The sequence below is a fragment of the Larimichthys crocea genome, chromosome XVIII (genome assembly GCF_000972845.2).
Source record: "Larimichthys crocea isolate SSNF chromosome XVIII, L_crocea_2.0, whole genome shotgun sequence".
Classification (NCBI taxonomy): domain Eukaryota; kingdom Metazoa; phylum Chordata; class Actinopteri; family Sciaenidae; genus Larimichthys; species Larimichthys crocea.
The window spans coordinates 15,718,501-15,819,904 of NC_040028.1; the positions used below are offsets into that span (position 1 = coordinate 15,718,501).

The 101,404-nt window shown below is 41.3% G+C and overlaps 6 protein-coding genes across 6 annotated transcripts; 2 read left to right on the top strand and 4 right to left on the bottom strand.

Annotated features, from left to right (window-relative positions):
• Positions 1 to 1,803: 1,803 nt before the first annotated feature.
• On the bottom strand, positions 1,804 to 15,141 carry dnajc3a (DnaJ (Hsp40) homolog, subfamily C, member 3a). The gene is made up of 12 exons (XM_010735579.3): positions 15,060 to 15,141; positions 14,478 to 14,588; positions 13,750 to 13,874; positions 12,634 to 12,708; positions 10,566 to 10,718; positions 10,294 to 10,475; positions 9,245 to 9,364; positions 8,853 to 8,958; positions 8,636 to 8,756; positions 4,461 to 4,593; positions 3,911 to 4,059; positions 1,804 to 3,243 (listed from the first exon to the last, which is right to left on the bottom strand). Exons 1-12 carry the CDS (start codon positions 15,139 to 15,141, stop codon positions 3,086 to 3,088), a joined length of 1,515 nt encoding a protein of 504 aa, XP_010733881.2. The 3' UTR covers positions 1,804 to 3,085.
• Positions 15,142 to 17,322: 2,181 nt separating this feature from the next.
• LOC104922687 (claudin-10) lies at positions 17,323 to 19,055 on the bottom strand. Its single transcript, XM_010735580.3, has 5 exons — positions 18,418 to 19,055; positions 18,162 to 18,323; positions 17,994 to 18,075; positions 17,799 to 17,906; positions 17,323 to 17,696 (listed from the first exon to the last, which is right to left on the bottom strand). The coding sequence occupies exons 1-5, from the start codon at positions 18,800 to 18,802 to the stop codon at positions 17,501 to 17,503; spliced, it is 933 nt and encodes a 310-aa protein (XP_010733882.2). The 5' UTR covers positions 18,803 to 19,055; the 3' UTR covers positions 17,323 to 17,500.
• An 82-nt stretch (positions 19,056 to 19,137) lies between these two features.
• On the bottom strand, positions 19,138 to 21,744 carry cldn10l2 (claudin 10-like 2). The gene is made up of 5 exons (XM_010735581.3): positions 21,309 to 21,744; positions 20,044 to 20,205; positions 19,869 to 19,956; positions 19,663 to 19,770; positions 19,138 to 19,566 (listed from the first exon to the last, which is right to left on the bottom strand). Exons 1-5 carry the CDS (start codon positions 21,538 to 21,540, stop codon positions 19,371 to 19,373), a joined length of 786 nt encoding a protein of 261 aa, XP_010733883.2. The 5' UTR covers positions 21,541 to 21,744; the 3' UTR covers positions 19,138 to 19,370.
• A 761-nt stretch (positions 21,745 to 22,505) lies between these two features.
• Positions 22,506 to 24,465, bottom strand: LOC104922690 (claudin-10). The gene is made up of 5 exons (XM_027291235.1): positions 24,137 to 24,465; positions 23,247 to 23,408; positions 23,081 to 23,162; positions 22,896 to 23,000; positions 22,506 to 22,757 (listed from the first exon to the last, which is right to left on the bottom strand). The coding sequence occupies exons 1-5, from the start codon at positions 24,354 to 24,356 to the stop codon at positions 22,601 to 22,603; spliced, it is 726 nt and encodes a 241-aa protein (XP_027147036.1). The 5' UTR covers positions 24,357 to 24,465; the 3' UTR covers positions 22,506 to 22,600.
• Positions 24,466 to 29,018: 4,553 nt separating this feature from the next.
• LOC104922696 (multidrug resistance-associated protein 4) lies at positions 29,019 to 86,129 on the top strand. The gene is made up of 31 exons (XM_027291236.1): positions 29,019 to 29,354; positions 29,806 to 29,916; positions 31,024 to 31,144; positions 31,555 to 31,779; positions 31,882 to 31,971; positions 32,056 to 32,219; positions 32,317 to 32,442; positions 32,580 to 32,829; positions 32,924 to 33,031; positions 33,234 to 33,323; positions 34,132 to 34,323; positions 34,444 to 34,538; positions 34,621 to 34,707; positions 34,840 to 34,936; positions 35,481 to 35,696; positions 35,870 to 36,001; positions 36,201 to 36,238; positions 36,538 to 36,632; positions 37,036 to 37,182; positions 42,724 to 42,803; positions 49,415 to 49,565; positions 50,352 to 50,471; positions 51,049 to 51,159; positions 51,283 to 51,383; positions 52,355 to 52,546; positions 55,978 to 56,133; positions 59,074 to 59,163; positions 59,623 to 59,795; positions 60,474 to 60,579; positions 61,847 to 61,981; positions 85,921 to 86,129. The coding sequence occupies exons 1-31, from the start codon at positions 29,050 to 29,052 to the stop codon at positions 86,020 to 86,022; spliced, it is 4,206 nt and encodes a 1,401-aa protein (XP_027147037.1). The 5' UTR covers positions 29,019 to 29,049; the 3' UTR covers positions 86,023 to 86,129.
• A 2,806-nt stretch (positions 86,130 to 88,935) lies between these two features.
• On the top strand, positions 88,936 to 91,391 carry sox21b (SRY-box transcription factor 21b). Its single transcript, XM_010735584.3, has 2 exons — positions 88,936 to 89,288; positions 89,405 to 91,391. The coding sequence occupies exon 2, from the start codon at positions 89,422 to 89,424 to the stop codon at positions 90,166 to 90,168; it is 747 nt and encodes a 248-aa protein (XP_010733886.1). The 5' UTR covers positions 88,936 to 89,288; positions 89,405 to 89,421; the 3' UTR covers positions 90,169 to 91,391.
• The last annotated feature ends 10,013 nt before the right edge of the window (positions 91,392 to 101,404 follow it).

The following is a 101,404-nucleotide window of genomic DNA, read 5'->3' on the forward strand; positions in this document are numbered from 1 at the left end:
TTCCCTCTGCGCCTCCAGCTGCTGCTGAAAACACACCTGATTAATGTTTCTGCTTATGCGATTCATGTCGCCTTAATCAGTTTTAATGACACCTCATCTCAGGCCTCGCCATCGGATGTAGCGTATATTAAGTTTTACTTGATATTTGGAATCTGAGGGTGAAGTTACTCGAGCCTCCTAAAAGTACCAGCTGTCACAGAAACACACAGGACAGCTTCACGTGTGCCCAGATCACTTAACTTCTTCATAGTCATTACTATATTTATGTGTATATATTTCTTTATATTTTAAATCAGGAGTTGGAGGAGCCGGTGGCTATTTCCCAACTCAGCTGTGCATGAAAGAGCTTTACTGGTCCGTAGACAGAGAGCGCGTGCTGCACACAGCTTTGTCCTGTGCAGTCTTCAACACGCCTGGCCGTGTGACTTGATCTCATGTTCGATGACGCACAGTCACATCTCACACACTTCAGGCTACAACATCATGGGATCTAATTCAGATTGCAGTTTGCTGTATTTCAGTGCCGTCCCGTTGAACAGCAGTTAGAGTAGTTCACTGTTCACTAAACCCCGCTCCTGAAGAGCCACGTGCACTGGCGACGGGGGTTATAAGAAGAACCATATTTGAAATGTCAAGAGTTTGGAGGGTGGTGTTTTTTTTTAATTCTTCAGTAATTTCAAAACCCAAAACGAAAACCGCGAAATTAGCTTCCCAACATACCAAAGAAGTTACCGAGCATTATATCCAAAGGCAAATATATATAATACTGTATAACTACATGAGTCTGAGCGGCCTACACCTTCCTCTACAGTGAGCACTGTTAGAAAGCACAAACATTTTTACACACATTACACTTTGATCAGTGTGAGATCGGTGCCATGGATCCTCACTGGGCTCTTTCTGCCTTGGACACGTGTCCTTCAGCATGTATGTAGCCATCATGTGCATATAAATGGTACTGTGGTTTTTTACTTTAAAACTAATCAGCAACATTAAAAACTCAGCTGAAGAGTTTCTAGAGCTACAGCATTGAAATTGGACAAAACTGTCAGTCATCAGCTGGTTTTGTTTACGTTATAAATTATAAGTTATTCTATGAACCACACTACAGTGGAAAGCTCGAGTGGCAAACAGTGATTTAGGGGACAGGGCTTAGCGAACATCATCTCTCTCCTGTATGTGACTGCTGATCAGACTTTATTATTGCCCAGTTATGGATCAGAGAATCCTCATTTGCACACTAAAGGTCGTGGTATTTGGGTAGAATATAGGAGTTTAACTTATTACAGTATGTTTACATCTTGCGTACATCCAGCTCGCCTGTGTTAATTCAGTATTTGAATTCTTGGACGGACCAGTGTTTTTGTCTCAGGAATAGGACGAGTGTCGCTGCTCAGCTGAAGCCAACGGTTTGTTTTGTTGTTTCTCTCCGTCAATAAAAAATGGGTGCAGGAAGTCTGCTCTCAGGGCACCCATCGTTCACTGTGCTGTGTCAAATGGACATGTTTATATTACTGTCTGGTGAAAAAGAATAAATCTTTGCTACAAAAACCACCATTAGAAAAACCTCTGGTGAAATCTGTTGTTCATGCACTGATTTGTTCCTCGGTATAAACCATTTTACAGAGTTGAAAATGCATTTATGGGGAAGAGAAGCAGTTCAGATTGCTGCAGTTGGAGAAAGGGTAGATGTAATGATGAAGAAGTGCCGTTGTACAAAGTGCCATTTCTCAAACGAGCCTCAATTTATAAATGTAGCGAAGTCTCCATCCCGCCCACACAGCAGTACTCGTGCCCTTTAAGTTCAATTTAAAGTACATAAATAATTCTTTATTTACAGTTCAGAGAAACTCCATTCATATAAAAATAGCACTGTACCTATGTACAAATTGGAACTTACGAATGGATGTGAATTGTAGACAAGGAATGGATGCAAGTGTCAGATTGAAGCACTAACACTGACATAAAAAAAAAAAAAAAGCTGCTTCGAACATTGCAGATATTTGTTAGCATAGCAACAGAACTTCAACCTCCCAACTCAAAACAGAACAATAAAGATGCATCTTTAATTAAGGTCACTGAAGTAAAAGTCATTATTTCCTCCACGTCTGTGTGCTCTGACGTTCCTTACGCCAGCGACCTCCCTTTCAAACAGGGAGCGGAAAACACAAAAAATCCAGCCCAGCTGTGCTGGACGTGTACGAACACAGAATGTTTATTTAATAGTGTTCTTTCAAGATGAGTTAATTATCCCGTTATCGTGATGATGAGACGATTCGGCAAGTGTTTTGTCAGCACAGTGGCCTGTGAAGCTTCAGCCAATAGTCTGAATGGCGTTTGTCCACATTGGACGACTCGGTGCAAACAAAACTGTCAGCAGAAACTAAACGTTTATTGACATTTATTAATAAGTGTATTCACAAGAATCACTCCAAATCCAACAACCGACAAATCTGTTCATGTAGCTCTCTCTCATTCGGATGCTCCAGGACTACAGGACAGCACAAGCATCCTCTAATTTAGCCTAATCGTCAGCACAAAACTGCCTCATGCTGAGCTGTGAGGTTTGCAGTAATCCAGGGAGACCTCCCAGATCAGGACATCTGTCAGCTGCTTTGTCGCTGTGTGTGATATATATGACTGAGGAGGAGCAGGTGAGTGTTTGTGCTAAATAATGAGGCTAATTAACGGGGTGTGCCTGTGTGCAAGTGTGGCAATATCCAGACAGGCAGACGATGACAGCTCAGTGCTTTTCGTGGTCGTAAATAGAACTTTAGGCTCCTGTTATAATCCACACAGACGACTGAAGGAAACAATAGGAGAGAGAGAGCGAGCTCTATAATAAAGCTGTGAGTGATCATTGTTTATACTCTGATTTATAAATGTAGATAAATATTGTCAGTGACAGTTTTGTTGAGTTTTAGTACGTAGCTGTGGACAGACAACGTATCGCATCCCAGGAGACTGTAGGAAAACACTTGATGAATTATCTTATCGAGCTCCGTTATCTCGGAACAATTAGCAGAATTTTAAAAAACAAAAATAACTGCAAGCACACTCTGCGCCTCCACAGATGTGAGCGTCTTCAGTTGAAGTTGAATTTAAAGTTGAACGGTCCGGAGCCGAATGGATTGAAACCCTGGAAGCCTTGGAAGCCTCCGTGGAAGTTTTGATGATGGTGGTGACCCTGCTGGCTCTCTGGATCCATGGGGTCCTCCCCGTGGTCAAACTTGGTCCTCATCTCTGGAAAGCAAAGATGACGTGTCAGTACTGAACAGAAAAATAATATCCATCCATATCTCATATCTCATCATGTTTAGCTTTGAGTTAGAAATGTTCATTATGAAGTAAGGCTGAAGAAATAAAGATTATTTAGAGAATTAACACAAAAAATGTAATATAAGCAACATTTGTGAAGTCTCTGGAGGGCTCACATTCGGGACTCTGAGTGCATTTCATATGAATTTGATTAATTTATGACGGATTATCTGGTTTTATGAAATTTACAAGGATGCTTTTGTTTGGCCTGATTTAAGTAGACGAAGAAGTTCATAAATTTAATTCACCGTTTGAATGATCTGAAGCAGTAATGTTAATATAAAACATATCAAACTGCAATTAAAATGAAATTTTACACACTGATCTCGATGAGTCCGGTTAGGAAGCAGTTAACGGTGGTAAAAGTGACAGTAGCGTAGTTGGATCCACCGATGATTCTCAGATTCTCCGGGAGACCGTTTGGATGAAACTATTTTACTGAAATAAAAACTGATGCTCTGAAATAATGAAGGTCTCAAGCTCAAAATAGCAAGCGGTGAGCTGTTCGCGGCTGCCCCTCAGAGGCCTGACATTTACTGGGAGATTGGCAGTAACAACTTTCCACTGACTCCACAGACCTCGCACTTCTTACCTGGGTCAGTGAGAACCTCTTTAGCCTGAGCTATGTCTATGAACTTCTTCTCAGCCTTCTTCTTCTCCTCTGGATCCTGGAAGTTGTCGGGATGCCACTGCTGTGCCAGTTTCCTGTAGGCTCGGATAATCTCCTTTTTCTGGGCAGTTCTGTGACAACGAGGGGGGGGGAAGAGTATTATCAGCACATTTATTTCAGGAAAAAAAAAAAAGGGCTTCTCTTCGCTTCTTTTCAACAAAAACTGGGTCTAATAATAATCGTCCGGTGTTAGCACACTGGCTCTGATGTAATAAACCATTACTTTTTATAACAAGGACTTAAAATGTAGTCTGGAATTGTCAATTGTGCTTTTGAACACAAATGTTTGAAAGAGAGAGAAAAATGCTGTTTTCCGGAGCAGTGGGGTTTTTGTGGGGCAGTGGTTATTCAACACAATCCCACGTTGCTTTCTGGTGCAGCAACCCATTTGTAAAGAAAGAGCCAAGAAAAGAAACTTCTCTACAAGTATAGAAAGTATATAAAAAAAAAACCCAGAATGATCGGTTCCCACCTCTTCACTCCCAGGATCTTATAATAGTCCCTCTTCTGAGACTGCTTGAGGAGTCGCTGAGCTTTCTCCAGGCCTTCTTTTATCTGACGGTCATTCTCGCTGTGTTTTGCAGCGGTCTCGTAGTCCTTAATAGCTGGAAAATAAAAAAAAGAAGATAGAATGAGAATTGCTTACTCATCCGAAGCAGCAAATGGGAAGTGAAGTACGGTATTTAAAGGACAGTCTTTCCAAAACACAGGCTTGTTGTGGCAAACGCTGCTCGAGTGTCTTTGAGTAATGAACCCAACAAAAGACAAACAAGAATTTACATCGACCAGCCGACGATAATCACGTTATTTTTTTCAATCTGTGCCTTAATTTCCTCAATTTAGCCGTGGTGACGTGAACGTTTCTGTGGAACGCGTCTGTATCCGGTTTCATGATTCTCTGCCGCCCCGACGTTTTCAGACATCTTCGCCGAAACAAATCAATCATTAAAAATAATGAAGACAAATATTTACTGCAGTTTGTCGACTCATGAACAAATGATTCTGGACCCGGAGCCCGACACTGTGATTCATCTAAAGTCATCATCCCATGAAGAGAAAAATGTCTACAGCACTGCTTTGATTGAAGATGTTTCAGCATCAGCCTCACACTGTGACACGTTCATCTCTGTGGCACGCATACATCCACGATTACCTAACGGTAGTGTGTGGAGGTAAAAGACAATCCTGGCTCCAAACAGGAAGGTAAGTGCGAGTCAGGACCAAATGAGTTCTGGTTCTTGACATGGTTCTGTTCAGGATACAGTAAATAATCTTCTCTTTTGTGTTAACTGTCCGTACTTGAACACTGCTGGATTTTAATAGTGGGACTTGGGGAGACAAACGTGGTGTAGAAAGTCTGACCGGTCTACAGCTATGCTGACTGCTCTGTGATGCACTGAGGCACAGTGTTGCTTTCAGCCATGCTCACGGCCTTTAGTCTTTAGTCTATCTAACAGTACAGTAGCCGAGGCTGATGGAAATCTCTTGAGGTGATCGGGTATCCAGGAATTCTGACGCGATGACTGCATTAAAAGTGATTACAATTCCCCCCGAGGAGCCACGAATGTCAGGACAGACTGAAAATCAAACAAGCGTCCGTATCTGAAACACTGTCACGTTTATCTAAAGACAAACAGCTGCACTTGAGTGACATTTGAACGAGCACATGTTAATGAATGGTTAAACATTATGACCTGCGTAACATTCAGTGTCCTCGGTAATCCATTTCTGAAAAAGCTTGATGTTGCACTAATAAATTAAACCACTTTATTCATTAAGTGAGCTCCATCTCCTTCAGATCGTGCAGCAGCAGCAGCTCCGGGCTGTTTGTGTGCACGCGTTTGGCTGCTTTGAAGCTTGTTTACTCTGTGAGGTGCACTGAAGTGAATGTAACACCCATGGGTCCTGACAGTTTAAAAGCCCACATGAGGTTTCGCTTCTTCCCCACCTGCTGATGTGTTCATGCCATGTTAATGACACCTTACGCGGCCTCGGCTCAGCCAGCATCCAGGGCGGTTTGCGGCTGGATCTTGTGATGTTATTCTGGGGCTGAACCGCCTGGAGCAGTGCTGATGTTAATTGGGGGGGGGGGGGTGTTAATTGGACGTTTTTTTTTTAGTATGACAAGCTCGGGACTTGTTTTGTTCTCTCGTCTAAAAGTTCAAACCGTATTTTTGGGTTCTACGCCATAAATGAAAAACTGCCATAGAGGTTTTTAATCCATCTCCTCTCTTTTTTCATAGCTGCTGTTTTCTTTATATCTCTCCAACACTTCTATGAGCTGTTAGCCGAGCTGAAACTAAAATTAAAGCATCAGTGTGTCACACTAACCTCGAGTGGATGTGAACAGAAATACATTTCTTTTCTACAACTTGTACCCGTAAAGCACCAGACGTTTTGTGTGTGTGTGTGTGTGTGTGTGTGAAACGAATGAATCATTTATTTTTCTTCTGTGACGCGGTTTTACCTCTTTCAAAGAACTTCGACCTGACGAGTCAGCCTGAGGGCTTTATTTTCAGCACCTGCACAAAGTGCAGCTCTGCGCCGGGCCGGATCGCCTGTGCCAGTTTGCCGTCCTGGTGACTCACGCCGTGTCATGTTTTGCTTGTCTGTTTCACTTTCTAACGCCTTGATTAACTATTAGACATGTTTCGGGTTGTCGTGAAGGTGTAGCATCAAAATAAAAAGGTAAAAGTGCTCGAACACGTACACAAAAAAAAAAAAAAAAAAGTTTTGTACTCATCACGGCAATGATGGCAGCATGACGGCAGCAAATGCTCTCCCGATTCCTACCAGGATGTCTCATCGTGACAGCCTTTCCTTTGAGCTGACTGACAGCCTGCACGGCCATCTGAAAAAGGTATGAGGTAAAAATGTTTTTCCATCTGCCGTCTCCAATTTGAATGACGCACTTTGTCTGTAGTCACACACACGCGGCAGATCGGCTGCAGTTACCTTGAATCACTTCAGCTAGAAGCAGGCTGTTGAAAAATAACCACTGTAAAAAAAATATTGTGTGCATCACATCGAGTTTGTTAAGAACTTATGAGTCATTACTTTACAATTTATTAGATGACAAAGTGCAAATCAATAGAAGTGCTGGAGCCTGACGGACTGGAAATAGTTTAAAGTCTCATGAAAATGGTTGAGATGAAAAATGAAAATATATTTTTTTATCCTCTTTAAACTTTGGGATCCAACAAAAAGTGTTGGTTTTGTTTCCTTCTTCAAGTACAAGGGACTCCATCCTTTGACAGATTGCAAATATCACCATGCCTTGACTGACTTTTCTATATTTGTGATACATATTCGTACAGCATCCTAAACTTCACGACATTTTTCCAATATTTGATCGTGTGTGTGAGAGTTTCAAACTGTAATACACCGAGCAGCTGGAGAGTGGAAACTAGAGTTCACAAAGACGCCGGGGCTGTGGGTGGAAGGCTTTACACTAAATTTCAAAACTTGATTGATGGATAAACATAAAATGTGGGCAGGGGATTTTGACAAAAATATCTGTTGGTTGTTTGCGCGGTGGTAGCAGAACATCAGGTGACAGGTAAAGTGATGGCTGGGAGACAGACTATTCCTGGGGATTTCACCACCTGCCATCGCTGGACTTTCTGCGATTTGACAACAGATAGTGGAGGCTGCTGTTTCTGGCTCTCCTCGCCCAGTAAAATACTCAGTGGAAATACTAAGTGCTGTGTGTTTAAGTGTGTGTATGTGTGTGTGTTTTGGCACAGTCACCAAAGAAAAGCTTCGGGCTTGATAAACAAGAAATTCTGCATAATTTCCTTTGGATGTTTACATTAAAATCACATGTTAATGTGTATGAAGTGTCTTTGGCGTTTTATCATCATTTCACTGTGGGTTTTTTTATTTTTATGTAGTGTTACAAGGGCCCCTTGTGTTAGACTCTTGCCATGACACCGGTAGTCTTAGGGTTATTGCAACACTTGATTTATGTCGACGAGGGGAGGCTGAAAAGCAGAAACGCAGCAGAACAATTCAACAGCACACACAGGATGACCCGGCCTCTCTGAAAACATTCAAATGTTTGAAGGGTCTGAAGTGCACTGCTTGTAGATTTCAGTAACTCATCACTAAAGGGGAACGCTGACTTCATTTGGTGTGGTTCACTTTCACACTGCACCAAACCGCCTGGACAACGTCATGCAGTTACAACAGCTGCTCTTTTGGGGACAGTATTGCGTGAACGAGCACTAACCAGAAAAAAAAAAAAACATGGAGGAAGAAGAAAACCCAGCTCATCGATTGGCCAGGACCAAAAAAAACGGGAATCCAACAAAAACAACACCAAATTTGTGCAGTCTCTGGGTTTATGTATTTACTCTGGTGTTCAAACCTAATTATTTTCTCACCAGACGCTGCCCAGTATGAGCAGCAGGCGAGGCAGCGAGCTATCAAGCATGTTGCTCTGTACACGAGACGAATGCAGCAGGACGGAAAAAGACAGCTTTGGGTTACTTCCTCTCTTTGGTTCGCTGGATAGATAGATGTTTGCGTTTCCCACTGTACGGCGGACCGGAGTTCGCTTGTTTGCTCTGCACCAAACAGCTGTGGTGTGAAAACACTCTAAAACTTCTCTAATAGAAACAACTCCTGTGTCAACTACTGGCTTACCTTCCTCGTACTCTTCCTCTTGGATGTAGGCCTCGGCTCTGTCTTTCAGCACGTTGACGTTCTCCGGGTCCGACTGGAGAACTACGCTACACACTTGGATAGCTCTGCTCGCTTCCTGGCTCTGGTCATGACACACACACAGAAAAATAAAACCCACGTTGGTTAGGTGTGTTGTTTCATGAAGTCAAAGAGTGAGTTGATACCTGTCGTGTCTTACCTGTGCCAGCGCGTGGCAGATGCGCTCTTTGGCAAAAAGAGAGAAATGGTGCACGTTGGGCTCGGTCTTCATCACTGCCTCGTATTTGCTCACTGCCTCTTCGTACCTAAAAAAGAGAGCAGGAGGCAGGTAGGTGTTGAACAGCAACCCACTGAACATCATGCCACTCTTGTTATCCGCTCTGCTCAGTCTTGGGAATGTGATGTCTTATGTATGTCAAATATGATGCGACATCCATTCACACTGGGATGGGATTTGCATGCCTGTTTGTAAGACCAGAAAGTCAGAGTGCTCGAGGGAATGAGACAGTCATTCTCCAACTGATGCAATCCCTGCTATTGCTATTCAGAGGGAATATTATATATAATTCCTACACAAACACACGCACATACCTCTGCTCTTGCATGAGTTCCTCTGCAGACTGGATCTGCTTGTTGAGCTTTTTGACCTGCTTGTAATGGCTGTAGCACTGCTTGTGATCGGGATCGAGCTTCAGGCACTCGCGTACCTCACTGCAGATCAGACGGGAGGAGGAGGAAAGTCAGAACACGCCGATTTTCCAGATTACATGATGTACAAAAACAAACAAAACGACAAGAAGACTTTAAACTAACACAACAGTCCAGCAGTTTTTATGTGGTCATTTCTGAAGCTTGAGTTAACTGATGATTGTTGGCTGAAAACGCTGCAGCGGTGCTTTCTGCCTCGCGCCTGATGTTTAGTTAGAAGTGTTTTTCAGCTAGCTCGCCAAACAGTCTGATGTAATGTGAAGAGGAACATGAGAAATGTTACGTGTGGGGGAAATAGATAACTGATTAAATATGTGCCAAGACCAAATAGAGGAGTGAAGGAGTTAAAAATAAGACTTTTAATTTGTTTGTCAACTGGTTGGTGGTAAAGAAAATTTAAAAAAAAAGTATTTTTGTTGTTTTTTAACCAAATGATTGAAGCATAAAGGAAAAGCTGATTTCTACAGTTTTATTTATTGATGTATTTAGTTTGAGCTTGGTCGGTCAGTCTAAAACACTGAATTTAAGATCATATAAAAGATTTTCACATTTTGTGAAGCAGAAAACAAAATTACATATTAGGCTAGTAAGCTGAACACCAATCAGCAGCATGTTGAAGCTATTAAAAGTGAAAATAACCATTTTCATGGTTTTTAATGAGACAACTCACAGAGTTCCACTGCAAATATTTAATATCTGGTGACTAGTTATGACTGAAAAATGACCATCAGGCCCTGCAGGACTGTTGCATTGTATCGTGATATCCTATGTTATTCTTTCCACCTCATTATCACAGAAAGACAAATGCAATTCATATGTAATGAGATGCTAGTAGCCGTAATACACTGATATGAAGTTCCTCGATTTAAACAGAGTTCACTGTACAAAACGGACATACTGACACAGTACAAGAAGCAGTAACCGAGTCTTACTTGAGGGACATCTCGTGGTCTCCGAGATTATAGTAGATGGTGCTGAGTTTGTAGAAAGCCTGAGTGTTGTCACTCTTTAACTTGGATGTAGCTTTGAGGTCACTGATCGCCTTCCCCATCTCTCCCATTTGAATGAAACACTCCGCTCGCATCTCACGAGAGGCCACATCCCAAACGCAAGTCTGTAAACAGGCGGACAGTGACTGACTCAAACACAGACAATGTGACTTTTACAGGAAAATTAGGCGCCGCTGAGAAGGTAGGTATCTTACGTCGATGATGGCGTCGAGCTGGGCAGCAGCTGTCACGTAATCCTGGCTGTTGAAGCTGCTGCGTGCCTGAGCAACCAAGCGCTGAATTTCATCCGATTTTGTCAGCTGACTCTGGGCTTCGTTCTCCTCTTTGGCGCTGGGGTTGGACTTCAGCTGGAAGATCGCAAAGCGAGGTGTTACACTGCATACTTAGTCGTGGATGAAGCAGTATTAAAATTAAAATTGGATTCAGTCCTTCACCAACGCATACCGGTATGAGCTCTTATATCTCTAAAGAGGCTCTTAAAAGCATCGCCTATCACAGAAGTAGCAGTGCTTACTATTCCCTAACCCCACTGCAGTATAATCACCCTCATCATAGAGGTTAATATATTCACAGTAGTAATCTCAGGTAATGGTACATCCTTTCGGAATAGGACCTAGGTACCCTTTTAGAGTGTCCTACGAGCTCAGCTTAGGCGAGATCATGATGTATAAATAATATTAATATAATTATAATTACAATAATAATGCTAGACCATCGATGTGGACTGCAAGAGCAGTGAACAGCATGTGCCTTGACATTATACAAGCAAACAGCACGAGTGTGGATGCCTGCTGGCCTCTGTTGGGAAAGCGGCTCCGTGGAAGCATCCAACTTTGCGATTGCAAAACTTTATATTTGTTAGACATTCACAGAAAGTGACTGTTGACTTGTATTTAATAAAAAAAAAAAACACATGCACACTAATAATACAGTTGAATATTGCACTCTTCAATATTAACTGCTGAGGTTAGATTACAGCCTGTCGAACAGGAATACAAGACTAAACACATACTGTATGGGAGGTGCTAGAGCACTCTCAGCTCAGGAACAGCTCCCTGCCTAGTAACATACATATGCTACTGTCTATACTGTACTTGTATCTGACATGTGCATCTGATATATAACGTATACACTGAGTTTATTTCGTCATATGCAGCCGTTTATTCTATAGTGCAAGCTGCTAGCATTAATCATTCTTACACCCACAATGTATATTTACACTACACCTGTTGTAAAAAGTATTTCTTAGTGTTACTGTTATTTATCTACTTCTGAACTAGGTCTGCGTTATTGCATGAATAATCGAATATTAATTGTGATCAAGATTTTGGCTTCCCACGATGAAACGCACATGATTGATAGCGATATTGATGTTTAAGGATGCTTGCTCAGCCACCGGTGGGTGATCGATTTGGCTTCACTTTTGGACAGCTGTTATGCCACTGCGTGAGCACCCTCCCCCCCCGGGCGACGGCAGCCTGTGGAAAACTTTCCTGGTTGTTGCGGCTGAAGTGTGTGTGCAGTAGTGTTAAGCTTAAAAAACAAATCATATGCAAAGAGTGCACGAGTGTGATGAAAGCCAAGAAGATTAACCTTGTCCAGCAACAGGTTTTTTGCACTTCTAGTTAGATAAACTAAACTTCTTTGGTGTCTCAGTACGTGTACTGTGCAATGACAATGAAGTTAACTTTTTTTTTTTTTGTGTAAAGTCAAGGCACTAATGATCAAAACATGCCTATGAGCTTGCAGGTTCTGCCACATGCCCCTGGCGAAATGAATCTAAGAATTAATAGTAGATATAACAAGGGCACTTGTGTCTTCTGGGAGTGTTGTTAAACTGTAAAATGGTAATTCTAATGGAAAATGCATTAGTGAGCTACAATCCTAATCCTTAACGAGCACCTAAAAATGGCCTGAAGGCCCAAATGAGAGTACACTGCCAATTTAGTTATTATCTACATCTTGTACGCAGATTTTCCCTGTTCGCCAAGGTCTTATGTGGCCTGAGTGCATCCATTTTTAACGTCCTTGCTATGTGGCTTCAACAAATAAAGTCAATCAATCCACCAAAACCTCTCACGTTGTCATCCGTGTACAATAACTGTGTGGAAAGAACATTAAGCCTCGTTTTCATGCTTGAGTTTAGTTTCACCAGGCTACGGATCAACACTGACACCTCCTGGTGAACTCTACATATCTAACAAAAATAGTGTGTCTCCTTCAGTCGTGTTGCCGTGGAGGTTTTATCTGGATATTGCTTACCACTTTCTTGAAGTCGCTCTCAGCTTCATCTAGTTTTCCTTGCTTCAGAAGGAGGTTTCCTCTCTGAAGTCGTGCCTGTTGACAGAGAGAGAGAGAAAACATGCTTTGCATAAGACTGTAAATGAAGACTTAACACAGCTGAGATACCTGAGCAGTTTCCCATGTGCATGGAGTTAAACAGTAAAACGATAAAAAAAAGGATGCAGACTGTTAATATAACTGCAAACATAAATAAATGTGCAGATTGCACCTTTTATCTCTAATCAATATTTATTCAATATCTACCCCTCTACCGTACATACCTAATATAGACATACTGTATATGTCCATATGTAGCACACATACATACATATCGTAGTCTGTTACTCTCTGTCTGGATGTATCTGCACTTTCCGTAGCCCTTTTTGTATTATGTGTTGTACTGTGTATGCACTTTTTCTAGTCCTGCCTGCACTATGTTGTTATGTTTCATGTAGCACCCCAGTCCTTGGTGAAACACTGTCTCACCAAGCAGCTGCAGCTTGACGCGTTGATTAAAGGTTGTTGAGTCTAAATAGACCTATAACATTTAATCTTAAAATGTGAATGAAAAGTAGTCAGTACATTCTCACAAATCTTACATGTTAATTTACGCTGTTTTGGGTAGACTAAGTTGATATCTATCAGTTGTATTCTTAATATTCAGAATATTTTAATGTTTTCCTGATATTTAAATGAGGCTGTATTATTGTATTATGTGTTTTAATGTGTGTGTACTTTATCGCAGTCCCGTCTGCATTGTTTTGCACACGTCGTTACGTTTCAAGTAGCACCACGCTCCTTGGCAAAACACTGTCTTGTGTTCACTGTGTACTGTGCGCATGGTTGAAATGACAATAAAACCCCATTGACTTGATTATTTAATCTATAAACTTGCACATATACCATGTGTGGCAAATGGCACCAGCCACTTTTACAGACTCAAAGCAAAATTGCAATTTCCCTGCGGGGATTAATAAAGTATTTCTGATTCTGATTGATGTGTGCATGCATCTTCTAAACACTTTACATCAGACATTGCATGTATGACATAAAACTGTGTGCAAATAAATGATTATAAACCACGCAAACACTCACAGATGTGAAATCTGGTTTGAGCTCAATGACTTTGCTTAAGTCGGGCAGTGCAGACTTTGACTTCCCCATGGCTAGAAACACTGTAGCTCTCCTGTAGAAGGCCATGTAGTTCTTGGGATCTCCGTCTGATGATGATGATGAAAAGAAAACAATGCAAATGATGCATTTTGCAAGTGTCAGGGTTCCCACACCTTTTTCATGAACAAATTCAAGCACTTTTCAAGCACCTTCAAGCACCAGTTTTTCCACTTTTCCAGCACCTTTAAATAGGTAGCCTACTAGTTGTGTTTGCCATGATGGTCATGGGAAGCGCAGCGGTGCCACTGTAGGGCATAATAACATGGGTCTAATTAGCATTATTTCATATGGTGGTAGATTGACTGTTTTGATTTTTAAGTAATTGTGAATTGGCTTGTATTCTCAGCTTGTGAGCGGTGTATTGTGTAACTACCACAGTGACAAATAGACATCACACAAATTTCAAGCATTTTCAAGCACTTCACAAAAAATTAAAGCATTTTCACAACCTTGAAAACACTGAATTGAAATTCAAGCATTATCAAGGAATTCAAACACCCGTGGGAACCCTGAAGTGTAAAAAGGTAAACACGTGTTAAAAAGGTAAACACGTGTAAAAAAGGTAAACACGTGTTAAAAAGGTAAACACGTGTTAAAAAGGTAAACACGTGTAAAAAAAGTAAACATGTGTTAAAAAGGTAAACACTTACCCACAGCAGCATGGAAATGAGAGAGAGCATCTGCTAGCTGGCCAGCAGCGAGCAGCTTCTTCCCCATCTCCATGTGATTGTCCACACTCCCATCCCTGCCACACTTCACTCCTGAAAAACACACACATCACACTGATATATCATCACACACGACTAAAGTACAGTAACGTTACTCCAGCGTTTGTTTATTTCCCGCCTGTCAATCAAACCGAAGTTAACTTTGACGTGTTAGCTGAAGTTAGCTGTCAAACTAGGCTGTAAAGATAACGTGAGATAAAAAGGTTGACTGGCTTCCGTCACCGAATTAGTTACACTAGTTAGTTTTAATCACATGGAAGCTCAAACAAACGAGTAACTTTAACAAATGCGTTTATAAATATATATAAAACCGATTAGCTTATCGTTAGCCAACGGTCGGTTATCTGTCTCGCGAGCTAACGTTACTAACAAACTGACATCTGTGACGTCACGCTGACAGACAGCAGCCTGTCAACGTTACTGTTTTAAACTTAGTTACCGCCGGTAACGTTACAAGTAACTACCAGTAAAGTAAAGTAACAGCAGCTGTGGTGAGCTTCTTACCTTCATATCTCAGGTCAATCAACACAAGAACATACGGGATGTAAGTCAGTATCTTGTGGGCTACATGGTCCATGGAAACCATGGTTACACCTTTAGACCACCAGACCAGGTCCGAACTCCCACACTATGTCCCACACACACACACACTTAATTATCTAAACTAACGCTTCACCTCACACACTCAACAGTCCCCCATGTGTTGACTACTACTACTACTGCTGTTGAGCATTGCTCTGCTCTTTTCTCCCAGCTCCACAGCGGACCAGCGAACTCAACTCGACCGGTCGTGGGTGACTGTGATTGGCTGGGACTGTTCCTACAACCCCGCCCACCGCTGTTGGTTCAACGGTGAGGAGCCACGGCAGCATAAAATGGTCATCATCAGTGTGTGTGTGTGTGTGTGTGTGTGTGTGTGTGTGTGTGGTGGAAAAAGTGCAGAGGGACTCTGTTATATAAAGATACAAGACATGGGACCAAGTCACACATGTGCAAGTCTCAAGTAAGTCTCAAGTCTTAACCTTCAAGTCACAAGTAAGTCCCAAGTATTTTTTTCTTGGGCAAGTCAAGTCAAGTCAAGTTACAGGCTATGTCAAGTCAAGTCAGGTCACAGGCTATGTCAAGTCAAGTCAAGTTACAGGTTATGTCAAGTCAAGTCAAGTCAAGTTACAGGTTATGTCAAGTCAAGTCACAGGTTATGTCAAGTCAAGTCACAGACTATGTCAAGTCGAGTTACAGGCTATGGCAAGTCTAGTCAAGTTACAGGCTATGTCAAGTCAAGTCACAGGCTATGTCAAGTCAAGTCAAGTCACAGGCTATGTTAAGTCAAGTCAAGTCAAGTTACAGGCTATGTCAAGTCAAGTTACAGGCTATGTCAAGTCCCATGTCTGAAAGCTACAAGTAAAAGTCCAATGCCAATTATACTTAAAGCAACATTATGTAACCTTTCCTCCATAAAGTAACATTTTAAATCATGTTTAACCCTAGAACACTAACGTTAAAATTAGTAACACCATCACTAAATTTATTTTACCCGATATAATATGCCGGATAAAATACAGTTTTCATCAATTTATGTAAAAGTACAACAGTGTATGCCAAATTTTAGTACTCTTCTTTAATTTCCCAATATACAATACGACATAAAACATTTTTTAAGAAAGGTACCATGGGGGACCCTTTAAAAAGGCAGCAAAATTATTGAAAAATCAGGTAATCTTAACGAGAATATTCCTAACAAAAAAAATAATGGAGCTGGGAACTTGTTCTTTGGTCCGCCCATTCCTGGGACATGTAAGCCCTTGTCTGGTGAAGGCACAGTCTTTCTGCATCAGATTGTAGACAGCCAAAAAATGGCACTCACTATCACTAACGTCGGGTGAAAATCACCCGAACGCATGCCTCTTGAAAAAAACATAGATGGGAGGAGGGAAACAAACATACCATTAATGACATCAGTGAGCAGCCTGAAGCTACCCAGGGACCCTGAGCTCAGAGCACTGGGGTGGTGTTAGTGTTTGTACTACAGGTGTTTTGGACCATCAGGAAGAAGAAGAGGTTTTCAGGTGAATGCTGACAGGGAGCAGAGCCAGTGTTGTGCCAGAACCAGAGCTGGTCTGATGTCCTCCAGCTGTTGTGCCTCTTCTCTCTAAGTAAACTGCTGCAAGCTATACCTGCTGTTAGTTAGTTTAGTTTGTTATCCGGGCTGCCCAGACTGTGAGCTCCGACTAAATCAAATCAAATTTTATTTGTATAGCCCATTTTGGGCTCGGAGGTGATGTAAAACGACAGATGCAAATGTAATCTGACAAAATCTGACTCCCCTCCTTTTTTCCTCTCTGTTAACACTAGTTACAAATAACTTTATACATAAGTAGCAGAGGTCACAATATGCCAGCAGAGGGAAAAATGGTTGGTGTTACATTTTGCATTTTAATCAATAGAAATATTAAATTTTATTGCAGATTTCAAAACAAAATCTGACAGTACTAAATTGTGTGTTCATGTACAGATAGTTATATCTACATTTCTACAAGTTCAATAAAGTTTGCCTCAGGTCGGTGCAAGAACGTAATACAGTATATCAAAATATGTTCAGACAAACTAACAAATTCAACTACAACAAGAAGACATCTAAATAATTCATAAATGCATGTTTTGTTATACAAAAGTGATCTTTTGGATGATTTTATTATGTCATCTTCACCTGGAAATGTTCAACATTCAGTATATCTAAAAAAACATTTGCGTAGACACAGAAGAATAACACAGCCAATCATGGCTGGATTTGCATTTATGCTATTGTGCATGTCGGCTCACTGTCACGGCTTACGGGGACACTTGAATAGACCAGAGCCATCGTTAATGTTCTTTGTAGCGCCTGTGCTTTTCCTGCTATGACAAGTCAAAAGGTATAGAAACACAGAATTCTTTCCACCAAGAGGTCACACATATTCAGTTTTAACTGACGACTTGGTGGTAGTGGTGATTCCAGAGATGCTGCTGACTCTGCTGCCACTGGTGGTGGTGGTCCTTGATTTTCTGCTCTCGCTAATCTCCGAAGCCGAAGGTGCGATGCTCTTTTTTGCCGGAACAACTGCGTAGGCGTCAGGGAACTGGTAGGTGGGATGTCTTTCTGAGCTGTGAGGTTTAGATTCAAGAAATGAATGGTTATTTTCTTCTGTAGGTGGATAGGGGGGTAGAAATGTTGGATGAAATAATGTTATACTGGCAGAATTTTACCTTGAGTGGCACCCTTCTTTCCCTGCAAAGATACTGTAAACAAGGCCTCCGGCAACAAGTAAGGTGGAGCCTCCCCAGCCGATAAAGACGCCAACGCCTATTTCAAACCTGTCAATAAATAGAATGATATATAAACCATCTGATGAATGCGAATGCATTAAATAAGCTGAGTTTGTTCATTTTAATTGTACGTACCTCTGAGGCTTGAAGTTAGGGTCCTGGAATTCTGCTCTAATTTTGTTTCCATAATAGGAGAAAGCAACCATAGAACACAACCCTGAAATAAAAGGCACATATCAGCTTTAAGATTAATCATGTAGTCTATTGCGCTATAGCTTTTCACAAACAACTCTCAGTTATTACCTCCAATAAGGTAGTTCATGCCCCCGGCAAAGGTTACTCTCGCATTAATAATCTCTGTTCCCCCGATCTTAGTGCACTTCATTCCCACTAAGACCAGAATTGATCCAAAGAAAGACAGGATAATGGAGATGATGATGAGAGCTCGGCACATGTGAATGTCCCCTGTCCAAGAACAAGATGAAGTTACAAGATGCAATCTAAGTAGACAAAGTATCTAAGTTTAGTCATAATCATGCCTCATGCTCAAAGTACTTACAGTTTAGTGCAAGCATTGATGGAATTCCCTTGCAGTCAGATACTCCAGTTGAATCAGATATACAGTCCTTCCACAGGTTGGAGAAGTAGTTAGATGTGGTCAGGACTATGCTGTCTACTTCAGACCAAGTCCAGATCTCCGTGGGCATGGTGGAACAGACCAGGATCCATCCAGTTACGCAGATTATAAAGCAGACGATCTCCATGTACATCACCACAGTCCTGTAGCTCATGATCGCTTCAAAGTTGAGCCTCCAGACAGAGAAAAGGCAAATCAGAGGAATGGCACAGCAGCTACCGTCCAGCAATGTCTGCCCTGAAAGTTCCTTCCTCAGTGGCAGACGGAAACACAAACACGCAAAAGGCTGAATGTGGTTTGTGTACATCACCACATGTTTTGCCTTGAACGATGAGGGTCACTTGGTAATGTGTTTGTTGTTGGTATGACACACACAAGGCTACCAGCATGGGTTCAGTTTTGTTTAGCTCACACTTCAGATGGACGGTCAAAGTCTTAACAACGTGAACAAGAAAATGGCACATGCTCGAAACTAGGAAAAACCTCATCATAACCTTGAATGACACAAGATTTATAATTGATGATGACACTGACAGACAAATAAAATAACTTGTATTTGTGTAAAAGGTTTGAAGCGATGATCTACAGATGCAAAATCACAAGTACTGAGTAATATTCACTGAAGAAAAGACTCAATACACATTGTAGGTACAAAGGTTTTTCTTTTTATTATACATCAATTCAGAGACATACATTCACAAACTTAAATCATGAGTAAACACAAGACAGTGTATTTATATATCAACAAAAAATTACAATTGTACATATGATGCACTAAAGAGGGAGCTCATTCTATCTACGGTATTAGATAAATGCCGATTATTAGTTAATCAGATTTGGAGCTATCAGATATATCTTGCTTGAGCTTTGGGCTACTACACAAATGCATCTCTTTCTGAGTTTTTTGTCGGTGTTGTCTGAGAGATCTTTGAGATGTATGAGCTGCCGGATCGTCCGGAGCCCCCGTAATACCCGTACTGCCTGGAGGGTTTGTAGTATCCGGTGTACAGGGTTCTTCCTCTGGAACGTGGAGCCATATATGTGCCTCCTCCATAAGCATATACCACTGGGCTGTAGGACCAAAACATTGTCAGAGTTAATAACGTTATATGAACTCAGCAGTCGAAGGGTAGAAGTGAAGGATGTGAGGATGATGAATTGAAATACCTTTCAGGACATAACACTCGGAAGACTGTCACAGCGTAAAACACAGCCCCTAAATAGATTAAAAAACATCCCACCAGTCCTAAAAATATGGGAGGTCCGAGGTCATACCTGGAATAAGTGGAAATGTACAAAGTCTAGATTTGACAATTGAATTAAAGGTGAACATTTCAACAATTAGCGATGTAGATCAGTGTGACAAAACATACCGTAAGGTTCCAGCAGGTATAGTGGAAGCAAAGGATGTTCTGGCAACCCTGTTGATGTATAAGCAGTAGCCAGCAATATCTGACACACCTGTGTAGAGAGGTTTCGTCGATACCAGGAAATAATGAGGGCAAAACATTTCTGTCATTTACAGAGGAAAAGACCATCTGTACTGACCTCCAGCAACGTGAAACACAGCTCCGGCAAAAAGCATTTTGTCCTTGGATTTTTCAGCTCCACCAATAAAAGTGCACTCCATCCCAAGGAAGCAAAGTACTACAGCAAAGAAGCCAAGCGTTAACCCGCACATTAGCAATCCTCGTACTCCCTGGACAAAAGCTGCGAGAGAGAAAGAGGTCAGGCGTGAAAAAAAACATTTAACAAAGAAGTTCAATTTCTCACAGACGGAAAAGAATCTAATGTGAGCGTAAAAGAAATCTCCAGATATTCAGAGCTCCCTATACTCACTACAGGAAGTCAAACTAAACTAAATAATCTCTTTGCAATGTCTATAATCATTTTGCTGAGACTTCCAACAATGGTTTGATTCAGCTGAATGGTAGGTTTTGAAGCATTGGTGACAAAATACACCTTAGTTGCACCTTACAATCTAATGTGATCCAATACAGAAACGTACAGCTTCAAAAATGATTACACTCAGTTGAATTAAGGCCTTTCTGACAAGGTTGTCACAAAGATTTCACAACTAAATTAAGCTTTTTTTAATTGTGTACACACATTATTATTTTTGATTATTATTTTAGTTATGCTATCTTTGTAGAAGTCAGTGTTTAATAGTTGTATTTAAGATTGCCTTCAGAAAATTAAAGGTCCATTGACTAATTAAGTTAAATGGTTAATTCATCAGACCACCTTTATGTAGTAAAGTACATGTAACCATCTAATATGATTCTTATAGAAGTTATAAGTTACACCATCAAAAATGGCCATGAATTTGAATCTCTCTCTGACAAAGCTGTAGCAAACATTCCAAGATTTTCATTTTACTGTGTTCACCCCTGCACCTTAAAGTAGGTCTTTGCGACTAAGCAGCTTTTCTCTCAATGGCGACTTTAAGAAATAAGGGGATAAGCTTATATACTTAAAGGCAGGGTGACATAAACACGCAAATAATAATAATAAAGTGAGCTAAATGAACCAGTAATGTTATTGACTTGCAACCAAAAACAAGTCATGACAGGACAAAGTAAGGCTGCAGTGACAACACCTCTGAGTGTATTGATTGTGTTAATTATTCTTTCACGGGTCACACAGTCTCACTTTAAGCACTCACAGTGTGAACTTAGTGTCACCATGAACACCCATTTAGCTTCCTGTTGTTGCGGGACTGTGCATCGTTCTTTCCATTCACAGTGAAAGAATCACAGAGATAGCATCTGAAATATCATTACTGAGGCATATTGAACGCATGGAGTACTTACGGGTGACGCTCCAGAGCACAGGGAAGTCTCTACAGTTGGTGACAGCTGTGGAGTCGGTGAAACAGTCCTTCCACAGGTTGGACCAGTACCAGGCCACTTTGATGATAAAGGAGCCTCCTTGTCCTCCTAATTGACTGATCCTCCAGTAGTCCATGGCCATAGTACACAGTATAAACAGCCATCCCAGTGATGTGATCAAGAAGCCAAATATCTGGATCACACGTTTCCTCATTTCTGAAATCACTAAATTGAACCAGGTGGCGTCCACTCAGATTGGTCTGAGGCCTAAAAACACACTAAACGCCCGGTCAGCAGCAGTGTGTCTGTGCCGTGTGCCATTAGTGTTGATGAGGGCTCTGTACAAATGCATGAGATGTTTACTGTAAACTTTCTGGAGTGTGCCGCCCACTTGAGATAATTCACACCACCTCTACGCCTTTTCAGGTTTACATCCCTTTTAGCAACAAAACATCTGATATGTATCTACAAAACATTTTTTGTCTACCGAACTAAATTATCAGGATAAAGTGCTGAGAAAGTGAAACGCCTGACTCTTTCTGTCCTTCTTAAGATAACAAACTGCTGCTTCAGACCGGCTGTGATCACCGAGGAGCAGTTATGACATCATCTGTCGACAAAAACAAGCAAAACACAAAATGATTTGCTGATAACTGATTTTTGTTTTTTGTTATTTTTTTATTTTTCATGTCATATACTCAAAAAAACAAAACAAAAAAAACAAAACAGACATCCATGTCTGGAGTCTCAAGTTTGCTTATTACAAAATCATAGTTAATGGTTATGGCACGGAAAACAAGAGAATCTATGTTTGACACGGTTTTAAATATTGTCATTACAGATTAACAACATGTTTATGTTACTTACAGTTAAAGATACAACCAACAAAGGAAAATATTACACGCTGACATTTAAAAAAAAAAACTAAAAAGAAAATGATGCAAAAATTAGATTAATTTGGACCAAATGTTTTTGATTCTAACATTTAATGCACGGTTATATATAAAACAGCCAAATATAGAAAATATTAATTCCCCAAGATCAGAGAGTAAACTGTATCATAAATCTTTAAAGTCGTACCCTCGGAAGAAACACATAAATATTTTAAACTTAATTCCTGGTGAGACACAGATCAATATCATTATATCCTGCTGCTGTTAGACAGAAACCACCAAGTTCCGGCACAGTCTGCTGTATCTTTCAGAATTATTATACAGTATATCTTTTAAGGCTCTGCAGCGGGTTCAACTAAAAGTGTTTTATATTCACATCCCTCACACATATGCATTCTTATCAAAGTGCTGCATCCTGGAGGAGTTGCTGTAGTCCGGAGGCGGCCTCTGGTTTACAGACTTCGCCTGCCCTCTCGGGTAGGAGGAGATATGAGAATGGGAGGCAGCACCTTTATAGATATAGTTTGCCTGACTGTGGCTGTAAAGAGACAGAACACAAATTCATCTTCACAGATCAAACGCACATGAGACTCAACCAAATGGATTTATACAGCAGGTTATTTACGGCATGTATCTTCTCTATAATGTAAGCATAGTATATATTACTCATACAAACCTTTTGCTAAAAGAACCTGCGATGGAGCAGCAGAGCACGCTGCCTCCGAGGATACAGAGGATAGAACCTGCCCAGCCGATGAAGAGAGCAGCTCCCAGTTCATACCTACAGACAAAGACCAGTATGTAATGGTCGTGTTTCTTAACAGACTGTCAAAACACTCTCAGCAGTTGCACTGTACTTACTTTTGTGCCACAAACATTGGATCAAAAAACTCAGATGTTATCCGGTGTGCATAGAGGGAGCATGCTGAGAGTGAGCAGAGGCCTGAGAAAAACAACAAAAAGAGAGTCCAATTAGATCAGACAGACAATTACAAATGTATTACAGAGATACATCCACTATACTTACCACTAAGAATGAAATTTACACCAGCAAAGCAGGCAATCCTGGCTTTGTTTTTGTCTGTTCCTCCGATTTTGGTGCATTTCATTCCAAGAAGGGCAAATATAGAACCAAAAAAACCCAGACAGATGGCTGCGATCATCAGTCCCCTGCATGCTTGGATGTACCCTGCAAACATTAATTAAACAGAGGTCAGCTTATATGCTATTAAAAAGACTCTTATATCCCGTGGGTCCATTCTGTGGTTTCGCATTCCGCGTACGCTGCACACCCCCAAGGTCAATGAGTTATTGACCTTGCGGCCAATTTACACATAAAGCAAGAAATACAATTTGTCACGAGCAAACCTAATTGTTTTTCAGGCACTTTCTGGTAGTGCTGTGACCGTCTTGGTATGAAACTTCCCATTCAGACGTGATTTTGAGGCAAATATTACCTTGGAAGTTAACCACCGAAACTAGTCAGCCATGGGACAAACCGCCCGAGGATACCAGTAAATCTCCTTTATAGCTTTCAACCCTGAGAACAAAGGCTAAACATTGACGTATTTGAAGGTAAATGAGTTGTTCCTTGAAGATTTCTATTAGGCCCCAGGATATCTATTATATTGTAGTCCGTGAGCGTCAACTTGAATTTAGCATCTAGCAACATTTAGAAAGAGAAGGAGCATTTATTACGCATTTAAGATGAATCGGCACTAGTCTAAACATAGAAATGTGGGCTAAAAATTATATATAACAACACTTTCGGGTATTAACATGTACCCTTTAACTGAAAGTAAAAAAAAAAAAGTAATACATTTGATATAATCAAGCAAAACCACTAAAGAGGCAGAGAAACAGGTGCGGGCAATGCAATGAAACCCAATAATCCAGTAAGAAGGGAAAAGAGCTGACCATCCAGTGCCAGCATCGAGGGAAAGTCTTTGCAGTTGGAAACACCAGTTGAATCAGTGACACAGGCCTTCCACAGGTTGGACCAGTAGGTAGCTGTGGTGATGACTGTTCCATCAAGTGAAGACACCTTCCAGTAGTCCGTCGGCAGGGTGGAAGACACCAGCACCCACCCAGAAGTGGATAAAATAAAGGCCAAGATCTCCTGAAACATGCCGCTCATACTGCAGACAGGACTCCTCTGAACTGTCCCGTGACGACCAATTAAGCCGGGTGAGATCTCAAATTGATTAATGGTTCCCTGGCTAGTAAGGCTTGTTAAAAATGTAGCCAGGCTCTGCACGAGTAAGTTCAATGGATAGGCTGTGATTGATAGTTAATGTGTTATGGACTGTTATATTCTGTAGGGAGGAGTTTGGCCCTAAACATGAACAAGTGGCCAATGGTCCATTATAGCGTCTTCCACCCCCTCACCCTGTACACGTCACTGTGGCACAGTCGTAGATGATGGGGACTAAAAGTCATGGATGTAGAAAGGGTGATGACATCAGTGATGACGCGTCAACTCATCTGATTAATGAGTAATGATACCATAATTGAACAATACTTTGTTAAAAGCTAAACTTACCGAAGTAAAAGTACATGCACTCATGTATCATGTGTTTGATACATTCATCCTGAGGTGTTCTTGTTATTTTGTCCAGTACAGCCTCCAAAGTAGAACATTTAAGAGGTGAATCAGCACATTTCTGACAACCTCAACAAAACAAAAACATTACCAACATTTTTCAGTCACAAGTTTGTCACAATGTTTTAAACGGTGGTCTTTGTTCTTGTTGCACTCCTTGGATATATTCCAATTGAAATCATTTCTTATATGTGAGTTAAGAAAACTTTAAGGAACCGGATGTAGACCAGACATTTGAGGATACCTTACAGTGAATGTGTCACCTTGCACTGCCGTCTATGATTATTACGCAACAGTGCTTCCTCATAGACCTAAAATAGCAGGATCGAGATAACTCATTAACAGCATGTTTATAAAACGTTATATATGGGGCGCCCTGTTGGCTCACTGGGTAAAACACACACCCCATGTGTCCCCTTTTCTATTCCTGCCTTCCTTTTCTGTCTGTCTTAAAACTGCCAATAAAGTCTAAGAAGGCATCCCCCTAAAAATGCAAACAAGATGGAAATCACACGCAAACAAGGAATTCATGGAGCTTTTGAATCACAGCACCATCTTGTGGATTTTAGAAAGCTGTAGATGTGTCTTTCATCACACTGCTGCCACCATCAGATGGAGTTGTGAATAAAAAAAAAAAGAGTGGTGAGGTGAAATATGTTTAGCAAGTAGAAAAAATGACCAGAAAAGAAAAGAAAATAACACAAGAGACAAAATCGAATCCTAGATAATTACCATTAACCACATATTGATAAACATATCAATGAATATAGTCAACACATGGATAAAAACAGTAACACTGGTAAAAGGTTGTGCATATCCAATAACATCTAATTATAAACAAAAGAGCAGAATCCATTCAATATTAAATTAATAATGCAACTATGAACCACATAAAATATGATTAAATATATAATTTGAATTGAATGGTGTGCCTTATTGGCTCATTACTGCTTACAACATGTCTTTATTTACTTCCTCCTTCCCACTCTGCAGGAGGTTCTATGACTCAGACACAGTTTGACATTTCCAACAAAGGATTACACATTTGCCACAGTTAACGAGTGAACCATAAATGTGGAACAGAAATGATTCTGCACATATTTTGTCAGCGCGAAGTGATGATTTAATTTTTGTTAGAAATCTGAAGCAATGTTGTCGAGACGACAAGTCATTTGTGATCGTGTCAGGAATGAGCATAGTAAAAGATAATCATACAATCGTACAATGTCATTAGGGAACTTGTAAAAAAAAGTTTTATTACAATTAAAAAATAAATAAATAAATGTATATATACAATATAAGATGCCACAAGATGATGAGTAACTTTTAAAATGAAGATAAACTCACTGACGTCCTCTTATAAGAGATACTTGACAATACACTTTACTTCCCAGTAACCTTCAATGGCATTTTCAAAGGCGTCATGCATAAAACACATTGCAAAGGTGGTAACTTACTATAATGTATAGTGTCTGCTGTACCTGAAATTATATACACAAAATATACACTGAATTTCCTCAAGACAACTCCTGACCATAGTACAAAGGCTGCGTTCACCCCCAAGATGCGTCATTTACTTTGTATTTCACCACGAGAGTTGTGAGACAGATACGTCACGTGGCAGTGTGATAACATACAGATACTATATGTGGTCTCTGTAAGACCCTCTTAGCTTACCTGGCAGCTGCAGGATAGTATGATGTGGTCTGCAGTGCAGAGCTCCAATGGCATTTCCAGCACAGTTGTTCCACAGACCCTGGAGCACCCAGGTCGCTGTGATGACTGAGGATGCCCGGCTGGTGGCCCTCCATTCATTGGACACCGTGGCGCCAATAGTGGCACCCAGCCCGGCCACGCCGCTGAGAAAAGCCACAATCTGCAAGGCTGACATTTGGAGCTTTAAGATATGTGTAAAGTCTTTTAGTAGATTCAAGAAAATGAGAAGAAATAAAAATCGCTCCAGGCAGGCACAATTACACTGTGGACATGTGTTTCATTGAGATGATTTACAGACAGGACATCTTGCCTGCATCTCTGGTGTTGAGGGATGGACACAGTGAAATAGTAAAAGAAGCCTGAGCTGGCAGTTAGTCATTAAATTAGGAAAGCGGTATTTGATGCTCCACGTTTTGGTCTAAAAATACGGTCAAGTATCATATTAACATTAAGAATAATAAAGGAGTAATCAGTAATCCTACACACAAGACGCCATGTGACAAAGTCCAGTTACTGGTTCATCTATTTCTGCACACAATATTTAGCAAGGGAATGACTAATGATTACCAGCTCATATGTGAACATGTATGTTGTTTTTCATGTTCACCGTTCTCACCCAGGAGAGTGTGAAGATTGTTGGTTTTCATCTAAAACATAAGAAGACGTGATCAGACGTGATGTGAAACTCAACAAAGTCCTACGAGAAATTCAAACTTGGCCTTGTAAGAAAGATCAGAAATATGGCATGCTGACTTTTTTTTTCTTCTTTTTTTTTAAATACTCTTTTTATTGTTTTTTTTTCCAGTTTTATGAATACAAACATTGGAAAAACAAAGCAGACAACAAAACATACAAAACAAACAAACAACAACAACAAAAAAAAGGAAAAAAAGAAAAAAAAAATCCCACCCCAAACTAACAGAGAGCACTGCAATATGTATCTTTACGTATATGTATACGTTCATATACACATACATCCATATATACACAAGTATACATACACACAAAATCAGCAAGATGATAGCGTGTATGAAATAATAGAATGAAACAAAGTAAAAATAAAAAGGCAGTCAGGCCTCCCCTTCCAGAAAAAGATTAGGAGTTATGGTTTCTGTAAGATCTCTCTTTCTTTTATATAGGCTACTGTTTGTGTAACACAATAAATGTCTTGGGGCTGCATGTGGAGTGAATCTTTAAGAACAAATAAACATCCGAAGTTTACAATGTTCTTATTTGGTGTGGGATTCAGTGCATTTCATATAGAGTGGTATTAGATCAGTCAATGTCTTGACAGACAAAAAAATATTTTCTAAAGACATAGATACGTGTCTCCTGTAGGTGTCACTTTACCCTTTGTTTGAAAACTAGGGAAATATGCTTTCTGTTGAATATTAACATTTTTCTTATTGGCTTTTATTTGTTGTACCACTTTGTCTTTGAATTGTTTTTTATTCTGCTCTGTGAAACACACCGGGCTGGGACTGGGTTAGGGTTAGGGTTAGCTATATAAATAAACTTGAGTGAGCCTGACTCTGGCCCCTTTGCCCCCATACATTATTACTGACACTGCTCAGTAAATTCAGTATTAATACAACAAGCGTCGTTTTTTTCCTTCCTTCCTTCCTTTCGTCGTTTTTATCTTCCTTCCTTCCTTCTGTCATTTATTTCCTTCCTTCCTTCCTTCCTTCCTGCACATAGATGCATAGTTACATATTAACAATAGTACTATTAGATATAGATAGTTTACATTAAGACACTTATTTGTGTAGCTAGCTGGTATTCTAAGGCCATCTAGACTTTGGGGTTATTTGAATGGGAGTACCGGAGAGCCACCAGCCTAGTATGCTGTCAGGTGTGCTTTATTTTAAGAGAGGTTAATGGAGAGGGCAGGTCAAAGGTTCCTTACTTCTGTTGTTTTTATACTTCCTTCCTTCCTTCCTTCCTTCCTTCCTTCCTTCCTTCCTTCCTTACTTCCTTCCCTCCTTCCTCTCGTCGTTTTTTATGATTTTGCATACTACACAGGGACGGTCTGGCAATCTGGCAGTGTTGTTGTTGTTGTGGGCTGCTCTGGTCCAAAAATGTCAGGGCCGATTTTTTGTCCCAGTCCGCCCATGATACTACACACAGAAATAAATCTCAATTTTACCACGTGGTTTTAGCCTGTAATTAAGTAAACTTGTGTCAGAAATAATGTAATTAGTCTAGCTGATTTTTATTATTAAAAAAATTACTCAAATGACAAATAAAAGATGACTCAGAAAGTTTATCATATAAAGTTCCTCCGTGAGCAGCTAACATTGTTCAGGTGAATAGTTATATAGATATAGATATAGATAAACACTATAAAGGTATGTACTGCACAGGTAGACTACTTTTATTGTTACATTTTGTACTTTTACTTGTAATGAAGTATTTGGAAAGCACTAGATAGATAGATAAATAATCCAGCTTCTCTGGTTCTCTGAGTTCAGGTGTGTGGAAATAATGATTGACTTCATGACACGAAGGAGTGATGGAGACTTCTGTCAGCCAATCAGCAGGTAGCAGGCGGGACTTTCCAAACCGGTCGTGCGTCCCTCATAGTAATCCTGTCCTGAATGTGTCGGTAGGTGTGATATTGACAGACCCTGGAGTTTACAGCTGCTCTTCTCTCACTGTCTCCTCCTCTGAGTCTTTCTCGATATCCGTCCTGCCACACAGCCTGCAGAGAAAGTCTCCAGGTTCGCTTTTACTGTTTGGGGGCATGGAAGTTGTGCGTAAAAAGGCAAAGGATAATCCGTCGGCTTCAGCTAATCTTCTCTCCAAGATTTTCTTCTGGTAAGAAAGTGACAGCCGTGTTTGACGTTAATTGAATGGAGAGCTCTCCTGTGTGACAGTCTGTGGCCTCTCAAGACAGACTGTCCCCTGGATGTGATAGCAGGTGGCTGCTGAGCATCCGTCCATGCGTAAACATAAACCACACTGTTCCCACATGGAGGAGGGAGCTCATGCTGCACTTTATTTCTTTGGCCTCAAATCACAACAGACAGAGCTGATCAGGGTAGCATGAGGGGTGCTCCATTACAAATTAAACTGTGATAATAACTTTAATTGTACAGAACTGAACTTGACAAATTATAAAGCCCCTGTCTCCTTTGTTGGGGATCTCATGTTGGACTGAAACAATGTTTTGGTTTGATGATTAATAGAATAGTTTCTCAAGTTGACATTTTGGAGATATAACAATATTTGCAACTACTGAACATACTTCCGTATGTTTTATCTCTAGCTGGCTGAATCCCTTGTTCAGAATCGGGTACAAGAGGAAGTTGGAGGAAGATGACATGTATAAAGTTCTCCCAGAGGATGCATCAGATCGACTCGGAGAGGAGCTACAATGGTGAGACACTGAATGATTTATCGGTAAAGACTAGTATGTTCTCAAACTTCAAAGTAACTGATACTATAAATATGATTAGATTCAAGCAGCCTGACACAGACACCAGTGGGACCTGCTATGTATTTTTATAGAAAATCAACCTCTTAAGTGTCAGAGCACTGTTCAACCCTGGTCAGGAGCAGGACTGAACGCCATTAAGTCCTTCTTTACTCAACACTGCAATATGTAAACAACAGTCAGAGCCGTATTCTAATAATAAGCAGCAGTGACTCACATGTGTGTTGCAGCCAACTAGAGACTCATGGATGTCCCAACCTCTCTGGCTTGGCATAATAAATAGGGAACAGGCCACCCCCTTTTGAGGGAGCTTGGTGTCCGAATTGACAAGCTGACTTTAGAGGTGAGCCCACCTATATATAGAAAGTACTTCTCAAATCACATGAGAGCAGGCTCCTCCCCTCACACTAATCCCACTACCTGTTGTAGGGGCTGCCACTTTGACTGGAGAGCTTGGTTTTCTTGCTTGGGATAAAGCTTTTTTTTCACTGTGAATACTGTTAAACATGCCATAATCCCAATCCTGTTTATGATTTTCTGGGATGGGATATTAAGGCAGAGGTGAGATGCCCGTTTTAGTGACATGTGGGCATCACTTTCCTTTGGCCTTACTGAATTACAATCACTATTGGAAGCAGTACAGAAGTGTTCTCCCCTGTGGTGGTCTGTACCGTCTAGTTGAGGGGTGATCAACACTTGAAGTAGAAGACTATGTTGCAAGTACTTCACAGCTAAGACTATTAAATCCAATGCAGAAGTCTTAAATATAGAGTTATTATTGTTGTAATTTTGTTGTTATTATTTCGTCATTATGATGCAATGTTACAAAATTTGACTACAATATCTCATGTAGAGGCATGCATGTAAATCTGTATACTTGTATCCTTGGTTAGTGTCCAGACAGCAAGATATTATAATAACGGATTTATTCTGCTGAAAACACGTAGAATTGAGTTTCCAGTAGCGCCATAGTGCATTATGTAAGTACCAGTAGTTAATTATAGATTACTGACTGGGAGTAATCACTGCTTTTCTTTTCACTTTTCAAAGGTACTGGGATAGAGAGGTTCAACAGGCAGCAAAAGAGCTACGGACACCCAAACTTACCAAAGTCCTTGTTCAGTGCTACTGGAAGTCATACTTACAGATTGGAGTATACATTTTTATAGAGGTACAATGTAATCTCACAGTGAAGCTTAATATCTACGGAGAACAATGCTGCATTAAAGGTCCAGTGTGTAAGATTTAGGGGTCTCTATATAATATTCATTTGTTTTCATTAGTGTATTATCTCCTGAAGAGAAGTGTTAGTATGTTTTTGTAAACTTAGGATGAGACTTTTATATCTACAGACACTGCAGGTCCTCTTCCATGGAGTCCAGAACAGACAAATCAAACACTTGCACTAGAGAGAGTCCTTTTTCTCCTTCATACCTGAAACAGGAGTACAGGTGGAGGGTGTAACTATAGATATCACTCAATCCTGCACACCGATTCATTAAGAACTCTGTAGAAGTTACATTTTGTTACAATGCAGCACATTGCCATATCTGCTTTACATCTCTTTTTCTCCTTTTTCAGGAAGTTATCAAAGTCATTCAGCCGGTGCTACTCGGGAAGATAATTGAGCACTTTGAGAGTTATGACCCCTCCGACACAGCTGCAGTCTACGAGGCCTACAGCTACGCTGCGGGCATCTCCCTGTCAACCATTTGTCTAGCAGTCCTTCACCATCTTTATTTCTTCCATGTGCAGCGAGCAGGCATGAAGATTCGTGTGGCCATGTGCCACATGATCTATCGGAAGGTCAGTCATTACGAGACGCCCGTGTAGAAATGTCATCCTCATCATTACATGTCATGTCCCTGTGGTTTGTAGGCCTTGATTAACCACCTTTGTTCTGCAAAGGCTCTTTGTCTTAACAGCAGAGCATTTGCCAAAACTACCACAGGACAAATTGTAAACCTCTTATCCAACGATGTCAACAAATTTGATGAGGTAATTATCTGAGAGTTGCATTGAGTGATTCAAAAATACAGAGCACACTTCAGTGATTGTTTCCTCTTCATTGTTTTCTTACAGGTAACCTTGTATTTGCACTTTTTGTGGATTGGCCCTCTACAAGCAGCAACTGTGATAGTATTGTTGATGTATGCGATTGGACCATCATGCCTTGCGGGAATGGCTGTCTTCTTCATCATGATGCCAGTGCAGACGATGTTTGGACGCTTGTTCTCTACTCTGAGGTTTGTAGTTCTTCGCCAGGTTTATCAAATATAGATAAAAACTTTCTGACGTGTGTTGCATTGGTGCCATTGGTGCAATTTGTGTCCGATGCTTCAGGGCTGAAACAGCGGTCCTGACAGATGACAGAATACGCACGATGAATGAAGTCATCTCTGGGATCCGTGTTATAAAGATGTACGGGTGGGAGAAGCCTTTTGCTGCATTGGTTGATGAGGTCCGAAGGTAGATCCACCTCAAATCCTCAAATAAGTACAGTAGTCGATGTATCTGCACTTCCCTTTCCCCAAATACTACCATGGAGTTAAAATGTAGCTTATATTAAACAGTGTTTACTGACAACATGCCTTGTCACTGTGCAGAATGGAAATCTCCAAAATCATGAAAAGCTCCTACCTGCGTGGCCTGAACATGGCGTCTTTCTTCGTGGCCAGCAAGATCATCATCTTCATCACCGTCTGTGTCTACGTGCTGACAGGAAACGAGTTGTCTGCTAGCAGAGTGTTTATGGCCGTTTCCCTCTATGGGGCGGTCAGACTCACCATCACGCTCTTCTTTCCCTTTGCCATAGAGAAGGTCTCCGAGTCTCTCATCAGCGTTAGAAGGATTAAAGTAAATACACCACAGACAGAGCCATATTTATGACAGGTGTGGGTTGATTACTATACATGGAAAGTGAAACTGTGAATGTGATTCTTCTTCTAAGAATTTCCTTCTGCTGGATGAAGTCGCTCCTCAGCATCAGGGGTTTCCTGTGGCAGAGAAGAAGGACTGTATGGTGAAGATTCAGGATTTAATATGCTACTGGGATAAGGTGAGAATTAGTGGACATGTCTCTCTCATTTCTATCGATATATTTCTCACATACAACAATCCTTGAGGGTTTAAATAAGGTTAGCTATGGTTCAGCCTACAGATTGTGAAGCCTCTAGGACAAACCTGTGATTCTGAGCTATGTGAGTAAACCTGACATTAACACATGGCAGTGTTTCAGTTCATTTATTTTTTTCTTACAGATGCTAGAGGCTCCAACATTACAGAACGTGACTTTCACAGTCAAGCCAGAGCAGCTCCTGGCAGTAATTGGACCTGTCGGTGCTGGAAAGGTCAGGTCTGCTCTGTAGTCTCAGGTTTATAGTCGTGCACGCACTTGATTATAAAGTTGTTGGCGTTAAAAGATGTTAAATAACTCAAATTACCAGCAATATAGCAGCCAGTGCTGATGTTTCCTGGTCCTACCAGCAGTTGAATGTCATGTAAAAGGCCATATTTTCTCTTTTTGCTGCTCAGAATATTATATCAAAGCCTGTCAACAGCCCGACCGCTGACCAACGTGATCATTGATAAAACACAGTCATCAGTGCAATAGGATTCTTATGAATGTCCTCCAGAGTTTACAGTAATGTTACAAGTCATGAAGTCCAATAGATATATTAATGTGCTTTGTATGTGCGGCACATTCTCAGAATAGTTTGTTCAAGGTCTGACAAAAAAGGCAAAAACATATTGTCGCTGAGGATAATACAACTTATTTGGAAACTTTCCTCCTTTTAATATTTGGAATTTTTTTCTAGTTTTTCTAAAGCTTCTCTGTTAAATATTGCTTTTAATTGTCGCTGTACATGACCGAATCACAGCTGTGCTGATATTCAGTGTAACAGCACTCCCTCTTGCAGTTATTGTTTGTATACATATGACAGTTCTTAGTTACCAGTAAGATCAGGTAGCCTGGCTCTCTCCAAAATTCAAACATACTAGCATCTTTAAAGCTTCCTTATCATATTGTCTTTCATGTGTTTATACACAAACAAAAATAACCATTTGTGGTTCTTCCTGTGTATGCTATCCATAAGAAAGTGAGAAAATGTTTTTTTGAAATCTTAATTTTTGTTCTGTGTTTATGCATTGTGTCAGTCCTCGCTCCTCAGTGCCATCCTGGGAGAACTGAGTCAGGAAAGTGGTGTGGTCAAGGTCAAAGGAGAGCTGACATACGCTTCTCAGCAGCCCTGGATTTTACCTGGTACGATTCGAAGCAACATCCTTTTTGGCAAAGAGCTCAACCCCCAGAAGTATGATAGAGTTCTGAAAGCCTGCGCCCTCAAGAGAGTGAGAATCACTTATCACATGCCCCGCTGAATTTTCATAATGTGTAGTATTAAAAAAAGTTTGAACACATCTAGCTGTTAGTGAGTCCAGTGTTGAGGGTTGTATTTGGACCCTGTTCAGGACATGGACCTGTTGCCAGGTGGTGACATGGCGATGGTCGGGGACAGAGGGGCCAACCTCAGTGGAGGCCAGAAGGCAAGGGTCAACTTAGCAAGGTGTGGTGGATAACTATACAACAATCAGCCTTTTTCTTTGGCATCAGTGCCAGAGGTAACCTCCATTTGTGTGTATATTTAGAGCAGTGTATCAGGATGCAGATATCTACCTGCTGGATGACCCACTCAGTGCCGTGGATGCTGAAGTGGGAAGGCACTTATTTGAAGAGTGAGTCTTCTTACTATTATCCCCCTTTCCACTTAGAAATCCAGTGTAAAGTACATATTAAATGAATCAGCTTTTTTATTATACTGATAACACAGATTTTCATTTCTGCATCCAAATCTTTGTTTTCTTCAGGTGCATTTGTGGACTTTTGAGGAAGAAGCCTCGTATCCTGGTGACTCATCAACTGCAGTATCTGAAGGCTGCGGATCAAATAGTTGTTTTAAAGGAGGTGCGTATCTGAGTTTCTGCATGTTTATTTGTGTTTACATTTAAAGAAAAGTGTTCAGGTGCTGATAAAACCAAATTTCAGTGCACTAAATAAGCCAGTACAGAATTTATTATTGATAATGATGCTCCATCTCCTCTCAATGGCTGCTAATCAAATAGTTTTAATCATAACCACGTATTTTATGGTGTATAATCCTGGTAGTATCACACTTAGCAGTGATGATGGACATGGCTATGACGGAACGACTCTCTAACTGATTAGTGTCACTATCTTATTCATGGCCAAAAGACGGCAGAAGAACTGAAGAACAAGCAGGAACAGTCTAGCTGCTTGATGAGTTCAGTCCAGTTGCCACTGGCTTTTTAGGTCTGGCTCGGTCTTTTTTGACTCCTGAGAAACATCTTTCTAGGTGTTTTTGTGTCTTCAGATGCTAGTCGCTGACTTTGACTGGTGCAAATAGGTTGAGAATAGTGAGTTTTTACCATTTCCATGACTTTGTGTGTCAGTTCTTGTGTTGTAAAACACCTCTCTGTCCTGTTGTTAGGGTCAGATGTTGGCATGTGGGACCTACAGTGAGTTGCAGGGCTCTGGAATAGACTTCACCTCCCTGCTTAAGGAGGAAGAAGGCCAGGAGGAGAGACGGAGCACAACCCCCATCTCTGTCTCACGCTATCCCCATACGCTCTCTGACAACTCCTCTATGTCCTCGCTCTCCTCCTCTCGGTACTCCCTGATTGATGGAGCAGAGCCGCTTGCAGTGGTAGGTACATGTGAAACATTTAAGCATACGTTTACAGTCATCTCATTGTGGATGAAGGCTTGTTGTGCATCCCACCGGCCACTAGAGGGCAGAAGGTACTCACTTTTCCCCCTGCCACTCATTACAGCCTGATCTGCTGGATGACTGGCATTTACTCTAGTGTCTATCTGTAGGTAGTGCAACAAACGGAGGAAGAAAGCCGCTCAGAGGGAAACGTCAGCCTGCATATGTATGTGAAGTATTTCAGGGCAGGCGCCAACTTCCTGGTCCTCTTGCTCCTCATTGTCCTCAATGCCCTAGCACATGTGAGTTAATTTCTGTCAATTAGTTTGGTGTTTTGGTATTAATTTTGTAAAAATATAACACATCATTAATTTAAAGAAAATTCCATATAAAATAGATGGATTTGTGTAGTAATTGGTAGTTGAAATAAACCGTTTTGGTAAGTGTTTGAATATTTAATACCTTCCTTTGTGTGTGTTTGCTTGTTTTTGTGTCATTTAGGTCACATTTGTTCTTCAGGACTGGTGGCTTGCCTGCTGGTGAGATTTTGTTACACCCTCTGTAAACATGCTGGCAAAAATGAGAATATTAGGTTTTTGTAGGCCAAACTGACTGATTTCCTCCGACTGGAAATGGTTGATGATTTAATAGAAGACAACTGAACCAAGCTTTTTTTTTTTCTTTTTTTTTGGCATTATCTGTCACTTGTTGAAACTGACCTTGCGCTTCAGGATAACAGGAATGTGTTTTTGTATAGTGTCTTCGTATTGCAGCTTTCTTTCTTGGTTGTGTTTATTTGTCCTTGTGGATTTTTTGTTCTTTTGTGGCTGATTCGCAGGGCCTCTGAACAGAAGCACATCAATGTGACAGAGCACCTCAATGGCAGCCTCCCTCGGCAGCTGGACCTTGACCTGTACCTAGGTGTTTACGCAGGTGAAGCTCACCGAGCGCACATTGCTTTTTGTGTACTGTTGAGGCTCTGAATACGCCAGCCATTCAATGAACAGATCCACAGTTCTTTGGCTGTGGCCCAAGGCCTTCAAGGCCCAGTGTATGTGTACGTGGGCCTCAGCTGTACAGGGAGATAGCAGTGCCTTTCTAGTTCTTTGCTGCTGGATTGTTGTGATTGTCTCCCTGTAACTCCCAGCCTCTTCACACTTACCGGCTTTGTATTCACAGTGATAGATCAGCATTGGAGACAAAAAAAAAACATCATTTGTGTCATTCAACATGCTTAATAATAGCCCCCTAAATGCATAGCTGACCTTGGAATAGGCACAAGGATAAGGTGTGTGCTGATGGATTTTTTTTTCTGTCCTTTTTTTTTCCCTTTCAGGTTTAACAGCTACTTCAGTAGTGTTTGGCTTCCTTCGTAGCTTGCTCTTCTTTAATATCCTGGTGAGCTCAGCCCAAACCTTACACAACAGAATGTTTAACGCCATCCTCCGGACTCCGGTACACTTTTTCGATAGCAATCCAATTGGTAAGTTGGCTCTCCACCTCGCCAAGTTCTCATTTAAATAACTAATAACTGATTCATAGCAGGGTGTAGGGCGATACAGGAACGATGGGGATGAATGTGGGATGTTAACATCTCAGTGGGGTCTGCTATTGAATTTGCTGTTGTGACATCTCGCCACTAGAGAGCAGACTGTTACTTAATTTGCCATGTTTCGATCCACTTTACATCCGCATGCCTGCCCTTAAACTCCATAGTTAGTCATTGCCATCAAGTTCTATAAAATATGATAACACGTCTTCAAGTATTACATTTTTCATTCAGTTTTTTGAATAAATATTTTTTATTGAAGGATTTCATCAGGCACCATAATTCCTAGACGGTTAATGCGATCCATCTATAAATAGAATTAATGATAGTACTGATAGTTATTCATCCGAATATATAACTATAACTGAACTGTAATATAAAGACTGTACTACTGCGAGGTAGTACCAGCTGGTTTTATGTTTCTGGAATTTATAGGATTTAATATCTGACTGAAAATGAACTGGCATCTTAAAAGTCAGCGCTGGGAAGTAAACCTTGTATAACCAAGTGGCCAATTCAGTCAAAAAAAGCTTGCGATCTGACTTAATATATGGCCATAATGTATTTAAATATGAGTAAAGAGAGTGCTATCTTTTTTTATTGTGAGCCTGAACAAAAAGCAAACAATCATATTGAATAAATACTGTTTGCACTAGATCTTGGACAGTGTTGTGTTTGGACTATAGAGCCGTGTAAATACAAACGTATTTGTCTTGGGCGCTGTATCAGAAATCTTCGATTATTTCATTAGCTTTGTAGGCTGTAGCTGCTGGGTCAATGGAGTGGGCAGATGGACATGATTTTAAAAGTGAGCAAACACTCCAAATGTGTCTGACTTTACTCAGGGAGGGCTGCTGTTTTTTTTATTCTTGAGGTGTGTTTTTGCATCAGCTTTTAAAAAAGAAAAAGAAAAACCAATGAAACTGAGAGTGCATTTTTTTGTTGTTGTTATTTTATCCCTCTGGTTTAGTGGCATTAATTAAAGACCTCCTTTAATTAGGTAAAGTAATGTCACTATAATCTGTCATTCATATCCAAAGTCAACTGTCAAGTGGCCCACTTTGATAACTTTTAATTTTTCTAGAGCATTGTTCACCTGTCAGAAGATAATTACTCAGCCTAATCTCTCCATAGTGACATGCATGTACAACACAATCAGCTCGGGTGGGAATTCTCAACAAGAAGGGAACTTGTATCTGTATAATGAGTCATAATAAGCTGGTAACACAAGTCTAAATATGATTTGAGGGTGTTCAGGAGCTTGTGGTTTCTCCTGGCTTTAGAAGTGGGTGTAGCGACAAAGCTTTCCTTTTGCAAAGCTGTGTTTGAAGCAAACACCACAGGTCTTAATCTTTGGCTTTTGTTTTTACTGCTGCTGCTGTTGTGTTATGTATTGGACTACCTGACGGCTTATCTGGGTGTGCCTTCTTTGGTAATCTACGCACAGGAGGAGGACAAACACTTTGAATAATGTAATAATCTGTTTAATAGTGCAGCAAAGGAGAAGCTTAACAGACACTGTTATCTGATTGCTGTTGTGCTGCTATCAGTAACCATTGTATGACCAGTCCAGTCATTACGGCTTGGCCTCCAGGCTGGCAAACAGCACTGTGTGTCGTGTCTGACTGGATTTACAGACAACTTTCTTTTGTCCTTTGTCCAGTCAACAGTAGATTAAGCATGAACCTGACCTTTTTATCTACACAACATGAAAAAGTTTCACTCATTTATTATATTTCTTTTTTCTTCTCCCGCTCTGTATTCATTCACTCGAGTGAAACAGAAAAGACCCGAACAAAGACAGCTGTTGTCACCTCTGTCGGGCTTTTTTTTCTTCTTCTTCTTCTTCTTTCTCACTCGTCTTTCTTTCTTAATGTTCTGCTTCTGTCACTTCCATCACAGCTGCTTCCACATCCACTTCTGTCTTGAAATAAGTGCGAGTAATTTGTAACTCGCAGTGTTGCTAAGGATTTGACATCTGTTTACATGTGTAAGTGATAGGTGCGCTGCTGCTGCCGAACACAGGCACAGTGTTTGATAGCTGTCCACAGAGTTAAAGGTTACCATTTCAAGCGTCACTGCACAAAGGTCTTATTTGTTATTCTGTGAATGTGGTTTGTAACAATGGGGCAGAGCAGAGGTGAATTATGATTGATGGAGAGTCATTGAATGCCATTCAAATCATGTTCCTCTGTTATCTTTTGTCCTGTGTGTGGAAATAGTTGATTTCCAAGTTGGGCCGTTTTGTTGATTAAAACCTTTATATTTCACAACAATACTGTGTGATACATTTTTAAGATATCTAGATGATACTGAGAGTGTCTTTATTTGAATTTATGTAAATTGTTATATAGTATGTTGCTCAATTTTACAAAATATGTACAGTCTTATTACAGCTGTTCATCCAAATGTGATCCAGTTAAAGCAGCACAGACAGCAGTGGATGTGTTGAGCTGATGTTGATCCCTGTAATTTAGTGTCATTGAGTGGGCTAATCCCCTCAGAGACTGCAGGCCAGGGCTTCAGCTCATCAGCACAGTCAAGGAGTGGAGTTTCAGTCAACACACACACACACACACACACACACACATACACACATACATACCGTCCCCCTTTCACATCGGCATGGTTGGCCATCTCACTGCTAGGTGTCACTCAGTTGCTGTTGACGCAGGGGAACATTAGATCTTCTGTAGTCAGTGATGTGAGATTCTAATTGTGTCTACAGAGGCAATGTTTTTAATGTCTGTATTTCAGGTCTGGGATGCAAGAGTGTTAAGAGCGAAGTGGAGGAAGTACTGCAGTGAGGATGATGATATCGAGGTGTGTAAATTGAATGTGGAGATGGAGCCGCGTGTGTGTGTGCAGTATGGCTGATAGGGCTCCCCCTCGCTCGGCACTTCCACTATTTAATTGCATGAAAGGGAAGGAGAGGAGATTGCAGGAGCCTGGCGGTGTGAGCGAAGAGAATGGATTTAGAATGTATTAGTATTGGCAGCAAGGCGCCGGCGGTGGGAGGCTGCCCCAGGCCCCTGGGCTCTTCATGGAAGTGCAGGTGAGCTGTGCCACCTCCAGCCTTGGCAGCGTCCTCCCCAGTATTCCTTCATTATCGCACTCGCCTCACTGAAAGACCCCTCCAACTGCACTGGGGCCCACACATGGAGCGGCTCTGAGTCGTCCCCTTATCTTGATGTTTACAGGGAACAGCGATTTGCCACACGCCCTGCTCTAGCTGGACCCCACTGTTCCACTTCTTTAAGTGTGATTCGGGGGCCCTGCTCACCTAATATCTCCACCTAAGGGGCCACCTTAGTTGGGAGGGCTTGATATTTCCTGAGCCTGAAAAAGTGGTGCAAATCACCCCTGGAGTCTTAAACCATGAGAAATTGTTTGATACTAATGCTGCTGATATCCTGAAACATCTATACCCCTCTCTACACAATAGGTGATATTGTTGACAACCACCCATAGTGATTGAAGCCTTTGTCCCACGCCGATCTTACCTCATAGGCATTTCCATGCAGTGAATGTCTTTGTGTAACTGCATCACTGTAATGTATCCCCTCTATAGTCTGCGCAGGATGGAGAAGGGTCTTTACTTCATCCCCTCTGAAACTCTGTGTTAACTGAGCCGCTTGTCAAACAGCTGATAGCTGACTGATGTTCTCTGCTCTAACACCCTCTAACCATGGTATGATGTAACGCGGAGAAACCTATCCTTTTCTTATTGGCATTGTTTGTCAGATATGCATGAATTTGGGTCATCTATGGCTTAGACAGTAAAATTACATAAAATATTATTGGATCTTCCACAAACACAGTTTGACAAGTACTCCCCCCATTTCCCAGTCTAAAGCAGCAATATTCTACACTAGTATAGTAGCAGCTTTACCCCCTTTGCTTGAACCCTCCCCTCGGGATGCCTGCATGCTAAAGGGGCACTCACACTGTGAATAAGATTAGTCTGCCTCCAAGTGTACAACATGCTTACGCCACTTGACTTTGAATCAGTACTGATTTGGAGCATTGCTGGGTTGTTGCGGGGAATAATGCTCTGGCTGGGTTTTATGCAATGGCTGTTATGGGGAGCCCGGCCTCGTCTGCATGCATGTTTTAGGCGGGAGCGGCATTTTGGATAAAGCTGTAAGCTGCTTACGGCCGTGGAGAGAGGTGATTACAGGGCCCACCTCCGTAGGACTGGCTGGGAGGCTGGGAGGCAACTTTTAGGTCAGTGGTGCCATGGCTCTGCCACGCCTCAGGAGTGCCATACCGCCACATTGTGCCAATGTCCTGCTCAGGCGTTCTCTCTCTCGGTCCTGTACCAAGTCCCACCCACATTCATGGCCTATTCTGTAAGCCTAGATAAACTCATCTGCACGCTTGCGTGGTTAGTTTCACTTTACCAGGGGTTGTAGCCTAATTATGTGAGTGCTGCTTTACTTATATTCTCCTTAGGCAAATATTATTGTTTGCTTAGTGATGAGAGACAATGGGTTTCTTAAGCACAGTACGAAACATTATGACTATTTTGGTGGCGTGTTGACAGGATACGTACACTTCAGAGTACACATAATAGATCCACAGCTTGTTTGTGTCTTTTTAACCTGAGTCCAGTTCCAGTTGTGGCAACGCTGGCACTGCTCTGGTACTTTTTTGTCTGCCCCGGAGAGTCCCCGGGCTTCCTTTAGGGACAGAGATAGAGGAAGGCTTTCTGTTTTGCCTGCCTTTAGGTAGTGTAGTGTGTAGGGATTTGCTATCACTGACCCTGCAGTAAACAGTGTGTGAAAGCAGCTGGAGTGTAATCTTATGTGCTGTGGGATCAGACTAGGGGAGCAAAGATACTAAAAAAAGAGTCACAATAAAGGGCTGCGACAGCACCTGCAGAGCACCAGCCAAAAGAATGAACACCTGAGCAGATTGGAGGCAACTCAATTAACGTCACTGACACTGCCAGTCAGAGCATAAAGGCAGGTACGCAGCTTCTGTTGCCCTTTTGTTTCCGAACAAAAGGTTCCCTTACGTATTCAGCCAAGAGTAGGGCGGTCTTTATGAAATGCTAGACAAATAATGATTCATTGTATAATCTAGATAAGCCTATGTTTTTCATCTGATATCACACTCGATGTATTAGTTCTTTTCTTCTATTAAATCGGACGGGACTTTGGTAACAGTTGCTCAATAGTCTAGTGAAACAAACAAAATATAGATTTTTATGGGTGCAGAGTACCTACTGGATCAAGAATATCTAACTATCCACATAACACGATAAACACTCCAGGTGGTCTCTCACACTATACCATGACACATTACATGACCTTAACTCAGTTTTTCTGTATTCATTATGATTATACTAATGATACACTTGACATCTTTATAACCGATAAAGCATATCTCCGCTGTCGATTGTGTGATTCTATTGTACACAAATCTACTCTAATGTCATCTAATCTGTTCTTTTGTTGTGTTGTTTCCTAGGAAGAATCCTCAACAGGTTTTCGAAGGACATTGGTTACCTGGACTCTCTGCTCCCATGGACGTTTGTGGACTTTATCCAGGTGAGTCTCACCTCGGCAGGTTTGGTCGCTGGCGCTGCAGCATGGGAAGGCCATTTCATGCCTGGCTAAACCTGCTTTGTGGTCCGGGTCCCCTAATCTGGAAACAATTACTGTAGGATTACCCGCCAGCGCAGCCCAGCGCCTGCACAGATTTAATAAAAGTGTGCACATAGGCTGAGGGCGTGGCTCCCTCAGTGTGGCACAACAGAAGCGGCATCTTCAGAGAATGTGTAAGGAGACTAAGCAAGTGATTGGAAGAGAGAGAAAGGTACCAAAGAAAGGTACCACAGGATGATGGGTCCGATGTGGAGGAAAACAGTGTGGATGGGGGGGGTGACAAGGATGATGTGTTGAGTGGCAAAGGGAAGAAGTGTGAGCAGTGGGCGTACGATGTGCTTGCAGGAGTGGAGCTGGAAGCGTGGTAGAAGGGGGGAAGGGGACAGGTCAGTTGGAACAGATCCAGCGCGGGACTTGCCCCTCTCAGCCCAATTCCCCTAATGCTCTACAGTCTTACAGGCCTGGTAGCCAACGGCCACCCTGGTGCATAACCAGGTTAGGTTACCAAAATGCCACCCTGCCACCGTGACAGCCATCTCCCACGAAAGCCTGCAGAGATGAGCCAGCTCATGCACCTAGCGCCACAAAGAAGGGAATGTTCGCTGCACAATTCGAGGTAGAGGAGCAGGCGTGGCTCTTTGGTTAGGGCCAAAGAATAGAACAAAGGCGCACTGAAAACGAATCCCCCCTCCACAATGCCTGAGTGATGTTTGTGGCAGATACCCATCTCACAGTAGACAAAAGCCATCTTAAATGCTGAAAGCACAAAAGATCATACGCACAAAAGCTTTTTGTCTGCTATAGTTTCCCTCATTTTGATAATAAGGTGAATAATGGCTGGAGTAAAATAATAACTTTGTAGAAGGCCCATAGGTCCAACCGAAAACAGTGAAAGTAGACTAGGTCATGACAGAAAACCGACTTTGTTACACATATGTACTCACTGTACTTCACCAACCACCATAATCGTTCCAATCTGTGTTATAATGACACCCATACTATTGTACTATTATCTGGGGTTATGGTGAATAAATAACATTTCACAATTGAAGAGTAAACTGTCAAAATAAGACTGGATGTGTCATGTGCACATGTTTCTGCCGGTCTTGTGAAGCAATTGTGATAGCTGACAAAGGTGGCATCCTTTGGACAAAACACTTTTGTTTGTGCTGCTTTCTGCCCTTGTTTGCAGGTGTCTTTCATGGAGCAGCCTTTAATGCTTTCAGGAAGGAAGATTTTCACTCTTTTTATCAAAGTATTAGCGGCGCAGAAAAGCTGCTGATCCTGACTATTGTTGCTCATTCGCGGAGGGACATTTCCCCATAGTCATTGTTTAAATGGTTGTCAGTGGGGAATAAAGTGAAACTTCATAAACAATGCCCTAACTGGTTTATCTCTCTCTATGGGGAGAGGCCGCTTCTGTGCGGGGATTTGCACCAGAGCTTCCCCCCCTCCCATTATGGTGGAGTAAGCACTTCACAGCCCCTCAACACTGCCCCCATACCCGCCTAACAAGGGGATTCCCTCAAGCTGGGGGAACCTGGTTACACCCCAGAGCCCTATTTTTTCACAGGTCTCATTTAGTAGTAATTTAGTGTATTGGACTCTTTCTCTCTTCTCTTTATGGTCATGGGACAATGACAGAAATGTCAATTAAAAACACCTCAGGCTTCGGGGGCTGTCGGCCTTTGTGTAGACTTGACCTTTAAATCCTGGGTTGCCTCTATTTTCAGAGAGGGGGGCAGAGGAGGAGGGCAGGACAATAAGGGGTGAGTACAGGGGTCTTTCAGTGCAGGATTTTGTGTGAAGGCTCTTGACCAAGTCACACCACTAACTGTGGGGTCCACATTCATAGGTCTTCTGAACCGTGCACGCAAATTCAGTTTGTCAGCTAAGACACCAGCTGACAGTTACTGTCATTTAGCCCCGGACTCACCGGTGTTAATGGCATACAAACGTGCATAAACACCGGCTCGTAAATCACAATCACGGTAAACCTTCAACAATCATCTGGAGAGAAAGAATAGTTTGTGTGCGTGTGAGAAAAAAAGAGGGAGTACGTGTGTACAATGCTCAGAAACAAACCCGGCACAGTAGCACTGAAGACGCACACAAACACAGAGCGAAGATGGCTATTGTCTAAAAACACTGGCGGGTGGATCGTTTGTGTGAGTCTGTATATTGAGGCACATTGTGTGTCAGGCCTTTTCAGTGGCTTTGTGGGATATGAGAACTGCTGACGTAACCCGTGAGTGCTGTAGGATGGGATTTCACCAGCTTTCTCTGCTTCTTTACCACACTGGTGACAGAAGAAGTGAAGAATGCAACGGCTCCAGGCGTTACACAGGTTATCCTGAGAAACACAGGAGACGGTCCTGTTTGGAAATATATAGGCTGCGCCATAAATCCCCTTCTGAGCATTGTTTTATGACAGTGCCATTGTCTTCCCGCACAAGGTGAAAAAATACAAGTGACACAGAAAGATGAGAACACTAAAGACTTACTCATCTTATTCAATTGTTCAGGTCAAATTAGTGTAAAAATATACCTGGACACAAGAAAAACAGTGTGTGGGTATGTGTGTGTGTGTGTGTGCTTATAGCCGGCCACTCAGCAATACCGCACACGGTCATTTGATGGCGAGCATTGGCCAGCAAAAGCTTCCAGTGTGTGTATGTGTGGTCTCCCATGATGCTGCGGTCCAGCACCTCAGCTGCTGTGACTCAGACATACAGGCCCTGGGAACTTACATAACAAAGTCCTAATCTAATCTTGAATCTCACTTCGTGTCAATATGATGAAGATAATGAATTCTGTGCTTTTTCTGCGAGTGTTTGTGTGAATCGCTGTTTTTTTCGTTACACGTTTGAAAATGTTTTTTTGTGTTGTTTTTCAAGAGGAAGAGAAAAGAAGAAAGGAGCAATGACCGAATGAATGAATTTGCTGGACACAAGTGATTTATAGTAGAGAGTGAGAGAGAGAGAGAGAGTGAAAGAGAGAGAGAGACCGCATTTCAAAGCCTTTCTCTTATTTCCAAAATGGGGTTGGAAATCAGCAGCTTGACTGAGCCCAAATAAGTGACTTCTTTTACCTTTTCACAGCGCACAAAAGCCTAATCCTAGGACTACTTGAGCCACCAATGTAGACAGCGACTGAGACCACCACAGTATGTGTCAGACCCTCCTCACCACACACAAAACACATTGACTGCAGCTTTATGAAGTGAAAATGGCCCAGAAAGAGAAAAAGTGAAGGAGGTGTCCACAGTCATTTCTCCAAAAGAAAAGCCACAGCATCTGGGCATTTAATGCTAAAATAAAGCCCAAAGACAGAGTAGAATGGATTGGGTCACTTCTATTGTTCCAGGGCCCGAGTGGAACAGCCCTGCTTTGTTTCAGTACCACTGACCCTTGCAACTTATTGTGCCGCTCTGTCACAGAAAAGTGTGGAGTCAAAAAGGAATAAATTCCAGCGATGACAGAGGATTTCTTTTGAGGAATTTTGCTCTCCTCTCATTTCCTGTTTTTGTTTGCACTTTTTTTCTTTCTTTTCCCAGTGGCAAATATTGCACACTGTCTGTAAATAAAGGGAGGATGAAAAAGGGGGCTTGTAAAAAAAGCGCTCTGATTCCCTGTGTCCGGAGGGATGTTTAATTAAAGGCAAGTGTTTATTTTACCGCAGCGGAACAACTGTTGCTATCATCGCTGAACACAAATATAGCAATTAACTTCAATTTTCTACATTTATTTGGACATCAAAGAGCTGATAGAATCATCGAGGAAAATAAAGCAATTAGGGTCAGCGAAGATCTGAATGGTCTTTGGACACAGCAGCGCGCCCAGTTTGCTTGAATAACTCAATCGCATGCGTGCGGTAGCTTTCTTTTCTTGCTAAAGAGCAATTAGCGGTAATTCTTTATTTAAACTGTTTGTATACAAAACCTTTCATCCTTTTATCCACTTTTATGTGCAGCGGGATGTGGCTTTGGGAGTTTTCAGTTCCTGTGTGGTTTCATAGGAGATATGACTGTGGTCTGAGGGGGTGAGGTGTATGCTTGTAGGATCACTTATCTGAGTCATCTGTGTGTAGTGTGGGTGGGGGGCCACGGTGTTCCCGATGCTGACATGATAAGCGCCAGACCACGCAAATGGATCACATCAAACGGGGTCTTGGCGGCAGCGGGCCCTGGGGAGCAGGAGGAGGCAAGACTCCTATCTAATGGTTCCTGTTCCTCTTCTGGTCCCCTCAGATGACCCCACTGTCAGATAAGCATGTCTCAGACCTTCCTTCGAAATGAGCCCAATTAGAATTTAAATGAGCCAATCAGCAAACATGAATGAGCGGTGTCACCGTGTCACCAATCAGCAGGCAGGGGGAATGAAAGAGAAACAGTATATATATGATAAGACATTTGTTCAGTTAATATTTGATCCCCTCCCGGGAAGGCTGGATAACACGCAGTAATGGCTCATGTGCCACCATCTCACTTTGCAGTCTGGTAGCCTTCCATCAAGGCTAAGATTGAAACTTATGTACTGTGAAATTCTTGGGATCAGTTGTGCTCAGTAGCTTCCACTCACTGTTTGATTGTGTGGGCTCTACTACAGCAATGGTTAGACTAGTAATACCCTCTTATCAGAACTGCAAATGGAATTGAGTAGCTTTTCATCATAAAACTACACTGAAAGTGATCATGCTTAAATGTGTGCTTAAGTGGCAGATAACATCCGTGATTAAGGTGCTTAATTAAATTTTCATCCCTCTGGGCTAGTCTGAGTACGATTCTAATCTCCAGGTTTTAGGATTCATCTCTTAGGACGTGTCTAATTTCAGGGTGTGAGGTTTCAATTTTATCATCCATCAATCGAATATGAAATATGTAACACGGTATACCTTTCAGCTCAGAAGAAGTGGTCTCTCGCATATTCAACAGTAATTGGATCATTTCCTTAAAGTATCAATATCACACGGTAAACACAGTCTATTACAAGCCCTCCATTCAGAATCCTATTGAAGTGAAAATGTAGAAGCATTGCCCCCAAAATGTATTTAAAGTATCAAAAGTAAAAGTACTCCATCAGCACAAAAATGCCCCTGTCACTGATGATATAGTATTATTATATATAGAGAGATATTATAAGGCTACGTTATATAATCTTAAGTATGGTAATACCCCTGTCAAACGATCACAAGATAAATCTCAGGGAGGTTTACTGGTGAAGGGGGAAAACAAGTTTGCTATGTAATAGTGTATTAAATTTTTGGGACTTTTTTTGGACATTCAAAAAGTTCAGAGGGGAAATTTCTCTCTTTGGTGGAACCGTTAACAACTCATGACAAGGAACTATAATAGTCCTGTTTTGTACATTTGCATCTGTAGTAGAATACAAATATAAAATACTATAAAACAAAGATGCTAAAAGCATGATCTGTGCATTTACATCCATAACTGCATGTAACTGTCATTTCAGATTTACTAGTACATAGCTAGTATTGGAGCATGTGCCTCATGTTGACCTTGCCTCTGCAGCCAGCAGTTCGATTCCCACCTGTGGCCCTTTGCAGCATACCATCCCCTTTTCTCTCTCTTTCTCTCTACCTTCCTGTCACTCTTCAAGGTTCAAAAGCCCAAAATAATATTTTTTAAGCAGCTAGTAGTAGTAAAAGTATAAAAGGTGTATGTTTTCTATTCTGTTTTACAATGAGTAAGCACAATAAGTACAAATACGGAAATGTTATCACTGACTATAAATGTTGACTCAAAATTAAAGTACTCTATTTGCACAATGGCCCCATTCAGTTATCATATCTAATATAATATTTGATTACTATCGCAGGTACATTAACACGCAAGCAGCATTTTAAAGTTATAGTTTGTTGAGGTGGAGCTAATACTTCATCGACTGTTGATCTTAGTCTACAACAAATGGGCTAATCGCGCATGTTGTAAATCAAAATCTTTTTTAACCTTTATTTATTCAGTGCAGGTGTGGGTGCTTTGGAGTCGTCAGACTCATTGCCTTCAATCCTGTTTAGGCAGCTCTGGTATCCTGGTCTAGATGTGTCACAGAGCCACTAACACGGGTGATGAGTCACTGTGTTGTTGAGGGGTTGTGTGGCTTGAGTGTGATGTATCAGACACCCACAGTGTGGTTCCCAGAGCTCTCTGCCAGTCACTGTGGCCATGCCTGCTGGCTGGCTGCTCTGCCAGGGAGGCTTACAGGCCAGAAGTGTTGAAGGGAAAGCCCAAGAGAGCCAGGGATATGAGCTGCAGTGGCCAAGTGGTAAATTCTCACCTGCTACTAAGTGAGAATTAGCACTGTGATCGTTTTCCTTTCACACCGTGAGTCACATAACCTCAGTCCCACAACCTGCCGTTACCTTACTGTGTGTCCGTGACGGTCTCACACAAATACAACTAAAAGAGTTTCTCTTGTTCGGCCTTTAAGAAATAGGCCTTGTTGCTCCAGTGTTAGCCCTCACAGCAGGAGTGGAGCTTTTGACTCTGTTGCTCTTTGGTTAATATTGTGCTCACATTTCTCCTTCTGTCCCAGGTATTTCTTCAAGTCATTGGAGTGATCGCAGTAGCTGCCGTCATTATCCCGTGGATCCTCATTCCTGTTGTTCCCCTTCTTGTTGTCTTCCTGTTTCTGCGGTGTTACTTCCTGCAGACCTCCAGGGACATCAAGCGCCTGGAGTCTACCAGTAATTTTTTTTTTTTTTTTTGGTGTTGGTGGGATGGGCATGTCCATTTGTGGTAAGAGACAAAAGCAGACCACAGGAATGCTAATCGACCATTCAAGAAAGCCATGGTCATTAGCATAAAGGCTAAAGGTGGCAGTGGCCTATGGCTCGGCCACACGCAGTTTCCTCAAGAGACGGGAGTTCATGACATCACATACAATGGGAAAAATGCCAAGTGGGCATGACTAGGCCATTGCAGGCTTTAGTTCGTCTATTTTATTCTGGGCCGAGAGCCCAAATGCACATTGACCAACAGGTTCCATCATCTTAAAGAACAAAAGTTCTATTACAAAGCTCAGAGGAAACATTTAAGTTTTGTCTTCGGTTTTGTAAGCCTAAACAATAGAAACAAAAGACCACTCAATTGCAACCTTTCCCTAAATCAAAAGTGTTTTGCATCAGGGACATATTAAATGTTTCTACGTCTTCTCAGTAGACATATATATTCTTTTGATTGCTACATCACATTTTCTTTGTCAACACTTTCTGAAAGTCTCTATATAGAATAAAAAAACCTTGAACCATAAATACATTCTGGCTGTCAGGAACATAGAATGAGTTATGAAGTAGTTATGAAAGTATAAAGTATACGAAAGTTCTAAAAACATTTTCATAGTTTAAAAATATGGAAAAAACAGTCCTTAATATTGAATTAAGAATAAATTTGGGTTTATTGGACTGTCAAATTTTTGTAGAGCTGATTTTATAGATGCTAAGAGATATGGTTTGTGTACTTTTTTCTTTTAGCTCGAAGTCCTGTATTTTCCCACCTTTCATCCTCTCTTCAAGGCTTGAGCACCATCCGTGCCTTCAAGGTTCAGCAGAGGTTTCAGCAAATGTTTGATGAATATCAGGATCTTCACTCAGGTGAGAATAAAATAATTATACTTCAGTAAAGTCTGTGTAAAAGCAATTCTGAGAAAATAGCTGCTGAACACATGTGAAAAGACTTTGAACGATATATATTACTGAAATGAGGAGTTAGAGGTTAAAACTGTTTTTCACCAGTTTTCAGTCCAGGATTTTGTGGGCGGTCCTTAAAGGGTGGCTCGATGACACGCTGAGGCCACCCTGAGCATACCTCTGCACCCCTAGCAGAGAGATATAGATTGATTCATCTCACTCAGAGTGTTTCAAAGTCATGTCATTTTCTGAATTTTCTGACACGTTTCAGTCGCTTCAAAATGGCTGCTTGACTGCTCCCATGAGTGGGCGTGGCTTCAGCGCCTTCAGCAGACACGCCTCCACTGTCCTGGAGCTGAGAATTCATTTTTACCTGATTTTGACACCTAATTTCATAAAGTTGTTGATATTATTTAACATTCATTTATTCTTACTTTACACAGATTTTAATGATATTCATATCTTATCTTATCCTATTTAAAGCCATTCAGAGTAATGTTACTGCAATGCAAATGTGTTATCTAATCTTGTTTGTTAACAGAGGCCTGGTTCTTATTTCTGACCACGTCTCGCTGGTTTGCTGTACGTCTTGATGGAATTTGCTCAGTTTTCGTCAGCATTACTGCTTTTGGCTGCCTTTACCTCAGGGAAGGTACTGTATGAGCTTTTAGATAAAATAAGTGACACACTGTTGACATGATAGTCATTCCCATGAAACCATGATAATAAACTCATGTATGATCAATATGTGTTTACTTTTCCTCTGATAATATAGGGCTAGAACCAGGTGCAGTGGGTCTGGCTCTATCTTATGCCGTGACGCTCACAGGCATGTTCCAGTGGGGCGTCAGACAGAGTGCAGAGATCGAGAACATGGTGAGATCATTTACATTTGAACTCCACATCGCATCCAAGACTCCATCTTTGGCCAACTTACTGTACTTACTTCACTGCAGCGTGAATTGTGGCTAGTTAACTAGTGAACAATGATGGCTAGTTATTTTACACATAAAGTTTGGTTTACATACAGAGAGTACTATTCAACCTGTGAAAATAGTTTTAGGATTTAGGAGGAAGACAGAGGGTCTAATGAAAGATACTGTTTAGGTTGCATTATAGGAAATGTAGGATTCAATGTTTTTGGCCTCTGCTGCTTTTTCAAATCTGTCTGTGGTCCCCCAGAAGGAAGCTGAAGAAGCATTCAAGAGTGATTTCTGTATTACTGTATACAGTCAGTGACTGATTCTCATGACTGCTACAAGCATCTATGGCCCGGCCTCAGTGTACAAAAGCACAACTTCATAAGTTTATCCACTGATTCTGGTGAAACATATGGTGGATCATATTTTAGACAGAATACATTTGATTTTTTTTCTTCTCTGGTCCTATCCTATGTGATTTACAAAGTTTCCTCATGGGCAGATAGCTTCAGCCTAATGACTTGCTACAGTAGCTAACCATGAATGGACTGCTTTTAACTGTATCTGCCGATAGCAGGCAACAAAACTGATCTCAGCAGCCGGACCAGACTGGGTTTGAACCAACAGGCAATAACCGTATACTTCCTAGGTGGTTTATGGACTGGTAAACCACTGCTAAATGTTATTAGTTAGGTACTTGCAAAACCTTGGGATGCTAGGAGCCAAGAAAACCACCTAGGTAGTCTACTATATTCTCTGTTAAACTGGTGACCACTGGTGTTTGGTCCTTGGTCTAAAGGTAGACACTAGATCATTGTGTTACCTGCAGAAGCAATAGCAATCTGCTTTTTGTTTCATCGGGACAAGTATACTGAAGCTGAAGTACACCCAGTATTGTTACATAAAAGAAATGTCTTGTTTTTGTAGATGACATCAGTGGAGAGAGTGGTTGAGTATGCAGAGCTGGAGAGTGAAGCACCCTGGGAGACGGACAAACAGCCTCCACCTGACTGGCCCAAGACAGGCTCCATCACCTTTGACAGAGTCAACTTCTCTTACAGTGCCAGTGAACCTTTGGTCCTAAAGAACCTGACTGTTGTCTTCACATCCAGAGAAAAGGTACCTGTCTTTATTCCAACCTGTGCATGCTTACCGGTGTGCACAGCCCGTGACTTAGGTTGATATGCAGTTAGCGTAGAAGGTGTGATGTGATTCTTTTTTATGTGGCATTATTTTCAAATCAATTATTAAAAGGACACCATATTGTGCTGCTGAATCTTCAGGACTATACCATTTGTGATTCATGGAATACATATCATGTAATTAAGACTGTTCAAGTGGATCCATTTGTTCCCAATTTGCATTTTGAGCTACCTGACGGTGACAACTGTTTATTCACTATAAGAGAGAGGAGAGGCCGAGGGAGAGGGGTGAGGGAAGAGAGAGAGAGGAAAGCACAGGGAGATGGTTGAGGATGATTGAAATTGTGTTTAATGCAGGGGGTGTATTTTGCATGGCTATGGTTGGCCAGGGCGGCTGATTTCACAATGGATGGGTTGATAAGTGTAGGGGCCCTGGCTCTGACAGCCCATGGGAAGGATCTCTGCCACATGCCATGGGGGTGAAAGGCTTTGTGTATCCTGACAGTTTCCCTGACACCCTTTCAGGGGGAAACCTGCACTTACCACCTACAGTACAAGATCAATTCATGCAGGCTCTCTCTACAGTGATATACTGTACATAATAATGTAAAACTCACTACAACACCAAAGTTGACCTTCAATTGTTTAGAAAGAAATAGCTTCGTAAGGGCATATTCCTTATCTCTAAGACGTAGAAAATCAAGATCAGTGATGCACTTCTGCATTGCATTTTGCTATAGATAAACTGTAACTGCACAATATAGTTTCTTAAGATGGAAAGGGAACATGTGATAAGCTTCTTTTCTTATATTGTGATAAATGAAAGGCAAGGGAAGTGTGACTGATCCATCCTGAACACTGTTTCAAATGCATTATGAGACTTTTCTGCTGAGAAAAAACGGCCATTGTTGGTCATGTCTTCAAATAGCTTCAAGTGACCTTTGTTTTTTTTTATCAATCAGGAAGTAGTGTGGTGTTTTTATAATGCAGCTTGAGGTGGATGGACAGGTACACAAAGCCTTCTACTGTCTCCTATTAAACATCTAAACTTCCTCTAACTTTAACAACTTTTTTTTCTTTTAAATAAGAAAATACATATACGGGTCATTTTACAGAGCACATTACAGAGCACAAAGATCATTTTGGATGTTGCTTCAAAAGGGACAACTTTGCTGTTAAGACGTTTTTGCTCTTACAGTTTTACAGTTATACCTTGTAAAGCATTGACCTATGCTTCATAATTGTCAGCTCTCATAGTAGACCCTTTTCATAGCTAACTTTCGACTTGTTGAAGCAGTTTAGCACTTTTCAGATCAAATGTACAAATAGCTTCACAGTCATAAATCAGTCAAAACATTTATTGAATACAAGTAATAGTGTTCTGCCTAGCACAGAGCAAGGTGACTTTCCCTGAAGTGATGACCCATTACGAGTAGCTCCTGCAACAGTGCTTTCTCCTACTTCCTCTTTGAAAACATTCAATATGTGGGAATCTGTGTTCATTAAAATTATCTAAACGTTCTCACCTTTGCTGCCACGTGGGTGAAATACTCACAATACCAATAATAATAATATGTCTGGATCTGGAGAGTTCACACAGTTTGTGTGTGTACGCACTTTGGTCTTTTCAGTACATGACCATGGTGCTGATTCTTCTAGCAGTTAAAGTCCATGTAAAGTAAGATTAAATATGTGTTCTAGGTTTGGCAGATCAAAGAAAAAACGGAACCCAATTTGAGTGATTAAAAATATCGACAGTTTTATGAAATTAGGTGTCAAAATTAGGTAAAACTGAGCAGTATTCTCAGCTCCAGGACTGAAAATTAGGTAAAACTGAGCAGTATTCTCAGCTCCAGGACTGTGTAGGAGTGTCCGCTGAATGAACTGAAGCCATGCCCAGTCAGGGGAGCAGTCAGTCAGCCATCTTGGAGCGACTGAAACGTGTCAGATGAGTTCAGAAAATGACATGACTAACTTTGAAGCACTCTGAGCGACATGAATTAATCTCTATCTCTCTGTTCAGGGTGGCCTCAGCGTGTCATCGAGCCACTCTTTAGGACCGCCCACAAAATCCTAAACTGAAAACTGATGAAAAAACTCCACATTTCAGTAATATATATCGTTCAAAGTCTTTTCACATGTGTTCAGCAACTATTTCCCAACATATTTAATGTGTTTTGAAAGAAATCTAGGTACAGCCTAGCCTCTGCAGAAGAGTCTGTCATATTCTGCTGTCACGTGGCCTCCTGACTTGAAGTCACAAGAGGTTTGGGGAGAGATTGTTTAATCTTCTGAAATGTTTCCTACAAGGACCGGGTAAAGGCATCCAGTGGTGCATTACTGCATGCCTCATGTGATAATCGCTTGTGTTTCTTGGGGCCCTTTTTAGTGGGACCGTTTCACCTCACAGTTTACCTTGGCTCAGAGCGAGACTTAGGGTGTGTCCCTTTCAGTATACTCAAGTGATGTGTTTACAGGGTCTAGGATCTAAGCGGTGCCTCATCCTGTCCGTCTAATAATATGCAGTTCATTTAGATCCTGGATCATTAAGCTTGTTTCTTTCTACTTTGCACCTAAATGGGCAAAGAATGTGAAGAAAATGGCATTGTTGCATCCTCTCTGTGTTTTGGCATGTTCTGAGGCACACACAGCGGTTCTTTGTTATGCAAGCAGTATTGTTGGTAAACCCCTGGCTAAACAAAAGGTTGCCCATTGGCTATGTAATGGCATATAACAAGCCTATGTGTTGGCAGGCAGCAGTGTGTGGCACCAGCAGCCCAGTTGAGTGGAACAAGTAATGATTTGCCTCATGGTGCCATGTTTGACAACATTTGGTACAAGGTTGTATTTGGGTCTCTACGGAAGAATACGCTTAGCTGTCAGCCAAAAAAAGAAAGTACTAAATACTATAGGCAGTTGGATCTAGATGGGTCATTTCTTGTGTGGGAGAACATACAACACATTCGAGTATGCGAAATAAAAGATAGGTGGTTAAGCCAACAAAGCTTATAGAACCTTGACTTCCCGTTGACATAGAACTGGGTAATAAAGAGAGTATCTACCTACTTTATAGACATCTGCCTATGCAATTGGCATGAATGAAATAAGCACTTTTATAAAATATCGAGTCAAAACATGCAAACAAAACAGCACAAAATGTTAAAGTTCATATAAGTGACGTGATATGGCATAAAGACTAATTCACCTGATGCTATGCCTATGCTTATATAATGATGCACTCACGATAATTGTTTTGTTTTGAAACTTGACTTGAATGTACTTTAAGAAAAAACTTCCATTATCTGACAAGGTTATGTGACTACTGTCAAAAAACATGATTTGTTCTACCTTTTATCTATTATTATTTTTGTGTATTTTCATCTTCATCTTTCATCTCTCCCACTGTAGGTTGGCATCGTTGGACGAACCGGGGCCGGTAAAAGCTCCATGATCTCTGCCTTGTTCCGGCTGGCGGAACCTGATGGAAGAATAATGATTGATGGTTTTCCGACTTCTGAGATTGGTCTGCATACCCTGCGCCAGAAAATGTCCATCATCCCACAGGTGCTTTTTTTAATCCGCCCTCAGTCTCGGCTATTGTGTCTTGGCCCTTGAAACTGAATATAGTAACAATGGGTGAATGTGATTGAAATTAGCCAAACAAGAGACATCATATATTAGAATTTAAGTACAACATTTCAACTTGTGGTTTGAATCAGGCTGCATTGAATGTTACACTTTGTCCTTTTCCAATATAGCTGCTTTGTTGCTTTGATAGTTTCTGTAAGGTTCTCCCTTAGATTCCTCACGATTGAGAAGAAATGTCAGATGAGCACTGGTAACAGACACCTTCATGCTGTGGCCCGTTTTTATACGCCTGGCTTTTAAAAAGCTAAAACAAGTGAGGAGAATTACAGTCGTCTCTCAGGGGATTTCTGAAAGTGAGACAAACGGATGCCTTGAGACAGTTTAACTTTATTTCCGCTTGTTGAAACTGATACGGCATTAAGAAAATGCCAGCCTGCGGGTGAGTGTCAGCAGAGTGGAGGGAGGGGAGAAGACTCCCACGGCCTGTACTGTGAAGAGAGCAGTTCCCCATCCCTGACAGAGGATTAGCCCTCTACCCCCCAAACATGGGAAAGCTGCTTAGAAGAAGTCTCCCCCATCCTCACAGCCAGAGTCCCCTTGTACACCGTCAGTTTGCCCAAGTCTCAAACATTTCCAGGGTGCAGCCAAGATGCCCAAAAACAGTTTCATTAATGCTTTTCTGTGGATTTGATAGGTTTCTGGCATTGCTACCACTTCAGATAAAGTTTTACTTCCTAGTCCAAACTAGTTTGAGATGGATGTGATGTGTGTTTGATGTGATTTTGTTTACTCTTCCTGTCTCTCCTAGAGGGATAGACTTGCACAAAGTGGCATGTTACAAGTCAGAAATTTAACTGCACGCCCATCTGTATCACATACTGGATGACATTTTCATGATATAAAGTCGTACTGGCATTCAGAAGAGTAGAGTTTCTCTGTAGCATGCTCTTAGTTTTACAAACTTATATAGCGAGAAGCAGCCTCTTGGATTTACACAAATTCATCTGAAAGCCTTTTTATTCTCCCGCCTGACGTCAGAGATAAAGTGATATTCAGTCAGCCTTTCACATGGAAAAAAGAATCTTGATATGAATTGCGAGTTGCCTTACCTTTTCATGTGGAATTTTGAGAGTTTGATATGTATACTATACATTGCCAGTGAGGAGTTTCATTATTTGCCACCCACAGATTTGATTATGATAAGCTTTTATTAGCATATGGCATTAAAAAAGGATCCATTTCAGTTTCTATTGAATTCTCAGGAATGACTTCTAAAAAAAAATGAATTCTGCGTCAAACAGAGGGCTTAGAATTGGTGGAGCACATAATCGGTCTATGGAAAGCTGTGCTTGAAAGCAGTTTTTTTTTTTTCCGACCTAACACTGAATCCTCAATTAAAGTGTGTCACAAAACTAGTTTGAATTGGGACTTCAGCTGGCTTAATGACAAGGCGGTATTTTGGTGACAGAAGGAAAAAGCTCATTGGAAGTAAAGAGGTGGAAAATTTTCTGAAGGCACAGGTAGCTTTTCTGTCCTGAAAGCTTTATTTTTTTCGGGATGAAAATTGAACAGTTAGTCCTGAGTCTTCTGACCTACATGAAGGTTTGTCGAGACATGATTTTGTGTTTGAGGTGTGTGTGTGTGTGTGTGTACAAAGCATAAATCTGTGTGCTTACACACAAGTGCATGCTGGATTTTATTTTTTCTTCTTCTTCCGCGTAGCTGTCACAGCACTGGCTTTGAAGCTGACCTGTAAGAGAGCAGAGATGAAGGCGTGGATAGTGAGTCACATTCAGATTAGTAGTTCTGTGTAACCTTAACGCAAGCCACTTTTAGACCCATTGTGTGTTTTACTCTTGCTCCTGGTCTAATCTGACAGTTGCCAGGTGAACATTTCCTATCTTGATTTGAGGTGAGATTCATATCTTGAGTAAGCTGGAGTATTGCATTACCTCGACTGTGATGACAATAGAAGTCTATCGGTCTTTGTTATGGACACTTACTTGCTGTTGCCGTGATAGACCCTCATTTACGGCCTTTTTCAAATGGTCATTATAACCTTTTAAGTGTCATAAATTCAGTGTTATGTTTAAAAAGGAAAGCACAGCTGTATTTGTTCACTGATAAAACAATGTGGAAATGAAGCCATATGAAAAGCTTATCTAGAACAGCTCAGTACCCTGAGAGGCAAGACGGTCTCTTTATGACGTCCTGGGAGAGTCCCAGGAAGTGTTCAGTAAATCACTTCGACGTCGGAGCAGGATTTATGAATAAATATGTGACCCGACACGAGTAGACGCTGGCTTGCTCCTGTTTATCAGGTTTACCACAAACAGAGTGGCATGTTGGAAGAGTGCCTGTAGACTTGCGGGCTCGTTCCTCTGCACTGTAATAAAGAGCTTTATTTACTCTCTTAAAGATGGCTGTGTGGCTGAACCTTGATACAGGTGTGTGGCTCACCGTAAATACATATCTCTCCGACATCCTAGCTGTCTGAGATCCGAGGCTCTCCTTTCATGAGGGTAGTCAACTGATGCGATACTCCCTCTCGATGGTGTCTGTTTGACGGAGCGAAGCTGTTACTTTTGACAGACATTTTGAGGTGATCATTTCAAATACAGCCACTGTATGAAATCCTTTGTCTGGTAACATAACAGTGACTAGATGGTCCCTTTTTGTGTCAGACAACCTCGCACAGCTCAGGTTTTCTAAGTAAAAAGATCAACTTATTGAAGCATAGTTGGCCAGAGCATTGAATAGATCTCCTGAGTGGAGCAAGTCCTTTGTGAACATCTTCCACTCAAACATTGCCTAGCGGCGCTCTATAAAGCTTGTCTTAACCCTTTCATACATCTTCCCCCTTGTCATTATCTTAACTGGCCACGGCCTTCTCTTTCTATATCCATCTATCCGCAGGACCCAGTTCTCTTCACGGGCACTGTGAGGAAGAATCTGGACCCTTTCAGGCAGCACACAGATGAGGACCTGTGGAATGCACTCCAAGAGGTACTCCAGCGTGGCTCTGAATGATTCCCCCTCGCCGGCCCAGGGGGGGATCCCTCTGTCCCCCTGTACAATGCTGCCATTCAGCCTCCCTGCTCGCCACAAGTCATGGGGGGAAATCCCATTAGGGCCATGGGGCCCAGCTCAATGTGCGGCTTGTAACTGGGAACCATTGAAAGTGCTGGGGGAGATGTGTTTGGGCAGTCAGGCCAACCAGGATGAAGGCTCCCCCCACAGTGAAGGGCTTCAGCTCCTGGTCCTGCCTCTGAATGGGTTTGGTGGCCTGGATTAAAGCTAGAGGCTGGCCACAAGAGAGCACTGGCCAAGGTCATCAGTGGACCTGGCCCTGCATTGTGCCAGGCGGTTAATGGGTGTGTTTGGATAGCTCTTTAAAGACATCCCCACAGGAAGCCTTTATGCAGGAGTAATGAAGGGTTGGGGCTCTGCTCTCCCTCTCTGCAGGTGCAGATGAAGGCCGTGGTGGAAGACCTGCCCAATAAGCTGGAGACGATGCTCACAGAGTCAGGCTCTAACTTCAGCGTGGGCCAGAGGCAGCTGGTTTGCCTGGCCAGGGCCATCCTCCGGAAGAACCGCATCCTTGTCATTGATGAGGCCACGGCTAATGTGGACCCAAGGTCAGGGGACACTTGAGTCTTAAAGTAAAACATTTATTCTCAATATAATATATCAGCCGCATCCACATGCAGCTTGTTCACGGTAAACTAGTGCTACTTCAGATTGATATTTTTACCTCCACCGAGCAGGTTATGTTTTTTTTTGTCTGTGAGTATGTTTATGGAAAATTACTGGCCTGATTTTCATCAAACCAGGTAGAAGGGTGTAGCATGCAACAAGGAAGAACCCATTACATTTTTGTTGACATTGGATATCATGGAAGATTGGCCTAGTGTAGTTTAAGTACTACTCTAAATGTATAGAGGTACTTTTGCACAAATAAATCTATAGCACATAAGTGAAAAAATGTAACTTTAGATTAAACAATATGTAAAAGGATTATATTTGTTTTATTTAGGATTATAAGGTATGAGTGGAGGCTTACACTACACCAACTGCAGTCCGCAGGATGACTTTTAATAAACAACATAATAACAATAATGATGATAAAAGTCAAAATAAAGTGAACATACCTTTGTTAACTTAAGGAGCTCGGCTATCCTTTATCCTTTGTGCCTGCTCCTGCACATACCTCGCTGCTGATGAACCATTGTTCTGTGCTAAGTAAAAATCCCTGCCCAAGGGTGTTTAGGAAGAGTTTTTTTTGTGCTGAGGTGTTGTGTTCCCTGCTCCTTTAGAACTGACAGCCTCATCCAGCAGACTATCCGGGACAAGTTTCAAGAGTGTACGGTCCTCACCATTGCTCACAGGCTCAACACTATCATTGACTGTGACAGAATACTGGTAAGTAAGAACACAGTAAGTTTCCATTGTCAGGCACTTTTGTCTGCATTTCCTGATATCTCCTTCTAAACTTCAAGAAACCCTTCTTGTATTATCAAATATAACAAATTGAGCACCTGTGCGTACAGAACATGAAGTAACCTGCAAAAACACGTCCACTTCTATACGTCAAGCACACCTGAGATTCAGAGCTTTCAGACACTTTTTTTTTTCTTGCTACAACAGTCGCAAGTTTTAATACACTTGCCCTATTTTTTTGCAACAGCTGGGCTGATTTCTCCCTCACAGCGTTCCCTCTCATTGAGCCTGCGCTCGTGCCACTTGATCTTTGGCCCTTTCCTGCTACTGCCTGCAGAGGTGCCAATTAGTGCCATTTGTGGCAGCATTTGTTAAGCGTCTATGGAGGACAGGGCACGACCTGGTTGCTGCTCGGTCACTGGGGTAGGGCGGGGGGGAGGATTGCTGAGAAAAGCCAAATATCGCACAGCAGGGACTGTTTCACACCTACACTTGTGTTAAATGCCCCCAGATTGTTACGCACTCCAGGAGAACTAAATTGGGGCCCACCTGAATTGCCTTGTCCAAATCCTAAGTTGTGCCATATTTAGAAGCAGAATGTTTTCCACGATACAAACTCCATCTCCTAGTATCCTGCTCCTAAACTGTCGATTATGACAGCAGCTGCAGAAGTCTCCCTTTCATACTAAACACTCCCTGAAACTAGGCTTTAGCAATAACAAACTGCTCATTACCGCTGTAAAGGGGATCGAGCTTGTTAAAATTTGTCTGTGATATAATTGTAGTCTTTTCCAAACTGCTTGTATTGGCACTATTCTTTGTGTGGTTTATATGGCATGTGATGACACAGAAATGATGGTAATTTTCTAGAGTGTCTTCAAGGTGTGATTGTTGGATTTGACTGAGGACCACCCCTGAGCCGCTGAAATGCCGGGATAAATACATGGATAAATCACTGATCTTCAGTCTGTCAGAGTCAGCGCACTTGACTTTTCATACTGCTAACAGGTTACGCTCATTGTCCGCGTGTCCCTGTCGAGCAGAAGCAGGCACCTGTGTTTGCCGTTGCATGAGTCACTTAAAATGGATGGTTCCCTTGTGCAGAGAACTACTGTTTCCCCATTCATCTTCCACTGTGTGCATGCATCACTCAGCAGTGAAACAGCTGAAATGTCAGTTTTCCCCAAAGTAAAGTATACAGCTGGTGGCACACATACATGCACACCCAGCATTGTTTGTGTGATTGCAGGTTCTAGCTGCTGGCAGAATCCAGGAGTATGACCAGCCATATGTGCTGCTCCAGAACCAGGATGGGCTCTTTTACCAGATGGTCCAACAGACAGGCAGAGCTGAGGCCGCCTCACTGCTGCACACAGCCAAACAGGTAACCACACCTACCTTTGTCCCAGGATGGGGCTGTCACTAAATAGAGTCCAGCCGTGGCACACTAATCCCAGACTCTCCCTTTAACTCTAGACTTCATTGCTCACCTCCAAAATAATACAGTTAAGCAAGAGAAGACGCGCATAACCCTGACAATGCATAGACACTTGATTACCATTTTAATTTAAAGTGCCTACTTGGAGCATTGCAACACCATAACATTAATTTCAAGAGAGAAATTGTCCCTTTGTAGATTTACATCCTCTGATTTTATCGAAGGAAACTCTCCGTATAATCTTTTTTTTCCTCATAATGTAATTTTGAGATCATTTCGGAGATGATTCTGGAAAAGCAGCTTTCTTTGCACTATATCTATTTGGAAATATTGGGTTTAACTTCATCGCGATTTGGGATAAACTTTCTATGGGGATTACTGTAATAGAGAATGTCCATATTTCTTCCCTGTAAAATTCATTTGTGATGTATTTCCCCTTCAGACACTGAACAGATAAGAGCCGGCTATTCATTGTTCAATTCCATTTTATGTGCATCTGTCTGGGACTACAGATACCATATTGCAACTTCAAACAGGTCTTTGTGAAATAAGAAAAAGTAGGCATCATTTCATTTTCTCTCTGTCCCTCGCACAAATTTATCAGCGGAACTGTATCTCCTCAGCCAGAGGAGTGAAATGAGTAAAATACTGATTTCAAAGACTCAGCACACTGTGGTATTATTTGGTATCGTCTTACCCTGCACACTGGCGGATTGGTAGTGACATTGTTCAAGCCCTTACGTTTTCTTTTCTTTATTGTAGGGTGCTCTCCTTAGATCAGATTACCGCAGCATCTATAACTGTCTAGCACCACTTATTAAATACTGAGATGGTCCACATGTTGTGTGTCAAGTTTCTATAGTTGTCAGTCAAGGTTTAAATACATTCAATAATCTGATATCAACCTCTAGCGCCTTTGTCCACGTTGAAAGAGAATCCCAGAGTAGACCGTATATCTCGTGCTGAAGCCGGGGACTGTTTTCACCAGTTTTTGCCTCTTTTTCACTCAACTTTATGTTATTGAAATCACAAAGTCCGTCAGAGCCTCTTTGTATTGAGAAATCAAGCATTTCGTAGACACGTTAAGCAAACACACACAGGTACAAACAAATCATTTCAGAGCTTATATATTTTTCCCCTGTGGATTTCACAGTTTATAAGGTTAAATAAGCCACTTTTGCATGCTTCAGCAGGTGACAAATCCCTTCACCCGTCTCATGACTGTATCTGTCATAAATCACCCCTTTATAGATAGCAGCCTTAGATAAGTCTGTGTGCTTGTGTTCTGTGACACTGCTTCCCTGATACGCTTTCAGGTTTACGTGAACAAAAAGCGAGTGACAGACGCGCGCTGTGCCGGGGACATCCGTGTCATCTTTGAGACGTCTCTCTGACACTTTGGAGAGCCGCTGTGGCCCTCATGCTTTGCCATCACTGACCAAATCTTTTACCATATGTACTAAGATTCCTTCCTGTGTGTTTAAACGAGCATATAGCGTGTGCTCTGCATTTGATTGGCATGGTCCTTTGCTGCGGAACAGAAAGTATTTGTGGCAGGATGTGCCTTTTATTGACAGCATATTACTGCATGGCTTTTTTATTTATTTATTATTGATTACACCCTGCTATATTTATGTATGTGTGTTATGGCCTCTTGGGTAGCTTTAATCCTGCACTGGTGCTCAAAAGAGTGCAGATATTGGATGTGCAATAAATTATTAGTGGCTTAAATTATTCTTTTAAGGCAATCATTGTTTGGTAGAGCTGTGGTCTTTTTATTATTTGGAAAATGCTTGAAAAGACGAGAGGAACCTGAGAGGAGACACCAATGTTTTCAGCATTCATTCACTGTGCCTTAATCAGACTATTGACTTTTTTTGTAATTGCACTGTTTTAATTGAGTAGTCCTTCAGCACTTTGACGATAGTGGTTTTATGTCTACCTCAGCTCTTGTCAGCGAAGAACAGTAAAGTTTAAATGTAACATGTACAGGCAGTGATGACGATGAACACCAGCGCAGACGTGAGACAAAAGTTTTACGTTTATTGCCTCTGAAAATGTCTCTCCAGTGTAATATCAACATATTCTTTTGGTAAATGGGCAATGTAGCAATTTTTCCTTAAAAGTATGAAATGTAGCTATTTATTTATTTATTTAGATTATTTGTTTTCTATGTCCTTGTGTATGGGTTTGTAACAATAATTAATTGTTGTTTGTAGCCATAAATAAGTGATACAAATGATCACTTACAGTGGACGGAAATCAAACTACACATAATAAAACAGCATTGCTCCTGATGTTTCAGCACTGTCTTCATTTTGCGTTTAAAACATCGTCTCATGTAACACTGACTCACTAACCATTTCCTCCCGCTGTTGCTCATCTCATCGTCAGATGTCTGAATGGTGTGTTTTCTTCAGGTCAGCGGTTACAACCGGTGTTGACCAAGATGCTACAAATTGGTAAGTGGTTAAAGGAAAACAACCTGGTGATTATTTTGTTGAGTCAAGTGATTTTTAAATTCGGTTTCACGGCGGTAAAGCGGTGGTAGCTATTATTCCAAACATGTCGTTGGTGCAATATGACGATTAAGTCCCAATTAAAATGTAATTTTGTCATCACCGGCTCAATTAGAAAAGAGCTGTTTAATTCGCCTTCATGCAGACAAGAGCAGAGCCGGTGATTACACATTCAGAGAAGGCTGTCAGTAAACACTTAGCATGGTATAAAAGGCAGTATTAAACCAGGCCCAGATTTGGGTCGTGAACTGCGGGACATCAGTCCCTTTAAGAGCTGAGTGATTTACACAATTCATTAAAGCCAGTGAATCTTCAGCCAGCGTCATATTAAATGGTTACTTACTCTCAAATAGCCCCCTGGGAGTTGAATTGTTGGCTTCCGAATAGATTAAAGTTTACATTGAAAAGAGAAATTGAATTCAGAGGTAATCAATAGCATAATGGGCCAGTGAGAGGAGCCTGCTGCCTGAAATGAAATTACCATATTTTTAATCTTAATTTTCCACTCTGTTTATCTGACAGTGTGGATGTGCAATCCAAACAGATAATGAGAGAGTGGGATATTGACAGTGGGGTCCTCTGGAGTGCTTGTTTCAGTGATTAAACGCTGTGATCTGTGATTACTTTGTGTCGGGTGTCAGGCTGGCGGCCAGGGCCCGGGGAGACACAGGCACATAGCAGCTGGAGCATCATGGGTCTCTGAGGTGCTAATGCACCTGACACAGCATTGACAGCATTCGAAACCCTATCAGGGACTGCACCACACGGCAGCTGCCACAATAGGAATACTCATGGCACTATCTACATCAGAGTCAGCATATATCCTCTCTGCTCTCCCCTCGATAACAGCCAACACAAGAATGGTGACAACAAAGTTTTGCACAATAAGTATTATTAACCAGATACCTTCCTACGTTCGGCCAATAATAGCGCCATTTTATGACATATCTGAATAGGTGTGCAAATAGCAACGCTGTCAACATAGTGCTGATATAGCTTTAATAAATAAATGTCTGAGGAACCTGGCTGTCCACACAATGAAGTTTAATCCCAAAGAAATAAAACACAAAATAAGAGTCAGCACAATGTGGAGGCTGTGAATGAAATGATGAATTCACACTGTAGTGTTGAGCCGATCCGCACTTTAAGGGAGAAGTGACACGTCGGTGCTGATCCGAGGATGCGATACATGTTCCGCTCAGTTAAAGACATTTTATTGTCAGTTGAGAGAATAATGTAACAAGTATCCATAACAAGTGAAAGTGGTGTAAATTGTTTAAGGTTGTTTTGTTATTGGGCCAATAAATAACTGGTCTCAAGGCCATTTTGGGCTGAGGAGACAATGTTTTTCACAAACTTTCTGTTGTGCCAGCATTTTCTTTTGTGATGGATACTGCTGTTTGACAAATGGAAACAAATTGCATGGTGCAGGCGCCTGAATGGCAGGGAGTTGGGGAGTGTCAAACTCGGTGCTGAAAGACGATGAAGCGAGAGCCTCAGGTTTTTGTGGGCGACTCAGACCTGACTGATCCCGGCATAAAGTACTTGTTGAAGAGAAGGAGAAAAGGAGAACAGGATTTCGACAGGCTGCAGTGAAATTAGGAGAATTGACTATGGCGGCTTTGTTCCTAGCTGGTGACGGGGTGGGGGAGATGGGGAGACTGGAGCGATTCCCCAGAGACTCTGCGCTCAGCCTTTCTAAAGTGACTACAAACTGAATATCTGACAGGTTCCCAAGGCCTGACATGACTCTGTGTGGAACTAAGAAAAACAAACAACAAATGGCACGTTTTTTAAGATACATGTGGTGACACTGGATGTAGTGTGTTAGAAAATGGCTTTTTATCTTGTTAAAAATAGGTTCTCAATTCGGGAATATGTTGATGCTATATTTTCTAGATTGTCACAACAACCTAGTTAGACCTAGTTTTGACAGACTTTGTGAAAGTACAAAAATGAGCAGTACCAAATGTTGATTTCCAACTTATTAAAGGGCTTATAACTAACACTTTCTCTTTGAGCTTGCATCCTTAAAAACACCAGATACATTGACTACAAGTAGTTGTTTCCAGCATGCACACGTGAGGTCTGATCATCCACACTGTATCATGGTGTCTCAGCAGTTTAGTGACCACCCTTATGGACTGGCCGACTAATACTGCTACAAACAGTAATTATAGGTCACACGTGGATGATTATGCTTTGTATACTCTGCAGGCTGTGGTCTGTTTCAAACTGTAGTGTGTGAGTATATTTAACCTTCAGCTGATAATTTCACTCACATTTCACAAGTTTTTATGCATATTAGCACAGAAAGAAAGTCTTATAGTCAAGGTTTTTATATCATAAAGAGAAGTACTACTACTACTGCTGCAAAAAAAAAACAAAAAAAGCAGAACAAGCGGTCTCAAAGGAGCCTGGGTTTTTTTGTAATATTACCTGCCCTTGTTACTTGGAACTAAACTGGCTAATGTGGCCCTTTTGAAAGGCCACCAAATAGGAAACCTCATGCATGCTTTAGCCTTAAATGCCGGGCATGCTCTGTCACCTTCCAGTGACAAAAAGTGCTGTTTGATTCTTCAACTGCGAGAGAAAGAAGAAAAGTGGAGGGCTAGACAATAGCAGAGGGCTTATCTCATCAGTAAATAAGGCTTATTGCTTAAAGCTATAAAAGGCTATGCTTATTGGTGATGTCATCCCTTTGTGGAAGATTGATGAAGCTTGAGGCTGGTTGGGGGGAGCGGGGGGGACATAATGTGAGTGTGAATGTGTGCGTGGAGGAGGAGGAGGAGGAGGAGGCGTCCTAGTGCACCAAACTCAAGAATTTTTCCAACTTTGCCCTGCAGAGTCTGATATAATTTAAAATGTATGACATATATTTTAACTGCTCCAGCACTAAAATTGCAGTCTTTGGTGGTAAACTAACCCAAATGTACTTCAAAGTTCCAACTGGCCAGGGGGCTTTTATCCTTGGCCATGAGAGCGGTTGATGTTCTGTGCATGTAAACGTGCAGCTTTGGGTAAAGGTGGGGACAGCTTGTGTCCCCCATTATTGTCTGGTTGCATTTACGTGGGTCCAAGGGCCCACTGTGTCTTTTCGGGTTACTTTCTCATCATTTCTCCTAATGTAGAGACCCACAGGGTTGGTGGCAAGCGCACAATGCGGCTGTTGTATGGTTACTGTCAGCTCTCTCAAATAAGGCTTCCTGTTCATTAGACTTCTTTTCACCTCCGCACAATGCGCCGGCTTTGCAGCAATAGTGAGTCGACGCCCATCTCTTCAATGCCATGTGAATAGTTCTAAATAGTGTTTATGCAAGCCATTGTTGTCTATTGTGTGTCCAGTCTTAATGCACAGTGATTTGCCTGCTTTTGTAGCCTGGGATACATTATCTTGCCTATGTGGCTTCAGATGCATGCCTTGCTTTTGAGCCAGTAAACAGTCTAAAAGTTAACTCCCTACGGACAATGCTGGAGATGCCTGATAAAGTAACGCAGAGTATACTAACTAGCCCATTTCATGTCCCTCTGTAATTACTCAAATGGCTTCTTCCTCTGCGTAGCACATATCTGTTTTAAACTTTGTCGCTGCACCGTTTTATAATTTTTTCCTGAAAAAGTCACATCCCTAATTTAATTTAGGCATCTTTTTCTTTTTCTTTTTCCCCCTCAAGGAAATATAATAATTAAAAGAGTTAGAAGAGGAACGTTAACCTTAACCTCAGAGATGATTTTAAATCAAAATCTGTGAGGATCATCCCTTTTTTTTTTCTTTCAATAAATACATAGTAAAGTTCATAGTTCTGCTTTGCAAGATTAGACTGACACTATCTGTTGCACATCTGGCGAAGAATTCCCATTCAGTGGGGAGATGCATTTAAACCCTGTGTCTTTATTCTTCAAACTGTCAGTGTGAAAACGAAAGGGTAATACAGACAGACAGCCAGCTGAATAATCTGACACACATCACAGTCACAGAATAAAAACTTTGAAATCTTGAAGATAATGTCAAAACCATATGTCTTGTAATAAAATTTGTGTGTTTCGTGACTCCCGTCAGTTGCTTTGACGTGGATTTTCTGTCGTTGCTGCGTGTTTGTACCGCAACTTTATTGATTTAAGCTGATTTGTAGAAAAGATAAGAAAGCATACAAGCCGTACAAATCGTGCATTCGGTTCAGTTTGTGTACAATCTGCTCCGCACTAGTTTCGCTGTATTTTCTGCTTTATATTTAACAAAGTAGTTCCTGCTTCTTTTCCTGTTAAACATCTTAACTGCTCGGTTATCTTCAGGTTGCTGCCAGAGCATTTGTAGTGGAGTTCGAATTCAAAATAAGCTCCTACGTCTTCCTCTATGAGAAAAAAAAAAGAAGAAGGAAAAAAAAAAGTTGGCGGCAGCTGAAATGGTTTTCCAAAAGAAAACAAAATAATCCTGAAAATTGAGAGAGCAGGAATGGGCAGCATATTATATCCTTCATCTGTTTGTGGCATTGTTCTAGAGAGCGTATACATCACCTCCAGAGAGTAACTGATAGGCCTAACCATTCACGTGAAGATATCTGCGGCACAGATTACATTATACTCATTTCAAAAGCATTCACAGACAAGTATGCAGAAGAGAAAAAAAAAGATGCTTTTAATGCCAGCCAATGATTACAGGTGAGTGATGTAACTGATAGTTGGCCCATTATTGTTCGGAGATTTGGTGTGTTTGACCCCCTAAAGCATTCTGCTGCCAAGGGAATTTAAAACAAGCTTTGGACTCGGAGGAAAGGAATGTTGTGATTGCTCTCAGTGACACTGATAAAACACTGTCACACCGCTGACTCCAGACTACAGGAGGAGCTTCACCGCGACTGAGCCCGAGTCTCACTACATCAACACTTAGCAGCAGGCATTTCATTAAACTGTCAGAGAGAGGCTAGATGTTGCTTTGTCTTTGATTGCCACATCCTCTCACGCTCATGCTGCCGCTTATACATTTGACCTCCATTAGCCCACCAGGTGTGTTTCACATTTTATTTAATGAACCGTAGTCATGAGGTAATTCATCGCCTGCAACAATACTCCTTGAAGCAAGTTTTTTTCTCTCTCTCTCTCTCTCTCTCTTTCTCACACCAAAGTAGTGATGTTGACTTGTGTTGCTTCTGGGCTGATATTTTCATTAAAGGCCCTCTTATCAAATAATGAAATAAAGAATCTGCTTCTTGCCCAATGCTATTACCTCCCACAAATCAAAAGGTTTTCAGTGTAATGTCTTGCTTCCCATGCCAGTTAATTAGGTAGCGTTGTGCTACATACTAATGCTACTTTCATGAGAATAATCTGAGACAATAAGCCTGTCTCCTTTGTGTCCCTCTGCAAGCCCTCTTAATTAATATCAGCAAATACAAACCAAAGTTAATTGAAATTTGAACATCCCATCTTTAGAGTTTACAATAATGCAATCGCTACTGTTTTGTTACTGTTGTTGAATTACTATAATAGCTGGGTATCATATCTCTATTTAGTATTTCATTGATCGCTCTCAGGAGTGCTGCAGAAATATAAAAGAAAGAAATGTCTTAACCATGAGTAAACACAGGAGGCAATATATGCAACCCCAACATTGATTTGGATGGAGACATTAATATTCACACTCCTCCGGATAATCATAGCAAGGTGTACATGATTTGTTTTCATTGATTAAGTGACATTGCTCCGGCTTCTCGCACCATGGTTATTAATATAGTTTGCATTGATATTATTTCTGCATTAACAACAATTGCACCAAGTGAGAGAGATTACAGGACTGATGCAAAAGAGTAGCATCTCGGTGGCAGATAGCTTTAATCAGAACCCCCCCCCCTGCTTTTGATGCAAAATCTTTACAACTTTAATCAATCTTTATGGACGAGCTTTTCAAACTGTATGCAAGTTTGAATAGCATAGTTTTAAAGAGGCTGTGCCCTCCTGTCAGATATCTGATGTGTTTTGCAAATTACAAATCCTTCTAGGAATATGAATTAGGTTGTGTGCAAGCTCGAGTGTTTTCTCCCGTTCATGGTGCACACACTTCAGATTTCACGTGGTTTACATGAATTCTTAGCACCAGCTAATGTAATCAGGCCAACAATTCAACTAGCGTGGGATTGTCGTACACAGAGCCCCGCAACAAAGCCTAATCTGGCATGCTTCTATTCCAGTAGGATTTTTTTTTTTTGTTATCGCACATCTTTTGTCACATTGGCCCATGAACAGAAATAGCTAAACAAAATAAATAAATAGATAAACAGTGGGTTGTCTTTATAGCCTTTATGCAGTGATATTTCAGAGCCAAGAACATTTCTGAAGTTAACAGTATTTATGTTCCGCTAGTGTTGGTCACAGTCTGTCACACATCATTTGCATCTGCATGTCCGATTAACAAATATGACATATTCCTAAGATCAGGCTCCTAGCGCTCTAACCACCCACCATGGCAATTAACTGTCTACTAAGCTAACAAGCGTGACACACATGCCTGACGCAAGCCAGTAGAATATCAAGCTACTCTTCTCGATGTATCCCCGTTTACCCCGTAGTGCCACTGTGTACACACGGCACACATCTGAAAAAGCTCATTTCAAATGTTGATTGACTCCAGGCGCTGGACTGGAGAATCTTTACTCCCACCACTATGGTTACTGAGGTTGTACGTTCGGGAGTACAACTGGCATTTGAAGATCCAGTAGAGATTGAGAGAGCTGTCGTCCACGTGAGAGACTAGTGTGACCTTGTCAGGGGGAGGGGAGGGGGAAAGAGCTCTCAGACAAATCCAATGGGCTTTTCTCTGAGCTTTTCTCTCTGTCTTAAAGACTATTAGTAGTGAATCTACTGAAATTATCAGCACCGATAGCCTCTACTGTGTACAGCTGACATGCTAAAATCACGCTGACCTTCACGATGCTTGTTATCAGCGCTCAGTCAAAGGGGAAAAAAAACGTCAGGATGTTTGGATCTTTATAAAGACGGATCCATACAAAGCAGCAAAGAAGAGACCACACATACTACATTCAGTCATCCTCATTGTGAGCCAGGTGCAAATGGATTTACAAGAGGCCACTTCTGACAGTACACACTATGCACAAATATTATGTTGTTCCTGTATGGAGACTTAACCATTGTTGACGCTGCTGGAAATATAGATCCGAAGATGTCATTTCATCGTTGCCATGGGTTCAAAGGTTTAATCCAACGTGGCATCTAAAGGTTTTTTTTTTTTTTTTAAAATGGGAAACCCAGATGTTTTTTTGTTTTTTTTTAACAGCATGCTTGCCACTAAACTAAACTATCTGTTCTACTTATTACTAAAAAAGCATTGACCAATGGGGCGTAGCCAATATGGAGGTTAATCCATTCTAGTGTCTATACTATGGGATGCTTATGGAAGCATATTTGCTTAGGGCAGCCATGCAAATTATTACTTACTGCCCTGTAAGCTGATAACACAAATTAGATACCCATTAAAGTTGAACAATGTATATAGAATGAGAAAAGATTGCAAGTGATACCTGAAGGGATGCTTAAGTCGTATGGCACTAAAATATGCCTCATGCTTGCAAACTTCAAAAGTGGAGAGATGTTTATCCTTGGGATTGGAAGATGCATAATAGTAATCTCATATGCACAGAGGCAGCTGCCAGGTGGAGGAGAGCACACTGCATGTTTATGAATAGAAATCATTACAGGGACTGGGGAGCATACCGGCATGGACCAGTGACACAGAACTTTTTTTTATTTTTTTATCATCTACCCAGCGTACACTACAGCACTTTAAAGTTCATGCGCTGAAATGTTTTGTGACAATTAGTTTAGCCGTGGTCATTTTGCGCTTTTCTTTCCACGCCATTCGCTTGTTGAATAGATCCAAGTGTTAAGAAACATTAGTCCCTCTAACTTTAAGTCCTGACCTGAATGTGGGTTGGAGTCGAGAACAACGGGTCCGTTAATACGATCCTGCCACCTGAGGGGCCTGTGAAATCAGAAACACGCCAGCTTTAACTGCAGCGCCACAGCTCCGCTGGGCTTCTACCTTCACTAGCCTCTGCTCTTATCAGATGAGCCTCTTTAATTCATGTGCCAAACACCTCTCTGAGGGGCGAACACAGAATGTTCAGCAGCTTTTAAGAAGCGGAAATGCTGTTTGTGCTGTTGGACGAGAGAGGAAGTGCTTCGGGCCTGTTTGGGAACCCCCCCCCCCTGCCCGGCTAATACTACCTTTGACTTGCCTGTTGTTGTCTCTGAGCCCCTTTCCCTTTCTGCTCTCCTGGCCGGCTGATAGTTGGGGATTCATCTTAAAACCTCCCCTTTGTCTGACGGACCGTGGAGTCAGCAGTTATTCTTCAACTGACGACTTTCACTGCTTGGCGGTGAAAGAGATGAAGCTGAAACACAAAGGCAAATTAAGGGTACAAAAACACTCGCCATTGTCCCATTGTTGAGGGTCACAAATCGTCAAGTAAAAGCAACACAGCGTGGTTGAAATGTATTCGCCTCCATCCCTTTTTTCCCCCCCTCCTTCCCTTCTCCTCTCTTTATATTCATTAGATTCATTATAGGCCACAAAGGATTGCCAACAAAACAGCTTGTGATTTTAGTTGAATTCATCCCCCTCTGAGGCCTGCAGGGAAATTAAAGTAGGTGACTATCACTGGAGGGGGAGCAGGCTTGACACATCTGAAGCTTTCAGTGATGCTAATAGTCAAGCGTATCCAAAATACACAGGAGCTGACCTCAAACAGATTGTGGGGGTTTAAAATCATTAGTTTGCAAATGAAGCAAAAGTACATTGGTTCTATGGTAGAATCAGCCCACTCTGAACCTTTGATTAGTGTTTGTCAACTCCCCTTTCTCTCCATACTCCCCCACCCACTTGCAATCCAGAAATTAATAAAGGAGACATAGCGACACTTTGGAGGGAAATGCTTGCATCTCCAGCACCTGTTAAACAAATGCACTTAAGGCAGGAATCAAATTGCAGGCAGGTTTAAATTGGTGTAAAATCTTCATTTAGATGATGTCCCCGGGGCCTGCTTATTACTTGAGATTTATATAGCATTAGTTCTGCCTCGCAAATGTGGTGCACCATTCCACCTCAGTGAAATATGAAGAGGTTTGATAAAAAGCTACAACAGATTCTCTCATTAAAAAAAAAATAAAAAATCCTAAACCTTTTAAAGATTCATTAATTTAACTTGTGGCATGCAGCTCTGACATGAACACAGAGTTCTGTGCCTGTGTGCCCTTGAGCGCTGTATGTTACATGGTGTGAGATGATGCTGTGGCTCATTGGCATGGGTCTCTGAGAAGAAGTGCGCTGACAAATTAGAGAGTACCTGAAATGTTGAATGCGTCTCATTGCACCGCGGATGTTCATTTTGAACGCATGTGCCGACGCGAGAATAAGCAAAAGACGAATTCTGTAAGATTCTTTTCCCACCTGTTATTTTTAGTCAGAATTTGAAGTCGGTTACACTTGCTATCACATGTCATGCTGCCGAGAATGGCACACATCATGGTGAAGGCTGGAAAGGAAACAAGCACAAAGGCATTTCATTTGTAGCAGTGCCCCTATTGAGTATGTCTGTTTCAGTCACCAATCTGTTTTGTTCTCCGTCCTTTTCAATTTGTTTACATTTGGCCCCTACTGGAGAGGGACAGTCTATTGATTTATTGTCCCCGCTTCCTGAGAGTGCCGTTAAGAGTGCACAAGGCCCCCCCGTCTTCAGGCCTTGCTCTTACATTGTGTCGCCTGGTTGCTGCCTTCTGTTTCAGAGACAGGCCGGGGAAAGGCCCTGCACAAGCATCACAAGGACCTCACAAGAAAAAAAAAAAAAAAAAAAAAAAAAGCCGCCTCAGCCGCACGAAGGCCTGAGAGACAGCGTCGCAGCACAATGTGGCTCCATCTGAATAGCAGACGTTGTGGGACCTTTGCCTCCCACGGAGGTTTTTATTATTTTTTTTCTTCTGTGTTCAACAAAATCAAACGTCTGTTTAATCATAATCAAAACTGTTACTATGCAGTATATATTTATGTAAGGATGTGAATAATATACAGTATATAAAGGGGGAAATATTTATATATAATATACAATATATGTTTTTTTTCTTTGTACACACACACACACATTTCCGTCCTCTATCAGGGCGGTTTGTATTCATGTTTTGTGACATCTCCTTTTGCAGATTGATATTTTTTTATGAAAAGCACTGAAATTCTACAGAATAATTTATATGAGTCAAAGGAATCATTTCAGATGAAAGTTGAAAATGCTATTGTAAAATGGCCTTTCTCTCCTACCCGCTTGAAGATAAACAATTTCCCATGAATATATGGCCGGGCCCCCTATCTATCACAAAAATCAGAATGTGTCCCATACTGAGCCTATTGTAGTCCATTAAAAGAAATCCTTCCCTGTGGCAACCATTTTGCAGGTTTCAAGTAGATAAATGCCTTCCAAGAGGGATAAGAATGCATTTCTACAAAACTGCATTAAAGAGTAATGTTTGTCAACTACTCCGATAAAAACTTCACAGTCACAATTCTTTTTAGAGGCAGCAAATGCATTGGCAATGTGTAAAGCTGATTGGTCTGGGGAGGCTGCCTACAGGTTAGCAGGCCTCATTTCCAATCTCTGACAGCAATATGTGTCGCCGTGCGCTTCATCCCGATTGCTCATGTTCAACACAAACCATGGTCACTCTATATATGGAAATCTCTGTCTTCAGGGCGAAAAAAAATTAAAAAGGTGAGATTGGCACTTTAACCTCCGTGCCCCCCTGAAAATATGTTTTAGTCTGATACATTATACTACTGCGAATTATTTATCAAGAAGATACAAGCTTGATATTTCAAAAAAATAATGAGATGTTGAGGTGGCAGCTGGAATGTTCTGGTCCAGCGAGCAGCATCTATGAATCGGGGGAAATGAAGTAAATATGGCTGGCTGGGACACGCCATGTGCAGAATGTGAACGAGTGGAGTGCAGCGTTTAGGTGGCACTGGCCAAAAAAACTTAAAATCTTTCCTTTGTGGCCGACCTTATGGAATAGTGGCACCAGATTTAGCTGCGTATGCACAGGATTAGATATAACAATTATTGATTCGAGTTTTAAAACGCATATACTGCAGACTAAAATCCAAAAGGTTTAGGAAATGGAAACTGAATGTCTTGTTTCCTGAAAAATGTCTGCTATTTGCGGCTCATCAAACAAGCTTTAAAAGAACGACGAGCGTCCAACGTGGAGCCTGGAATCTCTCAGGCAAAAAAACAAAATATGTGTCGTGCAAAGCTGAGTTGAAAGAGCCCACCTGTCGACACGCTACATTCAGAGAACAAGTCATCCAGTTGTTGCCGTTCATACAAAGCGAGTGAAGAGAAGAAATCCATTCACACACTCTGAATGCAGCTGAAGTGTGTTTCTCCTCAGATGACTGTTATTGGAAAGAACAAAACGGAGAAAGGCCGTGTATTAATTCACTTCAGACGCTGTCAGTCACCGCTTTCACTCCACTGTTTGTCTCTCACGCCTTGATGAACACACGACAATCAAGGTGAACCATGACTTGTTTGATTCTTTAAGGCAGTGACTAACATGTTTTTCATCGATCCATGCCTACACAGCAAACTGAAGTACGTGATCGTACAGATGCATCATTCTGTAAAATAATCTGATATTAAAATATCAATATTTGTATTTACATCATCAGACTTGTATTTCCACTTGTTGCCAGAATTAAGTAAATCCAAATGATAAGGGGAAAAATTGGTTTATTTCAGAGCTTCCCCCCCCTTTCCCCCTCCCCAAACTCCTGTCTTTGTTTTGATTTATTTCATCCTCTCAGAACATCCCGTTGCTTTTCAGGGCCCCCTTTGTTCTTGGTGAAGGGGTCTTTTATTTGGGAGAAATCTCCCATCTCAGACCAGCGCTTTGCCTTGATGCAGATCTTCATTAATCTCCGGGGCCGCTGTGGGCTCTACAGCAGCCTGCCGTTTTGATGGGAATTGAATTTGATACTGTATTGTGGCTTGTATGGAAGCTAACAATGGCCTGTGTTCCTTCCTGTGTCTGTGCACAATCAGAGAGACCCAATTAAATAATTTGGTACAATAAAGGGGAACAAAAGGATACCGAGGCATAAAGTGAGGGCTCCAACATTTGCATTCTACCTATTTTCTCTATCGTGTTAATTAATTCGCTTTGAAAAACCACAGGGGAAGGCACAATGGAAAACTGTGCAGCTCATTTCAAAGTATGTCTGAGGATGCTTTATATTCAGGTGACATGCTAAATCAACATTTACAATAGAAAAATCACATTTTTCTCAGAAGCGCCAGAGACAGTCAAAATAAAAGACTTTACAGCTTCTGTTTTTTTTTTTTAAATAAGTTTTCACTTATGTAAAGAAAACTTTATACTAGAAAGTCATCATTTAAAAAAACAAACAGTTTTTCTGCATGTTTAAATCATAGAAGGCTCTTCTGTGCCTCGCTTAAATGATCTCACCGTGTCTGAATAGAATAATTTTGCATCTAAAACGACTGTCATGATAACCTGCTCTTAATTAACAATGTGTGAATTGTGTGATATATAACTGCTTTTGTTGATGGTAATATGTCATATCCAATGAAGGGTAAATGAATTATCCACGAGTGCCCCGTGATAAGCAGTGATGGGACCCATATGGAGCTGTCAGTGGACTGCTGGTGGGCTCTCCTAGTCCAGCCGCTGTAATTGAAAGAAATGAGCCATGGAGCTGACACATTAGCAGTCTCCCCAGAGATGGACCACACAGCACACACACACACACACACACACACACACACGCAGGCGTGCACATCCCCGTTTTGTCATTTTTTTTTATACATCATCTTTTCAGACTCTATCTCACTGAAAGTATAACCCAGACAATGTCAGACAGGCTGATGCAGCAGCGCCCTACTGTAACTGAGACAGGGTGTAAGATTGGGTAGGTCTCCATCTGGGTTAAGGGGATAATGAGAAACTGCCCTGCAGTGAGTTAATCAGCTCATCGCTCTCCCAGCACTGCCATTTATTTGCTGTTTATTCCCCAGCACAGGGCCCCCAGGGGGAGGCCTGTCTGTGAGGCAGCACCTGCAGCTTCCCCGACGCTTGATTTAGTGCTGTAAATGCTGCTTGTGGGCCAGATTACGCTGGACAGTGATCAAACCTTATTTGCACTCTGATTAGACAAACTGCTCCCTGCACTGACCAGGCTGAAGCAATTCTCCTTTAGCAATTTTATACTGCTGCCCTGCGTAAAAATGATTAACACTGCCTGGATGAATGTGGCAGCCATTCATTCACAGTCATATCCCTGCATAGTCCTGATTCTGGATGAGGTATCAGTCCCACTGCTATAAGCCAACTGTTAATCATACATCCATAATATATATAATCACATCATCTGAAAAAGTACTTTCTTTGAAACTTTATCATAGTTTAGCAACTGTTTATACAATTGATCACAACAGATTAGTCATTTGTGTCAGTATATATATTTCCTTAGATATGGCCGAATGATTCAGCAAAGCATTGCCCCCCTTTTTCACCTGTCAATATCTCTCAGACAACTTTACGTCTCCCAGTTTGCCAGCTGTAGCCTAAAACAATGATTGTATGAATTTTATGGTGTTTGTTTTTATTTGTGCCCAGAAGATCTTGCATGTATCTTTGCTCATTCAAGCAAAACATAACATATAAAAATGCTAAATGACATTGCAGATAACACACGTACAGTACATAATTAAAAAGTACCTGAGTCTGGAAGACACTATAACAAGGGTAGGGGTGACTTTTAGGGTTAGGGTTACAAAGTCCACAGTAGCAGTTCTCACTCTGGTTGCCCCTAGGAAATCAAATCCTCTGCCTAAATGTAAATGCAGTGGTTAAAAACTGGTTAATTATTCAATATATGAAAAGAAGTTTTTGAAAAGTCATCATAAAACCAATGAAGGACATGTTTGGGTTTGACAAACACTGCTAGCTGGCATTCAAGGTAATGAGTTACCAAACTTTGCCTCAATGTTTACAAAAGTAAAGTTATTACGTCTACATTTTCCATTTCCATTTGCTCATGTGCAACTCATGCATATGCACCATAGACAGTAGAAAAACATAGATGTTCTATGCATGATGTCACCCATAGGGTTCTGAAGAGCCTTTGTGAAACTCAGCGTGTGGTGGCTCTGGCCGTTGCCATCTTGGCATTCCGACCTCCACCGGCTCCAGGCTAATCCAAAAATGGGCAAAGTCGTGGAGCCTGCGTGGAGCTGAAGTAGGACGAGTAAAGCCTGGTTGCCATAAACTAGCCACCAGTGACGGCACCCACCTGTCAATTGATTCAATTAAATTTTTTTCATAGCACTAAATCATAACAGGGGTTATCGCATGCAATTTCCATATAGCACAGGTCTTTACTATTTATAATATTATTTACAGAGACCCAACAATTCCCACCATGAACAAGCACAAGTGTTAGTGACAAGGAAAAAAAACGTTAAAATTAAGAGCGACCACACTCCTAATTAAAAGATTTGATATGATTTGAACGAGTGAGTTATGTAGAAATTCAGACTTTGTACAGTTGTCATGAATGGGAAGTTAGCTATAGAGACCAAAGTATTTTTTTATTTTTATTTTTTTGTACCAGGTTTTTAACTAAATGTTTATTTTTGCTGTTAAGTTGGACATTTTAACATGAGGGCTCATGGAGATTTCCTCATTTTGTAGCCAGCCTCGAGTGGCCATTCAAGGAACTGCAGTTTTTGGAGAGGTTACCACTTGATATGCGCACACACACGCACACACACACACACACGCACACACGCACACACACACTCCTAAGAGCAGACAATACATCCTGTAACCTTCAAATGTATTGTGTTTAGAGTAGGTCCCCTGTTGCATTCAGAGTGGAAAGCACTTCAGCTTGGTCACTGTACAGCAGATTTTCATGCTTTAATGCTACACAAAGCCTGCTCTTTCCCCAAATGATCAGGCCATCTTATTGTTGCACCTCAGACTGAATAGGTACGTATGTAGAGCACTGGCAAGGTCTCCTTTCTTTCATCTGCTTCTGTGCAGAGGCTAGCTAAGTATTAATGAAGCCATTTTTCTGATCTGCTCTCTTTACCCTGATCCTCCCCTCAGGATGCCCCTCCATCATTTTTCTAGTATTTGCTTTATTACCATAACCCTTATGCAAGGCCCATTTAGAATTGTGCTTGAGCGACTGGGAAGCATATTAAGGCAATGGGGAATTATTGTGAAGAAAATATACACTATACACAGCTGAAAAGAATAGAGGGCAATGCTCATAATGGAATCTGAAAGCTTTCATTTTTCCCCCTCATTGTCTCTCCTTCCTTCTCTAAACAACATTCCCTTTTTTTCAGCTATCAGAGCAAAGTTCTCAGAGAGAAAATGAAGTTCATTCATGCATCCTGAAAGAGGCTTTTAAGCTTGAGTACAGCTCAAACGGCTGGCCTGAGTATGACTCAATGTTTATAACCTTGGCGTGGAGAATTCAACAATACTGAGGAAATGAATGAAGCCGGCTATAAAGCACATCCGAGCCACAATGCCCAGAGACTTATTGGTATTCATTAACATGTTTTGTCCATGTCACTAAAGTCATGCGATCTGTTGTTGTAGGATTTGTGAAATAATTCTGAACAATTAAACTGAAGTAGACTGTTGAATTTTTGGTCAACAATGCCAGAACTTATACAGTTTTTATTTCAGATGTTTCTTTTTTTGGGAGAAATAATTCTCTCGAATAATATTATTGTGTTTTTATTGATTTGGAGTGCGCAAAAGATATGCATCTTCAAGATGAATGTACAGTTACGATAAGATACAAAGAGTATTTTTCTTAGCTGTCAGGTCCCCTCCCACTGCTCCCAGCCCCTTTCTCTCTTCATTTTGCTAACTGGTGCTCAAAACTTCTCCTCCGCTGACCAAGCATCAGCTTCCCTGTGCTGATAAATGGGCTTCTTTGAATTGATGGCAGGCTGGAGGAAAAAGAGATAATCCTAGATAATGTGGACACAGTTTTCATTTCTTGTCACCCAATTAAACTGCAATTATCCCAAGAGCAGGAGAGGAGAAAAGTGGAAAGAATGGCCAAAGAATGGGAGAGCGAGGCTCCCTGGGACACTCTCTACCAGACACATTAGCCCAGATTTGCTCCATCCTGATAAAAGAGACCCATTTCTTGCACTTGGCAGTGCACAGCAAGTGGCAGACCAGCTGCAACCTGGGGTTTTTAGAAAAGAATGCCTTTGCAATGTTTGTGCCATGCCTCAAAGTGGCTGGGAAGAAAAAGATCAAAATGTATACAGGTTGTCGCCCTATTAAAGCATGGTGGCTTTTGTGTGGCACTCCATGTGTCTTTAGCTGAGGACATCAAGGTTTTATCCCTTAAGAGCCCATATGGATTTTTTTTTTATATTATTATTATGCTAATGTCCAAGACACATTGTCGGAGGGAACAAGTGTGCATTTTGTGAAACCTTTGTCGTCACTGACTGATCAATGTAAGAACCCTGGAGCTGACTACACAGGGGTTTGAAAAACCTTCAAACAAGCTCTTCTTAGCATGTCCAAAAGTGCTTTGACCGAGAGCCTGTGTGCGCCTACAATTCCTTAAAAAGAATCGACCATTGCTTTAAAAAAAAAAAAGAAAAGGGGGACGCTTCCTCAGTGAATTGTTTTCCTCTAGATGAATCAAGGCTGGGTGAAACTCTCCCCTGGCACAAAATCTAAGAAGTAAATTAATGTCTTTTGTAATTACTGTTCCTCTTAGTAATTATCACACCGGACAATTTATGGATTAACATATTGATTTCACTTGACCCCTTGGCGAGGCTTAATTTGGACAGAGGAGACACTTTTGGCTTGTGCTGCCAAATGCAAACAGCCCTCGGGGCCCCCGCTGGAGCTTTGCTTTTTAGGCGTGTCACAGCATCTTTAGCAAACGTCCCATGGGACGATGATCTGACTCACACAGGGTCCTGGCCTTTGGGTAAGCCATCCCTTAAGAGTGCAGCTCTGCATGCTTGGGTATTGACTTTAACCAGACATTAAAAAGATAAAAAAAAACTCAGAGGAGCATTCACGAGAGTAATTCATTAATCTTCACGCAGACGATTAGTGCTTTGAAGTCTTTGATTTTGAAAAGCTCCGCTCCTTGCTTTACTATCCTTCCCCTCGCAGGCTGCGTAGATAAACATTGGAAATAAACAGATTAGTTAAAATCATTAGGCAAACATCTTAACACACGCAAACACAGGTTTCGCCTGCTTCGGAATGCTGATAAGTGTAACCCCCCCTTCTGCAATGGCATCTAATGATGTTGTTGTCGCATGTGCTTGTGTGCACAGAATCAGCGGTGTGGCAGTAATGCATTGCTGATTATGGAGCGGAGAGAATACTCTGTCAAAATATGATCAATATTTCCTATAAGTGCCCCCGCTGCTCTCCATGAGTAATGGCCTGATTAAGCAAGCAACACGAGACACAGAGAGAGAGAGAGAGAGAGAGGCCAGTATGAATGCGGTCTCTCCACTGCTGTGTCCATCAAATAATGAGATCACCTGAGACAGCCACTGTCATGCCCACCCCCCCCCGCTTCAACCCTCACCACCACACCCGAACAGGACGTGCTGACAGGACACTTGCCCTCCCATTGATCATAGTGTCATTCAAGCCAGAGCTTAGGGAAACACATGTACACACACGCACACGGCCACGTGTTCGCATTGCAAAAACCCTGAAATGCAATACAAATATCACTAATCTTTTTTTTTGCCGTGTTATGTGCGCGGTATAATGAACTCTTATTCCAGTTATTGGAATGGCCACATGTTTTGTCCCTGAGGTGTGTCAGACAACACTGGCATAAAGGGCTCACCTAGAGAGATGTGACATTCAGCTACACAATGAGCCATCTGCAGGAACTCGGCCATTTCTCTCTTTTGAAAAGTGGGACTTTTTTTTCTTCCCCTCTCTCTCAATGACATGGTTATTATCTTGGTCACTTAATCTCCTCAAATAAGATTGATTTGTCCTTTCAGGCTGTGTAAGAGTGCCTCTGTCAGAAGGCGCTCAGGCCATGGGAACCATAGAGTTCCAATGCATCCTCACAATTTTCCCATTTGATGGAGGTCACAGTCATTCGGGCTGCTTCTTTGACATACTGATGAGTACACACACAAAGGCTCTTTCATTGTTACAAGTAATAGAGAAGAGCACGGCTACGCTCACAATACGCGACAGGAAGAGATGCAGGGGTTGTGAACGTGTCATGCAAATGCAAACACGCATTCTGAATTGGAAGATAATTATATACTTAGATGATAATAACCAACTGGCAAGAATGGCTCGATTGTCTCCCCCGTCTTTGTCTTAATGTTCACAGGTGATTCAGAAGCAGGCGAGACAAACAACAACAATGACACAAATGAATGTTTATTCAGCGTGAATGCATGGACGCTTCTGTGTTTTTCAAGAAATATCTCAAAAGCAACACTTAAAGTAATGTTCGCTTGAAAGGTGTATTTATTCACAGCGTGGTCCAATGTCAAGGACGGTGTTCTGGTGCAAGTTTTATTAAAACCTCTGTTTTTTCTTTTCTTTCCTTTTCTTTTTTTTTAATATACTTTCTTTGGTGTAATTTTGTTAAGTCTGTTTTTCATAAAACACTTTCGGATAGACCGTGAGGTCTGACTGACAATGGATGTCAGTTTACACAGAAAAGAAACTGAAATCACAAAAGGTCATCTTTAATAGTAGACGTGTGAATGCTTTTCAACAGTTTTGCAATTTGATTTGATCATATTTAACTTTTCACTTTTCAATTTTGCAGGACCCGTGTATTGAAAAGGCTGTGAATTTGAATAAATCTTGACCTTTGAAGCACGACCTTTTGAGTGTTTTCACCTTCTGTTCATTCAACCCAGATGAACACAAATCCTTAGATTCAGTTCTTCATTTGCTATTCATAACACCGGGGAAACTTGCAACAAGGGTCAAAGGTGGATAATAAGCTGGAAGCACTATACTGTCAACTTTTATACAAGTGTGCTTGATGTTTTTGTGCAATGGTAAAGATGAACAAGTCACCCTCTGGATTTTCTTCTCTTGCTCTGAAGGACGATGGCACACTATGAAAGCCCAAATAGCATGTTACTGTGCTGCCACGGGTTCAAGGAGATTGGATCACTTTTTGTTTGCGAAGCGGCCTCAATTCAGCTTTCACATAAAGAGCGAGAGACTAGGAAAGGACTGAGAGAGAGCAGTCTTTGTGGGGTTGAAGCGAAGGGGTGGATAAAAAAATTGCCTTGGTGCATCAGTTTTCTCTGATCCCGACTGGAACTATAAATGTATCTGAGAGATGAGCTATCTGTGGCGGGCTGTGCCACAAGCAGGGCCTTTTCTTCCCTCTGTCCCCGTGATGAGTTAGCAGGACCTGGAGTGATAAAGCTGATAGAAGGGGCTGCTATCAGGTGGCAGTCTGGGTAATTACAACTCTCTATTTGGGGGCTTTACAGTGATGCTGTGGTGATAAGGGGAATATAATGAGGAAGAAAGGCCGGCGATAATGTATCCGCTAAATGGTTCAAAATAGTCTATCTTGGGAAAAGTCATCTCTGTGCCTGGAGGGAAACAAGTATCTGTGGATTTGAACCGCAGGGCCCAGCGATTGAGACTATGTGGAAGGCTAAACATCCAGCCCGTGGGGGGTATCAGCAATCAGAGTTCAAAAATCTGACTTTCCACCAAGGGTAGGTTAGGTTTTTTTTTTTAATGATCCAGGAAGTCATTTGATTGCAGCTGCTATTTTGTTTGCCCCTCAGGGTGAGCGACATTCTGCAGTGTGAGATTACATATAATACTTTGACAAGCGGCGGTTGAAAGATGAAGGTCTTATCAAGCTGGCGGACTCCACATCCTTCTGTGTAGCCATTCTCCCTCCATAATGTGCTTTGAAAGTTTGTTGTATCTGTCAGTTCAGGTCCTCGAAGATTGAACTGACAATCACTCCTCTTTCCTCCCTCTTTACCATCATTCAAGCATTCACTCACACACACTCGCTCAAATCCTCAGGGCCATTTTCCTGTTCCACTCCCCAGTATTTAATGCACACTGCAGTGTGTGCAAGTGTTCTAGCTTGTATGGCTGTTTTTTATTGTGAATTGCAGATTCCCTCACTAGGGATCATGACCACTATCAATAGTATTTCCACTAATGTGATTAAGTTAATACTGTGCTCTATGAGAGGATTATTTCTCAATTCCTCTTGATATGCGTAATATTTAGGTTGTGGTTGAGTAAATATTTTGGTTCTTCACCAAAATAATTCCCACTGAGACAAAGACACGAAAGTCTGCCCTAAGGAGCAATAAAGACTGTATAATTAGAATGATTAAAGAACTGCACAACTAATTTGGCACTTATTGAATATATTTTGAGAACACAACGTTCAAAATAGGTCACATATTTAAGCCACACAAATAAAAAACAAATATTAACTTTATTCACATTAATTATGTATTTATTCAGACGTTCGAGTGTGACTCATTTGAAGTGCTGCTGAAGTCGGCATTGTCTCTTACCAATCCGATCATTATGTTGCCTCGCGCTTAAGCATATTTTCTACGTATTGTGGGAGCTGTAAAAGAAACCTCATTAGACAAAATGACTTGTAATCTAAATGCAATCATCTTTAAATAGTAATCAATTGGATCCCTTACAACACTAAACTGTTTGTCATTAGCACTTTATCAAAGGCTCACTTAAGACAAGATTCTGCAGCTAATGGCGTGTGATAGTGACAAATTGACTTTCAATAACCTCCAACATCATGCAGGAAACACTCTGCCCCTGTGACATGTTTGCTTTTGCTGTAAAAAATGTATTTACAGTTTGGAGATTTTGTTTTCCTTGTTTGGAAACTGTCTTTGATATGGATATCTTTGTCTTAATCTTAATGCAAATTGGAATTTATTTCAGCCAGTGATTAATAAAAATAGGCTGTGTGTCAACTGAAAACATGCAGTAATTATGCTTGAAACAATATCACATTTCTCTCAGTGTTATAACACCAAACATGCTTTTAAATAGGGTTTTTATTTAAAGCAAATCTAATGAAATCTTTTGGTCCAGATTTGTTGTTGTTTATCTGCTGTATAAATCCTTAATCTGAAAATCAGCTGTAAAAAGTGGAGCAGTTGGCATGTTCATACAAAGATGAATGAGAATCCTATGAACACAGATGAAAATGAGATGACTACCTTTTTTTTTTTTATCTACTGTAAGGTGCATTTAAGTGCTTCTGTCTTGGCATCGGCCTGCATGGGAGGCAGCTCCAGCTTTAAGGAAAAAAATAAGGAAGGGGGAAGATCCAGGGCAGAGCTGTGATCAGAGAAGCAGAAAGAAAACCACATCAGGTACACAATCAGGACCCCTCCCTCTCTCTTTCTTCAACCCTTCCCCGATAATGAACAAACTTTCATGTGGCTGTAAATGCTACACTCTTCTGTTTGAAGTGGCAAACAGAAAGATATTGTTGTTTACCCTGCTTCCTTTTTTTTTCTTCCCAAAGAAAAGCCATCTGATGGCAGGAAGTCAACTCATGTTAATCTTGAAATTAATTTAAGACTTGATTCCCCTCCCTTCACCTCCAATGGTGCCACTTTGAGAGAATAAAACACTTTGACAAGAAAAATGAGGTACACATCCTACACTACTTGTTATAGATGAGGGCTTTTTTATGCAGACTGGGATTATCCAGGGATCCTCATCAACTCTCTGTATAATTTGTTGTGCTTTCTCCCAGAGTTTAGTGGAGTGTCGAGCAGAATAAACTGTTTGGTGCTATCATGAAGATTCTTGCACCTCCAGGGGCTCCTATTTCAGAGTGATGGCTTTAGCACTTTGGAGTGAACTGTGTGCGATCTCTCCGGGTAGGAAAATGTCCCCATGGGCTTGTTGTTGCTGCTGTCTGCCTTCTATTTGCATGATATTTTTCTATTCAGTCTTATCATCAGTGTGCTGTGAGGTGGGAGTGCTGGCTCCGTCTCAGAGGCTGGACCCGGGCTTTATCGGCAGGTAATTCTCCCACTCTCACTAACTCATCTTGAATTATTTAAGTGTTATTTCCAGGACCCAGGCAGAAAAAAAAGAGGAGGAGGGGGTGGAAACACACTGTTGTTGTTGTTATTATTTTATTTATTTATTTATTTTATAATCAGATATCATTAAATTACAAAACTAAATAAATTAATGTTTCCTCAGTCTGCAAAATAATAAGCTGTTTGGTGAAATAAATACAACGAATCTTGACATTATGATCAGTAAGAAAAACATGCTGGATGGTTGCGCTTGCTTCCGTTTAATACAAGGCTCAACAAGGCCCTGGCATCATCTAAAAATCCTCCAACACGTGTTAATATTGAAAGAGAGAAAAGAAAAAAACAAGAGGCTGGAGATGTATTCATATTCATCCACGTCAAAGAACTCTAAAGAAATTAAAGAAACCTGCAGAGAGAAATAAAAAAAAAAAAATTAGGAAATGTCCAGGGGGAGGGAGAGGGCTGGTGAAAGCACGCCTGTGTGCAGACACTGAATTGCACAGCACTTTAACTGTCTAATCGCGATAAGAACTTTTTTTATTCCACCGTAACTTATTCATATAATTCATAGCAATTTTTTTTCTTCTTTTTTTTTGCCCGTTTGTGTCATGAGAGGCATGTGCTCCTGCGGAGTGAGTGGAGCGCTTCATTGCAGTAATGTTATCGAGGTGAATGACAAGCCGACAAAAGGGAGGAGAGCGCACCGGTTGTTGAGAGATGCTGCGACTCCGTTTAAAGGCAGCGAGCAGGTTTTTGTCTCTCATCTGCTCCTCCTGACGCGCGGATCATCCTCACCTTGTCAGGTTTCTCTCTCTCTCTACTTGAGACAAAGAAGCGATTCCCTCAGTGAGCCTTTTCTCCGCTGCTGCAATAATAATAATAATAATAATGATGATGATAATAAACAAAACAAAAACAAGCCTAATCCTTGTTAACAGGAAATTTTGGAGGCTTTCTCTTCTATAAATTGCGCATCACCTCTTTGGGATCACTCAAGTTTCACCCCATCAATATTTGGCTAAAAGTAGAATTAATAATCCAATATTTTATTTTATTCAGTAATACCAATAATAATAATAATAAGCACTCATTATATATTGTGCAAACAGTCCTTATATTAGGCTCAACCATTTCTGAAAAGAACAACAGTATAGTGAATTGAATTTGACATCCATTTATATCCTAAATTAAAGGCTCGACCTACAGCCTAATTCGTCATTTATAATATTGTTCGATGCAGCCCTTCTCTTATTCCCCCCTGTCTCTTTTTTTTGTACACATACAATTATGTACAACGGGGAAGGTGCGAGAACAAACCACTTAAACCTACAATTTACTCAACAAGTCCTGCAGATAACTGTAATTGCTTAGTTGAATATTCGACAACCTAATTTCAGTTGTCGATTCGCTGCCCTTGGGAAAGTCCTTTGAAGTGAAAGTAAAGAAGAGTGTGTGGTGGTGGGGGGGATTTCAGGAAAGTAATTAATTTCACCGAGCGCCGATTAGAAACACTTCAGACCTCCTCAGCATTCGCGTATTTACGACAAATGCAACAATATCAGAAAATTAAAGAAGATATTCTTTAGCTCTCTTGTCGTCTTTTACGCACGACTTTTTTCAATGGCAGTGCCACCCATGGGGAAGGGGAAGGGGCAGGAAGAGGGAGAGAGAGGTGAGGATGAAAGGTGAGGAAGTGGAGGCTGGTTTGATTGTCAATTAAACAAATGAAACAGAGGAAGAGGCGATTAGGCGTGTAATGATACATGTTTTAAATAAGAGAGTGTGTGCAGGCTTGCGTGTGTGTGTGTGTGTGTGTGTGTGTGTGTGCGTTTTTCACCTCGGCTATTTAAAGATTCAATGCAAGTTGAGACTTAACTTCAGCGACGTGCACCTGTCTGCTGCAGCCACTTTCACCTGTTATTGTAAGAGGCTCGCACACACACACACACGCACACACACGCTGCCATCCTCAGGTATTTCAGGTGCGTAAAAGGTGTGAATGACTTTTTGAATTGAGCTAAACTCGCTCTTTGGCGTTAATATAATTAATATCGTATGGAACTAATGAGTCCAAACACTGAGAGATCACCGCTCTGAGGTCAGATCATAAATAAACACAGCCTCTATAATAAAGCCACGAGATGCGTTTCCTCTTTAAACAGGGTGGGATTTTTTTTTTTTTTTTTAAATCTTTCAGCAAGTCAAGTCTGCGTGCCTGTCGCGACTGCGCATGCGTCGGTTGCACTTTCACTACCTGCCACACAACCCTGTATTTCACATGGGGCAAGCGGGAGTTATCATCCACTTGCGTAAATGCTGCTGCTGCTGAGTGGTGTTTGACAGTCTCGGGCGACAAGAGGAAAACAAGACAGCGTTTTTTTTCTTCTTCTTCTTCTTCTTCAGCTTCTTCTCCTTCTTCCTCTTCGCTAAAGGCGTATCACTGATGGATGCCACCATGGAGCAGAAAACATAAGTTGAGCGCTCATAAGGACGCTGCCACTTGTACTTTACGCAGAAGATAATCATCGTCGTGATGAAGAACTGAAGTCTTAGGTAAGTAACCAAAACATGAGCTGCAGCTGTTGCGCGTCTTAAATGTGCGTAACTAAACTTTTTAAAAGTGATTTGAGTGATTTAGACTTATTTTCTATATATTTTCTTTATTCCAGTGAGTGTTTGTGCCGACATGTCTAAACCAATGGATCACGTAAAACGCCCGATGAATGCTTTCATGGTTTGGTCCAGAGCCCAGCGCAGAAAAATGGCTCAGGAAAACCCGAAAATGCACAACTCCGAGATCAGCAAGAGATTAGGAGCGGAGTGGAAACTTCTCACCGAGTCTGAGAAAAGGCCATTCATCGACGAAGCCAAACGACTGCGAGCGATGCACATGAAGGAGCACCCAGACTATAAATACAGACCGAGGCGAAAGCCCAAGACTCTGATGAAAAAAGATAAGTTTTCTTTCCCTGTGCCCTACAACCTCGGGGAGCACGACGCGCTCAAAGTTAACGGGCTTTCCGCTGGAGCACTTTCCGAGTCCATCATTGGGAACCCTGATAAGGCAGCAGCGGCTGCGGCGGCCGCAGCAGCGAGGGTATTCTTCAACCCGTCCATGTCTACGAACCCCTATTCCTTTTTCGACCTGGGATCCAAGATGACTGAGCTTTCTCCACCTTCGTTTCCGTACGCGTCTCCGTTGGGCTACCCGCCGGCAGGCGCCGCGGCTTTCACCGGGACTGGCGGTGTAGGTGGCGGGACGCACACCCACACTCACTCACATCCGTCCCCGGGAAACCCAGGCTACATGATCCCTTGTAACTGTACGGGCTGGCCCTCAGCAGGACTCCAGCCGCCCTTAGCATACATCCTACTCCCCGGGATGGGAAAACCTCAACTTGAACCGTACCCTGCATATGCTGCAGCATTATGATAGGCCCACAGTTTGGACTTCTGAGAAAATGAAATGTGAAAACGTAAAAAAAAGAAAAGAAAAGAAAAAAAAAGAAGCTATTCATGCAAGAGTTTTATTATGCATGCACAAACTTGTACATGTGATGAAGTGCTCGTCGTCTCAGATATCACATGTGTATGTATATTGATTAATGCCTTTATCTAAGGTAATGCTTATTTAGAGAACTCTCTAATCTATTATTACTCAGCCATCACCTCTCACAGCCCAGAGGAAGGAAAACAAGGACTAAAGGAGGCAGAAATGATGCGCACCTTTGAGAAGAAATAGTATCAGAGCAGCCCCCCCTCCCTCCTTCCCCCTCCACCTCATTTTTTTTCAAAGCTACACTATTTGATTTCTATCTTTTTGCACCTGCTTGACCTGTTGGAGCCAACGGCAGCACATTGAGCATATTAATCACAGGATCACACATATTTCCTCTCGAGATAAGTTGTTGTAAGGCTAAATGGGTTCTAATCCACGGATCAAGGAGGATTGTCACAACATTTCTTCTTCTTCCCTGTTGAATGACTGTAAATGTGTACAGATAAAAAAAAAAAGACTCTAGTTTATTTGCCGTTATAGGCTTAGTGTTTTTTTTTTTTTTTTTTTTTTTTTTTTGAGATAGGGGCCAGGAAAAACCTACGTATTTCAACTAGAAATCCGGTGTATATTTTGAGTTTTTAAACCGTTTTTTATAGATGTCTGTAATATTTATTGTTTAGTGGAATCTATGGTGACCCAAGACAATTTTAAAAAGGACAAGACTAGTTCTGTAATATTTGCACATGAAACGTAGAGGATGTAATTTATTTTGAAGGTGATATTCAATTTCAGTGCATTGCAACTTTTCATCAAAGCCGTTTTTTAAAGAAAAAAACAACAACCTCCAAACAGTAAAAAAACAAACAAATAAAAAAACAACAAAAAAACGGAAAAATAATAATAAAAAAAAGTTTAAATGCAGATGGAAGTTTATTCAAGGAGTTTATCATCTCTGGACCCCCTCACCCTCCCACTCCTCGTATCATGTGCAGCAGGAAAAAAAACAAAAACAAAAAAAAACAACCTTTTTAACTAACTCTTATGGAATTTGTATGTTTTGTGTTTTTCTTTAACCTCCGTTATGTACTTCAACCTATTGCTACTGTTCACTTGTTGAGCGAAGGACTACAATAAAGCGTATTCGGATTAAACGGAAAGGGAATCGCGGCTGTGCTTCTTGATGAGATGAACAAGATTGTTATCTTTTCTTTTTCCTGCTCCTGCTCCTCAGTCCAGGTGAAGTGTAAGGTATCCTCCAAAGGCCGCTTTTGTCCGCGCTTTTCAATGGCATTACTGGGGGGAAATCTAAATCAGCCCATTGTAATCAAGAGCCAAAACCTTATTTATCACAATTTTAATCGTGAATAGGAAGGAAGATAAAACTGTGTGGTACTCTGAGCTCTTTCTTTTTTTCCCATGCATGCAGGGACACACACTCACACACACTCACACACTCACACACACACACACACAAGTAAAAAAAAAAGAAGCTGCTTTTAGGCTGCAGAACAAGCTCGTCTTTGAGGCTTTAAAACTACCTGAGCCTGAGTGTGTGCAAGGCTGACAGACATTTAATATCAATCATAAGGGACACGCTTACTTATATGTATTTAATAATAATAATAATAATAATAATCATGCTGATTACCTGAGGTGTGCATGCTCTAATCAGACAGCAGGTGTGTGTTATTGCTGCACAGCATTTCACATTAGATCTCTAACGTGTCATGTATGTTATTTAAGCAAACTGCCCCTCGTGTGTGTGTGTGTGTGTGTGTGTGTGTGAGTGTGTGTGTGTTACACTGAGAGATTAATTCATAAGGATCAGAGCGATTATGCAAAACTAATTTGGACAGTCCAGGGATAATTATCTCCGTCACGGTTAATTAAACCCTTTCACCGCGATGTTCTCCATTGTAACCCCAACCCCCCGATCACTCCTCTCCACGGAACTTCCTTCTTGGCCCCCCGAAAATAACGCGCAAGTGACCTTGTGTTGTCTTGTAAAAGTCTTGAGCTGTCACAAGTAGACTTCATGTTTCATGAGGTTATTATGTGTTTGCATATATATTTTTATTATTCCATGTTATATTATTCAAGTTACCATGGTTATTATTTTTTGTGTTATCCATCCAACCAAAATGGATAAATCTGATCATGTGTAATATAAAATAACTTTTTTTTTAATGATAATAATTTTTTAGGTAAGTGCAAACAATGTCTGATCAAAACACAGAGAAGGTCGTCAAGTCAGTCAGAGAACTTGCATTATGAGTTCAGTGGCCATCTCTTTCTCTTTCTTTGGCCTTTTTTTCTTCTTCTTATTTATTATATTTTTCTTTCTTGAGGAGAGAAAAAAAAGGGGGAAGAACGCTGAAAGAAGTTTTTTTTCCAACTCTGGGAGCGTTTAGACGGTCGAGGGGGTTTTGTCTGGGAACAAAACGTGGGTTGGGAGGTTTTGTGAGAGTGTTGTTTGTTGAAGTGGAGCTCAGCAAAAGCGGCTGCTTTCCCTCATTGTGATGAAAGCAATCAGTGGTATTTGGAAAACTGTTAGCATTGTGCACTTCTTCTGTGTCCGTTGTGGAGGATTTCTTTTCACAAGGTTTTTTTCAGCCGATCCAGCTGGCCGGAGTGAATAGCACTGCAATGTGTACACGCTTTGTCCCTCCAAGCCCTTCAAGTAGCCCACATTGAATAGAGTGAGTTGACACTGCATGACAGTGAAACAACATAATAAAAAATACATGAGCGCATGAATAGAAGCAGGCGCATAAATAAATAAAATGGGTGGCCAAAACTGGATAAACTGAATGACAAAACGGTGAAAGGGGAACAAAAAGATATTTAACACGCTAGATTAGCATTAGAATGCAATCTACAAGCCAGAACAATTGATGAATAGGTTTACCGGCCAAGAAAGAAATGGACTAAATGCCTTTTGAATAGATAGCCTATGTTTTTTTTTTTTCTAAGACTGGACTGAATGAGAAAGGTGGAGATGCAACTATGGAAGTAAGTGGGTGAAAAGTTTTTCTTCTAAAATGTTTTTTTCACTCCTGATTCCAAGATCCTCAGTAAATCGGGGGGGAAATAAATTCAGCTTTTTTCCAGGTTGAGGTCATTTTTTTGTGATTATCATAGAAAATATGTGATGAAATCAAAACCGAGCAGAAGTATTTGGGTTTTACTCTGTGAGTTTCAGGCCTCAAATAAGTTTCATAATTTTGAAATTAAGGTGTTGAATTGTTTGAATTGATTTACAACATGAATCTAAATATTCTCAGTCCACACATAATAACTCTGAACATGGCTGAATAGATGATGGGTGGGTATAAATGGCTGCATGGTGATAAGCAATCTGGCCCTGATTAAAAAAAAAAAGAAAAAGAAAGAAGAAGCTGTAAAGGTGTTGAACAATGTGAGCACTTGGCAAAAAAAAAACATTGGATAAACTCAAGCGCGTTGTTTAAATGATGACTTTACTGAATTCAACACAAACTAGTTAAGATTCTGTGGTGGCAGCTCTGTCACAATGCCTTTCTCTTGGCATTAGAGGAGTGTTCAAGATTACGTTTTAAAGAATATCTTTGGTAAATTCAGTGAGAGTGTTTACATGAGATAAAGACTGGCCCTCCTGCAGAAGCAGTCTGTGTATTAATATTAGTTACATACTTCATTTATGTCTGCTTCTATTCAGAACAAACAGGCAGTTAAGTTCTGAAATGATAACACTGTTTAGTGCTTTTAATTAAACCTTTATTCGTATTGTTTCAAGAATACAACATGCAGAAAAGTTTTAAATTTAAAGCAATGATTTATGTGTGCTTTAAGAATATTGTAGATACAACAAGGAAATTACAATTTTTATAAGAAATAAAAAATGTAAAATTGCAGCAACGCTCGCCTTGGTATTCAGCTGTATTGACAGCCGATACAAAGCTTTCTGCAGAAGATTGAAAGCTATGGCTGCCTCATGTTTTCATAAGCCCCCCCGTCTGATGCCCTGATATCATTATGTCTTAGTGTTAAACCCTTTATGTGCCTGTAAGACATTTGTAGAAGTGAGATTAGGCAAATTAACATACATATGTATCACCGGTTCAACCATGTTGACCTTAGAGGGATGTACAATGGTTTCCTCATCCCTAATTCGCCCAGGGCTGCCCCACAAGCATGTGGATTATCACCTGGCTTCAATGGCTTGAGATGGATCATTTTAGTATTTTTTTTTCTCTCTCTCTGACATGAATAATACATCAATATCATGTCTTTGAGGATATTTTTCCTCTATTTGTTTGCAGGAGTCTTGCCCACCTGGTTGTCATAGCATGTGTGTGCTGTGTGCAAGGCTATGAGAGATACACAGCCTGGCAGTGCTGGCTTCTCTGTGAGGAACCTCAAAGAGTCTGATCACTGACTTCTCCATCTCATTTTAGGCAAATCAAAGTGTGAAAAGTCTCTCCTGGAGCAATATCTCCATCATCAGGTTGGGTCAAGAATGTTTATGAAGGCTGTGTGCCATATTACCTGTAATCTCCGCAGTATGAACTGCTGTATTTCTTACTTCTCTATGCTCCCAGGAGGGGAAAAAATGCCAAAATTATCTTGCATTGCACCTTTTCCGCAACACCTCGACGTGGCAAATCAAAGCCTCAAAACCGTACATGTCACTGTGCCCAAGGTCACCAGAAGAAATGAGAAATCTCTGTGTACTGTACAGTCCATCCCTATAAACATGCCACACAGCCTCTGAAGTCTGACTCTGCTTTTAAGAAGTCCAAGTTTGTTTAATAGTACATAATGCAATAAGTCGATGGACCCCCGCTGGAGTTCAGAGAGGGAACGCTTGAATTAGGTTGGGGGCAGATGGGTGGAGGAAAAGAAGGGAGGGGGACGGCGTTGATGGTTGGAGGGTAGTTCAGGTAATCATGAGTTTTGCAGGTGAGACGAGTGAGCTGCACTCATAGTGTCTACGAGACTGTCTGGCATCCCCCCCAAAAAAATTGCAACAGTATCATAACCTGACTTATTATGTATCACTGTATGTTTAATACATTGTTAACAAGGAGCATGTTGCATGTTTGGAATATTTCTTAGATGATGAAATCATACTTATAAATGTGTTGTGTGGAAATCACTGTTTGCAGTTACTGTTTGAGGTCTCGGTCATTCATAACAGCTCAGTAAACATACATAAGATTGTTATGTTAGCTTTATATTTATATGCTTTCCTAATTAAATGAGACTACATTTTTGAGGTGACATACTGTAATTCAGAAAGTCAGCTACAGAAAATTAAATTTTTGGGATCTCAGCTGTAAAATGTGGCTGAATAAAATGGATTTTTGCATGCTCTATATCTGTACTTTTTAGTGCAGCTCTCCCCCTCCCACGTCCTAAATAGGTGTGTACACACACACACACACACTTGTCAGTCGTCTATTTCTTTTACAGTCTGTTCATAAGAGGTCTGACAGGGTGTTAAAACTGTCTGACCGCCAAGAATAACTAACCGTCATCGTGCAGGACAAACTGCACTGTGCTTTTTTTTTCTTTGTTAAGGACTTTTTCTGGCAAACAAAGGAAATATGTATTCATTCTTCATACATAACACTAACAATATTGTCTGGTGTAGTAACAAAGCTTCACGGACGTTTCCTGTATTTTTGTCACCTTCAAATCTGCAAATTATGGGGAAGAGATTTGATACTTTTCAACATGCCGGGTTGAAATAAGGTCAGAAGATAAAAAAAAGAAATTAGTAAGTAATAATAATCTTTGATATTATTCATGCACATACATGACAGGGATCTGTGAAACCCCAAACAAAAAGGAAGTAGGCACTGACTTTCCTAAGTGAAATAAATAAACGACGGTTATTCATGCCTCTGAAATAGACGTTAACGCTCATCTCCAAATAGTCTGTAGTATTTGAAGTGTGCTGTAAAGACCACCATGAGGGTGTTGTATTCAAGTCAGTTTTAAAACAGAAGGAACTCTGCTCTCAGCTGGCTGTATGACTCTAAAGCTCCCACTGCTGTCTAAAGAAACTCACTGCACTGCTAACTTCATCTTCATATCCAGTATTATAAAAAAATAAATCACAAGACATGTTCAAACATCACAAAGGCTGGTTTGAAAATATACAGGTTAATATGAGAGGACTATATACAAGCACAAGTACGCTTTGGAAAAAAAAAGGAGTACAGATGTTATAAGGTGACACAATTGAATTTTTGACAAGATTAGGCTTTTTCAAAAGATCCTATAGCTGCTAGGTAGTCACCGAAATCATTACGTTAATAACCTACAACATGAGGCATAAGATTACTCTGTGAATCCATCAATAAATTAGAATAATGTCAGTGAGCCGCCTTAAAAAATGTTCTTTAAACTGACATGACATTTTTTGTTCCATTTCCAAATGACCGCTGGCAGAGATTGCTGGCTCTCCTATTAATTCTCAGGTTTTCAAGGAAAAAAATATATCTATCATAAGTAGAAATAATGAAGTTGAAGAGCTGATGCCCCGAGGAGCAGTCACAAAGAATTATATCTTTCTATAACACAGGACACAGGCAAAAGATAAGTACCTGTCAGTTGGCATACTTTCTGCTACATGTGCCTATCAATAAAAGAGATTATTTTCCCCAGTTATTACAACAAAGATCTGGGGGGCTCGAAGATTGCACCTTTAATGAGAAGGAATGATTTCCTCCTGCACACTCACAACCACACTTGAAGTGAGTGAGCTGTAATGCCATCAATTTCCCCTCTCTCTCTCTCTCTCTCTCTCTCTCTCGATTTTTTACAAGAACTTATTAAAATGAAATATTGCCAACATTAATTCACAGGGATTATTTATTACATTTTAACAGGATTATGGTGTGCAAAGCTTGATTTGGGATTCACACCCTGTATTGTGATATCGTGGTTTAGCAGTCAAAAATTCTGCAGTTTTGTTGTAATTAACAGTGGCAAAATAGATCATTGCCAAATCATATATCGCTCCATGGCTAATCTTCGCGTACTGCAATGCTGGAATACTGGGGAATGTGCTCAAACTTGGATTTTGTCTCTATCAGTAGAGGTAGTACTTTTTTCTGTGTAAGAGAATCCAGTCTAAATTGCAAAAAGGTGATTTCCTCATAGCTTGTTATTGAATTCTATAGTGTCAGGTGTAGTGGTGTTTAATAAAGCTGACACTTGATATCATGTCTGTAGCTGTCAGATTTGTTTTTCCCCACACACAGTTTTGTAGCCATGGTATAATGCACTGGAACAACCATATAGATTCCTCAGTAATGACAATATAAAGAATGCAAGTGTATGTACCTTGATGACAGCGGTGCAATAATTCGTGCGGGTACCTTATCACATTTAGCAGAAAATCCAACACTTGCAAAACACGTCTTTAATCTCGAAACGTGGCTGGATCGTGAAACGTGCCATTAGTTATACTGATGAAGGAGCATGACTTCATACCTCAATTGGGTAGTAATGCGAAGGTCCTCAGAACAAATCTATTATGAATGGTCCTACTAGACATCACAACGCAGGGGTCCTTCTGAGACCCTGTACGCTTTAGCCACAACATCACGCTGTGTCTACTTGTATTGTCTTGTGGAAAAATTTTCCATGTTCATTCTAAACCACAAAAAAGAAGGGTTACATTTATGGTAATGACTTTTCAGCATTGTATTTACACTTTCTTTGTTTGCTTGTGTGTGTGGGAAGAAAAGGGGTCTATAAAAGGATGTGAAACAGGGAAAGCGATCAAAAGTCTGGCCTTCGCTCTCACTATGCTGCTTAGAAAAATGTTCCAAGGCTAGGAGCTGCTGAAGTACCTGCAGACATTTCTGTCTCTTTCTTTTGTGCCGCGGAGAGGTCCTCCTCTCAAATGTTTTTCTTTATTCTCCAACATGTAGGATACATGGTAATATTCAGCCTCTTCTCTTGCAAAGTAAATGGCAATAACAATTAAAAGTATGGTTTTTAATAAAACACACTATAAGGACGTTGCATTGAACTGCTGCTACATGAGGCGGATCAGTGGCAAAGTCTGGAACTTTCAGCGTTTTAATTCAAGCACACTGAAGTTGTTTGTATGAAAAAATAAAATGGGTCAAGTGGAACAGTGCCCTTTGACAGTCCTTTTCAAAATGGAATGAAACCTGGGAATAGAGGCTTTTTCTTACCCCCCCTCCTCCTCAAAGAGATGGCATCCATACAAACTCTCACAGGAGACACAAATGAACTTGAATGTCTAAAAGCAAACCTCTGCACTTTGATATTAGTGCAGACAGGTGTAAAAATATACATAGCTAACACTGAGCAATAATAAGAGATTTATGTATGTAGGGCGCAAAAGAAACGCAGAGCCGTTGCCTGCTGCTGTCAGGTTCACTTTCCTGTTGCGTCATTCACCATGCCGGTGCACAGTGAAGCCAAATATGGCAGAATCCTCTATTTCCCATACCACGTGCATCGTGATCTCTTGTCAGGCAAACAGATGTCTGAGCACCATGAACCGTTGGATGTTTGTTACGAGCGTGTGCGCGCGTAAGAAATGAGTAAACAAGTTGAAATATTCCCCCCTTAATTTGATGCACAATGCATCTTGACAGCCAATTCAATTCATGCAGATTGAAGCTGGAGTGTCACATGTCAGGCCCCTTTTCTGCTCAGATAAATAAGTTAGTTTAGTAGCAGGCGGCTAATAACTCCACATGGCCGCTCAAAGCGCGGCGAATCAGGCGTTTCTATTTGTCCTGTAATATTATCACCTCTCTCTGACCCTATCTAACCTTTTACCTGTACAGTCAATACACTCAGAGGTGATAAAAGACCATGAGTGAATGGAGTGTGTGTAATGTTGCAGCCAGCAGCGATTACAGAGGTAACATGAACACTTGGAAGCGATACTGAGACAGGGCTTTTTGTGCTTCCTAAATTGCTGGACAGCTCCAGGGCTGACATTTAAAACATAACATCACCAAACAAAAACACATTAAAAGAGAAAAGCTGAGCAGGGGGCTTTAAGCAAAACCTGAAATTCAAGTTTTGGCTAAGGCAACTGACCCAAATTTCCTGCCCCTTCTTCCTTTTAACATGCTTCTGCAAGCCTGGGCCCTGGGGTGACGTATCCCTTACACAGGGATTGCCAGTGCATTTACATAGCATGGTTAATGAGAGATCAACACCAGGAAAGCGCCTTGAATATAAAGCTTTCTTGTAAAAATAATGAGCGAGCGATTGATCCATACTCAAACAAGCCGGTTTGCTGAGTTAATACCAAAGGCAGATTATAGCCAGTGCCAAAAGTGCCCTGGCGTGCGACGCCTTTTGCTTAGAGGGTCCCCAAACTTGTCATCACATTAGCACATGGTCAAGGAGTACATCCCACCACTCTCATAATCTGCTTTCCTGCACAATTAGCCTTCTATAATAAGGCAGCTGCCTGACAGCCAGCAGCGAGAAAGGAGGGGAAAAGAAAAAAAAAAAATCAGTGAGTTTCACATAGGATGGATGGATCGTTTGCTAGAGTCTCTCCAACTCATCACCTGCTACTGGTCCTCACATTAGGTCTGAACGTTATGACAACATGGGGGCTTGCTCTTCTTTATTGTGCCAAGCATCTATTGCACTTTGATGAAGCCAGACAAAGGAGGGTGAGCGGGGGTGGGGTGGAGGAGAGAGAGAGGGAGAGAGAGAGAGTGTGTGTGTGTGTGTGTGTGTGTGTGTGTGTGTGTGAGAGAGAGAGAGAGAGAGAGAGAGAGAGAGAGCACCCATGGGCAGGGTAGATGTTTTTAGCTCAGGAAATCTGACAGAATCAGATGTTGGAGAGGGTAGAATGGCAGAGGATGGCAAGTTTTCTGAATAAAATAATAGATAATTTCATTCCGACAAAGGCAAGAAAACTATGGGCAAGGGAACAAAATAGCAGGAAGGGATGGAGAAGGGAAGGGGCTTGAAAAGAATAAGAAGAATTCAGTGCTGCTTCTTGCAAGGGAAAAAGAAAAAAAAAACATTGATGACACCCGGTTCCATTCTTCCGCTCTCCCCTTTCTCTGCTCCTCGCCTCGCAGCACGGCGGGCTAAGCTGGGAGCTGTAATGTCATTAAATTGCAAATGCTTTTTTTTCATTTCCGACACACACTGTTTACTTATCTGGCAAAAACATATGTTGGAAGGAATCCGTTAAATTCTGCCCATTGCCTTGGGTGAAAGTGCAATAGAAACGGGCCCACTGAGCTCCTTCTGTCGTCTCCTTTTAGCACTTTGCCTTATCTACAAGGCTGCTTAGCAGCAAACTGGCGAGTTCAATGAAAAATGAAGATACAGTGCAAGATTAGGGAAGAACAGTGAGGGGAGAAATGCTTGGAGAGAGGGTCATCCCATTGCAAATGATTTCACTCCTCTCCATCTGCATAAATGACTATTTTTAAGGCATCTCCAGCGTCTGTATATTTTTCTCACTCTGCCACACATTTAATTTCACGCCCCGTGTTCTGAATATGCTTAAATGCATATCTCTGATGCACCTTTAAGCCAGAGGAAAGAGGATGGGGGGGTAGTGGGGAGGGTACGAAAGCAAAATTAAAGATAAAATGGTGTGATTTGCACTACAAGTCTATTACTTTATGGCATTTACATATAGTTTACCTCTGCAATTCCAAGATTTTTTTTCTAGCACCTTCCTATCAGTATTTGGGCTTGTATAAATATGTATAAATCTTTGTTGAGAAAAAATAGAATTCCTAGCACTGCACTGGAAAGTTTGAAGGGTGCACTTTCTTGCTTCAACTTCTTCTCTTGCTCCCATGAGACTGTCAGCATATCTGCTGGGGGTGTTCTCTCCCAGCTTGCCCCAACAAAGGCACAGGCTTCAAGCACTTTGTGCCCCATGATCCCCAGATACTCCTCCCCTCGGTGGAACGAGTGGGGAGCGGTATCCTGGGTCAAGGCTTGGCCATGGCTTTAGAGGAAGGGCCTGGCAAAGCCTGATGCAAGCGAGGAGCAGCATCCTTGTCAAACAAGTGGGTGAACAGTTGTGTGAAAGCACAACATGAACACTGAACAAGTATGGCATGAAGTCTGTCATAGACGATATTTACAGAAGAGGACCCCCTCCTCTGAGACTCCCACACAGATCTCTCTCAGTGACATG

Excerpts from the sequence above, each read along its gene's own strand:
- sox21b (XM_010735584.3), top strand. The coding sequence starts at position 89,422 with ATGTCTAAACCAATGGATCACGTAAAACGCCCGATGAATGCTTTCATG.
- cldn10l2 (XM_010735581.3), bottom strand. The coding sequence starts at position 21,540 with ATGAGGAAACGTGTGATCCAGATATTTGGCTTCTTGATCACATCACTG. Across the intron at positions 20,206-21,308 it reads TGTGCTCTGGAGCGTCACCC|CTTTTGTCCAGGGAGTACGA; the intron begins GTAAGTACTCCA and ends TCTCTCTCGCAG. Across the intron at positions 19,771-19,868 it reads ATACCTGCTGGAACCTTACG|GTATGACCTCGGACCTCCCA; the intron begins GTATGTTTTGTC and ends CACTTATTCCAG.
- LOC104922696 (XM_027291236.1), top strand. The coding sequence starts at position 29,050 with ATGGAGACTTCTGTCAGCCAATCAGCAGGTAGCAGGCGGGACTTTCCA. Across the intron at positions 31,780-31,881 it reads GCCACATGATCTATCGGAAG|GCTCTTTGTCTTAACAGCAG; the intron begins GTCAGTCATTAC and ends TGTTCTGCAAAG. Across the intron at positions 59,164-59,622 it reads TGTGGAATGCACTCCAAGAG|GTGCAGATGAAGGCCGTGGT; the intron begins GTACTCCAGCGT and ends CCCTCTCTGCAG.
- LOC104922690 (XM_027291235.1), bottom strand. The coding sequence starts at position 24,356 with ATGAGCGGCATGTTTCAGGAGATCTTGGCCTTTATTTTATCCACTTCT. Across the intron at positions 23,163-23,246 it reads TGTAAATTTCATTCTTAGTG|GCCTCTGCTCACTCTCAGCA; the intron begins GTAAGTATAGTG and ends TGTTTTTCTCAG. Across the intron at positions 22,758-22,895 it reads GCAGGTTCTTTTAGCAAAAG|CCACAGTCAGGCAAACTATA; the intron begins GTTTGTATGAGT and ends GTCTCTTTACAG.
- LOC104922687 (XM_010735580.3), bottom strand. The coding sequence starts at position 18,802 with ATGTACACAAACCACATTCAGCCTTTTGCGTGTTTGTGTTTCCGTCTG. Across the intron at positions 18,324-18,417 it reads ATCAATGCTTGCACTAAACT|GGGACATTCACATGTGCCGA; the intron begins GTAAGTACTTTG and ends GTTCTTGGACAG. Across the intron at positions 17,907-17,993 it reads CCTAACTTCAAGCCTCAGAG|GTTTGAAATAGGCGTTGGCG; the intron begins GTACGTACAATT and ends ATTTATTGACAG.
- dnajc3a (XM_010735579.3), bottom strand. The coding sequence starts at position 15,141 with ATGGTTTCCATGGACCATGTAGCCCACAAGATACTGACTTACATCCCG. Across the intron at positions 13,875-14,477 it reads TCATTTCCATGCTGCTGTGG|ACGGAGATCCCAAGAACTAC; the intron begins GTAAGTGTTTAC and ends CATCATCATCAG. Across the intron at positions 4,594-8,635 it reads AGAGGAAGAGTACGAGGAAG|CTATTAAGGACTACGAGACC; the intron begins GTAAGCCAGTAG and ends TTTATTTTCCAG.